The sequence below is a fragment of the Mytilus galloprovincialis genome, chromosome 5 (genome assembly GCF_965363235.1).
Source record: "Mytilus galloprovincialis chromosome 5, xbMytGall1.hap1.1, whole genome shotgun sequence".
Classification (NCBI taxonomy): Eukaryota; Metazoa; Mollusca; class Bivalvia; order Mytilida; family Mytilidae; genus Mytilus; species Mytilus galloprovincialis.
The window spans coordinates 4,830,168-4,974,346 of NC_134842.1; the positions used below are offsets into that span (position 1 = coordinate 4,830,168).

General features: G+C 32.1%; 5 protein-coding genes and 2 long non-coding RNA genes across 10 annotated transcripts; 5 read left to right on the forward strand and 2 right to left on the reverse strand.

The window, feature by feature from the left end:
• Positions 1-12,415: 12,415 nt before the first annotated feature.
• Positions 12,416-57,912, reverse strand: LOC143074999 (notchless protein homolog 1-like). Its single transcript, XM_076250224.1, has 13 exons — positions 57,816-57,912; positions 56,573-56,727; positions 55,674-55,974; positions 53,890-53,966; positions 53,240-53,337; positions 52,089-52,125; positions 50,933-51,088; positions 45,910-46,045; positions 31,594-31,640; positions 24,250-24,452; positions 23,392-23,551; positions 18,755-18,825; positions 12,416-12,502 (listed from the first exon to the last, which is right to left on the reverse strand). The coding sequence occupies exons 2-13, from the start codon at positions 56,723-56,725 to the stop codon at positions 12,490-12,492; spliced, it is 1,452 nt and encodes a 483-aa protein (XP_076106339.1). The 5' UTR covers positions 56,726-56,727; positions 57,816-57,912; the 3' UTR covers positions 12,416-12,489.
• LOC143075001 (uncharacterized) lies at positions 15,291-17,755 on the forward strand. The gene is made up of 2 exons (XR_012978207.1): positions 15,291-15,411; positions 16,994-17,755. It is a non-coding gene; the product is annotated as an uncharacterized LOC143075001 (long non-coding RNA).
• Positions 32,446-35,694, forward strand: LOC143075002 (uncharacterized). Its single transcript, XR_012978208.1, has 3 exons — positions 32,446-32,616; positions 33,455-33,493; positions 34,236-35,694. It is a non-coding gene; the product is annotated as an uncharacterized LOC143075002 (long non-coding RNA).
• Positions 38,711-42,603, forward strand: LOC143074997 (uncharacterized). 2 transcript variants are annotated; one of them, XM_076250223.1, is made up of 2 exons: positions 38,711-38,883; positions 40,095-42,603. In XM_076250223.1, the coding sequence occupies exon 2, from the start codon at positions 40,111-40,113 to the stop codon at positions 41,551-41,553; it is 1,443 nt and encodes a 480-aa protein (XP_076106338.1). In that variant the 5' UTR covers positions 38,711-38,883; positions 40,095-40,110; the 3' UTR covers positions 41,554-42,603. The 2 variants fall into 2 exon arrangements, with proteins under 2 accessions (XP_076106338.1, XP_076106337.1); XM_076250222.1 differs by lacking the exon at positions 38,711-38,883 and adding an exon at positions 39,681-39,737.
• A 138-nt stretch (positions 57,913-58,050) lies between the features above and the next one.
• Positions 58,051-83,193, forward strand: LOC143075000 (large ribosomal subunit protein uL18m-like). The gene is made up of 6 exons (XM_076250225.1): positions 58,051-58,187; positions 70,554-70,641; positions 72,154-72,231; positions 73,379-73,492; positions 79,419-79,533; positions 82,779-83,193. Exons 1-6 carry the CDS (start codon positions 58,121-58,123, stop codon positions 82,935-82,937), a joined length of 621 nt encoding a protein of 206 aa, XP_076106340.1. The 5' UTR covers positions 58,051-58,120; the 3' UTR covers positions 82,938-83,193.
• An 8,817-nt stretch (positions 83,194-92,010) lies between these two features.
• Positions 92,011-108,045, forward strand: LOC143075003 (transport and Golgi organization 2 homolog). Of its 3 annotated transcripts, none has more exons than XM_076250227.1 (8): positions 92,011-92,061; positions 103,000-103,167; positions 104,411-104,527; positions 105,253-105,370; positions 105,714-105,784; positions 106,116-106,272; positions 107,012-107,128; positions 107,819-108,045. In XM_076250227.1, the coding sequence occupies exons 2-8, from the start codon at positions 103,026-103,028 to the stop codon at positions 107,964-107,966; spliced, it is 870 nt and encodes a 289-aa protein (XP_076106342.1). In that variant the 5' UTR covers positions 92,011-92,061; positions 103,000-103,025; the 3' UTR covers positions 107,967-108,045. The 3 variants fall into 3 exon arrangements, with proteins under 3 accessions (XP_076106342.1, XP_076106343.1, XP_076106344.1); XM_076250228.1 differs by lacking the exon at positions 92,011-92,061 and adding an exon at positions 92,200-92,217; XM_076250229.1 differs by lacking the exon at positions 92,011-92,061 and adding an exon at positions 94,118-94,135.
• A 2,986-nt stretch (positions 108,046-111,031) lies between these two features.
• Positions 111,032-115,515, reverse strand: LOC143076963 (low affinity immunoglobulin epsilon Fc receptor-like). The gene is made up of 4 exons (XM_076252859.1): positions 115,402-115,515; positions 114,397-114,493; positions 112,274-112,484; positions 111,032-111,122 (listed from the first exon to the last, which is right to left on the reverse strand). Exons 1-4 carry the CDS (start codon positions 115,513-115,515, stop codon positions 111,089-111,091), a joined length of 456 nt encoding a protein of 151 aa, XP_076108974.1. The 3' UTR covers positions 111,032-111,088.
• Positions 115,516-144,179: the final 28,664 nt, after the last annotated feature.

Consider the following 144,179-nt stretch of genomic DNA (forward strand, 5'->3'; position numbering starts at 1 on the left):
CGTCATAGGTAAAATAGCAATACAAAAATTTTTCATTGTTCATCTCAACTCGATTGCCTTTCTGGTTTTCGCCGTCCCGGCTCAAGCGAGAAAATCAATCTCGTTGAGATGATCACCGATAATCTATAAATATACAACTCGTCTAAAGATCAACCCAACAATGTTAGATTTTACTGTAAATTTGCTTTTTTTTTTGTTCTTCCCGCGCCGGGAATCGAACCCATGCTACTGTGATATCGTGACACCAAATCGCCTACACTGTAGTCGTCCCGCTAGACCACACGCCCACCTGGCCTCACGGTCATAAAACTTTCGAGCATGATTTTTGTAATCAGACTCTTCGAGCATGATTTTTGTGCTCCGAGCACTGAGCAAAGTTTTATGCCTTCAAGGCCTGGGCTTCATAAAAATGAAGCTTTCGGTGGCCGGATATTACCTTTTCACGTCAGTTTTAATCTAGCGTCGTGCTACAGTACATGATATATAAGGCATGAAGATGTTATTCTTATAGATCAGCTAAATTATCTATAGTAAAGAATCCTACAAATTAATGTAAGATACAGTCACAGAAAATAATTATATTTATAAGTACGTCTGAGCCAGTGACAACTCTACAACAGATTTATCCATCGGATCACCAGCAGTGACGGTGATACATGACTGTGTACATTATGTTTATACAACTCGTCTAAACATCAACCCAACAATGTTAGATCTGTGTTCTTCCCTCGCCAGGATTCGAACCAATGCTACTGTGATATCGTGACACCAAATCGCCTGCACTGTAGCCGTCCTGCTAGATCACACGACCACCTAAGTGTCATAAAAATGAAGCTTTCGGTGGCCGGATGTTACCCTTTCACGTCAGTTTTAATCTAGCGTCGTACTACAGTACATGATATATACAAGATATCTGTAAGAATAACATCTTCATGCCTTATATATCATGTACTGTAGTACGACATCAGTATACCATTATAGGTCAAAGTACGGCCTTCAACACGGAGCCTTGGCTCACACCAAACAGCAAACTATAATGCCCCCTCCCCCTAAAAAAAAATAAATACTAGGATAAAACAATTCAAACGGAAAAACGAACAAACGAGAAACGCTTATGAACCACATCAACAAACGACAACTAATGAACATTAGATTCTTGACTTAGAACAGTTTAAACAATTGCAGCGGGTTCATGTTTTAATGGTACCAAACCTTCACCCTTATTTGAAACAATAGTGTTACATCACAACATCGAAAGACACACTATAAAATATCAATTGATATTGTCTTTACTTCAATCCTGTTCCCTTTTCACGAATGCGATCTACCGAATAAGACTATTTATCAATTATGTAATAACATAAGCAAGACGACGGGTGCCACATGTAGAGCAGGATCTGCGTACCCTTCCGGAGCATCTGAGATCACCTCCAGTTTTGGAGGGGTTCGTGTTGCTCAGTCTTTAGCTTTCTATGTTGTGTTTTATGTACTATTATTTGTTGGTTTGTCTTTCTTTTTTAGCAATGGCATTGTCAGTTTATTTACGATTTATGAGTTTTAATGTCCCTCTTGTATTTTTTGTCCCTCTTTTATATGACTTGCTGCAAATCCAAGAACAAGACCAACTTTAAAAACGTTTCATAAGTAAAACAATCGACTCGTGTGTCAGATTAGTAACAGCTTAGCTATATGAATAAGATCATGTAATACCAATGTGTTTTGCAAATAACTTGTGTTGTTTGACGCCTTCCAATTAATTGATTTCATGAAATTAAAGGTTTAACATATTATAGATCAAAGACATGCAGTTAAAATGAATGTGTGTTCACTTTGATCGTAATCCGTTCTTGATTCATAAACTATGAATGACAACACTTAAGAGACTAGTATCAAACGAATGGCAAGATCGATAGAAAGTTATTGGTTACTACCCACTGCTGTGTTGAGTATCTCAGTACAAAAAATACAGAAAATATAGAACAAAATCAATTCGAAAAGTATTCAAGATTAGAGTTCCAATTAAAACTGCAGTTAGGAAGGTGCACGACAACTTTTATTTTATCAATGTTTTCCCACAGGTTAGATGTAAGATAAGTTAAGGCGAAAGTACAGGGCGAATGCCACGACAAAAAAGACTCTCATTCACGTTTCGACAAGTAACAGTAAAATGGGCTATGTCAAAAATTTTGGTAAAATTTTGCATACAGTTTTTGCTCGTTAAACTAAAATTATCAATTAAAAATAAAATATGCACATATCTGTTTTATTCTCTGCAATACAACTGTTTGAATTCTGTCAAAATATGTGAACATTTGTATAGAAAGCATATACAATTATCGACGAAAACGTAACTTGTCTGAAAAGTACAGTTCGAATCTATCGACTTTTCTTCAAAATAGTTTTGATGTTGATCAATTTCCGTTTGAGTTGTGTAAAATAATACAAGTCATCACATAGGCCAAAGTGTGGTTGAAATCAGAGAACTGAATATCTTATTTTAGATACATAATACCTGTTTAAAATCCAGGCTAAGATTTATAGCTAATAACATTACCAACATCCTAATTTTTTGTTTACCCTTTACGCAGAGTGTTAATGATAACACAGTAAATGCTGGATACATGTTGTTCTTTTCCATCTCCTTCCACACGTTTATGTATCAAAATATATAAAGGCTGGGATAAGATCGTTATACCACCAACTACTTTGCACCAGGAGTCTTTTATTATGTTGTCATCTCAACATCTATCACTGCAAAGGAAACCATTTATTCTCACAATGCTTTGAATGGGTTCGTGGCAAAGGGAACAATGCATTCCTGACCCGGTAGCTTAAAACACTTGTTAACATTGTCTGTGGAAGCCTTGACAAACTTGTAATCATTGTTTGTGGAAGCTGAAAAGGCTTCCCGGTTACATTATGATTATAAATCAATACATTTCTATTGGACTTACAATGTGCCCAATTGTGTAATTGTATTATTGCAGTACTACAATGTCTTTTGTATAACCTAACGGAGATTTTAAAGGTGAGTTCGGTACAAGATGTTAGATTACTGCTACATATTGATCTGTATGTAGATTTATCACTGTTTCAATCATACACCAAGGATCCAATATCGTAACTCATATCACACCCGGCCCCAGCGCCATAAAACTTTTTTTTGCTGAGTAAACAAATATTCTCAGAATGAATTATTTTACTCAGCTAAGAATGAGAACTTTTTTATCCGCCATAAAACAAATATTCTCAACGTTGAGAATATTCTCAGCTTAGATTTTTTTTCTCAGCTGAGTATTTTTTTCTCAGTGATGTAAGTGGTAAAATAGTTGTTTGAAAACTAAAACGTATACCAAACTTCTCTAAAACGCAGTTTTATCTCATAAGAAATAATATAAAACATAAAAAGAATCTATGATAGATAAGATGACAAGTAGCATTTAGTAAGCATCTGTAACCACAGTCCTGACAAAAAGTCACAGAATATAAAGTCGGCAAATAATTTGTGTTATTATAGGAAATATAGAACCTAATAGATATTATAAAAGAATGATCTTGAAATACTTGAGTTATTTACCCGTAGCTTCTTATAAATATGTATATATATTTTCTTATATTTCTTTATTTATATCTATATTTTGTATTTTTTTTAAAGATAAAATGCAATCTTCGCAATCGGAACAACTCGGCCTTTCTGGTTGCACGAAGAAATATTGTACTGCGTAGCGAGAATGGCCGAGTAGTTACGATTGGCAATCTTCGTTGACGTTTACGTGAAGAGTGCTTTCTTTCACGTCCGCACTTCTATCGAGTATGGCGTGCCAAATAAACATTTTGAAAAGAAAATTATTACGGATCAATAACATACATTATGTATTCAGACGACATAAGACACCATGTGACAATTTTAAGAGAAACAGAGCTGCTTTTTTCTCACATCTATAATGGGGAAAAAAACCCCAAAAAAGACAAACCAAATATTTTTAAATCAATATGAAAGCCCAGTAAATAATTTGAATCCGTTTTCATTATTCAAGATATACGTAACTTTAATATTAATATAAATCTGATACAGAATTTAACATGTTTAATACGATTTAACAATTATGCAAGTAGTCATAAAAATTGCTCTGCGTAATGAGTTTAATATCATATTGCACAGGAAGAGAAAATAAAAGTACGACGTCGTGTGAGAAGGCATGGCATATATTTAATGTCCATTACAGTTATTAACAACACCTTGTACAAATATTATTTTCGAAAATAAAAACAGTTTAATAAAACAAACAAAACTATCCGATTTATGAGGGTCATGCAAAGGGGAGTAGGGGAAGATGTTCTATTTTTCTCTATTCAGTAAGAAATATTTTCTGTAAAATTCTGATCGTGCATATGGAAATATTCTTCTGTATCATGATTTTGACATGATAATGATTTGTCTAGATCAACGACATATGTATGACAACAATACCCCCACCCCACCCCACCCCGAATCTGTCACTGTACTACTGTACTGCACAAATGATACATTCCTGAATATCAATATTTTAACTAATATCTGTTTAAAACCAAAGGTATATTTGATTTATACATGTCTTTGGTTTAGTAGATATGAGGTACCGGTACTGCAATCTAATTGATGTACTAGTAGTAAATTGTAAAAATAGATTTAAGAGAGAAAAGACATTGATAAGCCCAACTGTCCAACAAAATATAAAAAAATGCCTATCTATCATCTATTTAGGAGCATATATTTAAAATTTATTGGAAGTGAACAAAAAAAAAAACCCCAAAAAAAATCGAAAACAATGTAATTATCCGTCCTCGAGTATCAGTCAAACAAATGTTGTATTAAATTGCAATTAAGTATTGAATGCTGCTTTTTGTAAATTTATTGGGGTGTAAAAGCGTTGACCGAAGTACATTTTGTATGAAGCGCGGAAGCGATTCATACGAAAAATGTGCGCACGGTCAACGCTTTTACAACCCTATAAAGTAACAAAAAGAAGCATTCAATACTTATAATTACATTTTTTTAGCTAGAATCATGAAAACACGATTTTTATCAAGTTTTCATTTAATTCACCTGTGCACTTTATTGTGGGACCTCGTGTCATCATGAATAATAAATTGTATTGTCTAATGCAATTGTTTCAGGAATAGCACGTGATGTGCAGGTAGCCAATCAGAATAACGTATTATAATGAAACATACATCTAATGTAATTATTGAATTATGGATCTTGCAAAACTGGAACATAAGACGTAGTAAGCATGCTGGCGAACGTGAGCTCAGACTTTTTTGATTCTGTAATTCTATTTAAAGTCATAATAAACAAGTGACCGGTGAAAAATAATGTTATTCCAATTTTTGAACCAATGCATACAAACATCATAAACTAAGTCTTCTGTGCACGATTTTATCATTTTTTTCGCATAAATTTCGTATAATCGTCAAATTTTTTTTCAATCGGTCAGTGTTAGGAAAATATAGCAGGTAATTAAAGTTCGTGTTTTGAAGCCGAAGTTTAACGATTGTCACCTGTTTGTCAACAATCCACCAAAAAGCATGGATATTGACCACGTGTTTAACATGTACAATCAGATAATAGTTTATTTTAAGGACATCCATGCGTATTGCGATCACCTGATTCTTACGTACATTTTAGCACCCCATTTTTCAGTCTTTTTTCTTCATTTTTTTTTGCACATTTTTTCTTCTTTTTTTGGGGGGGGGGTATTTTCTTTTCTGTTAATCGCCTCGTTTATTTGGGTTATTTCTAAGAAAGATCAGATATTCAAGCGTCAAGCGGGATATGTTAAAAGTGAAGAAGTATCTACAATGAGAAGCTGTTTAATTGGTCGCTTTTTTTGTAGTATCTTTTAAAATTTGGTAAGATTAATATGGTACAACCAACTAACAAATATGGGGTTATCAACTTACATTTTTAATTTTCATATGCTTTTACAGAATTATGAGACATATTTCAGTCGTTTTACCTTACTCTTATCTTTTATGTAAAAAAATGCACATTTAAGCACCACATTAATCAGCTTTTTTAGACAACATTGATTTTGAGTATTGAATTTTTCATCCTAAAAAATGTATGAAAAAAAATATGTTAAGGAATAAAGATGTGTATGTTCCTTTGGATAGAATTGGATTTGAGGTGATAAGTGAAGTTCTTCATTGCAAATTTTAACAAAAACACTATCAACATTTGTAATTTTTTTATCAAATTACCTTTTAAGATTTTTTTTATATACTTAAGTATGGTTTTGGCTATACTCAAATATTTAAGAATATTCTTAACTTTGAGTAAGAAAATATCTGAGAATTTTTTTATGGCGGTGCATTTTGCTGAGAATAAAAAAAATGAGAAAATTCTCAGGCTGAGTAAAAAAACTTTACTCAAATAGTTTTATGGCGCCGGGGCCTGGTCTCATTTGAGCATGTTTTGCTATATTATACCTGATATATTTTGTGGTACATGATGTAACTCATATCATACTCGGTTTGATTTGAGCATGTATTGTTGTACCTCAGATTATAGTTGGTCTTATTTGAGCATGTATTATTGTACCTCAGTTTCTACTCGGTTTGATTTGAGCATACATTGTTGTATCTCAGGTTATACTCGGTCTGATATGTTTATACTGTGTCTGATTTGAGCATACATTGTTGTATCTCAGGTTATACTCGGTCTAATATGTTTATACTGTGTCTGATTTGAGCATACATTGTTGTATCTCAGGTTATACTCGGTCTAATATGTTTATACTGTGTCTGATTTGAGCATACATTGTTGTATCTCAGGTTATACTCGGTCTAATATGTTTATACTGTGTCTGATTTGAGCATACATTGTTGTACCTCAGGTTATACTCGGTCTAATATGTTTATACTGTGTTTGATTTGAGCATACATTGTTGTACCTCAGTTTATAGTTTGATTTGAGCATGCATTGTTGTTATACAGATTAAACCGTGTCTGATTTGAGCATGCATTGTTGTACCTCAGGTAATACTCGGTCTGATATGTTTATACCGTGTCTGATTTGAGGATGCATTGTTATACCTCAGGTCATACTCGGTCTGATATGTTTATACTGTGTCTGATTTGAGCATGTATTGTTGTACCTCAGTTTTGGTCAATCTGATTTGAGCATACATTGTTTTAACTCAGTTTATACTCAGTCTTATTTGAGCATGTATTGTTGTTATTCAGTTTATACTCGGTCTTTTTTTAGCATGCATTGTTATTCAGTTTATACTCGGTCTTATTTGAGCATGTATTCTTGTATCTCAGTTTTGGTCAGTCTGATTTGAGCATACATTGTTGTAACTCAGTTTATACTCGGTCTTATTTGAGCATGTATTGTTGTTATTCAGTTTATACTCGGTCTGATTTGAGCATATATTGTTGTAACTCAGTTTATACTCATCTTATTTGAGCATGTATTGTTGTACCTCAGTTTTGGTCAGTCTGATTTGAGCATATATTGTTTTAACTCAGTTTATACTCAGTCTTATTTGAGCATGTATTGTTGTTATTCAGTTTATACTCGGTCTTTTTTTAGCATGCATTGTTATTCAGTTTATACTCGGTCTTATTTGAGCATATATTGTTGCAACTCAGTTTATAATCGGTCTTATTTGAGCATGTATTGTTGTACCTGTTTATACTCGGTCTGATTTGAGCATGTATTGTTGTACCTCAGTTTTGGTCAGTCTGATTTGAGCATACATTGTTAAGGTCTTTCCTCTCCGCGAGGAAAGACCTTATTGTTTTTCGCATGTTTTTTTTTTTTTTTTCATCCAGCATTTGTTTGACATGGCCTCCCCTCGTTTCTATTGGAGTTATCAAGACCAAATATGGACCATCGGTAGACCTTATCATGAAGTATTACCAGATGAGGCTGTGTAGGATTTCATCATCCCCTTTAGAAGTTATCTCCCTTTTATTGGTTTTTTTCGACATGGCCCCCCCTCGATGTTTTTGAAGATATCATGACCTTATTTGGACAAAAGTTAGATTTCATCATGATGTGTTACCATATGAGGCTGCTAAGGATTTCATCATTCCCTATGAGAGTTATGTCCCCTTGAAGCAATTTCTTTCTTTTACATTTTTCTCAAAAAGTATTCAAGATAGAATCGATTTGAAAACGGCAACATGTACAAGACCAGATGGCAATGTTAATTAACATATACAATCATTTTGTTGTTAACCCTTATAAGGAGTTATTTCCCTTGAAAAAATATACACAATTTTAAAAAAAATGTATCTCGAGAACCGGAAGTCGTAAAGACTTGGGACCTACACCAATAATCTTAAGTTCAAGTGACCTTTAATATGCACCGAAAGTCAAAGGTCACAGAGTGCCAAAAAAAATTACGCTGCAATTTCAAGATTTCATATTAAGAAAACGATAAGAGTTTGCTGCATACTTACAGCGTATAAAATGTTCCTCTCGACGAGCTCTACATTTTATACACTGAGCTCAAAAGAGTCCGACTGTCTGTTCAAAAGTTACAACTGGATGATTCTTAAAAGTATAGTATTGTGTGTATGTCTTTTTAATGGTAACAGATATCAACCTACTATAAACTGCAAAGATGATCAGTAGTTCAAGACCTTCAATTTGAGGTCAATGTCAGGTCATGATGAAATTTCACCTTGACCTTCACAGTATACTATGACCTTGAACTTGTGATATTTAAGAGGTCAAGTGGTCTTGAGTTGAATGGTGGTAGTCCCATGTCTCCACGACTTCCGGTTCTCAAGTTTGGTATTGCATCATATATTTGATGATGAATTGTGACCTTGGTGAACTTTGAAATTGTCCCAATTCTTTTTCTATAATGTTGTATTTTAACTGTAGATCATTTACCATTTAACAGATTTGAGATATCTATTGTCGTTTTAGAGATAATGCAGTTTGAAATTTTGCGAGCGGCGGCATGTATTTCTGAATCAACAACAGCTTACCACTTAAAATGTTTAAGAAATTAAAGAAGTTAACATAGTTATATGTTTTAACAAATACCAAAAACATTCCATTGAAAAAAAACACCAAAAAAATCAATTTGAAATTTTCATGTTTTGCATTGACTTTGTAAGTTTCATAACTTCTATTTATATCGTTGATATTGCATCATTTTTGGCACTTTGTCAAATGGGGTCATCTGATATATCAAATTGAAGGTCTTAATAAACTGTACTTAAAAATGAAAATTTTAAACCTCTTTTTCATCCCAGGTGGAAGGGTAGGGTCATTTAGTGCAAAAATTCAAATTTCTCAGATGGTAAGGTTGTCGCATATCAAATGAAAGAACATAAAGCGTACATTTCAAATTTCAAATTGACGTCCCCCAAAAATTGGTTGGATGGGGTCATTGAGTGCAAAAAACAAATTTCTTTTACTATAGGGTTGTTGTATATCAAATGAAAGGTCATGATGTGTACATTTGAAATATCAAATTCCCAACCTCCAAAAATTGGTTGGATGGGGTTATGAAGTGCAAAAATCAAACTTTTTAGAACATGGCGTTGTCGCATATCAAATGAAAGCTCATCTACCCTGCGTTACATATATCATACTTCCGATCTCAAAAATGTAGGTGGATGAGGTCATTAAGTGTAAAAAGCGAAAAGTTTCAAAAGGTATGCTTGTCGTATATCAAACAAAAGGTCGTACAAAGAACATTACGAAAACATCACTTTTACAGGAAAGACCTTTCAATTGTTTTACAAACAATTGAGATACTAGTTGTAACTCAGTTTATACTCGGTCTTATCTGAGCATATATTGTTGTTATTCAGTTTATACTCGGTCTGATTTGAGCATGTATTGTTGTACCTCAGTTTATACTCTGTCTTATTTGAGCATGTATTGTTGTACCTCAGTTTTGGTCAGTCTGATTTGAGCATATATTGTTGTAACTCAGTTTATACTCGGTCTTATTTGAGCATGTATTGTTATTCAGTTTATACTCAGTCTGATTTGAGCATGTATTGGATCTCAGTTTTGGTCAGTCTGATTTGAGCATACATTGTTGTAACTCAGTTTATACTCGGTCTTATTTGAGCATGTATTGTTGTTATTCAGTTTATACTCGGTCTTATTTGAGCATGTATTGTATCTCAGTTTTGGTCAGTCTGATTTGAGCATACATTGTTGTAACTCAGTTTATACTCGGTAATATTTGAGCATGTATTGTTGTTATTCAGTTTATACTCGGTCTGATTTGAGCATGTATTGTTGTACCTCAGTTTATACTCGGTCTGATTTGAGCATGTATTGTCTTTATACTTTGTTAAGCTGTTTCCTACACTATAAGGTATCACAAAGATGGCTCTCAAATAATACCAGTTACCAACTCTGGTCTATTGTGTACAACTTGTGAACATGAGCAAGCGTATAAGAAACATAATGTCTCCAGTAAAGAATGTCACCTAAGCATTAATGATATATTCTCTTATAAGATTGTAAGGGTTTCTTCATGAATTCTTAATCTGGTTAAATTGCATTTATAATTTAAGAAAGTTCCAAAATAGTTCAGATTTGTTTAGCTACTGTAATTTTAATCTTTGACGAAGAAACTTCGAAATAAATGAGTGTATGCTTCACATGGGAGACACTGAAATTCTTTGTTGTAATTGTCATGCTTCTCAAATACCCAGAAAAGAAACGATTATGTATAGACATACTGAAGCCTAAGTACCTACAGTTATACAATCTGTCGTTTTATTTGAGAAATTAGAGAGTTCACCATTATAATATTTCTGACTGAGTGTTACCTAATTAGAGAAATTGAAATATATTTTTTCATTGAAAATCAATAAGCTGGCATATGACTCTTTGTTAAAAAAAATAATAAAATAAATAGGTTTGACTTTTAAGTCCTAGTTATCTTGTCCATTGAAAACAGGGAATTAATAAAAAGGTTAAAGAGTGCACAGATTATTCAATTTCTGATGAATGTTATCTGAAAATTATATTGTTAGTCATTCACCTTTTCATTAAAAAAAATGCCATGTAAAAGTCAATGGAGTCTGGATATAAAGTCAATGATGTCCTGCTGGTCTAAACAATCTGTATTGTATAGATGTGAACTTAGAAATATCGACATTATCATCTAATTCAAAAACATATTCTGAGAGATGAAGATAAAGAATAAAAATTCAGCTGAATGTATTTATTATACATGAATATTGAACTTTAGGCACTGTGGTTAGTAATAAAACACAGTTCTGTTCTATACTATTCTAAACAATTTTGTATTTCTGATAATTTTTAATGTTTAGTTTTTTTTCAGATTTTTAGGTCTATTTGTATCTTTAACAATGACTCTCTCCAGCATTGATGACTACAATTCATAACATACAATCTGTTTTTGGTTGATAATGTTCTGTTTACAATCTCTTTTTGTCTTCTTTAGTTTTTTTTTACCTTAACACAAAAAGGGTAAACAAAACATCATTAATACTTTTCAAAATAATAGGCAAAATCTCAATAGATTGGTAAAAATTGTCATTAAACAGCAATAATGCCAATTAGGAGTCACCTGCTGATAAAAAGTTTACAACTTCAGAAGAGTAGATCTAGATACTTATACACATGACCTATAGGGATAAATTAGGCTTAAGGGAGTTCGCTTCTCAGTTTCAAAGTGATTGACTTTTCAAAACACAAGTTTATATTGATAGGGGATCAATAAAGGAATCCAAAGAGCAAAAAAAATATATAGGTCACCGTGCTTGTTTTCGAGATATTAGCCATTGAAATTTTGGCGGGAAAATATTCTCTTGACTTTTCATAGCTTTATCATTGACAAGTTGAAGTTCTCAAAAACTGTTAAAAAGTAATTAAAATTTTATAAGACTTTTACAGATGGCTTATCATTATACATGTAAAAGATTTACAAAAAGAAAAATGGGGGTTACCGGGCAAATTTTTTCAAGGCATTCAAATGGATAAAACCAAAGAATTCCGAAAATCTGACAAAAAAAATCAAAAACAGGACAAGCCAGCTTCCTTAAACTTGTGATGAAAATATTTGTTGAACAGACAAGCTGGCAAACACACTTACAAGGTTATTGCAATATAGACCCCTTTTAGAAAGGCTCAAATATGTAAAATTCACAATAATGTAGAAAAAATTATCTTCATCAGCAATATATATATGAAGTGCTGAATATCATTTTGATAAAGATATAAGGACAATTTATTGAGCAAATAATATATAAGAAATAAATTATTTTTATCCTGGAAAGAATAAATCAGCCTGTTCAGATTATACAAAGTCCACCATTCACAATGTGATAATGAATGACAGTTTCTAACTGTACCATTAGGTAGTTACCTTTCTTGTTTATCCCCCCTCTACACAGGAGGTCATATAACAAATGCTTTTAAACTTTTTAATAAAATATTTTATTTGTAAAGATTGCACCATGAGTCTCTGTTTTTCTTTATCTTTATCTTTATCTTCTCCATCTGGAAAAAAAATAAAGAATATTTAAGATCAAGATACAGTAAATGGGCTGAAAAAATCATATGGTAATCAAATTTATATCTGCTCTAGAGCCAGAAACTATTCAGGTTTGAATGGCTTCAGCTAGGTTAGACAATGACCACTGTGACACATATTCATTCAGCTATTGATAATTTAGTCAGATTCATAAGCTACACTATTTCTTGTCTTTTGTATCAAACTAACAATACCTTCATACCTTTATAATCAAAACTAACATATACCAAGTAGGCTGTTTCTGGACCTAATACAAATGAAAGTCTTCAAGTTAGTATCTAAGGACCAAATCAAAATCTCAATTAATGTCCAACTTGGAAAAAGATATATCTGAACCTATGTTCATAAGCATATATATGTAAAAGAATCTTCACTAGAAATGTTAAAACCTTAATCAAAACATTAAGATGACATTATCAACATTACAGAAGACATCTGTATCTCTTATATATAATATAAACAAACTATTAAAAATGAATAATGACCACTTTATTACATAGAGGTATAACAAGGGGGACACACATTGTCATGGATTCTAGGACTTCTTTATAAGGAGACGCACATTGTAGTGGATTAAATGACTTCCTTAAAAGGTGGTCTTGTTTCTTGACAGACTTCATGGCTTATAAGACTTTGTTGAAAATAGGTTTGACATGGGGACTGACATTGTCATGGATAAAAGAACTTCATTAAATTGTTTTTGATTACTAGTATAGGAATTCATTACAGAGGTTTTTCATGGGGACACAAATCGTCTTGGATTATAAGAATTCATTACAGAGATCTAGAATTGAGACAGAAGTTGTCATGGGTCACAGAACTTTGTTACAAATAGTTATGACATGGAGACAGAAATTGTCATGGATTATAGGAATTCATTATAAAGAGGTCTAATATCTGGACACAAACTGTCATGGATTATCAGACTCCATTACAGAAAGATCTGCCATGGGGAAAGGGATTATAAAATTCCATTACAATGAGATCTACCATGGGGAAACAAATTGTAATAATTTATGACAAGAAGGTTTCATATTGGGATAAAAATAAATACACAAATTGTTACAAGTGAAAATATACATGTAAAACTCATCACTGGCATTTAGCTGCTGACAAATATAAATCATTTTGTTAAAAAGTTCTTTGGGAAAGTGTGATGAAAATATTTTGGTTGCAGTTGACTTTTTTTTCCTGGTATATGAAGAAATAAAACAAATTCAGAAATCAGTATTTTCTCCCTAATTGTTGAAGACCACTTGGTGTCCCTCAGTTCTGTTTTTTGCTCTTTTGTTGGGTTGTTGTCCCTATGACACATTCACCATTTCTATTCTTAATTTCGTATAATTCCCCTCCCCATTTTTTACTGTCAAACCAAATATTTTTATCAAACAGGGACTATTTTCTTTAATGTTATCATGATGATTCAAATTTCTGACCTTATTTGCAATTCCTCTGAACTGACGTAACCAAAATTTATATTAGGAAAATTAATCTTGTTCCCGAAAAATTATGTATTGAATATTTGATCATTTGGTTTGATCAATATAACCAGCCATGCATGGTTAGACAGAGAAGATATCTTGTACATCATAAGGCAGTATAGAGCCATCAAGAATTTAATGGAACCTTTGTATTTCTACATGAAACATTTGTTTATCTCTGATCAATGTACCGTGCCTGGACAATTATCGTCACATAAACAGATTTACGGAACAAAGTTGTCACTTTGTCTGATGACCAAAAGAGAACTCTCAAATAAAGAGACCAAAAAGGCATAAAAATGATCAAAACAGTCATCACTTCTCATAATTTAACATCAATTTACGTCTTAAGTATAAACATTTGTAAAGAAAATCGTAAAAGTCATATGTCTTAATCAACTTTCATCAACTAAATTTAGTTACAAAAAGTAAATATATCCTACAGATCAAAGAGATACAATACAACTAACAGAACTAATCAAGACACCATTAAATACAGATCTTTATAGTTAAGTGGTATGATTAATTCTCCAGGCTTTCATCTATTACTTAAACTAAAGTCATAAAACTAATTTGAAATAAGCAAATAAAGGGAAATAATTCAAAACAAATTTGAGAAATCTGCTATACAGATTGTTTTACTGGACAAGTATCAAATGGTTCATTTATTTTCATTGAAATATCTAGAGTTTTACTGTTAAATTTACATTCTTTACTTTAAATTTGTTAGGTTTTTAACATTACTTTTTATCAGGTTCAAAGTATCTAACTAAAACTTATTATGATAATAGTTCTGATCCCTAAACACTATTTTGTTTCACATTATTACACAAGTTATATATAAAACTGTAACAGGAACCAAATAAAAAGTCACTGCTACTGGCATTACCTTTTGGGACTTCTTTAACACCTTTAGTTGCAACAACACAATACTACTTGTAGTAATAGTACAAGTTTACATCAATATATTAGGCCAATTATTTTTCCTTGTTTTCAAAATTCCAATAGGGAACATACCTTTTATAATTGTATAAATAAACCAATTGTTCAAGACGTTTCGGCCATTGGCCTTCTTCAGTTGTTTATTATTCCTCTAAACTACATGGCTGACATTTCTTTTTTCAATCATTGAAAAGATGTTATAGATAATTATCATTTTAATTATTTTTATCAACAACATATAACCAAAATCAATATCAAAACTTCCAGAAATTAAAAATATGATATTATTATCAATAACATGTTTTTGTATGTTTTTTTTTTCTTCTTTTCAGCAACCAGGAAATGTGAACATCTGCATCAAGTTTACATTACATTTTAATGATGTTATTTTCATTATACAACAAGGTTGTTTTTGGTACTGAACAATTGTTTACATTTAAAGACATAATAAGGTAAGACAAATAGAAATAATTATAATAATTATATATATGTTTGTTTCAGTTAAGGTGGTACCTGAATTAAAATTAATTTGGCTTGTATAATTTTCATAAAATTTTGACAAAATATTACTTTGACCATTTGACACACATGTTTGACAAAAATGTAAAAATTTCAAAAAACTTGAAACACAAAATAATGTGAAATTTTCTTTGGATATATAGCAGTTTGACAAACACTAATTTCGATCATTGAGAGGCGCAACATTTGATTTTTCCCGATAAGTCTTTTTTAAATTTGCATTTTTCAAAAAATTGTACAGAATTTATCTTTGTTTCAACTAAAAGAAATACTTGGCATTAGTACAGTTTTATCCTGTCCAGAACTATAGAAAATTTTACATATTATCTCATTGCATATAAGAAAATAACTATCACTGGAAGTTAACCAGTCAAATTTTCTTCCTTTATTTAACCTGTGTACAATCTTTAGTAACCATGTAATTTTATGGTGGTACCCAACACTACAGGGAGATAACTGTGTAATATCAGCTAAACCTTTTAATTATGTTGTGTTGTTAAGGGAATATCAAACTTCTCAATGTTCAAAATTAGTGTTTGTCAAACTACTATATAACCAGTGTAATTTTTCTAATAAAATGGTTGGTTCAAATTTTTGGAAATTTTTATATTTAACAAAAATGGTCAAAGTAAATACTTTGTCAAAAGTTCTTAAAAATTAAATGAGCCAAATTAATTTTAGTGAAGGTGTTGGGTACCACCTTAAGTTTCCAAAATATTCTATAGAAACCCCAAATAAAAAAATAATGGTGCTTTGAAATACCCAAGATAGATGTTTTTGACCCAGAAATGTTTTACTGCAACATAATGTAGGATTAATTACCTACAACTGTCAAATTCAATATATATTTTTTTCAACCTATTTTCATATGCAACTGACGTACTATGATTTGGTAGTATTACATCTAGTGTACCTGCTTAATCGAATAGTAATAAGAAATTGTTCAAATAAGAGAACATTCTTCTTCATTTAAGTGTGAAATTAGCCTAAAAACTATTGTTTTTTTTTTACAATTTGCAGAATACAATGAAGAACCTATGTAGTACTAAGTTAATATTTTTAAATATTTCATAATGATTATAATTCATTGAAAGACAGCATATTTCATAATATGGCAAAATCCACAGGGTCTCTTCCTATATAAAGGTATACACAGAATTGTTGCTGGATTGGGTCCCCTTTTCTAAATGTCAAATATATATCAATGGGTTGAAATTTCACTACGGTCAAATGAATCTGTAATTTTCATCTTTTGGCTAAATAACTGTATATACAATGTTTTATCATTTTAAATTGAGCTGTCAAATGTTTGAAAAATACATGTAAACCATGATAACTATGAGACCTTACACCTAAACATTGGCAAACCAGACAAACGCATCGATGCACAGACCACAAAACATAAAGCCCAAATACTTTTGTAGACAATAAATAAAAATCCCATTCAATTTTTTGGCATTAATTTTTAAATTTCCTCCGGTTGAATTACTTTATTTATTATTTACCATTTTCCAGATAACTATGATGTCTAGTGTAAGAATCATGCTGATAATTTCAGCCGTAGCCATCACTAGTGTCCTGGCCAAAAACATGTTGAAAGAAGAATCTGATATCCATGGTAAAGAATTAAATATTGATGCAAGTCGGGTTCGACGAAGTTACTATGGAAACTGCCACGACGTGGACACATGGTTCACTTATGACGGAAAGGGTCATACTGTTTATCTGGATCGTCAAAGTCCAAACTGTGGTTTATCTGCTATTAGATCATTTCAATTAGTAAGAAACAGTGGTCACAATCGTGTTAGATATGACCTGAGCTGTTGCAATCTTCCAAAATCATACAGATGTCGAACCTCTACTTTTAACACACCATATAATAAAGACGGCAAAGGGCTTAATATTTACTTAGATCGCCACCATGTGTCCTGTCCATCGAACGGATTCCTAAAACATTTCCATCTGAACCGGAATCACCATGGTGACCTCTACAGATATACTTTCTCATGCTGCAGTCCTCATTATTACCAAATATCTCAAATGACATGCTACGAAACTACAACCCCTGCAAACGCTGATGGTAAAGGAAACATGGTATATCTTGATAGACACAGACCTAGCTGCCATATCGGATACTTCATCAACGGCTTTCAACTTGTTCGTCCAACATCAACAACCATACAGTATAAGTACAGATGCTGTGCATTTTATCAGTAATTAAAAAGGACAAATATTGCTTTTAAGCATATTTCAAAAATAAAAGAAAATATATAATTTTATTGTTCATTGCATTAAAGGACTCTGCCAATTCCCCTTTTGAGCTTGTCTGATAATCTCTTTCATACAGACAAAAAGAATCATTGTGGTACTTTCAATTGATGTTTGGTAGACCGTAGTTTGTCAAATCAATGGACATTGGTTTTATTGTTTTACTTAGGCCAAATAAAAATATATGTGTGGTTCCAGTAACCCGACCGTCCCTAGTTTAAACCCCCCGATCCTAGAACTTTTTTTTCATTTCTGAAAAATAAATTTCATACGATCTAATTTTGAGAATAATATAAAATTCGTAGATTTCTGTCATTTGAATCTCCATAAGAAGTATCTGTTTTTGGTCAAATGCAAGAATTCATAACAATTTGTTGTCAAAATGCAACAAAATTAATGAAAAACGTAAATGACTGTCTTTATTTTGCAACCAAACACTTTAAAATTGCCGACTTCCGGTATTGACGTGTGTAATACTAGAAACAATTTCGGTAAACACACAATTTTTTTCCGGATTTTGACAATCCTAAATAAAATTTAGAAAAAAATAAATAAAATTTGCCGACCTACCGACCCTATTTTTCAAAAGTATGTAACTGGAACCACACATATATTTTTATTTGGCCTTATTGTGATCTTCAACAACAGACAAGTTTTAAATTACTCTGAATCAGATATATCTTGATAAGAGTGGTCTTTGTTGGAAACCTTGATAAAAATAACACTTTACAGCCAATTCCATTGAGTGTGTAGGCAAAGGTAATATCTTTGGTTAGCTTGCTTGCGCACTGAACCCTGAAGTCATTATTAGGTCAGGTAAACTACCCTTCTTTAAGAGTAGATTAGTCCAACAGATAACCATTCTATCTGTCTGTAGGACTAGGCTACTTCTAAAGGAGGGTAGTATACCTTACCTAATAATGACTTCAGGGTTCAGCTAGCAAGCAAGCTAACCAAAGATGTTACCTTTGCCTACATACTCAATAGAATCGGCTGTCATAAACTTACATTTTAAGAACTTTATCTTTACCCCCACTTGCCACTCTTTGTCCATCTGGACTCCAGTCAACTGCATAGACCTTTCAAAATAGATAAATAGAGTAGAAATATCAAATCATTGATATGGAGTTAGTTCTTACTCTGTGGAGTACACATAGACCTCTTTCAAATTAACATAGTTATTAAATGGTTCTGACATTTTTTCTTGCTGTTTTGTTAATTATAGAAAACAATATTTTTTCAATATTTTTAAACTAGAGGCTCTCAAGAGCCTGTGTCGCTCACCTTGGTCTATGTGCATATTAAACAATGGACACAGATAAATTCATAACAAAATTGTGTTTTGATGATGGTGATGTGTTTATAGATCTTACTTTACCGAAAATTCTTGTTGCTACAATTATCTCTATCTATAATGAACTTGGCCCAGTAATTACAGTGGAAAATATTTTTTAAAAATCTACAAAAATTTATGAAAAATGTAAAAAATTTACTATAAAGGGCAATAACTCCTAAAGGGGTCAACTGACCATATCGGTCGTGTTGACTTATTTGTAAATCTTACTTTGCTGAACATTATTGCTGTTCACTGTTTATCTCTATCTATAATATTATTCAAGATAATAACCAAAAACAGCAAAATTTCCTTAAAATTACCAATTCAGGGGTAGCAACCCTACAACGGGTTGTTCGATTCATCTGAAATTTTCAAGGCAGATAGATCTTGACCTGATAAACAATTTAACTCCATGTCAGATTTGCTCTTAATGCTTTGGTTTTTGAGTTATAAGCCAAAAACTGCATTTTACCCCTATTATCTATTTTTAGCCATGGCGGCCATCTTGGTTGGTTGACCGGGTCACTGGACACAATTTTTAAACTAGATACCCCAATGATGATTGTGGCCAAGTTTGGTTTAATTTGGCCCAGTAGTTTCAGAGGAGAAGATTTTTGTAAAGGATTACTCAGATTTACAACTAGAGGCTCTCAAGAGCCTGTGTCGCTCACCTTGGTCTATGTGCATATTAAACAATGGACACAGATAGTTTCATAACATAATTGTGTTTTGGTGATGGTGATGTGTTTGTAGATCTTACTTTACTGAACATTCTTGTTGCTACAATTATCTCTATCTATAATGAACTTGGCCCAGTAATTACAGTGGAAAATATTTTCTAAAAATTTACAAAAATTTAGGAAAAATGCTAAAAATTAACTATAAAGGGCAATAACTCCTTAAGGGGTCAATTGACTATTTTGGTCATGAAAAGTTATTTGTAGATCTTGTTTTGCTGAACATTATTGCTGTTTACAGTTTATCTCTATCTATAATAATATTCAAGATAATAACAAACTAGAGGCTCTAAAGAGCCTGTGTCGCTCACCTTGGTCTATGTGAATATTAAACAAAGGAAGCAGATGGATTCATGACAAAATTGTGTTTTGGTGATGGTGATGTGTTTGTACATCTTACTTTACTGAACATTCTTGCTACTTACAATTATCTCTATATATAATAAACTTGGCCCAGTAGTTTCAGTGGAAAATGTTAGTTAAAATTTACAAATTTTATGAAAATTGTTAAAAATTGACTATAAAGGACAATAACTCCTTAGGGGTCAATTGACCATTTCCGTCATGTTGACTTATTTGTAAATCTTATTATTGATGTTTACAGTTTATCTCTATCTATAATAATATTCAAGATAATAACCAAAAACAGCAAAATTTCCTTAAAATTACCAATTCAGGGGCAGCAACCCAACAACAGGTTGTCAGATTCATCTGAAAATTTCAGGGCAGATAGATCTTCACCTGATTAACAATTTTACCCTCGTGTCAGATGTGCTCTAAAGGCTGCGGTTTCAGAGTTATAAGCCAAAATCTACATTTCACCCCTTTGTTCTATTTTTAGCCATGGCGGCCATCTTGGTTAGTTGGCCAGGTCACGGGACACAATTTTTAAACTACATACCCCAATGATGATTGTGGCCAAGTTTGGTTTAATTTGGCCCAGTAGTTTCAGAGGAGAAGATTTTTGTAAAAGATAACTAAGATTTACGAAAAATGGCTAAAAATTGACTATAAAGGGCAATAACTCCTAAAGAAATCAACAGACCATTTTGGTCTTGTTGACTTATTTGTAGATCTTACTTTGCTGAACATTTTTGCTGTTTACAGTTTATATCTATCTATAATAATATTCAAGATAATAACCAAAAACAGCAAAATGTCCTTAAAATTACCAATTCAGGGGCAGCAACCTATCAACGGGTTGTCCAATTCATCTCAAAATTTCAGGGCAGATAGATCTTGACCTGATTAACAATTTTACCCGATGTCAGATTTGCTCTAAATGCTTTGGTTTTTGAGTGATAAGCCAAAAACTGCATTTTACCCCTATGTTCTATTTTTAGCCATGGCGGCCATCTTGGTTGGTTGGCCAGGTCACCGGACACAATTTTTAACTATATACCCCAATGATGATTGTGGTCAAGTTTGGTTTAATTTGGCCCTGTAGTTTCAGAGGAGAAGATTTTTGTAAAAGATGACAAAGATTTACGAAAAATGGTTAAAAATTGACTATAAAGGGCAATAACTCCTAAAGGGGTCAACAGACCATTTTGGTCATGTTGACTTATTTGTAGATCTTACTTTACTGAACATTTTTGCTGTTTACAGTTTATCTCTATCTATGATAATATTCAAGATAATAACCAAAAACAGCAAAATTTCCTTAAAATTACCAATTCAGGGGCAGCAACCTATCAACGGGTTGTCCGATTCATCTGAAAATTTCAGGGCAAATAGATCTTGACCTGATTAACAATTTTACCCCGTGTCAGATTTGCTCTAAATGCTTTGGTTTTTTGAGTTATAAGCCAAAAACTGCATTTTACCCCTATGTTCTATTTTTAGCCATGGCGGCCATCTTGGTTGGTTGGCCGGGTCACCGGACACAATTTTTAAACTAGATACCCTAATAATGATTGTGGCCAAGTTTGGTAAAAATTGGCCGAGTAGTTTCAGAGGAGAAGATTTTTGTAAAAGCTAACGACGGACGACGACGACGACGGACGACGGACGCCAAGTGATGAGAAAAGCTCACTTGGCCCTTCGGACCAGGTGAGCTAAAAACGGCAAAACTTCCTTAAAATTACCAACTCAGGGCAGTAACCTAACAACGGGTTGTCTAATCCATGTGAAAATATCACGGCAAATAGATCTTGACCTGATAGACAATTTAACCCTGTCAGATTTTCTCTAAATGCTTCGGCTTTTGAGTTATAAGCCAAAAACTGCATTTTACCCCTATGTTCTATTTTTAGCCGTGGCAGCCATTTTGGTTGGATGGCCGGGTCACCGGACACATTTTTTTCAATTAGATACCCCAAAGATGATTGTGGCCAAGTTTGGATTAATTTGGCCCAGTAGTTTCAGAGGAGAAGATTTTTGTAAAAGATTTCTAAGATTTACGAAAAACGGTTAAACATTGACTATAAAGGTCAATAACTCCTAAAGGGGTCAACTGACCATTTTGGTCATGTTGACTTATTTGTAAATCTAACTTTGCTGAACATTATTGCTGTTTACAGTTTATCTCTATCTATAATAATATTCAAGATAATAACCAAAAACAGCAAAAAATCCCTAAAATTACCAACGGGTTGTCGGATTCATCTGAAAATTTGAGGGCAGAAAGATCTTGACCTGATAAACAATTTTACCCCATGTCAGATTTGCTCTAAATGCTTTGGTTTTTGAGTTATAAGCCAAAACCTGCATTTTACCCCCATGTTCTATTTTTAGCCATGGCGGCCATCTTGGTTGGTTGGCCGGGTCACGCCACACATTTTTTAAACTAAAAACCCAATGATGATTGTGGCCAAGTTTGGTTTAATTTGGCCCAGTAGTTTCAGAGGAGAAGATTTTTGTAAAAGTTCACGACTACGGACGACGGACGCCGGACGCCAAGTGATGGGAAAAGCTCACTTGGCCCTTCGGGCGAGCTAAAAAAAGATTGGTGTCATTTTTCCTCTCTGTCAAATTCAATTCAGAAGTAACAAGTATCACTTGTTTACAGCATTGGCAATCATACCACATCTTCTTTTATATAAGAAAACAAGAAATTTAGTACTTGCTTTTGTAAAAAATTAACTCCTGTTTAAAGACTTAAAATTGCAAATTTCATACAAATAGGTTGCTGTTTGTAATATCAGCTTTTGTCATTAATCAAGCTGTTAGTTTTCTTGTTTGAATTAATATTTATCATTTTGTCATCTGGGGTCTTTAATAGCTGACATATGGACTTTGTCAATGTTGAAGGTAGGATATAAGAAGACTTATATTTGATAACATTCACATCATTTGGACTACAATGGATAGTTGTTTCATTGGAAACCCTTTTCGTTACTGTCGATTCAGCATTATTTGTTGGATACCAATTTTCGTAGATTTCATTGATTCAGGGGAACCACAAAATTAAATGTTCAACAAATAACAAATTTTCCAGAGGCTTGTATGCAGAATTTCAACAAAACCCTGCAATTAAATTTCCACAAACCTGTAAGTTTTCCTTTATCCACAAAAATTGGTACCCACAAAAATAAATGAATCCACATTATTTTAATTAGTACAACACGTACCTCATCAGCATGGCCTGGTAAATCTAATAATATTTTCTTCTTCGTTACATCAAAGACTTTTAATGTGGAATCAGAACTACCGCTACAAATTAGTCGACTGTCCGCTGACCATGCCACCTGATACACTCGGTTCACATGACCTCTCAGTGTAGTTATAAACCTAAAATATAACATGTGTATAATGCATTAAGTGATCTAATACTACTTCTACATAAAGATTGATTGTCTACAACAATTTTGGACAATCTCTTTTGAGATATTAGGAAAGTTGGATGTCAATGGCAGATTATCATAAAATACAGAGTTTTGGTATGAATGCCAATGAGACAACTGTCAACCAGAGTTCAAATGACAAAGATAAAAGCTATTTAAAGTCACTATACTTTCTTTAACATCAGTGAAACCTAACAGATATAAACATATCAAGGAAACCTTTACCAGCTTAAATGAAATGTCTTCAAAGAACTACAATTTACAAACATTAAATATTTGATGAATGCTTTGAGATATTACATTCAATTAAGGAATGACTGTAATATTTTTTCTGTCTATGAAGAAATAACATCAAAAATGTGGTGCACACTGAATAACCGCGTAGTGAGTTATTTCAAAGTGTGCACAGCATTTTTATGTTATTTCGAATATATAGAAAAAATATTACAGTCATTTCTTATAATTCAATTCTAAATTCCATTGGAGACTGGAGTAAACCATGAAAATGTTGGTGACGTCGCTGTCACATAACAAAATTATGTCTATGAATTGATAAACAAAACAACGTCAGCCAATCAGAAAACACTTTACATCCAAAATTTCATTAAATCCAAATAAAATCTATTCTGGTCTTGATCCACTTACTGTCCAGTTTTGCCATCCCATAATTTAACAGATTTATCAAAGGAAGCACTAGCTATTAATCTGGTATCTGGTGAAAACTTAACATCATTAATTAACTGCTGGTGTCCTGTCATACGACAGATTGGTTTCTTTTCTTCTTCTGGGTTCCATAAATACAAAGTAAAATCATCTGAACCGGAAACCAGTCTTTCTGGTTGTGATCCCTGAATAAAGAAATGAAATATATGAATAAGAAGAAAGATAACTCAAAATCAACTAAGAGAATTCAATTCTTTTTGTAGAACTATTTGTAATAATTATTGTGAATCCTATCATAGTTTTCCACAGATTCACCTGCAAGTTACCTGTCCATTTAAACTTTTGTAAGTCCTATTGTCCCATCTAACAAATACAACAGCTATTGTTCTCTGTTTAGTTTATTCAATGGGACCTTTAAATATCTTGCAAGAGAAATCTATCACTCACTGATTAATTTACCTGAACAAAAAATTGAACTGTCAATGATGGAAATACATGTACAAATAAGTAATTATGAAACTGCATGTGATGTTGTATTTATTCAATCAATAACACATTTTCAATTTGTTTAATATAAACACTGATTTAACAAGAATGTGTCCACAGTACACGGATGCCCCACTCGCACTATCATTTTCTATGTTTAGTGGACCGTGAAATTGGAATAAATTCTCTAATTTGGCATTAAAATTAGAATGATCTTATCAAAGGGAACATGTATACTAATTTTCAAGTTGATTGGACTTCTACTTTATCAAAAACTACCTTGACCAAAAACTTTAACCTGAAATTTGCACTATCATTTTCTATGTTCAGTGAACCGTAAAATTGGGGTCAAAACTATAATTTGGCATTTAAATTAGAAATATCATATCATAGGGCACATGTATACTAAGTTTCAAGTTGATTGGACTTCAACTTCATCAAAAACTACCTTGACCAAAAACTTTAACCTGAAGCGGGACAGACGGACGAACGAACGGACGAACGAACGGACGAACGAACGAACAGAAAGACGGACGGACGAACGGACGCACAGACCAGAAAACATAATGCCCCTCTACTATTGTAGGTGGGGCATAAAAATTAAAAGTTGATTTCTGATCAAATTTCAACATTTTACCTATTAAAATTTGCTTATTTTTAGTCTGTTCATAAGTAAAAACTTGAAATGATAATGTTTAAATAAAGGTTCTCATAAATGTATTCTTTATAACTGAAAAACCAAAAAAAAACATGCAAATTCTTTAAAACATAAATGCATGCAGTAGTTAAAAAAAATCAGAAATAAACTTTTTATAATTAAATCAGTGCTTATATTGAACAGATTGAAAATATATTATTGATATTGAATAAAAACTGTATCACATGCAGTTTATGTGAGTTGATACATGTATTTCAGTGAACAAAGAAGATATTTTTTTGGTCAGGCAAATTAATCAATGAGTGATAGATTTCTCTTGGAAGAAATTTAAAGTTCCAATCAAATAAACTATACAGAGAACAATACCTGTTGTATTTGTTCAATGGGACAATAGAACTTACAAAAGTTTAAATGGACAGGTAACTTGCAGGTGAATCTATGGAAAACTATGATAGGGTTCGCAATAATCATATTTCTTTTACTGGGAGTTAAAGGAGTAGGTCCAGTAAGACCCCTTTTTGGCCCCAAAATATAACAGTTTTACAAAATTGTTTAAATGTAAACTTTTAGTTATTTATTGGAAAGAAGAGTGCTTCTGCTATATAAATATGGGCTGTTTTTGACAATATAATGCACATGTATCGGGTACTAGCATTATTAAGTCATGCTAAATTACTGAAATCTTCACAATTTTAGCATTTTAGTTAAATTTTAGACGGTTTCCGTCTTAAATGAAAGTGGCCGCATTTGTATTAATTCTTAATATTGAAATATAAGTTGTATTTAATGATAATACATAACATATATAAAGGTCGAGGATGAACACGAATGTGGCCACTTTCATTTTTGACAAAAACCTTCTGAAAAGTGACATTTTTTGGCATATTTGATAGGTTTTTCATATTTAGGCTAGAATTGGAGTGTTTTTATTGAGTAAATCATTTAAAATCTTTCACATGAACTAATTGTGTCAACTGAAATAGACACTTAAGTGTTTAAAAAGTGTCCAAAATCTTTCGTCAGATGAACCTGAAATTTGAGGCCAAAATTGGCCATTACTAGACCTACTCCTTTAGTCCTTATAAGCCTTGCTGCTCTCAGGCACAAGAAATATATATATATACACATTTAAGTACAAAACAGATTCATATGCTGATTATTATGAGGTCATTATCATCATACACAGTATCAACTTTTAAAAACATCAGGCTAAAGATGGAAAGAGACTTAAGGTGGAATGGGAGTCTAAAATAAAAATGATAGAATTTGTTCATACTTTGCCAAAACGTAGTATCTATTGATACATGTTGAAAAATATATTAAAAATGATAGGTCACCGCATATTTTCTCAAGCTACAGGACGGGACAAAATGACACATTTTGTATGAACTATACAGGAAAAAAACACCATTTTGTGATTAGAAACTAAACAAAATGATAGAATTGTTAAATACTTCAGGAAAAGATAGCTTTCAAACACTGCTTTGAGAATATCAAAAGAAAAGAAAGGGTCACCGTACGTTTTTTTCGGCTAAAATACAAAATAGGAAAATTCAATGTAGGGCCACAATTAAAAATATTTTGGTTTGCCCAAACCCTACCCAAAGGTTGAGACAGTGGGTAGGTAGGTAGGCATTTTCTTTTTTTTTTGAAAACGAGAAATTGAAGTATCGGGTGTTTATTAGTCTTCATGCCTATCTGATTAAAAAAAAACTTCTCCAAATCAGGACAATAAAAGAATTTGAGTAGGCAGCTTTTTTCTGGGTAGGTAGCGTTTGGGCAAACAAACCTATTATTTTTTATGGCCTAGAATCCTTCAGAAAAAAACCCTGTTTTAGAGTAACCTTCCCTTAAAATGCTTATTTAATTTTTTTTTTAAAACAAACAAAAATAATTAACATTTGCAAAAATATTAATATTTATAAGTTATATTCTTATAAATTGGTTCTTTATAATAAATGAAAATTCACATTAAATATCTGCACTCCTGCATCAAATTTTGCTTACTTGATGGAAAATCTGGACCTTTGGTTCTCTGTTTTTTACAATCCAAGATGGAGGAAGACACCCATACCACCTTAAGGTGGCACGGTAGTATTTGCATTCCAGAATTTAGGTTGCTCTTTTGTGTACCCTACTTAGGTAAATGTATCTAAACAGTGTGACTGGACAAAAAATACAGTATCAACTGAACATACTTTCCCAAACTGAGGGATGAATCAGGTGTAGAAAAATATGAAATAATTTTACATACAGATGAAAATGAATTTTTGAGAATTTTTTTAAATTTTGTATTCACTGCACCATAAAATACCTAAAAGTACTAGTGGCCTTAGGATTTTAAAAATAGCAAAAAAAGTAAACGGTCATGATACATATTCAAATTCATTTCTGAATAGTAAAATGAAAGTACTTCAGTTAACTGTGAATGTAGATTTTTTTTGCAGTGTTAGAAAGTGGTGAAAATTCTAAAAAGGCTATCATTATCCCTTATGGGCCAGGAAATACTACCGTGCCACCTTAAGGGGGATATATATTTTTACACTAAATCAATAAAGGAACTTTTTTTACCTATGCAATTTGTAAGTTTATCAATAAAAAGTTGATTAAGGGCAACTATGATAAAAACAAGCCTTAAATTCCACCCCTGAGAGTAAAAATTGCTGATTCAGCAAATTTTGGCTGATGTGTAGGTAATAATGTAAAAATTTACCTAGAAAGTAGAACTTCATTATTTTTATGTAACTTACAAAACATTTTTAATTATAAATGCTTGCTTTAACTTTTCGCAGTGTCTGACACATGTGCAACCACTGAAATTTGAGACGCGACATTCTTCGGTTGCATGTACATCCTATTGTTTTCACCGAAATAAATAAATTGCATAATTTCTTATTATTTTCAACACAAGTACAGCTATACTAGTTTTCTTGAGGTTTAATTTGTAGTTCTAATGTAAAATGACACCAGAAGTAGCTTTTGGGGAACCAGTAAGTGGTTAAGGGTTCTTACTTAGTCATTTATCTCTCATATTGGTCTGAAAAAGAGATAGAAATAGGGGTTTCTGTACATTAACTAGACATTATTTTTGACAAAGAATGTATTTATGATGCTATATCAGCAAGATTAAATGGTTTATTCATTTTCCATGCAAATACCATTAGTTGTTAATATTTTCTGACAGTGAAAAGCACAATAAAGGCAAATTGATTATGTAAGGGGACATAATTTAACTTAATGCATACATGAGAAATAGACAAACAGTTAACTTAGAGATGTATTCTAGTACATGTATTGTCAAACAGATTTTGGAATAATAGTTAACTGCAATCTAAAGACTCTTGTTGTATTGCCCTCATAATCTGGAAATGTTTAAAGTAATATAAGGCATGCTGTAAAATGTGGAATGGACTTTAATATCAGTTTTCATGATTTAGTGCTTAAACTGTTTCTTTTAGTCAGATTAACTATAAACATAGTTGGCTATCCAATAATTCCTCATCAATCACCATGTTTGACTTCTGTGTTGATTTGAAACATAATATATTTGGGTTTTGTTCACTCCTTAAGTAAAAATGGTAAAATGAAAAAAAAGTGAAAATCTGCCAGATGGGGTAGGGATGTAATGTTTCATTTTTTTTTTGGTAAGAAATGAGTGCAGACTAGTATTCTTTATTGTAATATGTTCCAAAGTAAGAAGTCTAAGAATCATAGGTGTCATGACTGGTTTCAAGTTTGTTATGTCTTGGTTAAGGTGACACGGTAGTATTTGCATTCCAGAATTTAGGTTGCTCTTTTGTGTACCCTACTTAGGTAAATGTATCTAAACAGTGTGACTGGACAAAAAATACAGTATCAACTGAACATACTTTCCCAAACTGAGGGATGAATCAGGTGTAGAAAAATATGAAATAATTTTACATACAGATGAAAATGAATTTTTGAGAATTTTTTTAAATTTTGTATTCACTGCACCATAAAATACCTAAAAGTACTAGTGGCCTTAGGATTTTAAAAATAGCAAAAAAAGTAAACGGTCATGATACATATTCAAATTCATTTCTGAATAGTAAAATGAAAGTACTTCAGTTAACTGTGAATGTAGATTTTTTTTGCAGTGTTAGAAAGTGGTGAAAATTCTAAAAAGGCTATCATTATCCCTTATGGGCCAGGAAATACTACCGTGCCACCTTAAGGGGGATATATATTTTTACACTAAATCAATAAAGGAACTTTTTTTACCTATGCAATTTGTAAGTTTATCAATAAAAAGTTGATTAAGGGCAACTATGATAAAAACAAGCCTTAAATTCCACCCCTGAGAGTAAAAATTGCTGATTCAGCAAATTTTGGCTGATGTGTAGGTAATAATGTAAAAATTTACCTAGAAAGTAGAACTTCATTATTTTTATGTAACTTACAAAACATTTTTAATTATAAATGCTTGCTTTAACTTTTCGCAGTGTCTGACACATGTGCAACCACTGAAATTTGAGACGCGACATTCTTCGGTTGCATGTACATCCTATTGTTTTCACCGAAATAAATAAATTGCATAATTTCTTATTATTTTCAACACAAGTACAGCTATACTAGTTTTCTTGAGGTTTAATTTGTAGTTCTAATGTAAAATGACACCAGAAGTAGCTTTTGGGGAACCAGTAAGTGGTTAAGGGTTCTTACTTAGTCATTTATCTCTCATATTGGTCTGAAAAAGAGATAGAAATAGGGGTTTCTGTACATTAACTAGACATTATTTTTGACAAAGAATGTATTTATGATGCTATATCAGCAAGATTAAATGGTTTATTCATTTTCCATGCAAATACCATTAGTTGTTAATATTTTCTGACAGTGAAAAGCACAATAAAGGCAAATTGATTATGTAAGGGGACATAATTTAACTTAATGCATACATGAGAAATAGACAAACAGTTAACTTAGAGATGTATTCTAGTACATGTATTGTCAAACAGATTTTGGAATAATAGTTAACTGCAATCTAAAGACTCTTGTTGTATTGCCCTCATAATCTGGAAATGTTTAAAGTAATATAAGGCATGCTGTAAAATGTGGAATGGACTTTAATATCAGTTTTCATGATTTAGTGCTTAAACTGTTTCTTTTAGTCAGATTAACTATAAACATAGTTGGCTATCCAATAATTCCTCATCAATCACCATGTTTGACTTCTGTGTTGATTTGAAACATAATATATTTGGGTTTTGTTCACTCCTTAAGTAAAAATGGTAAAATGAAAAAAAAGTGAAAATCTGCCAGATGGGGTAGGGATGTAATGTTTCATTTTTTTTTTGGTAAGAAATGAGTGCAGACTAGTATTCTTTATTGTAATATGTTCCAAAGTAAGAAGTCTAAGAATCATAGGTGTCATGACTGGTTTCAAGTTTGTTATGTCTTGGTTAAGGTGACACGGTAGTATTTGCATTCCAGAATTTAGGTTGCTCTTTTGTGTACCCTACTTAGGTAAATGTATCTAAACAGTGTGACTGGACAAAAAATACAGTATCAACTGAACATACTTTCCCAAACTGAGGGATGAATCAGGTGTAGAAAAATATGAAATAATTTTACATACAGATGAAAATGAATTTTTGAGAATTTTTTTAAATTTTGTATTCACTGCACCGTAAAAGACCTAAAAGTACTAGTGGCCTTAGGATTTTAAAAATAGCAAAAAAATAAACGGTCATGATACATATTCAAATTCATTTCTGAAGAGTAAAATGAAAGTACTTCAGTTAACTGTGAATGTAGATTTTTTTTGCAGTGTTAGAAAGTGGTGAAAATTCTAAAAAGGCTATCATTATCCCTTATGAGCCAGGAAATACTACCGTGCCACTTTAGATTTAATTATTTATTTGGATTATCTCCCTTTGATGCATATTTTTTTTAGATTTCCACCTAACATCATTACTTTCAGATATATATAAAACTGAAATTATCAACAAGCAAAAGTACATGCTTGTTGAATGTCTTGAGTAATATCTTTAGTATGTCTTAACCTCTTTCTTATCTTGAGTATAAAATACCATGTGTCATATCTTTAGTATGGTCTACAATATTAATCAACTTATTTGTGATATATATTTTTTTTGGTGATTTTTTTTAACTGAGATGTATTTTGATTGTATAAATCATGTTTTATCTTAAGTGCGTATTACCTTAACTGTGTTGTATCTTTCCAGAGCTTTTTTCTGTAATTCTTCTCCTGAAATTATAAAAAAAACACAGTCAAACTAGTGTTTTTTATTAGATCATTGCATGTAGTCATTGATCCATTACAAGATTGTCTGTAAAGGGTTATCCTGTCCCTCATCTCTATATGCAAAACCAACTGTAAAATTTGTCAATAATAACACTTTTAGGTTATAAATAAGTGTTACAGATTTGCAATTAAATCAAATATTTTGTACTTCAGTAAACTAGAATGTGAAGAAAACTTTAAAATTGAAATAAAATTGTACTTTAATGCTCGAAAGTAATAAACCCCTACTTATATATATGATAAATGCTTGAATTGTTTATTTCCTGAACTCAGTTTTTACAGTCACGTTTGTCAGATGTAATGGGATGCTGGAAATTACCATTAAAAACAATACAGGTAAATATTATCTGTTGCATCCTTTTTAACATCATAATATGCATAATGGAATAACAGTTTTACAGTTGGATATATATAAAAAAAATAATTATGATTGTTGATATATAATTTTGTTTCTTTAATTTTTTCCAACAAATTACAAGTATAAATTCAATTCTAACTTGTAATTACATGTACTGATGAATACTTATATAATAAAAAAGGGGGGAGGGTTATAAATTACAGGAAATTTGTCAGCATGATTTTATGACTACAAAAACCTTGTAATGTACATCAGAAATGGACATGTCAATCATCCATTATAAGATATTTACCTGAGGCCCCCAGCAGGGACTAAATATTACACTATGTCATCCTTACTGCCCAAAGATACAAGGTTTAACAATTTGTTTGTAAAAATACATGTAATTAAAATGTTTTTTCAAAGAAATAGTTATAAAAGAACATGCATGACAGGGTTTGATGATGATTGACCTTCAAAGCGCCTCCTCTTCCTAATTTGTCATCATTAGTCGTCATAAGAATGATTATCTAGTTCATATATACACCTGATTATTTCTAATAATGGCTTCATCAAAATAAGGTAGGAAATATAGTAAAATAATATTATATATGAAAGTTTGAAAAAAAGACAGACTATATATATATATGGACATATTGTTCAATAAAAGGTCATGAAGATGTCAACAGGTGTTCAATTAAAAAAAAATTAAAACAAGATACTTCAATTCAAGGTAACATTTTGATAAAATTAGACAGTAGTTTTTTTCCCTAATTGAAATATAAAAACAATGCAATTATAATTCACTCCTAGATTTACTGTTATATGATTCCTACCTGATACAATGTATTTTTTATGTATAAAATTATTCCTGACAGTGACTGGAATCAAGAAATCTGATTTATAGGAGATCATTTATTTATGTGTTCTATTGATTACTGGTATAGAGGTTTCTCACCTTCTATATACTATTACAATTAGGGTGTGGTGGCTCTTATACAGCTTGTAGGATTTAATACTTGTAATAAGAGGTAGGTCTCAAGGACCATGCAGGAAAATATAAATATTTCAATTTTAAAAAAGATTTTATTCAATTTTACTTATATATATCTAAAAGTTAAATGACTATACAGATAATATAAATAATTTTAATGTAGTACTATGAATGGGTTTTGCTTATTTATAGAAGGCATTGGGTTTTGCTTATTTATAGAAGGCATTGGGATTTGCATATTTATAGAAGGCATTGGGGTGACCTATAGTTGCTTACGTTTAGTCTCTGGTTTATGGCTGTCTCATTGGTCAACTTACTTCATCTTTCTATTTGTATAAGGAAGAAACAATAATGACCCATTGTTTGAATCGAAGCATCATATCCTATCTCTCTCCATAACATAAGTATTGTTTTATTTGTTCACAGGAAACAAGCCAGACAAGTACTAGAGGATACAAACAACAGGTATGTACATTTTACTTTTATAATATGTTGGTTTGTATACATAATTCAATAATAAAGACAAATTTCCAAAAAGTTAACAGAAAAGATTGAGTGACACATTAGCTCTCCTTTTTTAAAAAAATAATCTAAACATTTTTTAAAAAGAAAAAATATTCAAATATATCTGAATAGTTTATTTAATGTTCTACATTGACATAAATGTAGATTTTTCTCCTTTGTACATTGGTATTAATACTGTTAGTCTGTATGTTGTAGCTAGATATGATAAATCAACAGCTAATAGAAATAAAAGATGTGGTATGAGTGCCTATGAGACAACTCTCCATCCAAATAACAATGTGAAGAAGTAAATCATTATAGGTCAAGGTACGGCCTTCAACACAGAGACTTGGCTCACACCAAACATCAAGCTATAAAGTGCCCAAAATGTCAAGAGTAAAACAATTCAAACAGGAAAACCAACAGTCGAATCTATATGAAAGACAAAAACAGAAAGCCATATATGAACTAATTCATCATTTCAAGTCAATGCATGGACACCTAGCCTTGCGGTCATAAAACTTAAAGAGTCAGTTTTTTGTATTCATACTCCAAAATCAACCAATCAAAATGCTGGATTTCATTTTTCGAGCATGATTTTTGTGCTCCAATACTGAGCAAAGTTTTATGACTTCAACCCCTAAATATCAATTTAGTATTGTATTAATTGGTATATATATTAATAATTTCACATTTATTTCAGATAACACAATGGGATGTTGGTACAATCTAAAGAGAAACCTCTGCTTCCAAGTATTTTTATTTCTAGTAATATTTACAGTAGACCTTGCAGATGTTTTGAGTGACTGGTTATTCTTCAATGAAATGCGTCTTCAAGAGAAAGGCTTGGTATTCGGACCAATCGATACAAAACTCCTTTATGTTTTACTGGGATTTTCTTGTGTTGGAGTTTTGACATTTCTAGTGGAGATTATTAATTTCGGAAGACATATATTTCGACCAGATGAGAAAGGTTGGCTAGATGTTGATTATCTGTCAACTTTCGTTGTTTGGGTGGAGGAAATACCCCAAATATCAATCAGCGTTATTATAGCTGCTTGTCGTGAAGAAGGTGTCAGTGTATATCAAATTTCGAAAGCATCTGTCGTGATCATTGGGTGTTTTGCAAGGTTATTAATAGGTTTGATAAGATACTGTCTACGTAGAAGACGAGGAGAATATAGAAACAAACAATCGTTTAAATGTTGTTCTGGAATTCTGCTTTTTGGATTAGTTTTATCCGTGTTAGGCTCGTCTCTAGTTTTTATTTTTTCTCATATATTAAAGGATGGTGACAAAATTTCATTTCAAAAACCTAAAGAATTTATTTTAACGAAGCGTGACACAGCTAAGTATTTCCCACACGTTGGAATATTCCTGAACAGTAATGAGCTGAGAAATGGGATCGATCAAACATATAGGCAGGATGAATGGATAAAACTCATGGATCTTACAGACTTAGAAAAAAGTCCACAGCCTGTGCAAAAAATTAAGTTCACTAAGAATGGTAACATGAAAATGAAAATTGTTACATCTTCAACACAAAATTTGGGATCACTCACATCTCAAAAACTTCGAACTGAATGTTATAATGAAACAAATGGCTGGTTTGTATCAAACTCCACAGAGTGTTCTAAGTTATTCACTGCCGCTGATGTTACGTCAGAATTTGTGATTTACTACAACTTTAAACCACAGTCGTCACATAGGATGTTCGGTGATGTCACTTATAATACCAGATACACATCCACAGGAGAGTGCTACAACGAACCTAACGTAAACAATACACGATTATATCTAGAATATTTTAAAGCCACACCTCAAACTGAAGATAGATTTCACTTACTTTTGCCAAATGGTAATGTTTTCAAAACTTTATTTAAATTTTACACATCAGAGAACTTGATTCCAATAAAACAAGCCTGGATGACTGGATTTCTGGGCTGTGAGAGCTCAGGCAGTGAAGCTCCACATTGGGACAAATCTATACAAATCAAATGTTTCAATACTTAGTATTTAAGCTGACTAAAGTGAACTTTTCAATGGAAATCCACAATATTAACTATAAGGACAAACCAGAGTTATCTCTCTTACAAGGAAATATAATTTTTTATGTGAGGCAGTTTTTACAATTTTTATAATAAAATATGATTTTAAATAAATTATTCTATTTTTTCTTGACTGTGTTAAATAAGATACTGATGTATAAAAATTGTTATAAAATTGAGACTGGAAATGAGGAATATGTCAAAGAGACAACATGACCAAAGAGCAGATTAACAGTCATAAGCCACCAATGAGTCTTCAACGCATGCATTCAACATATATTGATTTGAGTGCATTCATATATAAGAAAACTGCTAAACATTTTATAATTCCTGTATATCTGTTTACATCTGTTATGTCAAAAAATTATTGATTTAAATTTTGTAGTTTACAACTAGCTTAAGGCAACTGACATATCATGAACAGTTACTGTCCTACTGATGATAAAAATAATTTTGAAATATCTTTAAGTTTCACATCAGGAAAACATTAGAAATGAGAATTATACAGGCTTAGGGGTTCCCAAACATTGAAATAAAAAGAATATATACATATCATTGAAAGAAATATATATATATATGTGAATATTTTGAAACATGTGTTTGAAACATGCTGCAGGAGATACATTTTTGATGATTTTATTTCTTTAACTCTAGAGCAACTATTCTAAAAACCTTCAATAAAAATATGCACATTGTTTTAAACTTAATTTTATGCATCTCTGTATAAAATTTTCAGTGAAGATAGGAATTCATTATCATTCATGGAATACACATTTTTGAAGGCTGTAAAGTGACCTATAGTTGTCAATTTCTTTGTTATTTGGTCTCTTGTGGAGAGTATAATCGTCTCATTAGAAGTCATACCGCATCTTCTTTTTCATATTATAGTGGATTTTGTAGGTTTTTTAAAAGGTGAGCAAAAATTTTCAGTTTTCATTGACAACTTTCCAAAGGTTTGTATGTAGAATTAGTCAAAATAATGAAATTAAAAGTATTCAAGGAATACTGAACAATTTTCCAAGTACAGTAGCCTATTTATACATATCAATTTCATTATTGACCGTGAGATCTATTTGCACTAGTTCTTTTCCTAAGGAGAGAAATAAATGTTCCTCGTCACTGAAGAGCAAGTTGAAGGAACAAATTCATATATTTAATCTGCATGCTTTTAAATCTTTAACCATGACTTGATAATTAGTGTTTCTTTCCCCCTATTGCAATTCATTCAAATCCTCACCCAATTGCAATGTGTTTCAACAAATAAAACTGGTCAACTGGTCAAATATTTAAACCATGTTTGTAAGGTTCAACCATTAACTAACTTGGACAGTGGTGTGATTATATTGTGTTGATTTATTGTTGGGATTGCTGAACATTAGGTAAAAATGGGTGAAATTCTCAAAAGCAAAAGTTGAAATATTTGTGACTGATCAAAGTTGAATGTTTGTACTGTAGATGCAATAATATGAAGGGGAAGAAGATTTTTTCTTGAATGTCTAACAATATAAGGAACAATTTCCACAATACCAGGTTCACAATCATGTACAATCTTAAAATGTGTAGGGATCTGGGTTGAAACTGTAGGAGTTGATAACACAAAACTTTTAAACTATTTCATCAATTTTGCTGAAAAGACTTTATTCCTGAAATCTGGAAAAATTTGTAAGGGTTCCACGGAACCCAGTGTCTCGCCTACGTTTGCTGTTAATCGCAGACTCAACAAAAATGAGGAAAAACATCAATAAAAATTTCCCTCTCGATACTGTCTTTTGATTGAAAGAAGCTTCCAAGTTTGGTAAAAAATCCAGGATAGTTTATGAATCTAATAAATGATTTATAAACTTTAACTGCAGACTGTATGTAATGTTAACTGGAAGAAAAACTAAGTCCATTTATAAGTAAAATACGGAAAAAGTGATTTTTTTTTTTACAAAATCACTTCTGAATAATATCTTATGATCAGAAACAAGCTTTTGTCTAAGTTTGGTAGAAATCCAGGATAGTTTAAAAACATTATAAAAATTTTAAAAACTTAAACCACAGAGTGAATGTTTTGTTTCTGGCAAAAAAACTAAGTCCATTTATAAGTAAAATACGGAAAAGTGGAAATTTGTTTTACAAAATTTTCTTCTTGATACTATCTTATGATCATAAACAAGCTTCTGTCCAAGTTTGGTACAAATCAAGGATAGTTTATGAAAGATATCAAAATTTTAAAAACTTTAACCACAGAGTGAATGAAATGTTTCCTCGCAGAAAAACTAAATCCATTTATAAGTAAAATACGAAAATGTGGGAATATATTTTACAAAATTTTCTTCTTGATACTATCTTATGATCATAAACAAGCTTCTGTCCAAGTTTGGTACAAATCAAGGATAGTTTATGAAAGATATCAAAATTTTAAAAACTTTAACCACAGAGTGAATGTAATGTTTCCTCGCAGAAAAACTAAGTCCATTTATAAGTAAAATACGGAAAAAATGGAATTTTATTTTTACAAAATTTACTTCTGGATACTTTCTTATGATCATAAACAAGCTTCTCTCCAAGTTTGGTAGAAATTCAGTATAGTTTAAGAAAGTTATTAAAATTTCAAAAACTTTAACCACAGAGTGAATATTTGTGGACGCCACCGACGACGACGACGGAATGTAGGATCGCTTAGTCTCGCTATTTCAACTAAAGTCGAAGGCTCGACAAAAATGAGAAACGAATCCTTCAAAATAAAAATACCAGTGTTTTGAAACTGCAAAACATTTTGTTTAAAATTTAATATTTAGGTAAGCTTCTCTCATTTTATAAACATGTGGAACTTTTTGATCATTTATTTAATAAACTGTTACATAGATAATACAGATAATACCACTGCATTGTGTGAGGTGTCAAGGTAAAATTGAAATTTTCAATATATGAATTGTAACATTTAACTATTGGGATAAATGCCATACCTCATAAGATATAGAGGCAGGTTCTTTATATGGGGAATTAATGTTTGTGTGCTACAACAAAATAAATGAAAAACACATTTGGTGAAAAGGTACATGAAGTATTGCACTTGCATATCAATGCAAAACCCATACATCAGATTCTTAATCCAAATAAAAATATGTCAAATGTTTAACAACCATCTTGGCGACAGAAGAATTTAAAGGAAATAAATCTATGTCGGCTAAGACATGGTTTATATTGGAAGTTTATCAGTTCAATATTTTGATCACAACAGTAGAAGTCACCAGTGACAATATAACCTTAAGATGATCTATATATCTGGAACTTATCTTAGTATACACCAAAAGTCAGGTAAGAAAAGTAGTTTGAATTTTTTTGTATTTTGTTCCTGATAATAAAAAAACTTTATTTGTCTTGATTATCATAATAACTATTTGCATTGAAAAAACTATGAACAAAAACTATGTAGGATGATAAAATTTAGAGAAAAACCCATTTTAAACAATTACATGAATTAAACAACATGCAACATGAAACAACAATTTTTTTAAGACGGAGTGTTCCTTTAACTGTTTGCAGAAACACTCTCTGCTAGAATGGTTTCTATATTTGATTCATTTATTTTTGTTTGCCTATTGTCCAGTGCCAAATATTTCATGCACATATTTGACATTATTTTTGTGCAAGCAACCTTTAAAATAATCAGTGGCCGATCCAGAACTTTTCCTAAGGGGGGGGGGCTCCAGTCATGCTTCAATGATTCCCTATATAATCAACCAAATTTTTCCCACAAAAGGGGGGGGCCCGGCCCCCAGGATCTGCTTATAATAATGCATGATCAATGAATAAATATGAGGGGCTGTTTTCGATATTGAAATTCAAAAAGTAAACAAACACTGCTACAATGCATTGTTCATCATATCACAAAGCTCTGAAAAATTTCTTTGCATCCTGCATTCTTGGTCATCTAAATGGAAATGATTGACCCTTGAACTGCTCTGTACTTGAAGTACTTATAATTCAAACTAATTTCCTACAATTCTAGTTTCAAATTAGTTTATAGGTGTATTGATTTATAAAAAATAATGATAACAACAAACAAAAATGTTTGTTATACAAATAAAGCTTATCATACAAAATAATATCACTGATAAAGTCCAAAAATAGATCTGTTGCCCACTAGGAATAATGGAGCTTTACCCACGGTAAAACAGTTTTTTATTTATTATTTTTTTAAAGTTTTTTTAAGTTAATAATAAGTCAAAAATATATATGTTTTTACTTTGACATCAATTCTTTTTCATGAAGGGCTTTATTTCAATGATATAATATTTATGTGATAATAAGAATACTATTCCTCCCTAATTCTACGATATTTAATTTTACATAAAACATTTTAAATTTTCACTGGAAATCTATCATTATTTCTTATATATTTTCTTCTCGTTTCCACAGTAATGTTTTAAGGTGCCATAATAAGTAATTAACATGTTTTAATTATTTTCTTATTTCTTTAAAAAAAAAAACCACAGCAATTTAAACCATAATTGTTTACCTTCCAGTCTACCGGATGACACAATGCCTACAAAAATAGCCGTAGAGGAGGCTCCAGCAGAGATGACAGAGCCAGAAAGGAAGTCTTCAAATGGGAAACCTGAGAAGTTTGAACAAGCTAACCCAGAGACAGAAGCAATAGAGAAATGTTGCCCATGTGTACATACAGTCCGACATAAAATGTGGTTTAAGTGTTTTGTTTTCCTGATAGTTTTTGGATTAGACGCTACAGATTTAATCTGTGACTGGTTGTTATTTAAAGATGTCTTTCTGACAGAAGAAGGATTAGTTTATGGACCTCCAGAACCAGCAATAACATGGTCCCTCCTTGCTTTTTCTATTCTCGGAACATTTACTTTCATTTTTGAAATTTCTAATTTGTGGTGGGAAGTTTTCCGTGAAAATCCATGGATAGATTCGGACATGGCATCGGCCATTACAATTTGGGTTGAGGATGTTCCACAGATAGCTCTGAACGTTGCCATTGTCGTCTGCCGAGAGGAAGCTATAAGTTACCTACAGCTCGTCAAGGCAAGCGTTATGATTTTTGGAATATGTATCCGTATTATTGTATCTTTAGTTCGTTACTGCAGCAAGACCAACTTAGCAAAAACCAAAGAAAAAACACAATGGGCCCGAACACATGTTGCATACAGAGTATTCATTATGTTTGGTCTTATTCTAATTTTTGCAGGATCTGTGACTGTTTTCTTTTGTACACAGTTTGAAAGAAGTTTGGATGGTGACATTAAATTCAATATTCCACGTACACTTTTTGAGGGGAAGTACGACGATGAAAGATACTTTGATAATGTAAGCATGTATTTTAATCACCCAGTCATTGATTTTGAAAGTAGCATAGAAAAAGCTAACTGGGTCCGTCTCATTACTTTATATGATGTACGAGAAAAAGAATCTGAAATTTTTAAAATTGAATATGATGAAACTACAAAAACAAAGTTAATAATCTGGCAGACTGGAAGTTCTCAAAGCTTAGTTGCAAAAGAGTGCTACACAATGGACAAAACAGCAAAAACTGTTACACGAGCGACTGGGGCATGTAATTCAAATTTTATCACTGGAAACAGAGTGAAATTCATCTTCAAATTCACTTTCATTAAACCAAATGTTCCAAATCTAATTTTTGGGGACATCAAATTTAACACAAAGGTTAACGAGACAAACAAAGCTTGCCATGACCCTGATATCAGGATATTTGATGATATAAGGAACAGAAAAGTTGGTGCCGTGACCCATCCAGTGATTCATTATTACAGAACACAATCAACTGCTTCTCAAGACCATCATACAATCTGGAGTAACGGACAATCAGCACGATTTTTCAGAGTAAATACAGACTTAATCGATATAACAACAGTTTGGAAGACAGGATTTGGATATTGTGAAAGTTCTGGTAGTTTAGCACCCCATCACAAGACAGATATAGGAGTAGACTGTGATTCATAAACATACTGTGTATTATCTTTACATTAATGTTAAAATAAATCACTTTTCATACGGAAAAATTTCCTGAGAATAGAAGGAAATAAAAGTAGGGTAAGGGTCAGTGCACAGCAAACCAACAACATATAAATGATAAATCACCTGATAACTTAAAGTAAACAAACAAGAAGTGAAATTTAAAAAATATATAGATAAATACACAGTACCAGAAAAGAAATCTAAAAGTAAACTTATTGGATGTCTAGATATCTATTTATATGAAAATAGTGTTGTTTTGTTGCTGATTCTTTGACTACCAGTAACCCACATCTCCTTTTATCCATACATGTTGGAAAAGTTTGTGTGCAATAAAATTGAGAATCAAAAGAGAATGCGTCAGAGACTACAACCTGACCAAAGTGCAGAAAACACACAAATCCCACACCCGGAGGTATTCTTTAGCTGGCCCCTAAACAAAATTGTGTACTAGTTCAGTGAAAAAGAACATAATACTAAACTCAAAATCATGTAAATGAAAATAAAGATCATACATAACTAACAATGGTCATAGGCTTCTAACCTGGGACAGGCACAAAAATGTGGTGGGGTTAAACATGATAAGTTAGATCTCAACCCTCAATATATATATGCAAAACTCTAAACCACAACAGTTTGTGTGGTGCATAAAATTCTGTAGCAAGAATGTAAAATATAACTTGATAAATTTTAATTTTGGTTTGCTAGGATTGCGAAAGTATAGAACCAAATCGGTTTATTTACTTCAATTATTATCATCCATTTGGCTTTTTAATGAGGGCCTGAGTCCCCCATTTAAATAATAGGCATCATCAGCTTGTTAATTAATGAATAATTAATTTGTAATCTAGATCTCAGCCATTAAGTAATATCAGGATTGAATTCCAGCCAAATTAGTATATAAAAGCTTGTGCACATAGTGTGTTTTAGTGTGTACAGAGTAAACATGTATCTTACATTTTAAACACGTTTCAATTTATTTATGTTTTTTGTTAATATTGAGTATAATGTGTGGAAAATAAATATATTGAAGAAGTACATTTCTGGTTATGAATGATGTGCATGGACATAGTGGATGATAATTCACTATTTTTATTCTGACCTAAAAAAACATTATTGCATATATGTTAAGTTTAATGTTATCATATAAGTATTTACATGTATTTAAAGAATTTCAATATACCTGATAAAAAGACAACATATATTCAAATTAAACATCAGAACATTAAATCAATTCTTTACAGAAAACCCGTCATGATCAATGGTTTTCAAATATTGGATCATAAAACAATTTAAATGTTACCAAGGTTCATATATCAGTGAAACCATTTCTAAAATAGTCTCAACACAAAAATTATGGGCGTTATTATTTATGATATTGGAGTTCTACAAAACTTCAAAAGATAGATTTTACCTTTTACACATGTTATATATAATCCAAATTTATCCAAGCCTAATTTATTATTAGAGATAATGAAGAAAAATTTATCACAGACAAAGTGTAACCTATTCAAACCATTATACTTGTATAGAAATTCTGAAAGGGAGCATACTTTACATGAATACAGTGAATAATTCATTTATAAGGCTGATTGAACGGATGTTTGTTACCTTTGGTGAGATTTAGGAATTCAGATGTTCGCACTACTTGGGTTTTATCCTACAATACATGTTAAATGTTTTGCCCCATAACACCAATTTTTCTTTTCATATAAGACTTCAATAGCTCATAAAAGGTCATTTACAAAAATTTGACCAGATTCTACATTTCTTTTCTTTTGATTTTTAAGGTCCAAATAATACAAATGCAAATATGAGGTAAAAGACAGAGGTTATCCTTTTCCTCCCATTTTTCAATAAAAATGCTTGTAAGCACTGAGGGTAAAGATTGCTTCAATTTATCAGTGGGAAGTAAAACTTAATATTGCAATTTGTTGGTAGTTGATTTGACAATAGCCTGGGATCCGGCCCAATCTAGCTGCGCGTCGTAAGGGCCAGGTGGGGAACAAATACCATGTGATCGATTCAGTGCCAGTTGACTCTGAATCTAAAGTGAGGCTGAATAAATATTTGCATAAATTTTGATGTTTGATGTAAACCAGCACAATTGGAATCCAATTGACACCTTGGACATGTGAAATCTTAAACTTTTAACTTTCTCACCAGGCGATTGCTGATAAGAATTAACCCTTTTCTGCCTACTAATTATCATCATACTACTAATTAGATATGATAACACTATACATCAATTCATAAAGAAAAATAATTACAGTCTAATTTTTACTAATTGATGTTAAACAAGAATTGATTGGATACAGATGTAAAACAAACATTGAGGACAAAATAAGTATTAACCAATCATTGATAGGCAGTACATTGATACACGCCTGGCTATACTGACAAGATTAGCCAGGACCCCAGGCTAATTTGACAACAGTTCTAGATAAAGGAAGATAACTCCAATTTTAAAGATGACTCTAACAATGACATCATTTATATTTTTAGAACAGATATTAGATTCCTGCACCTTGCAAAAGTTATGTAATTTTCTTGACAAGTGTAACATCATTTTGTGCCTTGAATATTTGAGCATATAGAACAACGATAATTGTTTGGAAATGTTCATTGATAGGATACATGTATAGACAGTATATGATCAATGCACTATATTTTGTGTATCGAAAAGGTAATGATAAGCCTTGGATGATTTAGATATCAAGTCAGTTCCTTAAGGTTTTGATTGCATTTCATGCAATCTTTACCTAAAAAATCAAATATTTTAAAAAGGAGCTCCATGAAATATAAATATTTTTGTTTATTTTGGTCCTTATTTAAAGCTCTTTCAACTATTAGTATCTTTATTTTTATTTTAATTATTTCAAATACTAGATTTTACATCCTTTAATTCTTAAAAATTAGAAATAAATTGACCTGAAAGATCTGCTGATATGAATAAAAAATATGTAGGACATAAATCAATGAGACAGCAACCAAACAAAACAAATCACCCAAATTTTTTTTTAGAGCATGTCATCAACAATACACACGAAGAATCACCAAGACCTTATTATCAATGTACAAAATCAAATGAGAGGCATGGATGAAGACATGTTGTTTGTGAACAAAGACAATTAATGGTTGGTGTTGTTTCTTAACAAATATAAAATGTTGACACAAAGATACTTCCTGCTTTTGTAATTTTGATAGAAAATGTAAATCAGGCAAAGTAGATGAAAATTGGTGACATTAGAACAGTAAAACTTCAAGGTCATTTAACCATTGACAGAAGATGGAAGGTCAAAATAACCTCTTTGGAAATGAGAAATGTAAATGCTTATAAAACTGCATACCAGATTTATCATTATATCATAGAGTTATCATCAGTGGTTCCCTTTCAACAAACCTCAACACAAATACATTTAAACTTATAAATAACGCATAAGTTTTAAAGTCAATGAACAATGATGATAGGGAGGGAACATATAATCTCCGTGGAAATGGGAATTTCAAATGTTTTTACAAATGCATACTAAATCATCATGCATACTTTTAAAGAAGTTGATGTGACATAAATTTCATGTAAACTTCATTTACCAAAATATTTAAACTCATAATATACTATTACCATGACAACTTCACACTATCACATTTCTATGTTCAGCTAAATATAAAATGAAGGTCAATTTTTTTTTTTACAGATGGTCTATGTACTTTGTGCTCAAACATTTACCAGTGTTCAATGTAGCACAAAAATAAAGGGACTACATCTGCCATTATAGTCCCAAAAGTTTAGCCTCTAAACTCTTAAAATTTTCAACCTATAATGTGATATGTTATGTCCCTTTTCAGACAAGAAACTGATAATGAGTTGAATTACAAACTGTGCCCCTCTACCCTCAAATCCTAATGAGGGGCATAGTTTACTTGAATATGACCTTTAACCTTGACACTAACCTGTATCTGTGACCTCTTGATGTATGACTGTAGCTTTGGCTGGGTCAAATGCTCCTGTTCTAATTACATAGTCTGTACTAAATGCAAAAATATTCACCCAGTGGCCATGACCTATAACCTTGACAGTTACCTGTATCTGTGACCTCTTGATGTACAACTGTAGCTTTAGCTGGGTCAAATGCTTCTGTTCTAATTACATAGTCTGTACTAAATGCTAAAATATTCACCCAGTGGCCATGACCTATAACCTTGACACTTACCTGTATCTGTGACCTCTTGATGTACAACTGTAGCTTTGGCTGGATCAAAGGCTCCTGTTCTCATTACATAGTCTGTACTAAATGCTAAAATATTCACCCAGTGGCCATGACCTATAACCTTGACACTAACCTGTATCTGTGACCTCCTGGTGTACAACTGTAGCTTTGGCAGGGTCAAATGCTCCTGTTCTCATTACATAGTCTGTACTTAATGCTAAAATATTCACCCAGTGACCATGACCTTGTAAAGTCCGACAAAGTACACCCTGTAAATATATTCAATATTCAGTTTACATGTCTACATGTTTTAAGGAATGAAATTTTGAAAATTAAATAACAGTATTAAATTTAATTTTAACTTTCTTTTATATAAATTATGTATGTTTACATCTGAATTTTTTCAAGGTCAAGTAAATAGTCAAATACATCATGTAATATGAATCACACTCTATTGACTCTAACTTTGCATACTTACTGCAAAACTGTAAACATGGCAAACAACACACATGTTCAGCTCAACAGTGAAGCTCCAGATCGATCTTGGTCAGTAACCTTGTCATCTCAAGAACCAAGTAAGTCAAACATTTCTTCACTTATGCTTAACATACAGGCAAAGAAATCATTGATAAAATATGACAAACTAGTACTTATGTACTTATGTAGTCTGCTACTTACCAACTCATATGCCCCCGAACCAAACCCAGGGCCACGTACACCAAAATATCCTTGCGGAACATGCACTCGTGCAGTCACATGGAAAACTGAAGCTGTCTGCTGTGACAGCTGCGAACAGTGGTATCACATCAACTGCCAACAAATTAATTGCTCCATGTATGAAATATTAGGAAACAGTAACATCTCATGGGAATGCGTCAACTGTGGCATGCCAAATTTTTCCACAACCTTTTTCAACACCACAATTGAGACATCAAACAGTTATTCAGAATTAGACATAAGTAACGAGCCAAATGGTGTGGATAACATCGGGCCACCAAATTTTACATCTTCACCCTTACCAAAAAACCAGGGGAAATACAGAAATAACAAAAACAAACCTAATCCATGTAAAACACCACTGAGAACACTTACCATCAATTTTCAGTCTATAAAAAATAAAAAGCCTGAAATAGAACAAATAATTGAATCTTGTGAACCAGACATAATTTATGGCACAGAAACCTGGCTCTCAAATACTATATCACCATACGAGTATATATCACCATCAAAGTACACCGTATACAACAAAAATAGAAAAGATGGATATGGAGGAGTACTACTAGCAGTATCAAATAAATACGTATCATCACTAGTAAATGAATTTGATACAGATTGTGAAATAATTTGGGCAAAAATAACATCACCAAATAGTAAAACGCTCTACTTAGGTGCCTACTATAGACCACCTTCAGATAAAGGGGAATCATTAGAAAACATGGGTATCTCTCTTAATACTGCATGCAAGAAAACAAATGCAAACATCTGGCTGAGTGGTGACTTCAATCTAGGCCACATAAACTGGGAAAAACACTTGGTATTACCAAACAAACCTGATCCAGCACTACACCAACAACTGCTTAATATTCTGGATGATAATAACCTAGCACAAGTAATTGACAAAAACACCAGAAATGACAGAACTTTAGATCTAATGTGCATGACAAACCCATCATTTATCAACAGAGTTGAGACCCTCCCACCAATAGGAGGAAGCGACCATGATATTGTCTTTTGTGAAATCAACTTTGCTATACCAACACCAAAACAACAACCACATAAAGCACTAATATACAAAAAAGCAAACTGGGAGAACATAAAGAAAGACCTTATTCTTATATATGATCATTTAAAAGCAAACAAGACAAATATGACTATCGATGATATATGGACCACCTTTAAAACCAAAACAACAGAGACCATCAACAAAAATATACCAACTAAAGTAATTGGAAAAAAATCAAAATTACCATGGGTAAATAGAGACCTGAAAAGACTCATAAGAAAGAAAAACAAACTCTATAAAAAGAAAAGTCATGACTCTAAATACAAAAATAAATACAAAGAGATAAAGACCAAACTCCAAAAAGAGATGAGAATAGCATACTGGGCATACATCGAAAATATGATCTTTGACATCGATATAAAAGAACCAGATCAGCATTGCTTCAACAAACAACCAAAAAAGCTGTACTCTTATATAAAAAGCCAAAGAAAAGAAAACACCGGCATTGCATCCTTAAGAAGCGAAGGCACCCTCCATACAAACCCCTCTGAAAAAGCCAACATACTAAACCAACAATTTCAATCTGCTTTCACATCAGAAACTAACACAGAAATACCAACGAAAGAAGCTAGTACACACCCTAAAATGGAACTAATTAACATCAGTCGGGAAGGTGTATACAAACTCATAAAAAACATAAACACCAATAAAGCTACAGGACCAGATACTATCGCTGGCAAAATACTGAAGGAAAACATCGAAATAACCTCAGACATACTCGTAATCATTTTTGACAAATCTCTTGAGACAGGCAAAGTACCATCAGACTGGAACCATGCAAACGTTACACCAGTATTTAAAAAAGGAGACAAACATCATCCTGGTAATTATAGACCAATCTCACTTACCTGTATCTCATGTAAATTACTTGAACATATACTAGCTAGCAATATGATGAAACATCTTGAAGCAAATAACATCCTATATGAACTACAACACGGATTTAGAGCAAAAAGATCTTGCGAATCTCAAGTAATATCTCTTATACACCAACTAGCTCAAAACAACGATAAAAATATACAAACTGACTTAGTTATCATGGATTTTGCCAAAGCATTCGACAAAGTGCCACACAAACGCTTACTTTTCAAATTAAAACACTACGGCATCTCTGATCAGGCAATAAACTGGATCCAATCATTTTTATCTAACAGAACTCAAACAGTCCTTCTCGAAAACACGACATCTGAAAAAATTCCAGTAACATCAGGCGTTCCTCAGGGCACTGTACTAGGACCAATACTCTTTCTTATCTACATCAATGATTTACCTGACTACCTTAAACACAGCCAAATAAGACTCTTTGCAGACGACAGCATTATCTACCGGCCTATTACCTGCCAAAACGATTGTATTAAGCTTCAAGAATACATAGAAGCAGCTATTAAATGGGAACACGACTGGCTCATGTCATTCCACCCTGACAAATGTAACATCTTAAGAGTCTCAACAAAGAAAAAACAAATACACTTCTATTACAACATGCACGGTCATATCCTAGAACAAGTACAATCAGCTAAATATCTAGGCATTACAATCTCTTCAGATCTCAAATGGAACAAACATATACAACAATCAGCAGCAAAAGCAAATCAATCTTTATCTTTCGTCAGACGCAATCTAAAAATTAGTTCAAAATTAGTGAAAGAAAGAGCATATCAAACTATAGTAAGTAAGACCAAAACTCGAATACTGTTGTACCGTTTTGGACCCATACACATCAGAAAATATATACAGACTGGAACAAGTGCAAAGAAGAGCTGCACGATATACATGCAACAGATTTCACAACACCAGCAGTGTATCTGATATGCTTCAAAATCTGAAATGGCAAACTCTACAAGAACGAAGGCTTAAAACTAGATTACAAATGTTCCACAAAGTAATAAATAACGAAATTGCTATACCATCACAAGATATTCTGATAAAAAGCCAGTCCAAAACAAGATCTACTCATCAATTAACATTCAGACAGCTCCAATGCAATAAAGACAGTTTTAAATTCTCATTCTTCAGCCAAACAATCAAAGACTGGAATAAACTACCACCTGAAATTTCAAACAAAACTTCTACAGACAACTTTAATGATGCACTTACCCATGAAGTACTCCTTAAAACCTTTTCTCACTTAAACTAAATGTACCTATTGTTTTTATCTTAATTTAAAAAAAAAATAGAATAAAAAATGTAAAAATTAAAAGTTCAATAAAAATTGTAAAGCTTAAAAATAAAGAAAAATTGAAATAAATTTTAAAAAGCAACCTCAATCAGGCATGCGCCAGAAAGTAATCTTCAAAATGTTGATGGTTTTCTGTAACTAAAGAAGAAGAAGATGAACACCAACACATACACAACCAATAAACTATCGGTTACTGTGGAACAGGTATATCATGTGCCATCATGTGGCTTTTAAAGTCCTATCTTAAACTCCAATAATAATGTTGGTAATTGCAGAGGAAAGTTGGAACTGTAAGTTTTTGTTTACTTAGGATACCTGTTATTAGTATTCTGTAGGGAATTAATGATTGCTGAATATAAAAATACATCACAAGTTATGACATGCATACATGAAGCTAGATACCAAATTTCAGGAAACTTTAATTCCTGTAAATATGAAAATGATTAGCCATGAATGTGAAAAGGCATACTATGATATATTCTCACATGAACCTCCTTGACCAGGGACAGATCGAAGGACAAAAACAGATGGACAAAGGTAAACCAGTGTGCCATCCCTCCTTTTGATCCAAAGGTTGTACATGACATAACCTGTCTCTTGATGCTTCCATCAAAGTAAATATATTTGAAGCAAACTGACGGGGTTCTAGTATGTTACATATATTTATTGTTTAAATTCATATATACTCACATCCTCAGCTCTCCAAACTTTAACTGTTCTGTCTTGTGATGCTGTGTATAATAAATTAGTCCCTCCCCATCCCCCCTCCCTATTGTTGTATATATACTCACATCCTCAGCTCTCCAAACTTTAACTGTTCTGTCTTGTGATGCTGTGTATAATAAATTAGTCCCTCCCCATCCCCCTCCCTATTGTTGTATATATACTCACATCTTCAGCTCTCCAAACTTTAACTGTTCTGTCTTGTGATGCTGTGTATAATAAATTAGTCCCTCCCCATCCCCCCTCCCTATTGTTGTATATATACTCACATCTTCAGCTCTCCAAACTTTAACTGTTCTGTCTTGTGATGCTGTGTATAATAAATTAGTCCCTCCCCATCCCCCCTCCCTATTGTTGTATATATACTCACATCCTCAGCTCTCCAAACTTTAACTGTTCTGTCTTGTGATGCTGTGTATAATAAATTAGTCCCTCCCCATCCCCCCTCCCTATTGTTGTATATATACTCACATCCTCAGCTCTCCAAACTTTAACTGTTCTGTCTTGTGATGCTGTGTATAATAAATTAGTCCCTCCCCACTTTACACATGTGACAGACTGTAAATGACTGGATAAGATAAGTGTACATGTACTCAGCAATGTGTCCCATAGTCTGACCGTTCCATCCTAAAATCATTAGATAAAATAGTCAGTAATGTGTACCATACCCTAACTAATAAGACAATGATCTTAAAAATATTAAGATCATAGGGAAAATGTACAAATTGTCTATAATAAACGTTATCTTAAAAATTTGTCAAAGTCTAAACAATGCCATTTATTTAAAAACTTCACATAAAGATTTAATGTAATCCATTTGTGTAACTGCTGACAACTAATCGGTTCAATAAAGAATTTGTTAATGTTAAAAAAAAATCAAATAGAAAATGTGTCCAATAGTCACAGATTATTCCCCGCTTTCATATAACTTCATATAACTACTCATAACTAGAGAACTGTAAAAGTGATGCCACCCAAATTTGAGCTGATCTCTATTTTATTGTTATGATCATTGTGTAAAGGTTTCATAAAATTTGGTTGAGACAAAGTTATGTTGGAGAATGGAAACTAAAAACTCAACATCTTTTACATTTGTAAAGGGACATAACTCTATAATGGTAAAAGGGAGGCCACTCAAATTCATAGCTGATCTGTATTTTGTGGTAGTAAGCATTGTGTATAAGTTTCATAACATTTGGTTGTGGCAAACAATTAAAAGAAAGAGAACAAAAACTAGTTTTGGGATTAACAGACAGACAGACATGAGCAACACTTATTGCAACCTATGCCGCCGGGGCATGAAAATAAAACTTTTGCTTATGAATGAGTAATTCAGTCAATCTTACTTATCATATGTTATCTAAAGTTCATAATCGTAATAGTATTAACAAACATTTTAATTTAAAAGATAAAGATTCTATGTTTAACTTTTCAGTAAAAAAGAAGTAAAATTTGAAAGGTTTTATAAAGGGACTATATTTGGCCATCCAACGGTGTATGATGTAATAAGCCTGACATACTATACATGCTATAAGCTTCACAATTGAATTCTTAAACTATTTCATATGTTACATGTACTAATTATTTATAACAACAGATTTGATAAATGAAATAGAGCGATACATACTTTTGACGAACTTGCTAGAAATCTACATTCTGGGTCTCTGAAATAAAATAAAAATATCACAAATAAATTGCCAAAAAAACTGTAAGAAATAACATCAAAATAGTTTTAAGCTGACAAATTAAACAAATCTTCTAAAAACATAGTCAACTTAACCATACTTATAGAATATTGTTGATCATCTCAACGAGATTGATTTTCTGGCTTGAGCCGGTACGGAAAAACAATTAACTTGAAATGACCAATGATAATCTGTTTATTACATATGATGAAGTTGTCAATTTCATGTCAATTTCTTTAGCAACACCACATGTCTCCTTAGCTTCTAGCAATAATTTTCCATCTCAAGCAAGTAGTATTTTATGGAAAATTATCACAAAAAAAGATCAAAAATGCACAAAATAGCAATAAAGTATTTTTTCCTAAACTTAATTATTTCAGGTTGAAATCCTCTGACTCTATCCCAAGACAGGCAAAGTCATAGACAAACTGGTGTGTATTTCTATTTTTTTGTCTCTGACTTTGCAGCATTTAGGAGTAAGAGAAAACTGGTTGACATGCCTGATATATTTGCCACTGAACATTAAGCTCCATACTATTTGTAATGGGCAATTGATTTAATAACATTCAAAAAGGAAATAATGTACAAATGATCAGGTCAGACTAGTATCGTGTTTTTTACACAAGAAATAAAGACCTGTGAAAAGGGGAGATAATTGCAGGAAAAAGGCAAGAATGGCAAAGTTTTAACAATACATTATGTATTGTTCTGTGTTTGATTGTTGACATTGGCCTGAGGTATAGGGGAGGGTTGAGATCTCACTAAACATGTTTAACCCAAGGCATTTTTGTGCCTGTCCCAAGTCAGGACCCTCTGGTCTTTGTTAGTCTTGTATGATTTTTAATTTTAGTTCCTTGCGTATATTTCGAAGTTTAGTATGGCGTCCATTATCACTGAACTAGTATACATTTTTGTTTAGGGGCCAGCTGAAGCATGCCTCCAGGTGCAGGAGTTTCTTGCTGCATTGAAGACCCACTGGTGAACTTCAGCTGTTGTCTGCTCTTTGGTCCAGTTGTTGTCTCTTTGAAATATTTAATTAATTTCCATTCTCAATTTTACATAGATATATATATGTACATCAAAATAAACTTACAAATGTAATGGTTTCCATGTTAACCATGTAATCCACTGTCTGTGTCCCGTTAAGGTTTTTCCTGTCTGTAACCCTGTTGATGGGTCCCATATACAAATCTACAAAGTGTTTATAGTATGAAAGATGGAAAACTTTTGTATATGGTGCTTGAATGCAACTTGTTTTTTCACAGTTGATTATTTGTATTTTTTATTTCAAAATGTTTGCATATTTTAATTTAAAAGAAGGAAAATCCCCAAAAAGTCCTTCAACTGGGGCAAATCAATAAAGTACCCCAAAAAGTCCTTCAACTGGGGCAAAACAATAAAGTATTAGCGCCATTTTATATATCTGTTTACAGTAGAGATTAAATCTATGGATGTTATCAAACACTTTGCTGCAGGCGGGTAAAGCATAGACAAACTGGTGCGTCTGTATTTAATTAGTTTTGTAATACTCTTACTTTTTCAGCGAGAAATTTGTTTTGCATGCACACATAAAAATTTTATCCAACGCAATAAAAGGTTTGAAAATTGTTTTTAATTTAGACATGTATAAATATATATGTGGTATTCACATTATAAATCAAAAGTCAATGGACAGAAATATTGGTATGTTCCATAATAAAATTTAACAATTATACCTGGCTAAAATATTGATGACCAACTTACCTGACTATTTTTACAGCCTGAGGCTAGCTTTTTACCATCAGGTGACCAGCTTATACACAATACCCAATGTTTATGTGCTGAAATAAATCCGGGTAAATTAAATCTAACATTAATTTTAAACCAATCTTCATCAAGTTCATGTATACACAATACAAAATTTCTGTGAGCTAAAAATACAATTAAACAAGATAATTTTCTCTTTCATTAAACCTTTCGACCCCAAAATGAACCACATTTTTTCAGAAAAGTTTAATTAGATATAAAACAGATTGACAAACACCAATTTTTATTAAGAGAAGCCTAATATTCCATTAACAGCATTGAACAATAGAACTTGATTACAACGTTCAGATGATTTTTACAGAGTTGTCTCCCTATAGTGTTATGTACCACCTTAATTGTTCATCATGACGAAATTAGAATCAATGAATGGTTAAATACACACTGGTGTTATGTTCCATCCCTATCTGATCAGGGATAATAATAATAATAATAAATTCTTTATTTAAAGAGGGTAAACACAGTTACATATCATGCATATATACAGATCTAGACCATTACAAATACTATTTAAATTATCTCCCATGAAAACAATTAATACCCTGTGATCAATAACATCCAATTCTTGAACCAATGCATACAAACATCATAAACTTAGTCTTCTGTGCAAGATTTTATCATTTTTTTCGCATAAATTTCGTATAATTGTCAATTTTTTTTTCAATCAGTCAGTGTTGTTGTGAAAATATGGCAGGTAATTAAAGTTCGTGTTTTGAAGCCGAAGTTTAATTATTGTCACCTGTTTGTCAACAATCAACAAAAAAACATGGATATTAAGCACATGTTTAACATGTACAATCAAATAATAGTTTATTTTTTGGACATCCATGCGTATTGCAATCACTGTATTTTTACGAGATGGGTCACACTGAGGTCACTTTGCATAAGGAAAATAAAGTTAGCTTCTTCTAAATATGAACAAATTAAAGAATTTTCTTCAGAAATTTCAGAGAGATTCATAATCTTAAACATAAGTTATTGTTTGAAAACTACATTTTTTGTACAAAAATGATTATTTTGGGCACCCTTTTTCCTAAACTATTGGGGCAATAACCCCCAAAATCAATCCCAACCTTCCTTTAGTGGTATTGAACCTTATTGTAAAAATTTATAGAGATCCATACACTGAAACACAAGTTATTGTCTGTAAACTAGAAAAATGCTTCTTTTTGGCCCCTTATTCCTACATATTCGGGAAAATTAACCCCAAACTGAATCCCAGCCTTCCCTGTGTTATATGGAAACTTATGGTACTATGTCGGAGAGATCCATGCAGTAACACAGAAGTTATTGTCTTGAAACTAGAAAAATGCCTGTTTTGGCCCCTTTTTGGCCCTTAATTCCTAGACTATTTGCCCAATAACCCCTTAAAATAAATCCCAACCTTCTACTTATGCAAACATTGTGGTACAATTTCAGAACTATTGAAATACTAATACACAACTTTTTGTCCTGAAACTAGATAAATGCTGTTTTTGGCCCCTTTGGGCCCCTTATTCCTAAACCTTTGACGACGACACCATGATACCAATATACAACCAAAACATTTTTAATTTTTGTGGTCGTATAAAAATGTTTTGCACATGTTCTGTTCTTCCATTGTTTATAACAGATACGAGTCTGAACATGCAAGTTCTGGTGGTTTATTTTTGTTGGTAAAACTTTTTAAAAGTCATATCCTCCCCACATACATGTACTATTGGTACCCCTAGCCTTGACCTTACCTTTACAAGTAAACTGTGGTGTTTCTGTATAAATATCCCAAAACCTGACAGTTGTATCACCTGACCCACTAGCCAGATATCTCCCATCAGGACTAAACCCTACAGAAATAACCGCCTCAGCATGTCCCTCTATAGAACTAGTACACCTGGTGACAGGTCTGACACGGAATATAGCCTGTGGCTGGTATATAATGTCCAATACTTCCTCTGATTGTTCTAATGTGTCTTTATCTAAAGCCTTAGATAATGTATCTGTGATCTCCGTCTCTTTCACAAAAAATGTGTACGGAACTTTTTCTTCCTGTAATCATGGTAATAAAGATATCAAAAAGAGGTTAAATCTAGCACTAGTTTGGTTGAATTTAAAAAAAAAAAAATGTGCACATACAATGGCATTATATGTCTTTTATATTTGTAATTTACAACATGTTTAAGGGATTACTTTGACTTCAGAACATGAGTTTATATTCAAACGAATACATGAATGTATTGCCTGAATGCACCAGTATCTTAACTCAACAGTTGTGTGCATACTGTGGATTCATTTATTTTCATAGGTATCAATTTCGTGGATTGCTGAAAACTTGCATAATCGTGGATATTTGATTTCGTGATTTTGCCAATCTCTGTCTATTGAAAAGATGTTATTCGTTGAACATTGGATTCTGTGGTTCACCTGTACCCACAAATCCTATGAAAATTGGTATCCAACTAGTAATAATCAATCCACAGTAGAAGAAACATACATTGAACATGTGACAAATTACTGACGTACCAGTTCTTACATTTGTTTAGTGCATGACAGACAAGTTGTAGTTTCTCAGTATTTATATCTATCATGTCTATAGGTATATCAAACTGACTCCCATTAACATTGTGTTACACATACATATACTTACATTTGTTAACAATGCATTACAGACTAGTTGTAGTTTCTCTGTGTTTATATCTATGGGTATATCGAACGGACTTCCGTTAATTTCTCCAGTCTCACTTTTAAACTGAACTAAAATTCTCCTATCACTAGGTTCCAGATTACTGTCAGATGTCATAGCTGAAACATATAACAAAATATTAGACATAAGCATTCTAAACATTTGAATTATCATATGTGATTTTTCATGGACAGTGCATGTACCCCAATGAACATTTTTTTATAACATAAGATTACACAGTTATAGTTGAGCCACTTACCACACAAATCATGCATATGGTGATACGTAACAAGCATGAAACTTTGTAAGGACATCCCTGAAGGCGCTGCGACTGCGAGCAATTTCTACTTGTACAAACAAGTGTATATAGGTACCTGGCGATTATAGATTGACCATGACATATCTAGTGGAACTGGCCAGAGGATTCTGAGTAAATGTCTAGGGGTTGTACAGTAGTGTTCCTGCCAGTTGCTTAGATGGGTGGTATGCAGCACGAAAAAAGAAAAGGGGGAAAAGTGTTGAAGACCTGGAGATATAAACATAATAAAGGTAATGGAACTACTGTTAAAAGGCTTGTATAGGTAGAAGTTTTAATCCGCAAAATTGGAGCTTCCAGACAGGTTTAAATTAAAAAAAAAATCATACAGATTACGTCCCCTTTCACAGGTAATGCCTGCCTCACAATATAAATATTGTCTATTGTCTATGCCGTGAAGACGAGATCAATATACTTTGCAGCAGCACAGCTTAATGTTGTACCATTGACCTGTTGGAATAACAGGTGTCGGGTTATTGGACTGTTAGATTATCGGACTGTTGGACTACCCAACTGTCAGACTATTCGTCAGTCGAGAAGCTAAGCTCCTGTCTGCTTGTGGTAAATTTTATATGGATCTGCGTCTCTATCATGTTTATAAATTCTCTAACATGTAAAATTTTAACATCAACCATTTGAAAGAAACGAAATAAATTTCCCAATTCTCCATCCTTAAAACCAATTATTTTACACTATTTAATTATCCACAACTGGTCAAAAAGTTATGCAGTAAAGTGTAAACAGGTAAAGTGCGTAGAAAAATCAGAAAAAAAAATTCCCCAAATCTTATTTCTTACACGGAATTTCATACATAATTTGTTGGAAAACAAAAAATTAGGAATCAAGCTTTTGTTCAAATATTCAAATTGTTCTTTCTAAGTTGTTGTTTACCTGTGACTGTTTATTAATCTTGTACACTAAAATGTGTTGATTTGTTTTGACGCAACACGTGCTTCCGTTTACAGGATTCTAAATAAAAATCTATAACGATTTCCGGAATAATTTATTTTTTTTATTTCATAAAGCAATATTTGATTTCTAATTCTTATGATAATAAGTTTATATTTTATTTATCGATGTAAGTTCCCACTTCGATAAACACCCAAAGGTGTATTAGACATTTTTTTAAACACATATCCGGAATAAAAACCATGCACTACCGTACTTGTTTTGCAATTTTACAACTGTGAAGAAAAATGAATTTCTTGACTTTGAGAATTCGCTTGCCACTGTTCTCAGAGGCATTAACATGTAAATGTATAGGTGAGGAACTACGGATAATTTAAGTACCAGACAAATACCTTATAATCTTAATTGCAGATACTTCCAAGTGTTCACTCACTCATGAAGTGACCAACTATAAATTATGTTTAGTTTATGATAGTTTATCATGAATTATAGTTATCCCGTACCATTGTAAACTCGTACCAACGTCAACTCGTCTTGATCTTGATCTTGATCTTGATCTTGATCTTGATAGGTTTACGGTGATACATCCAAGGATATTAATACACCGCGCGTGTAATTTACTTAAGTTGGGCCCCCCTTACAATTTCACTAAAGGTTTTAGCTGGTTCTTCTGCTGTCTGAATTTTGGTGAAGATATCCGGTGGTAGTAGGTTCCAGTCTTTAATGGTATTTGGGATAAAACTGTATTTTAACGTGTCTGTTTTTGTTTGAAGTCGGAGGAAATGTTGACTGTGCATGTTCTTGGTTGTACGGGATGGTTTTTTCAGTTGATCAGATGGTAAGTTTGCTTGACCATGTATATTCTTGCAGAAAAGAATTAATCTGTTTTGTGTACGACGGTCTTTCAGTGAGGGTAATTGTAGCTGAACTAAAATCGCTGTCATACTTCCTGGTTCGTAATCAGTGTAGTTTGATGTTATAAACCTAGCCGCTCTTTTTTGTACATTTTCCAGTTGGTCTTGGAGATATAGTTGATGTGGGTCCCAGGCAGTGCTTGCATATTCTAGGACAGGTCGTATCAGTCCTTTATAGGCCTGGAGTTTAACTTCAAGTGGACATGCGGATAGATTTCTTTTTAGTAAACCTAATGTCCTGTAAGATTTATTGCATATCTCCTCTATGTGCTTACCCCAGTGTAGATCATTCGTGATGTTAACTCCTAGATATTTTATTGATGTTAGAAATTGGAGTTCCGTATTTTTCAAGGTGTATTTAAATGATGTTGTTTTCTTCTTGCGACTCAATGTCATCATGTTGCATTTAACTGGTTGAAATCTCATTCCCCAATCTGTCGCCCAGTTACCTAGGGTATCAATATCCTTCTGTAGTTCAGCACAGTCATCTTCAGTATTAATTTCTCTGTAGCATACACAGTCGTCTGCAAACAGCCTAATTTCTGATGTTACGTTATCTGCTATGTCGTTGATATGGACCAGAAATAGGATTGGACCAAGAACCGTTCCTTGAGGAACTCCTGATAGGACTGATGATGTTTCCGATTTAACTCCGTTTACTATCACACACTGAGATCTATTAGATAGAAAAGCGTCAATCCAATTCAAGATGTTTTTGGGCACGCCATATTTGTGAAGTTTACTTTTTAAGAGCTCGTGCGGTACGGTGTCAAAAGCTTTTTCAAAATCCAAAATAAATATATCTGTTTGTTTCCTTTTATCAATAGCTGTTGCCCAGTCATGTATAACGTTGATAAGTTGGGTTTCACAGCTGTGTCTTCTTCTAAATGCATGTTGTCGGCTATTTAGGATGTTGTGTTTTTCAAAGTGCTGCATTAGGTTTGAGCAAATGATGTGTTCTAGTAATTTACAAGTGATACATGTTAGGGAAACTGGTCTGTAATTGCTTGGGATGGTTCTGTCGTTCTTTTTGAATAGTGGGCATATATTAGCATTTTTCCATTCGTCTGGGATGGTTCCTCTGTTGATGGATTGTTGGAAAAAGTGAGCCATTACCTCTGATATGTTAGGTGCCAGTTCTTTAAGTACTCTTGGATGTATACCATCAGGGCCCTTCGCTTTTGATGCATTAATATTTTTTAGTATTTTTTCTACACCCTTTGTTGTTACTATGATGTTTATCATTTTGTCTACAGGAGGAGTTTGGTATGGAACAGATTCATATTTTGTCTCTGTATATACACTTGTAAACTGAGTGTTCAATGCCTCAGCTTTTTGTTGGTCTGTATCGGCGGTCTTATTATCATGAGTCTTAAGTGGTGGTATTCCCTGTTTGTCTGCTTTCTGGTTGTTGATATATTTCCAAAAGGGTTTAGAGTCTTGTTTTATATCGCCTATTAAGTTGTTGACATCTAGTTGTTGTGGGCTAATTCAATTTCTTTGTTAATATTGCGTCTTAATTCTTGCCATTTTCGTTTTATTCTCATGCTGTTGTTTCTTTTATAGTTGGCATGTGTTCTGTTCTTTCGTTTTATCATGGTCTTGATGTTTTTATTTATCCATGGTATTGACTGTTTTCCTTTTAATATTTTAGTTGGTACATTTATTTTGGTGGTTTCTAGTATGAATTCTTTTATCATGATCCAGTTTTCTTCCACATTTCTGTTAGGCCAATTAAAATTAATTGATAGATTTTCATCCCCGCCCGCCCCTCTAAAATCGCCCCGCCCCGAATTTTTTTATTTTATAAAATTTACGATTTCGGGATTTTGTTCAATCCCGTTACCAGTAACCGTTAAAATTTCGTTTCATTCAATGCGTCCTGTTTCAAATTTCGGTTTTGTATCTCGAGTAAATCTAACCAAAATGATTAAGTCGACCTTTCCGCTGCTCTATGATGACAACATCATCTTCCGAGAGTAAAGATTGATAACGAGAATGACATGAAATATTGGTGTTACGAGAAAAATGCTGTTTCCAAGACTGCAAATCGCGGTATGTCACAAATTTGTGTGATTAGAAAACTGCGGACTTTTTTATTTATGCAATGACTTTGTCTCAGGAAATTTAAACTCTAAATGATACCCAAAGCACAAGATTCGTCACGGTGGAAACCATTGATACAGAAAACATGACTGAATTATATTGAAACACAAGCACGAACTTGTCAGATTTATGACCGTTTATTGAATTTAAAAAGTCGACTAACATACGCATTTTATTTATGCAAGTCCTTTGATTTTACCCATGGCTGTCTTTTTATGTTGACAAACAGCAAATGTCCCAATACACCCAGAAAGACTCATTGAAGAACAACTTTTTTTTTATTATTAAGTTCATGTTTTACATGATGATTATATTTTCATCTTGCATATAAAGTACCAACCCTATTATTTTCAACACTCTCTGAGTTTTCATTTTATGGTAATACAAACCATTGTTTAGAAACCCAAATACATTTTGTGTAGGTAGTCTAACTGAAGAGAGAGTATTTCTCACACGGTTTTTTTGTTAAGTTTTTAAAGCTGCAATTAGATATATTCATTTAAGGATTTGAAATATTTTGTAAGATTCCTCATACTTGTGTATACATAATATAAGCTTATTATTACACTTGCATATATAAAGAACTCGTAACAAAAGGGTTTCATATGAAATAAAATTTAAAAAATAAAATCCTCCCACCCGCCCCATTATTTTCAAAAATTTGGATGAAAATCTACTTATTAATTTTAGTTGGCCTTATTTTGATGGCCATTGGAGTATTTGTCTCTGGTAAAGTCCCTTGAGTCATCTCTCATCTGATTGTAATTTCCTTTCGAGTATTGGTAGGAGGTCCTTTCTGGTCTTATTTTTCTTGGTATTGTGCATCGCAGAGTACCCATGACTATGTCGTGGTCGCTCAACCGATCAGGTGAGTGGATGTCTGTGAACTGCCCTGGTAATGTTGTTATTAAAAGGTCTAGTGTATTACTTTCCCTGGTTGGAAATAGGATGAGTTGTTCAGCACTAGCTTCATTTAGTATGTCTATCAATGCTTGGCCGTCACTACCATTAAGGCATGTGTTGGTATCTTTATTTAGCTTTGTCCGCCAATTTATTTTACGGTAGTTAAAATCACCCAAGATGTGAATGCATGGTTGTTTGTTTGCTTTTCCTAGTTTCTTGATTTTATCCATTTGGTCCTTAAGAAGTTGTATTTGATCCAAAGGGGCATCAGGTGGTCTATACCAGCTTCCTATGTAATGCTGTTTTCCTTGCAATACTATTTTGCTCCAAATAGATTCTGATCCATTTTCGAGGATCTTCACAGGTGCTGAGTCAAGGTGTGTTTTGACGAGTAACATTGTGCCTCCCCCATTGCCTGTTCTGTCGTTGCGGTATATATCATAGCCCAATGTGTCTGGAATTAATTCATTGGTTGCAATGCTGTTATTGATTTTGGTCTCTTGCAGTGCTACTATGTCTGGGTTTTCAGTTTGTAAGTTTGCTTGCAGTTCAAGTTTTTTTCCTCTTAAACCATTGATGTTGATGGAAACCATTGTGATCTTACTGGTATACATGTGTCTACTACATGTGTGTGTCTCTTTGTTGTTTCTGAGTGTATCATATATATTGTTGATTTCTATGCCTGATGAAGTACTTGAGTATGATGTTGATAAGTTTGTTTCATCGCATAATGGACAAATCCATGTACAATTTGTTGCTTGTATGTTTTTAAAGGCAGTGCTTTAAGGCCTGACTTTCAAGTCATGAGGTTCATCTTTCCTTACGCAAATCTTTGCTGGGGGTCATTTTGCAAGAAATAGATCCGGAAATGTTTAAATTTCTCCTCTACTTTTTGTGGTATGTATTGGTTTTTGTTCCTTTCATTTACATTGGGAAATAAAGAAACGATCAGTGTGTATTGTTCGTTTTAAAAATCTGTTTATTAATGTGTCTTTTGCATTATAAGCAGTCAATCTGATTACAAACTATCATTATTCGAATTCCGTGTGGAAAGAGGTCCGTTCAATTTCGAGTACTATTTGCGATCTAAAGATATTTTAAAATCATTTCACTCGTTGATATAACATGATATTATAATTAAAAGTCGACTGACCGTGAATTATATTGCATAATATACAATTTAAAGTATTTCTGTACGTGAAGCCGTATGACGTTATAGTTATTTCGGTCTCAGTTATGTAAAATATGAAATTATCGTTCCTGAATAGGGTTCCACTAATTAAAGACAAGAAGCGTCAAAAAGTGATAAGAAGCGACAATAAAATTAAAATAACGATAAGAAGCGACAATATAATTAATTTAGGGAGAAGAAGCGTCAAGAAGACTATATAGCGACTATACATAAATAAAAAAAAATGTCATTGCAATAACTTATTCCCCATAGATATTAAAAAAAAACATGCATTATTTTTTATTATAGGGCCGGTTATAAAACATTTTTTATATTACTGTACATTGATAGATAAAAATATGTTTTTATTAAGAAGAAAGGGATTAGTTTTTATTAGATATAAAAACAAAATATATTTTATGCACACGCTAAAAATTGGCCATCAAAACAAAAAAATTTCAATTTCCTTTTAAAGAATTTATTGAATCAAAACCATGCAATATCATTTCCTTTCTAACAGTGAAATTCTTCTTTTTCATAGGGACATATTTGATAGGTGTAGCTTCACCCTATCACATCAAATGAGAATAGCCTCGTGAGAGAATTACGATTCGCTTGTCCCTTGTTAGTTATTGTCGCTATGTCACTAAATTAAACTTCTTGTCGCTGTTTGTCTCTAAAATTCTTCTTGTCTCTTATTGGTGAGACCAGTCAGTTCCGTCCTTAACTTCCGTTTTTGCACTGCAAAACAATCACACAATTAACGATGCCTAGTCCTTGTTGGTGTGTACCTGAGTGTCATTTAAGAGGAGGACTTGCATTTCTAAATGACTTAATAAGAAGGAAAAGTTGGATCAACGCCATGGCTCAAACGTAGATTGTCATGTGCGATGCAATCGTAGAACCCATATCAACCAGCTGTTGTTTGCAAGGCACATTTTACTGAAAACGACTACGTTCAGGAAACTATTCATGGTAAAACTTTATTTTCTTTAAGAAATATATACTGTTATTTATATAATCGCCATGCAAGTAAACCAAAGTCTGTTTGCAACCGCAATTATCGTTTTAGAATAAAAAGGGGGGTGAATTCAAGACGTCATAACTTTTGGGATTACGATTCAATATCATCTGTTAGACATTTTTTGGTTAATACTACAATTGTATGGTTTTTCTACAAGAGATATATTATACTGATAATTATTTTTAGCAGTAATTATGTAAATTTCAGTTGTAATGACAAGAATTCATGAGCTATGCCTCGGGCTTTCTTGAAAAATATCAATGACAATGTAAACAGGAACAAAACATTGACATGAATGATGCTCTCCACCTATGTTATAGTTATTTAGGTATGTGTGTTGCACAAGTCTTTCACAAGTTTCAAAAAAGCTAATGTTATAAAACTTTTTTCAGGGCACATACCCACTTTATAGAGACTTGTCTACTGCCATGCATTCCCATCCTATTTTCAAGAACCATTTGTAAGCAAGAGACTGAATGGTTTACAAAATTAAAAATCAGGACGGTGTCCCGTTAAACCAAAAGAACTAAACTGGATGAATATTGTAGGAGAAATCTAGAGGAAAGTTTTGATTTGTGAAATTGGTTTTCCTGAACAGATGTACATTCATCCTGCAGGAAAGATTTATAACAGTTACTGTCCACCACCAACTGACGAGCTAATGTTGAGCTTCACAGATGGAATTACTTAAACACCATAAATGCCTATGTTTTCAGCACAGATTTCACAAATCATGACACAGCTGTGCATTTTTATGCCCCACCTACGATAGTAGGGGGACATTATGTTTTCTGGTCTGTGCGTCCGTTCGTCCGTCCGTCTGTCCCTCTTCAGGTTAAAGTTTTTGGTCAAGGTAGTTTTTGATGAAGTTGAAGTCCAATCGACTTCAAACTTGGTACACATGTTCCCTATGATATGATCTTTTTAATTTTAATGCCAAATTAGAGTTTTTACCCCAATGTCACGGTCCACTGAACATGGAAAATGATAGTGCGAGTGGGGCATTCGTGTACTGGGGACACATTCTTGTTTATACCTGTTAAGAGTCGAAAACTAAATATTATTTTTTATATAAATAAGCATATATTGTGTCATTTTAGAACTTATATTTTTCCAAAGGATGCATGATGAAAGTAGTGAAATTCATTTTGCTTTGATATATAGATTTGAATTACAATTGTTCATGTTATTGTAATGCATATAAAAATAAGGAGATGTGGCACAATGTAAATATGATATTCTGTGAGTTTATCAAACTAAAGGGGATAAGAAATGGGTATAAGCAGTAACAGGACTGTACTACTGTACAATCTCCAACAATGAGAAAAACTCATACTGTAAAGAGAATTTCATATTTACAAGTAAGTTTTGTTTTTGCATTGAATAATTTTCTTCTATTGTCTTAAAATCAAATATGGGAAGTGGTTAAAATGCTAATGAGACAGCTTTTATGGCCACCAGATGTCATTGTTACCTTGATTAAAAACTCCTTTTTAGCTCACCTGACCTGACTCATAACTTGGTTTTATCGTCCATAAACTTTTACAAAAAATCTTATCTGAAACTACTGTGCCAAATTTAACCAAACCTAGCCAAAATCATCATTGCGGTATCTAATATAAAAAATGTGTGGTTAGACCCGGTCAACCAACCGAGATGGCCACTATGGCCAAAAATAGAACATACAGGTAAAATGTAGATTTTGGCTTATAACTCTGAAACCAAAGCATTTAGAGCAAATCTGACATAGGGTGAAATTGTCTCCTCAGTGAAGATCTATCTGCCCAGGAATTTTCAGACAAATCTGACAACCTGTTGATGGATTGCTGCCCCCAAATTAGTAATTTGAAGGAAATTTTGCAGAGTTTGGTTATTATCTTAAATATTATTATAGATAGAGATAAACTGTAAACAGCAATAATGTTCTGCAAAGTAAGATCTACAAATAAGTCAATATGACCAAAATTTTAAGTTGACCCCTTAAAGAGTTATTGCCCTTTATAGTCAATTTTTAACAATTTTCATAAATTTTTGTATTTTTTGTTAATTTTTTAAAAATATTTTCAACTGTAAATACTGGGCCATGTTTATTATAGATAGAGATAATTGTAGCACCAAGAATGTTCAGTAAAGAAAGATCTACAAACACATCCCCATCATCAAAAACACAATTTTGTCATTTTATATGTGTCCGTTGTTTAATATGCACATAGACCGTCCAAGGTGAGCGACACAGGCTCTTGAGAGTCTCTAGGTCATTAATACAGGTAGATAACTTTATCATGTTTATACTGAAAAATAATTTTGCTTGGAGGGAGAATTTTAAAAAAGTTCTGTCTTCAAAAGAGTTGACATGTTACTATGTACATTAACCATTATGTTACTTGATGTTCTAGCAATACACACAGAACGGAGACTAGTCAATCTTTGTGAATTATTTTTCATAGGATAGGAGTAATTGAATATGTGTATATAATCAATACCGGTAATTAAAAATAGTTTTATTGACATTAAAAAGGAAAAGTTCTTATGTCTTAAAAATGCATTTCATGGCGAGGTACAGAAAATATACTGTAAACAGTAGACTATAGATATAGGTGAACTAGGTACAAGAGAACTCTAAATCTTAAATACTACAAACCACCTCTGTTCTATGGAAGATAATGATATAACTGGACTAGAAATACACACAACCTGTAATTAACTGCCTTTACAGCGCTTTCGCGCTTTGATTATATTCATCATTTGACACTATTGCACAGGAGTTATGAATCCATGTTTTACATCGGTCACATTCGATTGCTGGGTCACAGTTATGTATGTTGCCAGAGCAAATTCCGCATGGTGCAACGCAGTTTTGGCAGAACCATTGATCATTTGTGTTCTGTAATTTAGTGTACGTTGTGTTGTCAACCGATGTACAACTCGTACCACTAAAAAAAACCTCGTACCAATGCAAACTCGTACCACTGCTAACTCGAACCAACTTATTTAAATGCATTTAAATGGTGTTAAATGATGAATATATACTTTACTTTCACTCAATACCTCTCGAGTCTGTAAAATATATATAATTTGAAAGTACAATGACCAATTTGTAGCTAATTTTCCTTGTCTATTGGTCCTGGATAGAAAATACTTGAGACTGTTTTAATTACTTATATTTGTAATATTATTAAAGTTTCACCCCAAGAAAATATTTATTTTTCATGAATAAATCTTAGCAGTTAAAACGGTTAATCAAAATGATTTCCAAAATGAAATTCTTACTGTCTATAAATAACAATAAAATGTAACTGTTTCCTGTTAAGGGGTTTCCCGAATTTTCCCGTCAAAAAGCACATGGCTTTCAACAAAATTGTAAACATAGCATTCGATTTGTGATCATGGATTACAGCTTTAATTGATTTAATTTGGATATAGATATTCAACTTAATTAAGGTACAGTTAAAGCAATGTTTTTTTTACTTTCTTCTGGATTAAAACTAGTTTGAAAGATCAGTTTAAAAAATAAAGCTTATAAAAACATTCATATTTTTATCTAAGCTTTCCTTAAAATCACGGATTTGTATGGTAAAATCCTTGTTAAAATCCAGTATAAAATTCAAGTAATTCAACTTTATTTTTATTAAACTTTCATGTTTTTTAATATATTTTTAATGGTACAACTTCCCAGTGGTACAAGTTTACGTTGGTACGAGTTAACTTTTTTGGTATGAGTTAACGTGGTACGATTTTTCCATGGTACGAGTTAACTTGCTTCCGTTTATCATGACTGACACCGCTGACCAGGGACTAATAGAAAGTCCCTGCTGACATTAAATAATAATTTGTATAATACAAATCCTTGCTGACATAATTGAATCATGTATCATTTGTATGACATATCATTAAATTTTATATCATCCTACAGTTGTCCATGTTGTCTTTGTCTGTTGGTTGGTGGCTTCAGAACCCAGGTATGTTTGCCCAAAATCATGTTTGCTCCTTTCACTTTTGCACCTGAAACATCTTGCACTCTTTTATAAAGGTTTTGCGCTGAACATGTTGAAGAAAATTTTACTCATGCTTTAGACCACTGTAAGTTCAGAAATGTTTTATAATTGTGAGAAATGCGACAGGGTTATCATGGTATAATGGCAATAAGGCCTAAAAAAATATGTGTCTGTTTACGTTACCATGGTTAATTGACCGACCCAAAGTCATTTTATTTCTGTTGTTAAGTGAAAAATATACTGAAATAGTGTCAAAAGTGAAGTTAGTGTGGCCAATAATATAAATCAATTGCCTGATACATCCCAATGTTCAAAATCGTGAATATGATAGCTGTTTTAAATTAATTCGCAACTCATGTGATGAAATAACCACTTTGCCGCTCTTTTTTTCCAACCAATAACAAAGGGAAATAATTCAATCATTCAAAATACAGATATACTCAGCCCATGATCAACTCGGGCCAATATATATATTTTTTTTGGCCTAATTTAAACTTGCATTCTTTTAATTTTTATTAAATGAATGAAACTGGATTTTTCTCAATATCAGAAAAATGTTCTAAATCTTTACTTAGGCACTGGCCTCCCTAACAACGACAGGTTAGCTACTGTTATTGAATGTATTGACACACTGAAATTTAGTTCCCTATGGTTCTCATGTATGTGCACAATACACATCAAAACTGAAAAAAGGGTATATTATTGGAGCAGTTCATTCAAGAATGTATGTCATTAAGGTGTGCTTTTTTTTTTAAAACAGTTTGAATAGGTAATTGGGTATTGATTCAATACTAGTATGATTGACAACTGTCATTATCACTTAACAATTAGAGACAATGTAGACCTTTAATTACAATGCCCCACACCTAAACTGTCAATCAAATTGACCACATTACATATCAACTTCAGTCTTACATTATTATACAGAACCCTGCAATATACATCAACAATATGTAGATCTTAATATACAAATATTTGACCTCATAATTGAATACACAAATGTATATATCATGTATATTAGATGTGTGATATATATAAGGATGATAGATTTATTTATTGCCTATTACTTTTGATCTACATTACATAAAGTGATTCTGAAAATTATATCTGAAAGATAAATAAATGATTAATGGATTAACAATATCTTTTAAAAAATATGAAAGATGAATATAAATATGAATATATAAAAGGTATTCAAGTAAGTAGATAGATCTAGGAAGATGTGGTGTGAGTGCCAATGAGACAACCCTCCATCCAAATAACAATTTAAAAAAAGTAAACCATGATATAGGTCAATGTACAGCCTTCAACACCTTGGCTTATATTTTACTTGATAAATTTCCAATAATCATCTGTAATTAATGAACAACTTAGATTAGTTTACTTTTTTTTTTTTATCAGGAATTGGCTTGAAACAGTTTTAAAATTAAAAAAACTTTAAATCATTATGTCTATTTTAGTCTGAATTTGAATGTTTATTAGAAGTATATATATTTTTGCAATCAAGAAAAATCAATATTTCAATAAAATAAGTTTTTTTAATTTGTTTATGTTGAAAAAGTACATTTTCAATGCCTTGTGTTGAAAAATACTTTAAAAATTGATCAAAAGGCACTCTACAACTTTTAATCTTCAATGTCATATAACCTCTTTTACAACTTACAAAATGCCCCAAAAGAACATTTTTAGATTTTTGTTGTTGACACTTTAAAGTTCTTCGCTGTTGGTCTAGACTTTATGTCTTACAAGGATAGTTGATAACATTTACAAGAAGAATTTTTGATTTGCAATTTTTTGTTTTTTTGAAACATGTTCAGAACAGGCAACATTATTTGGATAAGATATAAACTACAGTTTAAATAAATTTGTGCAAATTAAGAGACCGATATTATTTAATTTGAGCTCATTTTATCCTCATACTGGAAAAGCAAGTTTCCTTCTAAAGACCTGCTGTAAATGCATTTTTTTTCAATAGGGCTTTATTAATGTTCATTCCCCCCCACCATACCTTAATATGAAATATTCCAACTACTCTCCTAATCTTTCCATGAGTGACATCCATCACTTTAATTTATAAACCCGACCTAGTGGGATTATTGTTTTGGTCAGTTCCTCTGTTCATTCGTCCATCTGTCATTGACTGTCCGTTTGTTCTGCTTCAGGTTAAAGTCTTTGGTAGTTTTTGATGAATTTGAAGTCCAATCAACCTGTTAATTTGTACAAATGTTCCCTATGATCCAGTCTTTCTAATTTAAATGCCAAATTAGAGCTCTGAAACCAATTTAAAGGTCCACTTTGTTGTTGTTGTAATGCCTTCCTACTATAGTCTTTCATTGAAGATATTATGAAAATTATATGGTCTATCAATAACCATGATAACCTGATATATTACACACTTTTAAACAGGTAATTTCACTTTTAATCAATTGTAGAATATTATAAGACCATACCATGTACATGTACATGATCATGATGATGTTAAAAGATGATTTATAACTATGTGTATATTTGAATACATGTACATGTAGGTACCATCTTTCTCATGTCATTTGCATGTTAAGAATATTCATATAAATTTAACATTTTATTTTGTGATTTTTTTTCCAGGGAAGCAGTTTTCAACATGTGGTGTTCTTGGTACTGGTGAAAATAAAGACTATGCAATAAATCCAGATTTTGTTAATAGAAACCCAAGGTATGTACACAGTCATGACAGTCTGGACCTAAGGTTTTTATCAGAAATCAGACTTTTCATGCTGGTAAAAAAAAATGGGTAAACCTTTTGTTCAGTGGTTGTTGTTTGTTAAAGTGGTTCATAAGTGTCTCTTGTTTCACATTTTTGATAGGTAGACCATTGCCTTTTCTGTTTGAATTGTATTACACTAATAATTTTGGGGTTCTTTTGAGCTTGCTGTTCCGAGTTGAAAGCTGTACTTTGACTTATGACGGTTTACTTTTTACATCTTGTGACTTGGATGAAGAGTTGTCTCATTGGCACCAAAACCACATCTTCTTATTTTTAAAAAAAGTTATCAATTACAAAGTTTATCTTTTACAAACATATTTGTTTAAATGCAGATAATACAGTAAAACCTGAGTAAACAGGACCTTGAATCCGGTTTTCTTTCCATTCCGGCCAAAAATTAAAGTCCTATTTTTTCCCTTTAAAGTCTTTGTTAAAATACCCTTTGTAAACCGGACACTGTGTATTGTGAATTCTGGTCTTATGATGCAGTGCTCTTAATTTCATTGATTTTTACCTATCAAAATTGGTTGGTCTAATTAATTTCAAATGATCGATATGCAATCAACACATATTTGTAAATACAGTATGGCGGTTCAGGATAATCAATTAGCCAGGTGTTAAACTATGAATTTACAATCTTACAGCAGTGAGCTTTATTATTAATTAAATCACTATAAACGTGTTAATTAAACTCAAAGACACACCAAATATATCTGGGATTGAACTTAGTTTATAACTTGAATAATTGTTTTCAAATCACGGAGAAAGAAATTTACATCGTGTTTGGGAAATAAAGATTTTACCACTGCATTGAGTGTGATACGATATTTATCCTCTTGAGACAGTTAAATTTTCATATTAAAAATTTAACTGTCGAGAGTTGATAAATGTCGTATTACACGAGATTTGGTGGTAGAATTTGTTTCTCTAATGATTTTCAAACAATATGCAGGCAAATGTATTCCTCCTTTCGAATGATCTGCAAAAAGATGTGTTGTTTCTATGTGACGTCACCAGGCATGGTCGCCCTTTTTTCATGCCGTCACAATAGGAAAATTCAGAGGAAAGCAAGAAATTTCGACGTCATAATCAGATTTTAACCAATGAAGAACTGAGATCGAATGAACCACACGTTGATTAAATTTTTTTATACAATGGGTGCAGAAAGGGATAAATTGACGAAGAATTAGAGAAATCCTGGGTTCCCTGTTGTGAACACCTAAACCAACCTCTGGTCAAAACAGAAACTTGAATAAACCGGCTCACTGTCCAAACCATTCTTTTTATAGTCCTGTAGCAGCCGGTTTATACAGGTTTCTGTTTTGACCAGAAGTGAATAACTTGTGACGTTGGTTTAGGTGTTTACAAAAAGGAACCAGAACCTGTATAATATGATATTATATGCACAAATTATAATTTTGATATCACTTTTTTTCATGCATGTCTGATTTTATTTTTAAGGAACCTTGAGCAGATGGCATTGGCAAGGAAAAGACAGGGTTGGAAATTCCAAAGTCCAACAAGAGAATATTACAACAAGTATAGTTATAGAATTCCTCTCAATTAATTTCCTCTACACCATAACATGCATAAGGCACAACATGCACAACAAAGTCATAAAATATGTTGGATTGACACTAATTTGTTAATGACGGTTTCTTTAATTATTCCATAATTTCACCTTTTTCTGACAATTAGAAAAAAGTGCATGTTACCCATTTCTAACTTTTAATTTTTCATTTGTGGAAAATCATATTATAACTTTGTGTCATTCTCTGATAATAGAAAAAGTGCCTGATGTATTCAAATAAATTAAACAAACATTTTTAAAACGCCACAGAAGAAAGTTTGACTGCATATTGTCATTTAAAAATCTGGTGAAAAAGTATTTTATACCTGTATATCACACAATAGGCTATTTGACAATTCCCGTAATTAATCCTGTAATTAGAGATACCTAAAACAGTTGTGTCCCTTATGAGGGACATTAATTTTTATTTACAATGGAGAGCTAGCAGAAATAGCAAATCTACCTTGCGTAATGTGAGTAATTTATAAGGTTTTCAAATCTTTTAATAACATTAATTATTTGTTTAACTAAATACTTTTGACATCAGAAAATATTTTTCGTGAAAAATTAGTTAAACCGCCGATACATCACTTTTAATTCATCAAGCTTTCCATTTGCAAGTATGGAACCAGTCTACGATTGACAAAGGGAAGTACTTTGTTTAAAAAGTGTGTAATAACAGAATCAAATCGGTAATTGGCAAATGGACTATTGGATCGTTTGTTGTGTTTTTTATGACATTAAGATAGAACTGTGATTTCTAAGGAAAATTGAAGTAAGAAACAGAAAAAAGAGAAAATAGTACTAGTACCTCAAGTAAATGTTTGGACTTTAAATCACTGAACATTTTACAGTAGTAGAAGAGATTTTTCGTTTTCAGTTCTTGTGTCCCATTGTCATGATTGTTGTCCATTGATACATGTAGTAAAAAAAAAATATCCTATGATAAATGTCTAAAACAAACGATATGCACCTTTGAAGGCTGATGTTATAGTACTAGTTATATTTGAATATTTAAATGCTTTCATATTTTCTTTCACAGATAAGATATTATGTGAATGAAGTCTATTTTTACAGATGAAATGATCTCTTTATCTCAATCCTCATTGCTTTCAGGTTGGTGTTTGATAAAACTTCTAAGCATACCTCAGGGAAAGTGATCCATTGGACTGGTGACACAGTTGTTTCTGCCTCAACTAAAGAATGGGCCATCCGGAGACATTTATACAGGTACTTTATTCTCTTGTTATATACATAATAAACCTGTAAGCATACCTCAGGAAGAATACTCCACTTAGTTGTAGGACTCAACTTGATACTCTGATTAATATAAGATCAACAAAGTAAACACAAAGATATAAAGTTTGTCTAGTCTTTTCATTATCTCTGTTGAATAATCTACAATTAAATAATGAAGAGTGCTTAAATCATACTTTTTCAGTGGGGAGGGGGCTATGTTTTTTATGCCCCACCTACGATAGTAGAGGGGCATTATGTTTTCTGGTCTGTGGCTCTGTTCGTTCGTTCGTCCGCAGGTTAAAGTTTTTGGTCAAGTTAGTTTTTGATGAAGCTGAAGTCCAATCAACTAGAAACTTATGATATGATCTTTCTAATTTTAAAGCCAAATTAGACTTTTGACCCCAATTTCACGGTCAACTGAACATAGAAAATGAAAACAGAGTTTCAGGTTAAAGTTTTTGGTCAAGGTAGTTTTTGATGAAGCTGAAGTCCAATCAACTTGAAACTTAGTACACTTGCTGCTTATGATATGATCTTTCTAATTTTAAAGCCAAATTAGACTTTTGACCCAATTTTACGGTCCATGGAACATGGAAAATGATAGTGCCAGTGGGGCATCCGTGTACTTTGGACACATTCTTGTTTTTGTCTGTGTTGATGAAGTCTGAAATGTGAGACTTGTGTGTGCTTTTTTTCAGTGCCCCCCTCAATGATGGTCTATTGATTTTGAAATTTTTGCTTAGTTTTCATATATATTAGTTTTGGGATAAGGTCAGATTTAGTGGAACTATTAGTCATGTTAGTGGTAGGTCTTGTAGAAGTATATAAGCATTGAAACATCTCAATGCCATGGAGATTATTTTACCATGACCCTCAGTCATGGTCTATTGACTTTGAAAATTTAACTTAGTTTACATATATGATTTTTGATTGGGGCATTTTAATGAGTAGTATTAGTGGTAGGTCAGTGATATTTGTAGATATATTAGCATTAGCACGTAGTATTAGTGGTAGGTCAGTGATATTTGTAGATATATTAGCATTAGCAGGTAGTATTAGTGGTAGGTCAGTGATATTTGTAGATATATTAGCATTAGCACGTAGTATTAGTGGTAGGTCAGTGATATTTGTAGATACATTAGCATTAGCACGTAGTATTAGTGGTAGGTCAGTGATATTTGTAGATATATTAGCATTAGCACGTAGTATTAGTGGTAGGTCAGTGATATTTGTAGATACATTAGCATTAGCACGTAGTATTAGTGGTAGGTCAGTGATATTTGTAGATACATTAGCATTAGCACGTAGTATTAGTGGTAGTTCAGTGATATTTGTAGATACATTAGCATTAGCACGTAGTATTAGTGGTAGGTCAGTGATATTTGTAGATACATTAGCATTAGCACGTAGTATTAGTGGTAGGTCAGTGATATTTGTAGATACATTAGCATTAGCACGTAGTATTAGTGGTAGGTCAGTGATATTTGTAGATACATTAGCATTAGCACGTAGTATTAGTGGTAGGTCAGTGATATTTGTAGATACATTAGCATTAGCACGTAGTATTAGTGGTAGGTCAGTGATATTTGTAGATACATTAGCATTAGCATGTAGTATTAGTGGTAGGTCAGTGATATTTGTAGATACATTAGCATTAGCACGTAGTATTAGTGGTAGGTCAGTGATATTTGTAGATATATTAGCATTAGCACGTAGTATTAGTGGTAGTTCAGTGATATTTGTAGATACATTAGCATTAGCACGTAGTATTAGTGGTAGTTCAGTGATATTTGTAGATACATTAGCATTAGCACGTAGTATTAGTGGTAGTTCAGTGATATTTGTAGATACATTAGCATTAGCACGTAGTATTAGTGGTAGGTCAGTGATATTTGTAGATACATTAGCATTAGCACGTAGTATTAGTGGTAGGTCAGTGATATTTGTAGATACATTAGCATTAGCACGTAGTATTAGTGGTAGGTCAGTGATATTTGTAGATACATTAGCATTAGCACGTAGTATTAGTGGTAGGTCAGTGATATTTGTAGATACATTAGCATTAGCACGTAGTATTAGTGGTAGGTCAGTGATATTTGTAGATACATTAGCATTAGCACGTAGTATTAGTGGTAGGTCAGTGATATTTGTAGATACATTAGCATTAGCACGTAGTATTAGTGGTAGGTCAGTGATATTTGTAGATATATTAGCATTAGCACGTAGTATTAGTGGTAGGTCAGTGATATTTGTAGATATATTAGCATTAGCACGTAGTATTAGTGGTAGTTCAGTGATATTTGTAGATACATTAGCATTAGCACGTAGTATTAGTGGTAGGTCAGTGATATTTGTAGATACATTAGCATTAGCACGTAGTATTAGTGGTAGGTCAGTGATATTTGTAGATACATTAGCATTAGCACGTAGTATTAGTGGTAGGTCAGTGATATTTGTAGATACATTAGCATTAGCACGTAGTATTAGTGGTAGGTCAGTGATATTTGTAGATACATTAGCATTAGCACGTAGTATTAGTGGTAGGTCAGTGATATTTGTAGATATATTAGCATTAGCACGTAGTATTAGTGGTAGGTCAGTGATATTTGTAGATACATTAGCATTAGCACGTAGTATTAGTGGTAGGGGTCAGTGATATTTGTAGATACATTAGCATTAGCACGTAGTATTAGTGGTAGGTCAGTGATATTTGTAGATATATTAGCATTAGCACGTAGTATTAGTGGTAGGTCAGTGATATTTGTAGATACATTAGCATTAGCACGTAGTATTAGTGGTAGTTCAGTGATATTTGTAGATATAATATTAGCATTAGCACGTAGTATTAGTGGTAGTTCAGTGATATTTGTAGATATATTAGCATTAGCACGTAGTATTAGTGGTAGGTCAGTGATATTTGTAGATATATTAGCATTAGCACGTAGTATTAGTGGTAGGTCAGTGATATTTGTAGATATATTAGCATTAGCACGTAGTATTAGTGGTAGGTCAGTGATATTTGTAGATATATTAGCATTAGCAGGTAGTATTAGTGGTAGGTCAGTGATATTTGTAGATATATTAGCATTAGCACGTAGTATTAGTGGTAGGTCAGTGATATTTGTAGATACATTAGCATTAGCACGTAGTATTAGTGGTAGGTCAGTGATATTTGTAGATATATTAGCATTAGCACGTAGTATTAGTGGTAGGTCAGTGATATTTGTAGATACATTAGCATTAGCACGTAGTATTAGTGGTAGGTCAGTGATATTTGTAGATACATTAGCATTAGCACGTAGTATTAGTGGTAGGGGTCAGTGATATTTGTAGATACATTAGCATTAGCACGTAGTATTAGTGGTAGGTCAGTGATATTTGTAGATACATTAGCATTAGCACGTAGTATTAGATACATTAGCATTAGCACGTAGTATTAGTGGTAGGTCAGTGATATTTGTAGATACATTAGCATTAGCACGTAGTATTAGTGGTAGGTCAGTGATATTTGTAGATACATTAGCATTAGCACGTAGTATTAGTGGTAGGTCAGTGATATTTGTAGATACATTAGCATTAGCACGTAGTATTAGTGGTAGGTCAGTGATATTTGTAGATACATTAGCATTAGCATGTAGTATTAGTGGTAGTTCAGTGATATTTGTAGATATATTAGCATTAGCACGTAGTATTAGTGGTAGGTCAGTGATATTTGTAGATACATTAGCATTAGCACGTAGTATTAGTGGTAGGTCAGTGATATTTGTAGATACATTAGCATTAGCACGTAGTATTAGATACATTAGCATTAGCACGTAGTATTAGTGGTAGTTCAGTGATATTTGTAGATATAATATTAGCATTAGCACGTAGTATTAGTGGTAGTTCAGTGATATTTGTAGATATATTAGCATTAGCATGTAGTATTAGTGGTAGGTCAGTGATATTTGTAGATATATTAGCATTAGCACGTAGTATTAGTGGTAGGTCAGTGATATTTGTAGATATATTAGCATTAGCACGTAGTATTAGTGGTAGGTCAGTGATATTTGTAGATCTATCAGCATTAGCACGTAGTATTAGTGGTAGGTCAGTGATATTTGTAGATCTATCAGCATTAGCACGTAGTATTAGTGGTAGGTCAGTGATATTTGTAGATCTATTAGCATTAGCACGTAGTATTAGTGGTAGGTCAGTGATATTTGTAGATATATTAGCATTAGCACGTAGTATTAGTGGTAGGTCAGTGATATTTGTAGATATATTAGCATTAGCACGTAGTATTAGTGGTAGGTCAGTGATATTTGTAGATATATTAGCATTAGCACGTAGTATTAGTGGTAGGTCAGTGATATTTGTAGATCTATCAGCATTAGCACGTAGTATTAGTGGTAGGTCAGTGATATTTGTAGATCTATCAGCATTAGCACGTAGTATTAGTGGTAGGTCAGTGATATTTGTAGATCTATTAGCATTAGCACGTAGTATTAGTGGTAGGTCAGTGATATTTGTAGATATATTAGCATTAGCACGTAGTATTAGTGGTAGGTCAGTGATATTTGTAGATATATTAGCATTAGCACGTAGTATTAGTGGTAGGTCAGTGATATTTGTAGATATATTAGCATTAGCACGTAGTATTAGTGGTAGTTCAGTGATATTTGTAGATACATTAGCATTAGCACGTAGTATTAGTGGTAGTTCAGTGATATTTGTAGATATAATATTAGCATTAGCACGTAGTATTAGTGGTAGGTCAGTGATATTTGTAGATACATTAGCATTAGCACGTAGTATTAGTGGTAGGTCAGTGATATTTGTAGATACATTAGCATTAGCACGTAGTATTAGTGGTAGGTCAGTGATATTTGTAGATACATTAGCATTAGCACGTAGTATTAGTGGTAGGTCAGTGATATTTGTAGATACATTAGCATTAGCACGTAGTATTAGTGGTAGTTCAGTGATATTTGTAGATACATTAGCATTAGCACGTAGTATTAGTGGTAGTTCAGTGATATTTGTAGATACATTAGCATTAGCACGTAGTATTAGTGGTAGGTCAGTGATATTTGTAGATACATTAGCATTAGCACGTAGTATTAGTGGTAGGTCAGTGATATTTGTAGATACATTAGCATTAGCACGTAGTATTAGTGGTAGGTCAGTGATATTTGTAGATACATTAGCATTAGCACGTAGTATTAGTGGTAGGTCAGTGATATTTGTAGATACATTAGCATTAGCACGTAGTATTAGTGGTAGGTCAGTGATATTTGTAGATACATTAGCATTAGCACGTAGTATTAGTGGTAGTTCAGTGATATTTGTAGATATAATATTAGCATTAGCACGTAGTATTAGTGGTAGTTCAGTGATATTTGTAGATATATTAGCATTAGCACGTAGTATTAGTGGTAGGTCAGTGATATTTGTAGATATATTAGCATTAGCACGTAGTATTAGTGGTAGGTCAGTGATATTTGTAGATACATTAGCATTAGCACGTAGTATTAGTGGTAGGTCAGTGATATTTGTAGATACATTAGCATTAGCACGTAGTATTAGTGGTAGGTCAGTGATATTTGTAGATATATTAGCATTAGCATGTAGTATTAGTGGTAGGTCAGTGATATTTGTAGATACATTAGCATTAGCACGTAGTATTAGTGGTAGGTCAGTGATATTTGTAGATACATTAGCATTAGCACGTAGTATTAGTGGTAGGTCAGTGATATTTGTAGATATATTAGCATTAGCACATCTCATTTCCATACGTATTGTTTTGCTCTAGTTAATTAGTAATCACATGTGATAAGTCAATGGTATTTGATATGCATTTTTATAAGCATTGGCACTTCTCATTTCCATGGAGGATATTTTATATATCTAGCATGTCTAGTGTTTTATTTTTCAGTGTAAAAGATGTATCTGCGGCACAGAATATAGGTTCTATTTTAGCACAGAGATGTTTAGAAGCTGGCGTCTCCTGTGTTTTCTTGGGGGAAGAAGAAAATTTTACATCAGAAGCAGTAAGTGATAATCTATTTTACATTATAATGATTAAAAAGGAAAACTAGAACTACCAGAAATATTGGACAAATGAAAGACAGACATCTAACCAACTGCTAGCAACTACAACTATAAAAGAAAGAATAAAATAATCATCAATACATGGTCAAGTTAACCTGCCTTGATACAGGTGCAAAATGTGATGGTGCATGTGCATGGTATGTTTTAATGACAGCACTTCAACTATGCAAAAACATTAACTACAAACATACACAGACATCCTTTTATGTCCATCTAGACTCTGTCGTAAAAGTAAAAGTTACGAAAAACATCTACACATTCTAGTAACCATTAGCGTGAGAAGTTACCTGGACAAAAAATATAGAAGGAGCTGGCTTCTACTATGACTACAAGAAGCTAATTAAAGGAGCAACAGCTACAAAAAAAAAAGAAGACGGGGGCCAAAAACGGGCCTTATCGTACCTTGTCCTTTAATATTGCTATAATTTCAGGGCCTGTCCTTTCTGAAGGTAGTAGAAGAAGGTTGTATTAGTCTTCAGGGTATATCTATATCTGTCATGCTATAAATTTAACAATGTTATTAAGCAGTTAAGCTGCTTTATGCGAGCACCCTTGATTTATGTTCTACCCAATAAATGCTGAAATATGTGCCACTTTTATTATCTGGCTGGCTATCATGTTATTTATAACTAATTGGACACTTTTTTCATACTTTTTATTCTGGAATATAAAATATATTACCATAAAAACGTTAAATGGTCGTCGATTTTCCCAAAAGTTTTGAAGTTGCACATAGGAAGTAGTGCTCGATATAAATCCTTCTATAGTTTATTATTCCCTGTGCTGTTCGTTAAGATGTAAAAGAACAATTGTATGAAATAATTGATCGCCGAAAATCTATAAAGATGAGTCGTTTACATCTCCAGAATGACAAAAGTCGTAGGAATATTGTTTGTCATCGATACGTATTACATAAGTCAGTAGTCTATTAATCAGCTGATATAAGTTGGCACCAATTTCGAATTACATAGAAGACAAAAATTACGTACCTTTTAAATTGGGAGGATTCTGATGATACATAGGTACATTTTTTACTTTATTATTAATCATTTTATTCGTTTTTTGTCTGAAATGATTTAGATTATTTAAATCATCTTAATTCAGTAATCTTAAATGTATGCTCTTTTGTATTCTTGTTAATATTATTCCATTATCTCGCAAATGACCTCCTTCATGCTTGTCAAATAAAGTTGTTGTTATTGTAGTTTTCTGATTGGTCGATGTCAAGGTCATTTTAAGATTGTTTCGCTTTGGTGTTACAATGTAACATAATGCTACACGTGCTTTGATTTAGCTCAATGTGCTTCAATAAATATTGAGATTAAAACTTTAACAACTGTTTTCTAAAGGACGGCATTATTTAACTTCCAAAGTCGCATATTCTGTAAAATATTAAGTCCGAATCTGTGACGCGTATCAACTGTAATTGTTTTTGATTTACAAGGAGTTTTTGATTTCCGGTACAGAAAAATACGACTTTTTTGTTATAATGTTTCTTTTTATAATTTTTCACATTTAAACACTCGCTAAGTGTTCTTGAATCAATTCTTTGCGGTTCCTTCGACAACTTTATATTGGTAAACGGTTTCCCCATGAAAATAATGTGAAAAGAAATCGCATGATACGATAAAAAGGTAACCAGACTAACGAGGCTGGAGAAACATTTATGTTTTCAACAAGTTGAAGTTACAAACAAGTTTTTCTTTATTCCTACTATTACAGTTATTTAAAGTTTAAATAAATGGGTTTTTTATTATGATATTAGTAATGGAAGACAGTTAAACCGTAATCAAGATATTTTAATTCAGTTATAATTTGAGACATTAATAAAATGGCACTGGCTACGGTTACATGGAAATGTAACAATAATAAAAATATTATTGTTACATTGGAGACTAAATGCCAGAATGCATGGTTTGGTAAGGACCTGTTTAATTACGAATGTAACAATAATTATTGAGGCTATACATTGCGCTATTGTTACATGAAAAACAGTAATGTACGATGGGACTAGAAATATGTACTAATAATAAAAGTTGAAGACATTTATTTTATATTTACAATACTTAGATTTATTACATACAACTTATTTACTGTAATTTTTTCTTTACAATGACAATTTCGACAAATCCTATAAGTGTTTTTTAAAGTCCGACACATTTTTGATGAATGAAATTACATCCTCCACTGATACGTGTACATACAGAAGTTCTTAGTATTTAAGTGACAATTAGCAAACGTTGCTTTTGATTTATCAATTTGCCTCAAATTGTATAGCTGTATGAAATCTATGTCTTGATATTGTTTTAGTTTCGTTTATTAAAGCGCATCCCAAGTTTTAATGTTTTTCACCCTAAACAAATTGGTTCAAAGTATAATGACAATAATAAGAGAAGGTGTGCAGTTAAATACTTTAAAAAAGTGAAACCATTGAACTATATTTTTCGCCTTTGGCACTCCTAATCTTGAGTAGTATCTTTAAGAATACAAAACCATTATTTTTTATCAGTATCAGGGGCAGATCAAGGCATTTGATAAAGGGGGGGGGGGTTTCCAACTATATGCTCCCATTCAAATGCATTGATCGGCAAACCCCGGAACACCCGGAACACCCCTCCCCCTCCCCCCAGGATCCGCCAATGAGTATTATACAAGTATTTTTCGGCTAGTGAGTTCTTTCCGCCCCGAACTTTCCAACGTCGGAACAAAAGAGCATTTACAATAACTTGGACATACACTAAAATCAGAAGTATACACAAGAAATTAAAATTTAAAAAAAATGTACAAAACAATTATGAAAAATGAATATGATATACAGCAACAATCACCACATTAGTGGGTCCTCACTATGTACAGATGCATACAGAATGTGGCAACTTAAACATCTTAACTGGCACAAAACTCTCCCCTAACATAGGACAGTGTATGTGTATTATCTCAGACATTGAATCTTTATAAATATAAATTGGAAATAACTTTTGAAAGTGGTAGGATTGCATAACATAAATATTACTGTACAAGCATTATTCATGTTATTTAATACTTTAGAAATAGCTGAGAACAATGTCTGAGATAAATATTTTGACCAATTCTTAACACTTTTCATCTGAACTTGGCCAAGTTTGCCTTTGGGTTTTTGATTAACTGCCTATAGCACCCTTTGGTGCTTTGATTTTTATTTCAGGGCCTGTCCTTTCTGAAGGCAGTAGAAGAAGGGTGTATAAGTCTTCAGGAACCAGACGTCATAGAATCAGAGTATAAGCCTGGAATTGATTATGATGGACCAAAAAGACTTGGAGGAGAAGATAAAGATACACCAATGAAAGATGACTATCAGTTTTGAATTGACCAATGAACATGAAGAAATGTTATAATTTAACTAATGAAAGATGACTATCAGTTCTGAATTGACCAATGAACAAGAAGAAAAGTTCGAAATAAACTAATGAAAGTGAAGGATTTTCTAGCATTAACAAATGAAAAAGGGCCAGCTATTAGTTTGAATTAAACAATGAAAGATATCAATCAGTTGTCATGTTTTTGTCTGAACAAGCAGTTAGAATATTTTGTCATCTAAAATAAAAGTATTTAATAGTTAATTTTTTTTACTTCAAAAATAATCATCATAATGGAGATAAAAGATACAACATGAATTTTATACAAGAATAATATCATTAGAGATACCAGTTTATTTTTGACAGAGTGTCTTCATTGATGCTAGAGTCCAATATAGTTGATAATCCCAAACCTTATACAAGCATTAAGAAGCTGATTAAACAAAAAAAATCAAAAGTAAAGCTGCACACAAGGACAAAGAATCACAGATGGAAGATATATTCCTTGATTTAAAATGATTTTAGCAAATTTCAGTAAAAGAGTATCTTATTATTTTGTCATTACCAAACAAATGGCTATATACCACAGAGGTATCCACCAAGTGATAATAATGTTTTTAGTGGAACCAAATTTTCTGCACCAGAAAGACATTTGTGAAGTCTCGTCAGTGGTTTTTAAGGCCAATTTATTTGGCAATCCAAAACCTTATACAAATGATAAAAAGTCAACTGAGTTACAAAAAAGGACCAAAAGTAGAATGTTACCAAACCTAGAAATCAAAACTTTGTATGAGGGAGATATTTTGATTAAGATTACATATGTCAGTGATACCTCCCAAAACATTTTCATAACTTTTAGACAAGGAAAATGGGATGCATAGTATGTATAAATGAACTAGACAGCACTCCAACAATACAAAAACATTAAATATAAACAACAGGATGCTATATGTATATATAGATATAACTTATAAGAAAATGTGGTGTCAGTGCCAATGAGACAACTCTCCATCCAAATAACAATTTATAAAAGTAAACCATTATAGGTCTTCAACACGGAGCCTTGGCTCACACCGAACAACAAGCTATAACGGGCCCCAAAATTACTAGTGTAAAACAATTCCAACGTGAAAACCAACGCTCTAATATATATATATATATATATATATATACAACTCGTCTAAACATCAACCCAACAATGTTAGATCTGTAAATTTGCTTTCGCAAATTTTTGGTTCTTCCCTCGCCGGGATTCGAACCCATGCTACTGTGATATCGTGACACCAAATCGCCTGCACTGCAGCCGTCCCGCTAGACCACACGACCACCTGGGCTCTCAAAAAAAGAGCTTTCGGTGGGCATGTGTTACCTTTCCACGTCAGTTTTAATCTAGCGGCGTACTACAGTACATGATATATAAGGCATGAAGATGTTATTGTTACAGATCAGCTAAATTATCTATAGTAAAGGATCCTACAAATTAATGTAAGATACAGTCACAGACAATAATTATATTCATAAGTACGTCTGAGTCAGTGACAACCCTACAACAGATGTATCCATCGGATCGCCATCAATGATGGTGATGCATGGCTGTGTACATAATGTATATACAACTCGTCTAAACATCAACCCAACAATGTTAGATCTGTAAATTTGCTTATACAACTCGTCTAAACATCAACCCAACAATGTTAAATCTGTAAATTTGCTTTCGCAAATTTTTGGTTCTTCCCTCGCCAGGATTCGAACCCATGCTACTGTGATATCGTGACACCAAATCGCCTGAACTGCAGCCGTCCCGCTGGATCACACGACCACCTGGGCTCTCATATATATATGCCAGGATGGACAAAAGCCCACATTATTCAACAAACTTGTGGTCAAGTCCTAAGTTATGAAAGAATTTAATATAGTACTATGTCTTTTACTAAATCCAGAATTTAGCTTTAGGTTTCCACTCAATGAGACCTTGAGAGTTCAGATATATGATAAATTAATACATCAATGGTTTAATTTGGAAGTTATCTGTTTTTATACTACCGCAAAAAATTTAAAACCTTTTGGTCGTATATTGGTATCACGTCGTTGTCGCCAGCTTCGTCTGAAGACAGATTGTTACTGGATAATAACATTTGAATAAGTAAAAAGAAATCAATAAAATTTTAACACAATGATTATAACCACAAAAGGAAGCTTGGGATTGATTTGGGGGTTATGGTCCCAAAGGTTTAAGAGTTACAGGCCCAAAGGGACCAAAAACAGCATTTATCTAGTTGCAGGACAAAAAGTTGTGTATTAGTATTTCAATTGTTCTGAAATTGTTCCACAATGTTTAATACCATAAGCAGAAGGTTGGGATTTATTTTAAGGGGTTATTTGGCAAACAGTCTAGGAATTAAGGACCAAAAAGGGGCCAAAAACAAGCATTTTTCTAGTTTCAAAACAATAACTTGTATGTAACTGTATGGATCTCTCTGACATTGTACCACAAGTTTCCAAATAACACAGGGAAGGCTGGGATTCAGTTTGGGGTTAATTTTCCCGAATATGTAGGAAAAAGGAGAAAAAAAGGGCCAAAAAGAAGCATTTTGCTAGTTTACAGCCAATAACTTGTGTTTAAGTGTATGGATCTATAAATTTTTACAAGAAGGTTCAATACCACTTAAGGAAGGTTGGGATTGAATTTGATGGTTATGGTCTCAATAGTTTAGGAATTCGGGCCAAAAAGGGGTTCTTAAATAATCATTTTTAGCTCACCTGGCCCGAAGGGCCAAGTGAGCTTTTCTCATCAATTGGTGTCCGGCGTCCGGCGTCCGTCGTCGTCCGTCGTCCTGCGTCCGTCGTCGTTAACTTTTACAAAAATCTTCTCCTCTGAAACTGCTGGGCCAAATTTAACCAAACATGGCCAAAATCATTATTAGGGTATCTAGTTTAAAAATTGTGTCCGGTGACCCGGCCAACCAACCAGGATGGCCGCCATGGCTAAAAATAGAACATAGGGGTAAAATGCAGTTTTTGGCTTATAACTCAAAAACCAAAGCATTTAGAGCAAATCTGACACGGGGAAAAATTGTTTATCAGGTCAAGATCTATCTGCCTTGAAATTTTCAGATGAATCGGACAACCCGTTGATAGGTTGCTGCCTCTGAATTGGTAATTTTGAGAACATTTTGCTGTTTTTGGTTATTATCTTGAATATTATTATAGATAGAGATAAACTGTAAACAGCAAAAATGTTCAGCAAAGTAAGATCTACAAATAAGTCAACATGACCAAAATGGTCTGTTGACCCCTTTAGAAGTTATTGCCCTTTATAGTCATTTTTAACCATTTTTCGTAAATCTTAATTATCTTTTACAAAAATCTTCTCCTCTGAAACTACTGGACCAAATTAAACCAAACTTGACAACAATCATCATTTGGGTATCTAGTTTAAAAATTGTGTCCGGTGATCCGGCCAACCAACCAAAATGGCCGCCATGGCTAAAAATAGAACATAGCGATAAAATGCAGTTTTTGGCTTATCACTCAAAAACCGAAGCATTTAGAGCAAATCTGACATGTAGTAAAATTGTTTATCAGGTCAAGATCTATCTGCCCTGAAATTTTGAGATGAATCGGACAACTCGTTAATAGGTTGCTGCCCCTGAATTGGTAATTTTAAGGAGATTTTGCTGTTTTTGGTTATTATATTGAATATTATTATAGATAGAGATAAACTGTAAACAGCAAAAATGTTCAGCTAAGTAAGATCTACAAATATGTTGACCCCTTTAGGAGTTATTGCCCTTTATAGTCAATTTTTAACCATTTTTCGTAAATTTTAGTTATCTTTTACAAAAATCTTCTCCTCTGAAACTACTGGACCAAATTAAACCAAACTTAGCCACAATCATCATTTGGGTATTTAGTTTAAAAATTGTGTCCGGTGACCCGGCCAACCAACCAAGATGGCCGCCATGGCTAAAAATAGAACATAGGGGTAAAATGCAGTTATTGGCTTATAATTCAGAAACCAAAGCATTTAAAGCAAATCTGACATAGGTTAAATTGTTTGTCAGGTCAAGATCTATCTGCCCTGAAAATTTCAGATGAATCGGTCAACCCATTGTTGGGTTGCTGCCCCTGAATTGGTAATTTTAAGGAAATTTTGCTGTTTTTTGTTTTTATCTTGAATAATATTATAGATAGAGATAAACTGTAAACAGCAATAATGTTCAGCAAAATAAGATTTACAAATAAGTCTATACTATCGAAATGGTCAGTTGACCCCTTTAGGAGCTATTGCCCTTTATAGTCAATTTTTAACCATTTTTAGCTCACCTGGCCCACAGGGCAAAGTGAGCTTTTCCCATCACTTTGCGTCCGGCATCCGGCGTTGTCGTCCGTCGTCGTCGTCCGTCGTCCGTCGTCCGTCGTCGTTAACTTTTACAAAAATCTTCTCCTCTGAAACTACTGAGCCAAATTAAACCAAACTTGGCCACAATCATCATTGGGGTATCTAGATTTAAAAATGTGTGGCGTGACCCCGCCAACCAACCAAGATGGCCGCCATGGCTAAAAATAGAACATAGGGGTAAAATGCAGTTTTTGGCTTATTACTCAAAAACCAAAGCATTTAGAGCAAATCTGACATGTGGGTTAAATTGTTTATCAGGTCAAGATCTATCTGCCCTGAAATTTTTAGATCAATCGGACAACCTGAATTGGTAATTTTAAGGAAATTTTGCTGTTTTTGGTTATTATCTTGAATAGTATTATAGATAGAGATAAACTGTAAACAGCAATAATGTTCAGCAAAGTAAGATTTACAAATAAGTCAACATGACCAAAATGATCAGTTGACCCCTTTAGGAGTTATTGCCCTTTATAGTCAATTTTTAACCATTTTTCGTAAACCTTAGTAATCTATTACAAAAATCTTCTCCTCTGAAACTACGTGGCCATATTAATCCAAATTTGGCCACAATCATCATTGGGGTATCTAGTTTATAAATTGTGTCCGGTGACCTGGTCAACCAACCAAGATGGTCGCCATGGCTAAAAATAGATAATAGGGGTAAATTGCAGTTTTTGGATTATAACTAAAAAATTAAAGCATTTAGAGAAAATCTGAAATGGGGTTTAATTGTTTATCAGGTCAAGATCTATCTGCACTGAAAATTTGAGATGAATCGAACAACCAGTTGTTGGGTTGCTGTCTCTGAATTGGTAATGTTAAGGAAATTTTGCTGTTTTTGGTTATAATCTTGAATAATATTATAGATAGAGATAAACAGTGAACAGCCATTATGTTCAGCAAAGTAAGATTTACAAATAAGTCAACACGACTGAAATTGTCAGTTGACCCCTTTAGGAGTTATTTCCCTTTATAGTAATTTTTTTACATTTTTCATAAATTTTTTTAGATTTTTAGAAAATATTTTCCACTGTAATTACTGGGCCAAGTTCATTATAGATAGAGATAATTGTAGCAACAAGAATGTTCGGTAAAGTAAGATCTATAAACACATCACCATCATCAAAACACAATTTTGTTATGAATTTATCTGTGTCCATTGTTTAATATGCACATAGACCAAGGTGAGCGACACAGGCTCTTGAGAGCCTCTAGTTGTAGTTTTCAATCAATAACTTATGTTTAATTGTATGAATATCTCTGAAATTAAACCACAAGTTTCTATACCATGAAGGGATGGTTAGTATTGACTTTGGGGGGTCATGGCTCAAAATGTTTTGGAATTAGGTGCAAAAAAGGCGAAAAACTAGGTATTTCGGGTCAATGGACAATGAAGACAATTTAAAAGCAGTTTAAGGGAGGTAACTCTAAAACATTTAAAATAGAATGTCGGGTATGTTTGGATTAACGTCCCTTACACTATTTGTATATTACGTATAAAGAAATGTCAGGTTTTGGACAAATTGCAAAAAAAGCGAGGTGGCAGTTTCAAATTTTTTTTCTCAAATTTCTCAAATTCCAAATTTTTGAATAGTTAAAAAAAGAAAAGATTGCACAATATTGCGCATTAGATTTGTAAGATCTTGACATTTATTTTTGTGTCAGAAACTCATATTATGTTAAAAAAAATTGATTGAATCCAAATTCGGAGCTGTATCAAGCTTTAAATGTAATGTCCATACTTTCCCCAACTGTTCAGGGTACGACTTCTTCTATATTATAATAAATATTCAAAAAAAATAATTTCAAAACAAAGCAAAAGAGTGGAAATGTCTTACCTGCTTTACTTATCATGATTTAATTTCATACCATACACTGAATGTTAAGAGTATTGTATCTTAGAAATAGGTTTCATTACTAAAATTAAACATTGACCAAAAAAAAATGAGGTCATGATCAGATAAACCCTTCCAGACAACACGAGCATCGTGCAATCATTCCATACACCAAAAATAATTGAACTATTGCATATAATATTCGTAGAAACGAAAATAACAATGAAAACTTAACATTGACTGCTAAATAATGAAAATGAGTTCAGGTCAGATGAACCCTGCCAGACAGTCACGTCCACACAATCATTTCATAAAACAATTAAAGTTGACCTATTCCTTATGTTCCGTTTATAAAAAAATCATGAAAACTTAACAATGACCAATGAACCATGAAAATGAGGTCAAGGTCAGATGAAATCTTCTAGACACACATGAGCACATTACAATCTCTCCAGTCACCAAATATAGTTATCCTTTTGCTGGTAGTATCTGAGAAAAAGACAAAACTGGACAAACTTAATATTGTCCAATGAACCATTAAAAAATATCAAGGTCAGATGAAACATGCCAGACATACATGTACATCTTACTATCATTCATTACACGAACTACAGCTGATCTGTCGCTTAGAGTATCCTAAGACATACCAAACAACAAAGACCTAACATGGATTGACCAATGAACCATTTAAAAAAGGTCAAAGTCATGATTTGTCAGTCTAATATGTACACCTTACAATCATTCCACACGCCAAATATAGTTGAACTATAGCTTATAGTATCTGTGATACATACCTGTCAGATGTCACTATTTGTGGGGGATTCCCCCATGAAAGCTCCAAAATTGAAATTTTATAAGAGCAATTTAATTTGTCTACCATTTTAAACAAAAGTTAATTTAACAATTGCTTGAGGCTTATAAAGGTATGATGAAACCAAAAACCACATTAAAATACATTTAACGCACCCCTTGAGGGCGTTTTTAGAACTAGAAGAGCCATGTTGCATGCAAAACCCCTATGGGCAAATTGGAAAGTTAGCAGTTATGGTGATAGGACTTTGACAATATACTTATATATACCGGTAAGTATAAATTAGAAACATGGCACATCCAGGTAAATGGAATGAATTGAATGATTGAATGGAATTTATTGGTTGATGAGTGAGTATTTCGTCAGTATCCCTATGTATAGTCCGAGCTAGATTACTCTGACGTCCATCGGCTGTTTCACCAGAAAAGCTGCAACCTTTATACATGTACAGTACTCACCAATGACTTGATCTGGTAGATACAAATTGCTCAATTTCTGAAAAGGGGGCTCAGCTAAGGGACAACGTTTATTAAAATAATTATTACACATAATACAAATATAGTTCCATTCGACTCAGTATCGACATTCAGAGATTATGTAAAAGTTTACAAATGGAAGCAAAGTACACAACACTGAGGTCAAATTGCCAGTCTCATTCTGGTGCATTGGAACATGCACATTACAGTTAACAATTCTGATAGGTCAGCCCCTTTCTCATGGGAGCCAATCTACTTATTGTTAAGCTAAAATCTGACCGCTTGCTTTTTTTTTTTTTATCTAAATGGTAGCTTTTCATTATGTATTTTTCTATATATAATATTTTTGAAAAAATGTACTCATCCCTCTAAGGGAGCTACCATTTAATTTTTATGGGGGGGGGGGGGGGGGGGGGGGGGCTAGGATGAAAAATTTTGTCCTGCATTTTTTTTTAGCTGTAATCTCTGTCCTGCCTTTTTATTTTTCACTCTGTTCGGTCCTGCCTTTTTTTTTTTTAGTTTATCCTGACTTTTTTTACCAAAATTGTCGTCCTGACTTTTTTTTTTTGCAAGTGTCTCATCCTGCCTTTTTTTTTTACTCAAAACTCCTGTCCTGCCTATTTTTTTCAAATTTCATCCTAGCCCCCCCCCCCCCCCCCCTATAAAAATCAAATGGTAGCTCCCTAACCTGTCAGAAAAAAATGAAATGGAATGGCACAATAATGGGTTATTGGTCCATCAATACTGGATCTATTCGAGATCATTACGGATTTTAAGATGGTGCATCATTCTGAACTCGGGGTACTTATCATACAAAAAGTGTTAACACCATATTAATCATCTATCTTCTCCAGGGGCAATTTAATAAATCAATTGTAGTAAAAGTATGGAAATGAAAATAAAGACACCGTTTATAATCAATGTTACATGATTATTATAAAAAAAATATATTATAAATCAGCAGTAGGATCGTAAGATGAGTTGGCAAGTAGTATAATTATGTTACAAAAGTGAGACAAGAGATACAAAATGAATACCCAAAAACTTAGAAAATCGGACTGAGACAAACTGACAATACCAAGGCAAAACAAGGAAAACGAAATTAAAAGACTGATCACAACCAATCGGTAGATTAATACTCTTAACATCAATCATTTATATATCTATAATAATTTTTCTCGTCTTAATATGCACGTCATACTTGCCACTGGACAGTTCAAACACATGCATTTTCATCATCATGTTTTTTAAAATATATACATGTGACATGTATTGTTGCATGTAATTTGCCAGGATAAACTTGCCTTTATTAAATTGATCGAAAACTAGTTTATTAGATTGAAACTCTAAATTTCCAAACTTTTAACATATTTACTATATAATACAGTTTTATCATCAGCATAATTATAAATGTTGCTTTTTGTACTAAGTTTTTGTACAACTATTTGATAATGTATCACTCTGTATTTATTATTAATTAAAAGTCCATACTATTTTCATCTATACGCATAAATACGGAAATGCTTACCTCTATCCGGAATTGCATTTCTAATTTACTTTTTACTTTCATTTTACAGGAAAAAAAGAAAACGAAAGTACAGTTTTTTTGTAAGCAGAGTACATTTGTTTCTTACACACACACACACACACACACATATATAAATATATACAGAGAGGGAATTTGATCTGTTTTTATTACACGATAGAACATAAAGTTGCAGTCATAACCAATAAGTTAAACGAGAATTTAAGACAAATTTAAATGTACTGTTATGGACATTGAGTCAAAATGAACTATCGTCAGGAACAGTGCAATGTTTATATCTCATTATCTGACACAATTAATTAACTAAATATTGTCATAAACATTAACTCCATAAAATGACCTCAGTAATGAAATTTTACACTACTAGCTATGCCATAAAAAGAAATTATGGTCATGCAGGTGACTTATTTAAATGGACATATTGTAACCTTACATGGCTTCATATATGTTGAAGGCCGTACATTGACCTATAATTGTTTACTTTTATAAATTGTAATTTGGATGGAAAGTTGTCTTATTGGCACTGACACCACATTTTCCTATATTTATATAAGTTCATTTTTTAGCAATCTAAAGCAAAGCGCTATAGAGGTCAATGTCTAAAACCAGATATATATTTTAATATATCTGGATATACGCTGGATAGATGTGTTCATCTGCACTTTGATGTGGAATATGTTCAATATTAAAGTCGATACATATGTAAAACAAAAATGTAAAAGCACTTTGAAAAAAAAAATTCGTAAGGGTTCCATGGAACCCAGTGTCTCGCCTACTTTTGCTGTTAATCGCAGACTCAACAAAAATGAGGAAAAACATCAATAAAAATTTCCCTCTCGATACTGTTACTTTGATTGAAAGAAGCTTTCAAGTTTGGTAAAAAAATCCAGGATAGTTTATGAATCTAATAAATGTTTTATAAACTTTAACTGCAGACTGTATGTAATGTTAACTGGAAGAAAAATTAAGTCCATTTATAAGTAAAATACGGAAAAAGTGAATTTTTTTTTACAAAATTTACTTCTGAATAATATCTTATGATCAGAAACAAGCTTTTGTCTAAGTTTGGTAGAAATCCAGGATAGTTTAAGAACATTATAAAAATTTTAAAAACTTAAACCACAGAGTGAATGTTTTGTTTCTGGCAAAAAAACTAAGTCCATTTATAAGTAAAATACGGAAAAGTGGAAATTTATTTTTACAAAACTTTCCTCTTGATACTATTTTATGATCATAAAAAAGATTCTGTCCAAGTTTGGTACAAATCAAGGATAGTTTATGAAAGTTATTTAAATTTTAAAAACTTTAACCACAGAGTGAATATAATGTTTCCTCGCAGAAAAACTAAGTCCATTTATAAGTAAAATACGGAAAAAATGGAATTTTATTTTTACAAAATTTACTTCTGGATACTTTCTTATGATCATAAACAAACTTCTGTCCAAGTTTGGTAGAAATTCAGTATAGTTTAAGAAAGTTATTAAAATTTCAAAAAACGTTAACCACAGAGTGAATGTAAAGTTTCCTCGCAGAAAAACTACATGAACTAAGTCTATAAGTAAAATACGGAAAAAATGGAATTTTATTTTTACAAAATTTACTTCTGGATACTTTCTTATGATCATAAACAAACTTCTGTCCAAGTTTGGTATAAATCAAGGATAGTTTTGTTTATGAAAGTTATTAAAATTTTAAAAACGTTAACCACAGAGTGAATGTAATGTTTCCTCGCAGAAAAACTACATGAACTAAGTCTATTTATAAGTAAAATACGGAAAAAATGGAATTTTATTTTTACAAAATTTACTTCTGGATACTTTCTTATGATCATGAACAAACTTCTGTCCAAGTTTGGTACAAATCAAGGATAGTTTTGTTTATGAAAGTTATTAAAATTTTAAAAACTTTAATCACAGAGTGAATTTAATGTTTCCTCGCAGAAAAACTACATGAACTAAGTCTATTTATAAGTAAAATACGGAAAAAATGGAATTTTATTTTTACAAAATTTACTTCTGGATACTTTCTTATGATCATAAACAAGCTTCTGTCCGACGACAGAATGTAGGATCGCTTAGTCTCGCTTTTTCGACTAAAGTCGAAGGCTCAACAAAAAATGAGTCAAACTAGGTAAAGGTATGTTCCAATAATTATTAAGATATTTTCATCTTTATTTTCACATGATATATTGAAACTACATGTATATGAAATGATTGAAGCCTCAGATATAAAAAGGATTACAGTAAGTTTTAATATTTTAAAATTTTATTATATAATATTTCATTCATGAATAGAATTGCATCATAAGCCTCTATTGGCTGGTTGGTAGAAACATACATAGTTGTGAATGATATTATACTATTGTTTCATGTTGGGTGAAGTTTGGGGCCCGGTGCATTTGTTTGCACCTGTCCTGAGTCAGGAACCTGATGTTCAGTTGTTGCCTTTTGTTGATGTGTTTCATAAGTGTTTCTCGTTTCTTGCTTTATATATTAAACCATTGGTTTTCCTGTATGAATGGTTTTACACTAGACATTTTTGGGGCCCTTTGTAGCTTGCTGTTCGGGTTGAGCCCAGGCTCCATGTTGAAGGTCGTACTTTGACCTGTAATGGTTTACTTTAATTTTACAAATTGTGACTATGGATGGAGAGTTGTCTCAATTGCACTCATCTATGGATGGAGAGTTGTCTCAATTGCACTCATACCACATCTTCCTATATCTATGTTTATGGACTTCATATGTTTATTATTTGGGGAAAAAAGATGCTTCTATGTATGCACTGTACAGTATACCATCAACCATACATTTCATTTTATGGTATGTTGTAGCAGAACAGCAGAAAGTATGGTTTTCTAGTTCTATTCAGTGTTTTTTATCTCTCATATGGAATTCCATAGTTAATGCTTATAGGTAAACATTCCATCACAATTAGCATGTCACAGTCAACCAAGTTCTAATAGTGTACATCCTTTATGTTTTCAAGGTTTAATTTCATTATATAGAGGTGTCTTTTCACGTGTCTACTTATGTCTAATACATAAAAGTATGAAGTGTTTTAGATCTTCATCTGCTGTATAACACAAATTGTCACAATGTTCATATTGGGAATTTATTCTTAATATGTCTTGGCCTAACTGTTTGTAGCATATATACAGCTTGCTGTTCGGTGTGAGTCAAGGCTCTGTGTTGAAGGCCGTACCTTGACCTATAATGGTTTACTTTTATAAATTTTTACTTGGATGGAGAGTTCTCTTTACATACAATGGAGGTGAATCCACACATCAATGCTATAGTGATATATCTTTTTGAATTATATTTCATGTTCGATTTTATCAAATGCTTTTATAGCAGCATATAGTAGTCATATTTATTAGATTGTATTACTACTTCCGATGTAAAAAAATGCAGCAAATGTCACAGTAAATCCTCTTTGTAGTTGGTTTGTGTTTGATGGATCTTTATATCTACTGATATTCTAGAATTTAATACACTCTTCAGGATTTTTATGGAATATTTTGGTCACTGTTGTCATGTGTAAAGTATGCTTGGTTTTAACTGTTCTTATTTATTCAGTGCTGTTGTCACTATGCCAACTTTATGGTTCAGCATCAGCGGGATCAGGGGCCGATTTAAACAAGAGGCTCTCAAGAGCCTGAATCGCTCACCTGAATTTTTTTGGTTTAATCTCTCATCAATGATTATTTTGGCTTTTCAATTTATTTAAATGTTCTTTGAATCGTCCTATTTTCTTCAAAAGCAAAAAAAAATCATTTTCTCCTATGTTCTATTTTAGCCATAGGAGCTATGTTTCTTGACATACAAGGAAATGAAATATAAAATTTATACTAGATACTCTGAAACTCTGAAACTCATTTAGCCTAAGTTTGGCTGAAATTGATACAGCAGTTTCATAAGAGAAGATTTTTTAAAGTAAGTCAACATGATGAACAAATTGTGAAAAAAGTTTTTAAAGGGCAATAACTCCTAAAGAGGTCAATTGACAATTTTGGTCAAATTGACTTATTTGTAGATCTTACTTTGCTGATCATATTAGCTGTTTACAGTTTATCTTTATCTATAATAATATTCAAGATAATGACCAAAAACTGCAAAATTTCCTTAAAATTACCAATTAAGTGGCAGCAACCCAACAATTGGATGTTTGATTCATCTGAAAATTTCAGGGCTGATAGATATTGACCTAATGAACATTTTTACTCCATGTCAGATTTGCTCTTAATGCTTTCGTTTTTGAGATATAAGCCAAAAACTGCATTTGACCCCTATGTTCTATTTTAAGTAACGGCGGCCATGTTTTTTGACGGATCAAAAATCAAAGCACACACTTTGTGCAGGATAATCTAAGGAACAACCATGCTAAGTTTTAACCAAATCCATTCAGTAGTTTCAGAGGAGAAGATTTTTTAAAGTTAGCAAATATGATGAACAAATTGTGAAAAATTGTCATTAAAGGACAATAACCCCTTAAGGGGTCAATTGACAATTTTGGTCATATTAACTTATTTGTAGATCTTACTTTGCTGATCTTTTTTGCTGTTTACAGTTTATCTTTATCTATAATAATATTCAAGATAATGACCAAAAACTGCAAAATTTCCTTAAAATTACCAATTAAGTGGCAGCAACCCAACAATGGTTTGTTTGATTCATCTGAAAATTTCAGGGCTGATAGATCTTGACCTAATGAACATTTTTACCCCATGTCAGATTTGCTCTAAATGCTTTCGTTTTTGAGATATAAGCCAAAAACTGCATTTGACCCCTATGTTCTATTTTAAGTAACGGCGGCCATGTTTTTTGACGGATCAAAAATCGAAGCGCACATTTTGTGCAGGATATACTAAGGAACAATCATGTTAAGTTTCATTCAAATCCATTCAGTAGTTTCAGAGGAGAAGATGTTTGAAAAATTGTTAACGACGACAGACGACGACGACGACGACGACGGACGCCAAGTGATGAGAAAAGCTCACATGGCCTTTTAGGCCAGGTGAGCTAAAAAAGGAGATATAAAATTTAGTCCTTGTATCTATGATGAGTTTATTTACACCACTGGGACAATGCCACTGCTGGTGCAGATTTATTTCACCGAGGGTATCACCAGCCCAGTAGTCCGCACTTTTTGTGCTGACATGAATTATCATTGTTATGGTTATATTTATAAATTAACTGTTTACAAAATTTAGAGTTTTTGAAATACTAAGGCTTTTCTACCTCAGGCATTGTACCTTAGCTGGATTTGACAAAACTTTTATGAATTTTGGTCCTCAATGCTCTTCAACTTCGTACTTTATTTGGCCTTTTTAACTTTTTTGGATTCGAGCGTCACTGATGAGTCTTTTGTAGACGAAATGCGCGTCTGGCGTATACAAAATTTAGTCCTGGTATCTATGATGAGTTTATTCCCAACACAGGACAAAAGGAGGGGTCCAACTGTATGTTCCCATTCAAATACATTAATCGTCCAAAAAAAGGGGGGGGGGTCCAACTCCCGGAATCCTCCTTCTGGATCCACCATTGGGGATGTCAAATTAGTTTTATTATTGTATGGCTGATGAAACTCCATCAATATCTGAGTATTTTCCAAGTTTCTTTTTTTTTCACAGCGTAATGTATTGCTTTCTCTTTACTTTTATTTCTTTTTATATTCCCTCATTTTGCTTTCGGAAATTTATAGGGATAAGAGCTCCTATTTTTGGAAATAGAAGTCCTGACTATAGGCTTACTTTGATATCTCATGGACACAACGTGTACTCATTTGAAGAAAGTCCTTGATTATTTCTCAAATTTGGTTACCTCTGTGTTGTGAGTAGCTAGTGGATTTTGTGTGCTTTTAGGTATGCTTTTAGTGGATTGATTTCGTCTTTTGGTGTTCCTCCATTTTTCCTTAAGGCATATTGTTCTTAAGTAATTTTTCATGCTTTCGATATATACTTAATATACCAAAGTGATTTCTCATGAGTGCTTCACGTACTTTTTGATTTGCTTGAGTTTAGTTTATCCCCATTGCAAGCATTGTCCACTGTTAAAGACAAATCCCTCTATTGTTTATGCGCATATACAAGCGCAACAGTACTATGCCGTCAGTGGTTTATGACGTCGCGGTTTCCGCGAACTGGAAACGTTTATTAGAGTTATTCCTCTTTGAGCCGATGGAGAGAGTGACAATCGTTTTGATAGGTTAATTTGCCGAGAAAAAAATGATTTTTTTTTTTAAATAATTATAGACATGTTCAGAATTGGATAAAATATGAGAATGGAAAGAGAGTCAACTATACAGCAATCTAACAACAAAAAATACACAAAAATGACCGTAAAGAAACGAAATAGAATCTGGATACTCGACAACAAGATGAGCCAATCAAATTATAATATATATAATACTTTTTTCCTTAATTTTCTACATGTATAGACTTTTGTAGGTTCTTAATTACATCGATAATTTACAAATCATTAAGAAAGTACGAAAATCATCAATCTTTCTGGTCATGTTCTCAAAATTCACTGTATGAGGGTATGGATGGGGGGGTCTGTTATTCTGTAAACATTTAATTTTCACCTCATTTTTCTCTAATCTTTAAAAAATTAACCCCTTTTTTCTCTAATCTTCCAAAAATTAACCCTTTTATTCTCTAATCTTCTATTTTTTGGCTCATTATTCTCTAATCTTCATTTTTAAGGGCATTATTCTTTAATCATTTAACCCCATCCAAACCCTCCTGTATCTTTAGCAATAGGTATGGATATGGCAAATTGCACTGACGTATTTTGAATGTGTACTGCACTTACATTTTTACATGAATATGATAATTAGATTTCAAATAAACACCAACAAAACAGTAACCTAATGACGCATACATGTAAAACAAAGTACATCTAGAGAAGTTAACATATAATCTTCTAACATTGTAGGTTTTTTTTATATGACCATTCCGAGTTTGTCCCGATTGTTTGATATTTATGTATAAGGTGCGCATTCTTTGTTTAAAAAAACATAATCGTGTCTGTGTTAAAAAGATGTCGGAATGAAGAATTACAGAGGAATGCATATGGGAAAAAAAATAATTAAAAGGAAATTTGAGAAAAGAGGTCGGACTAGGTTTTATTCATACTCACGGTATGACAGCTGTATGAGTATACTTAGACTGAGTTTCTAGCAACATTACGGATATTCATAGATGCCTAAGGATGAGTGATCAAAACAGAAATGGTGTTAATTAGACCCCGTTAACACTTGCACGGAATTGAAATAAAATCGATCTCTGAAGAGCATTTCGCGTTTTCGATCTTTTTAAAAGAACTTGTGCGTTTACATTTAGTATACATTGCATATCTAAAATAATCAGCATAACCATTTCGTTGACAAAAAATCGTAAAAAATTGAATAAGGAAATATTTGGTTCATTAGATAATTATATGCTTCTGCTTTTATTAATATTATATTTGATTAACATGTCATAAGAAATTAAAAAAAAAATTGTCACAAAAAAATTACTTATAACGCTCATTTCGTTTGAAGATGAGTAATCTACAGAAAAAAAAAATACTGAATGAATACAATTGAAAAGATATTGTTTTAAAAAGGTGCACCGAATATCACATGTATAGTAAGAGAATATGGAACGAATAAGTAACAGGGCATCAGTCAAGCACTGAAACGAGTATTTACGCCTTAGAATAGGGTTATTTTATCTCTTAGAACAAATATATAGCATCAGAGACAAGAACAAAAAAGGTGCGACCTATAACAAGCATATTGTAAGCGAATAAGTAGCAGGTCATCGGTCTAACGCTAAAACTGGAACATACGCGCTAATAGGTATATTTTACTTTTAAGAACCTATAGCTAACACCAGAGATAAGAAAACAATTGAAAAGATTTGTTTCGTAATAGGTGCAATGCGTTTCAACGTATAAGGAACGAATAAGTAACGGTATCAGTCGAGCGCTGTGTATAACGGGTCCCGTGTCAACTCAGGAGTATGTAATTTAAAGTGGTTGTTGTTTGCAAAAGAGTTACACATTTGTTTTTCATTAATTTTTTTTTTTTATTATTTTCTAGTTTGAATTGTGTTACATTTGTCCTTTCGGGACCTTTTATAGTTGTGTATGCGGTATGGGATTTGCTCATTGTTGTAGGCAGTACGATGACCCATAGTTAATAATTTCCAGTGTCAATTGGTCATTTGTGGAGCATTGTGTTATTTGCAATCATACCACATTTTCTTTTTTTATTAATATATTTTCAGAAGAATGACGCAAAAAACGTCGAATATATTAATTTGGTTTTTATTATCTCCATGGCACGTTTTGTCAAATCATTTGAGAATAAACACTGAAAACATTTTTAAACTGACCATGCGCAGATTTATTTTCATATCTACATAAAACACTTGGAATTTTATATCGATTGATTGATTGAAAAGTCGATCGCGATGTATCTAAAGCGTTTTCACTTGAAGAAAAATCGGTTCATAAAAAAATCGTTCTTTTAAAACTACGTCTGGGGATGGAATGTTTACGTCCGATTGAAGATCGATCTTTCTCATTTTTGCAATACTAAAGATCGGCGATCTCAGAAATGATCGATCTTTATTGTTATTGGAAACGGAGTCTTAGATTTCTAATGATTTTAAGTAATTATCATCAAAATAAAAAGGAACAACATTCTTAAACGAAATTAAAATTCATCATACCGGAAGCAAAATTCTGTCTTGTCTTTTAGATGTACTTTGATTGAACAATGATATTATATAAAATGTCTTCACTATTTTAAAAAGAATTTCTGTTCAACACGTAAGCACTATGAATAACCTGAAATGAAATGTTCACAGAAGCATTCGTGTGTACTTTTGTACACCGCATTGTTTTCCAACCACCGCATTTATATTACGTGTCTGTGATACTGACTGAAAACTCTAGTACTATCATGTGTAGATTACTGTGAATTTATCGTAGTTTAAAATAAACAAACAACAAAACAGCAAATAACGAGAACTGGGTTATCTCTAATTTGTGAGAATATAGCCTAAAACGGCCGAACGTCTTTCGACGTTGTTTTTAGAATTGGCGCAATGTGTTCCCGCCAATTCAAATTGTTAACCCCTTTTTTGAAATATCTCGTTTTCCATTACGGTGACCCCATCTTTTTATTTCCTTATTTTGTTTACATATAAACAACGCATATTCTATTGAAGACTCATGGAGAAATTATTGGTCAATTTTTTTTAAACTTATTTTTTTATAGGTATTTCACAATAAAAAAAAGGCGGGAAAACTATTATAGCGACTTATCATTATTATTTTCCATTCAGTAAAGGGTGATATTATTAAAATAGTTTGTATTAACAACTAGGTTAACAAAACAGACAAGTTTTTATTGGATACGGACTTTAAAAAAAATATTACACTGCTATTGACTAGAAGTCCCAATTTCCAAATTCCGTGAAAAGGATGGCGTTTTAAATCGAAAACGAGGTCGGTGACCCCATTTTTTTATTTGCTTATTTTAAAGCTTTTACCTAGCCTAAAGTAAAAATAAAATATAAAGAAGATATTATTGGTAGATCTGAATAGAAGGATTTGTCTTTAAGTGGGTGGTCCCTTCTACCTTTTTGGTACAAGTTTGAAGTGTTTTTTTACTCCATCAGATATGGTAATTGGTATTTTTTGTAAATTGCATTTCCCCATTTTGTTCTCACAATGACTGATTTAGGTTTGATGGCTTTCTGTACTAGTTTTCTTTTGATTGTAGCTATGAAAGGTAAATGGTAAGATGTGCAGTATATCATGAGTGTTCTGTCCTGTCATGTGATGTTGTCATTTAGTGTTATATTAACATTGCCATATTGCCATGAAAGCGGGGGATTTGGCTAACCACACAATCAGGTTCAATCCACCATTTTTCTACATACGAAAATGCCTGTACCAAGTTAGAAATGTGACAGTTATTACATTCGTATGATGTGTTTTAGTTTTTGATTTGCCATTTCATTAGGAACTTTCCGTTTTGAATTTTCCGCGGAGTTCATTTTTTTACTTCTTATTATTTCTGTCATTAATATTTTTATAGAAAGATCGAATTATATCTGTCATATTATATGTTCTCATAGTAAATCGAAGAAGGTTAGCGAAAAAAAAACATTTATACAAATAGATGTAGTAATTTATCATTCCTCTTTTCAAAGCTATTTCAAAGCTTATAAAAACTGTTAATAAACAAATATGAATGATTACAAGAGTAGAAACACCTTCAATTGTTCAATTGTTGAATGACAGTTTCTATTCATATTACATGAAGCGATACTATAAGATCTATATTTCCTTGTGGAATTCAACATTATTTAACTTTTATCTTTAATATTTTAAAGAAGATTCCTACTAATACAGGACCTAACGTATTCTATGTATTTCTAAAATTTCGGATATGCGCGTACGTGATGCAATTAGGATTCGGAAACGCGAAATGTGCTCTTGACGGTCAGCTTTGTTAGAAGGATTTGTAGCACTTCATTGTTGACGTAAATATCAATTATATTGTCATTTTTATAAATTTCCTGTTTACAAAAGTATAATTTTTCGAAATACCATGGATTTTCTTATCCCAGGCATTGATTACTTTACACGTATTTGGCACCGCTTTTTGGGACTTTGAGTCCTCAGTACTCTTCAACTTTGTACTTGTTTCAATTTGGCTTTATAAATATTTTTATCTGAGCGTCACTGGTGAGTCTTATGTAGACGAAACGCGCGTCTGGCGTATTATAAGCCTGGTACCTTTATTATAGATATTAGTGCTAAAAGTGTTTGTAACTTTTAGTTCATGACAGAACTGTGCAAGATTTGTAATACTGGTCTTCATATTTTTATAGATTACGGAAATAATATTATTTGAAACATGTGCGTGCTATTCATGTATTTAAAGACTAGTTAAACAGTACAATTGGAAACATGTGTTTGGTGCTTATGTTTTTACAGATTAGGTAAACAGAATAATTGGAAACATGTGCTTGCTGTTTATATATTTGAATGACGATGAATGTGGGAATGGATACCGTTTGATCATTGCCAACAATCGAGATGAGCAGTGGGATAGACCAACAAAACCGCTGTCATTCTGGACAGACAATGAAGACTGTATAAGTGGTATGTATTGTGTAGTTAAGATACACCTACTAATTTAATGTCATTATGAATAATTAATGGCAAATACATTAATGATTTATTTTATTGCAGTTTTTATCTAATAGTCTGTCTCTATGTATGTTGCATTGCTAGTTTTTTGTTGAACATCACTGTTTCTGTTGTTTTGTTGTTTACCTCTTAAATATGATGTGTTTCCCTCGGTTTTAGTTTGTTACTCAGATTGGTTTTCTCCTCATCGATTTATGACTCTTCAACAGTAGTATACTATTGTCGCCTTTACTGATGCATGCATTAGGATAGACCTGAACACAGCAGTTGGCATTCTGGACATATAATTTAGAGTGCATTTGTAGATTGTATATTAGTTTCCATGGTACAAATGTTTAGACGTTGTGTATTGAATTAACTCCTTTATATTGCATACTTTTAGTGATTATTATTGTTCCCTATATCTATCATTTTAACCTACCTTAGCCTTTGATATACACACAGTGTAAGGGCATATTTTATATTTCAAAAGTCAAACAATAGTTGACTATATTAATTTTTTTTGGAAGTTTAAAAATACCATATTTGAAAAAAAAAATGACCTAACTAAAGTACCAAAAACGGTATTTTGAAATCCTTGTTGTCATTTACAAAATATTTTCTCTAATAATTATGTGCTCATTTTCCCTCCTATCATAAGACCAACCTCTATGGCAATAACATAGGATGAATCTGTCATATGATCTAATGATCGGATTGACCAATTACACTTTTGTCTTATAATTTACTTCAACCGAAATTTATACAAAAACTTCATCATATTTTAGCATGGTAATTTTTGTAATAAGTACATTCTCGTTCTAAATATTCATTTTATAAAAGTATTGTTTTGTTTTTTAAAAACTGACAACACATTTGGTGTTAATACTCTCAAACATAATTTCTAGGAAGCGCGACACAACGATCATACATTCTGTTAGTTGTGTCAAGATTTGAGTTCATTCTACTGTAAAATCAAAACTTAATCAAAAACAAAATTATACAATAACTCGCAGATCTGTTTTTGGACAAGTTATATACGTAATTTTCGCCTTAAAAGAATTTGATTTGAATATTTATAATAATTGAATTGTAAATAAATAGAGTAATTTGAAACTGTTAATTCTTCTGAACAAGAATCTCCAAAATATGAATTCTATTGCCAGTAGACTTTGTAATAAAACAGAATTGATCTATTACATTATAAATATTATAGGCCAGGATATGACTCTAGGAAAAGAAAACGGCACATGGTTAGGAGTATCAAAGAAAGGAAGGATTGGAATACTACTCAATATCTTAGGTGTAAATGATCCTAAAAAGAAAGGAAGAGGTAAATATAAAGAAACGAAGGTTAACAATAGTACTTTGAATACAGGAAGGGTCAAATTTGGAATAGTTTAAACACAAGCTTCCAAATATCTGATATCAACATAGAAATTGAGTTTAATAAGATAAAAATCGCAAAACTCTTAAAACAAAACCATGATGATAACAAAAATATGCTAACTTATGAAGGCTGCATAAATTCCACAGTTGTATTCTATTTAGTAGTATTTTGCTTTCAAGAGTAAGGGCAAGTAAAAAATCATCAAAAGTTCATTGAACCATACTTATGACGTGATATTGCATATCTACAAATACTTAAACGTGAAAGTTCCATTAGACCTGTTTACCTTTGTTTAACTTCGATAGTCCATGTTGCCGACACTACTTTGAATGTCATAACACAACATGAGTTTCATTTACATATATAACCATCTGCAATTCAAATTAATTAAATTTTGAGGTTTCGCGAAAGTTGAAATTGAAAGTTATAAGGATTAAGTACATTTTCCAGGTTAACTTGGACCACTGACTCAGAAACTAACACAACAGCCTGCTTGGCTCTTATTCAGTTTTTGAGTCAATTGCACAAGTTTGATGTTAGTAAACTTTTGGAAGAATGTGTTTATTTCGATAAAAAAAAATAAAAACAAAAAAATAAGAAATATTAAATTGAAATTTTGATATTTTGTTGACTGAAAATATTTATTGATATATTTCGTTTAAAAACAGGATATTTAGTTAATGAATACATTTCAAGTCAGAAGGATGGACAAGAATACATCAATGAAACAATAAAGCCATGTTCAAGCAATTACAACTCATTCAATCTTATTCTGATGAACCTCAGGTAAGACAACTGCTACATTACAAATCATGCAGTTAAAATATTTAATCTCATTTACATATTTCAACTCATTTACATTTTTCATCTCATTTACATATTTCTTCTCATTTACATATAACATTTCATCAAACTACTTATTACATCTTATGATAGCTAAATGAGATAAAAGAAAACATTATTTGTTTACAATGAATGAGTCAGCAACTGCGGAAAACAAAACTTTAAATGGGAATATGTTAAAGATTGTTTAAAGTTACAATGAAACTAACATATAAAAAAATAGTAATGCAGCAAACGAAAACCTCTATCAACTAAGTTGACTTTAATTCAGAAACTTGTTTTTCAGTTTTCCAAAGACCAATGGTATATGTTGTTCCAATTTGGATGGTGTTTTAACTGAATCAGATATTTTAAACGGTAATAGTAATGTCATTTATTGAAACCCCAATTTATACATATTCTTGTTTGAATGGTTTGACACTAGTTATTTACAAGGCCCTTTAAAACTTGATGTTTGTTGTGAGCCATGGCTCTGTGTTGAAGACCATACTTTTACCTATAATTGTTTACTTTTACAAATTATGACTTGGATGGAGAGTTGTGTCATTGACACTCATACTACATCTTCTTATATATATATATGATAACTTGATGAAGGGGTGATAAAATCAACAATATAAAGCTAAGCATAGAAAAAAAAAACATAACGTTGAATCTCTTATCTATATTGACACGGCATCTTTTGTAGGTGTTTTTACGTGTGATAATTCGTCACCAGGCAGACCATGGCAGAAATCTGTTCAGAACAGAGAAAGATTTGGTAATATTGTAAAAGATTTTAATCACAAAGAAAAGAAAGACCAGCTTGTTCAAGAACTACTTAATCTACTTACAGACAGAAAGACGTATGTATATTGTTGTTTTATCATAACTTTTGAGAAGCTTTATTTGAAGATTTTACCATAATGTCCCACATTTCAGTTATTGCTTGTAAAATACATGCTGGCAATCAATCATTTCTTCTTTGAACGAACAGCCGAAATGACGACGCTACTCATTGGAAGATGTATTTCACTACGATTATATCTAATAATTATTGCCAAAGGTTGGTGTTTTTTTCCCCCAGTAATTCTGGCATTCTATACAATCTGCCTTATTTATTGCAGTTTGCTACACTTGAACCAATAAACAAACTCATTTTAGGGGCCTTTAATAGCTTGCTGTTTGGTGTGAGGCTCTGTGTTGAATATAAAAAAAGAAGATGTGGTATCATTGCCAATGAGACAACTCTCCACAAGAGACCAAAATGACACAGAAATTAACAACTATAGGTTATAGTACGGCCTTCAAAAGCCCATACCGCATAGTCTGCTATAAAAGGCCCCGAAATGACAATGTGAAACAATTCAAACGAGAAAACTATAATGGTTTACTTTTTTAAATTTGACTTGGATGGAGTGTTGTCTCATTGACACTCATACCAATCATTTTTTTATATATATATATATATATATATATATATATATATATATATATATATATATATATATATGAGTCTAAAAGATTGTCAATTTTGATGATCCAATACCTATTAAGTTTACTGGTTGGTAGATTCTCATAGACTCTATATACATCTTATTTCAGATATAACAATGACCAACAGTTAGTCTCACAAGCTGCAATGTCTAATATGGAAGAAGATATTATTTTAGAGAGAAGTGCTGCATTTGTATGGACACCTAAATTGAGATATGGCACAAGGCAAGTTAAGGATAAGTGTTTATGGGTTTGATATTTATTGAGTTTAATTATTCAAAATATATAGTTTGTCTTAAAACGACAAAAACAATCATTTTTGGGGTTTTCAGTGTTGATTTTCTTTTCAGTTATATACAATACATACAAAAATCAGACAGCCAGAATCTCATCAGTCTGGAAATAAGCAGACACAGTCGTGACAAATAGAGACACAAAACAACTATCTTTAAAATACTATGCATAAAACATGTTAATTATGAATTAGAGAATAGAGGGTTACATGTTATTGGAACAGCCATGCAAACCCATTCTTCAAAACCAATAAGCAAAAACAATAAATGAAAAACGTCTATGTCAACATATTGTCTTTTAAAGAACAGTTTTGATGTTATAATATGTAGAGGTTTTTATTACAACATGTTTAAAAATATAAGAAGATATGGTATGAGTGCCAATGAGACAACTCTCCATATTTATAGAAATTCTCTAAAATAGGTACACTGGGGATGTTTGTTTGGAGAGCCACGAATATGAAACGTAATCATGATAAAAGAGAAAATAAGGTCAATCTTACTGGAGTGAGTTGCAACCTCCCCATAAACATTATTACACAGGTTCGTTAACAGTAAATGACAGCAACACAAGACATCTATACGTAATATTTTTATCATGTGTTATTTTCATTTATTGTAGAACCCATTCCATCGTTTTAGTAGACCGTGAAGGCAATTGTGATTTTATAGAGAAAACTATGGCAACACCAGTAAATCCAGATAATGTGAAGTGGGAAACCAGTTCGTTTAAATTTAAATTTTCTAATTGTACAACTCCTCATTTATAGCATGTTTTAAACAAGATTGTAGAAAACATATTTATTTATATATATATAAATTGATTAAATGTTGATAGACACACTTAAATTGATGTATATTTTTATCTTTAAAAGCTTATTTGATGAGGGAAACATATTGTTTAAGACATTAAAGACACAATTTGTGCCCCCCAAATAGTTGCATTTTGTTAAATTATTATACGACCGCAAAATTTGAAAAACTTTTCGTCGTATATTGCTATCACGTTGGCGTCGTCGTCGTCGTCGTCGTCCGAATACTTTTAGTTTTCGCACTCTAACTTTAGTAAAAGTGAATGGAAATCTATGAAATTTTAACACAAGGTTTATGACCACAAAAGGAAGGTTGGTATAGATTTTGGGAGTTTTGGTCCCAACATTTTAGGAATTAGGGGCCAAAAAGGGCCCAAATAAGCATTTTCTTGGTTTTCGCACTATAACTTTAGTTTAAGTTAATAGAAATCTATGAAATTTTGACACAAGGTTTATGACTACAAAAGAACGGTTGGGATTGATTTTGGGAGTTTTGGTTTCAACAGTTTAGGAATTAGGGGCCAAAAAAGGGCCCAAATAAGCATTATTCTTGGTTTTCGCACAATAACTTTAGTTTAAGTAAATAGAAATCAATGAAATTTAAACACAATGTTAATGACTACAAAAGGAAGGTTGGTATTGATTTTGGGAGTTTAGGTCCCAACAGTTTAGGAATTAGGGGCCAAAAAGGGACCCAAATAAGCATTTTTCTTGGTTTTCGCACCATAACGTTAGTATAAGTAAATAGAAATCTATGAAATTTAAACACAAGGTTTATGACCATATAAGGAAGGTTGGTATTGATTTTGGGAGTTTTGGTCCCAACAGAATAAGGGGCCCAAAGGGTCCAAAATTGAACTTTGTGTGATTTCATCAAAAATTGATGAATAATTGGGGTTCTTTGATATGCCGAATCTAACTATGTATGTAGATTCTTAATTTTTGGTGACGTTTTCAAATTGGTCTACATTAAGGTCCAAAGGGTCCAAAATTAAACTTAGTTTGATTTTAACAAAAATTAAATCCTTGGGGTTCTTTGATATGCTGAATCTAAAAATGTACTTAGATTTTTAATTATTGGCCTAGTTTTCAAGTTAGTCCAAATTGGGGTCCAAAATTAAACTTTGTTTGTTTTCATCAAAAATTGAATAATTGGGGTTCTTTGATATGCCAAATCTAACTGTGTATGTAGATTCTTAATTTTTGGTCCAGTTTTCAAATTGGTCTACATTAAGTTCCAAAGGGTCCAAAATTAAACTAAGTTTGATTTTAACAAAAATTAAATTCTTGGGCTTATTTCATATGCTTTATCTAAATATGTACTTTGATTTTTGATTATGGGCCCAGTTTTCAAGTTGGTCCAAATCAGGATTCCATATCAAGTATTGTGCAATAGCAAGAAATTTTCAATTGCACAGTATTGCACAATAGCAAGAAATATCTAATTGCACAATATTGTGCAATAGCAATTAATTTTCAATTGGAGTTATCTTTCTTTGTATAGAATAGTAGTTGATCATATATGTTGGAAATTTGCCAGACATGACTATGATGTCATTTTCTATTTTTATTTGCCAATAACTTTATGTAAATAACTTCATTGGAAATTTGCCAATATAAAATGTTGCTGATGAAGCTTTTTTTCCTTATCTTATCTAAAATGTTTTTAGATAATGTATGTTGGACATTTGCCAGACAGGACTATGATGTCATTTTCTATTTTTATTTGCCAATAACTTTATGTAAATAACTTCATTGGAAATTTGCCAATATAAAATGTTGCTGATGAAGTTTTTTTTATTGTTTTATACAATAAACAATGTATATTCACTTTTACTACCAACCAATCTTTACCATTCAGTGATAACAAACACTTTATTTTACATTTTGATATTTTATGATGTATTTAAAAGAGTAGTTATTGTTGCAAACTCCATTAGAAATTTGAATTAATATCAGTTTTGGAAAAAGGGAAGCGGGGATGTGAAAAAAAAGGGGGGGGGGGTTAAATTTTTCTCATTTCAGATTTCATAAATAAAAAGAAAATTTCTTCAAACATTTTTTTGAGAGGATTAATATTCAACAGCATAGTGAATTGCTCAAAGGCAAAAAAAAAAACTTTTAAGTTCATTAGACCACATTCATTCTGTGTCAGAAACCTATGCTGTGTCAACTATTTAATTTTAGATTTAAAAAGTTTGAAGAAGAAATCTTTAATTGATTTGTAAAATCTTGACATTTGTTTTGTGTAAAAAAAAAACCATGTAATGTCAAAAATTTGATCACAATCCAAATTCAGAGCTGTATCACGCTTGAATGTTTTGTCCATACTTGCCCCAACTGTTCAGGGTTCGACCTCTGCGGTCGTATAAAGCTGCCCCCTGCGGAGCACTTGGTTAAAGTTGTTATGATTCTTAAAGAAGTGATGTGTTATACCTTAAAGAGTTAAAACTTATTTACTCGTTATGGCGATTTTGCGGTGATTATAAAAAGACTAAATACTATAACCAAGGTTGTTTTCATGAAAAGAGCCATTTGTTTTACTGTTTGAACTCTTTATGGATTAAAATATATGGATTACATTTGACCAGAAACTCGTTTTAATTGATTTTATTTACTCCCTCGTTTCACTCCTCCGAAAATATAAATGTTGTCTTAACTATATATCGTAGAAAAAATATTAAACACAGTATAGGGTTGTGCGTTCGCAACAAGATCACCTTTTGATTCAACATGTTCAACATAAATGTATACTATAGTCATACATAAATGAATCAATATTTACCATACACAAGTCGAATAGAAACGATAAGGTTACATATGAAAAAGGCGGGAGGGTTGGGAATAGTATACCAAACTAACCTGGTCTTACTACCTTGTAACGAGCGTCACATTGGTCAAACACACCTCAAATCTTCCTTATATACTTACTGCCAAAATAGTCCGTGCAGAAAGAAATTCAATGGGTAATACCCCATCTCATACAACTATAGAAAGACCGTTATATATATAAAACAGAGCCGTAAAGAAATGTATTTATTGATAACAAAATGTCTTTCTCAATCGGTCTTATTTGACATTTATCCAATAATACCTGGTTTCAATCCAAGAGCACTGAAAAAGAAGAAAAAAAAAAGATGAGACAACTACGTATAACACATCATATTTTGAACTTGTATTATGCTTTCAATTTGCAGTAGCAGAATTAATTGTTGAAATAGCATTTTGAGTTATGGAATATCGCAATGTATATATGGATTCACATCGTTTCTAGAATTCTAACAGATATGAATATATTTTCTGTTTGGATATTTTTGCCGAAATCATAAAACATTGAAAAGAAAGATTATATATCCTTCATGTAAATAAAGACAACAGTAGTATACCGCTGTTCGAAATTCAGAAGTCGATTGAGAAAAAAACCCACATTAAAATGTAAAAGTTTGATTCAAAATTAACGTTTAAAGCACAGTTTTTTTTATTCATGTTGGGTTTTCTGCTTTCCTGCGTTTGTATTAAGATTTGGATTTGCAATATATGTATATTTTTTAAAATCAACTTGCAGAAATTTAATTGAACATGATATTTCATTTTTATCTAAATCTTTGATTTGCCCATCTATGTTCCAACATTTACTGTGTGAAATACACGAGTAAAAACTTACACACAAAAATTGGGCTATCAAGGGCAAATCGTCGTAATGGATTGCACTTACCATGACGACAGAGAAAATAAATGAAATGATGCTTTTTTTCATATGCGTTATATTCATTCTTGTGCGAATGGCGCTTTGTTAAATGAGCAACTGTGTCAAATCAAACAAGATGTCTGCACATCATAATTAATTTGTTGATGAGGGCTTTTGGCAGTTGATTTGTCTATGCTGGTCGACGCGACAAGGGAGTACTCTTTGATAAGAAGGATACATCTAGTTCCCAACTATTCGTATCCCCTTTAAAATGACTTGCTCTAAAACCTGTCCTACCGAAAAGAAGGAGTTGATTCCAGCCAAATGTAGACTCGAACAAACAAAATACTTTGACATCGCATATTCATTATGACACATCTGCCATGACATACCGGAATATTGTGTATATTTTTTCTAATTCATAAAGTGTTTCTTTTTCGCATATGAATTGAATTAAATAAGACTTACAAGGTGCATCATTCCACTGCAATTCGTCTCACCTCGGCCGATTCCGTAGGAGAGTAGCGGATTCTACCGAGGATTGCCGAAGTATTTCTAAAAGAAGGGAAACACTTGCCTTTTTTCGCATATGAATTGAATTAAAAATGTTTTACAAGGTGCATCATTCCACTGCCAGTTATGGACACCAGACAATTCTAAACAATCTTCCTCAACAAGATAATTATTTGGTTCAGCAGGGTACCAATCGGTATAATCCAAATCACTGTCGTCTGCTGACCATACCCAGCTTCCTTCAGTTACGTCATCTCGTGCTCCTAACCAAAAATCTAAAACAATAAGATTTTGCATAACTTGTAACACACTTGTATACATCAAATTCAGTATTCTTTTTTTGCTACTATTTGGAAGAGTCTCAAATTTTTGAAAATCATCCCGAGTCAATTATTTTTAATACATATCTCTGATTTATCACTTTGTGCATGAATGACACGTTTCGTAAATATGAAAACTCATGCACTACAAAACAAAATGTCTTGATGTCAAGGCAAAAATAAAATTTTCTGTCAAGTAGTATTGTCATTTTGGCGATATTTGTTAACATAGCCATATAAGCGGGAGGTTTGGCTAGCCATGAAACCAGGTTCAACCCACATTTTTTTTCTTAAAATGTCCTGAACCAAGTCAGGAATATGGCATTTCTTATCAAATACTCGTTTATATGTATGACGGCGTTTGTTTTTATTGCACTGTGTTCCTGTTGTTTCGTTGTTTTCCTCTTATATTTGATGTATTTCCTCAGTTTTAGTTTGTAACCCGGATTTGTATTCTCTCAATCGATTTATGACTTTCGAACAGCGGTATACTACTGTTGCCTTATTTAGTTTGTTATTCGGATTTGTTTTCTCTCAATCGATTTATGACTTATTAACAGCGGTATACTAATGTTGCCTTTATTTGAGCGTGGTTTATTTACTGTCATATGATTTCATATACCTTTAAGTACTTAAAAGTTCTCTGTAGGTCATAACACAATTGAAATAATATACCCTGTTTTGAATAAAAAACATCTACTTATTTCTCATGAATTTCCCTTGGAATAATAAACACTGTCTCCTATTCAATATCAGATGCGTCGAAGAAAAACTAACAACGCCATTATGATATCAAAGACATTATGCGATAAAAAGACGAACAAGTGCATCATACACTACATAGAAAACTAAAGATAGAGCAACATGACAGGACAAAAACAATAAGGCCCATCCTTAGGTAAGAAAAATATAGGTCACAATAACACATTAATTAAAGTAAACATTCAAATCTAAAAGAACTGACGTAAGACTTTATCAACTAAACGAATAAAGGGAAAGAATTAACATGACTTGGTACAGTCTTTTTCGAAGAAAATGGTCGGTTAAAGCCTGGTTTTATAGATAGCGAAACTCCCCATTTGTATTGTAATTGATTATATTAGCAAAATTGAGTGATCAACCCAAATATACATTATAGGTTAATGTGGTAATGTTTGGGATCCAGCAAACTTACATTTATTATAAAAACCAAGTCATATTAGATCTTTTATTATTATTATTATAAATTCCGGATACGTTTTGGAGTATAACAGCCAGCGACCGTATTCGATAATACGACTTTGATCTGAAAATGTGTATTTCTCATCAAGAGGTATACTTTAAATTAATTGGACATCAAACACATCTTGCAGAATAGATGCATATATAATTTTTCAAACATTTAACTGTCACCGTCATAAAAATAGTATACAGTTCTTTGCTGCTATAACATAATAATTATAGGTTATCATCTGAAAATGGTCCATTCATAAGATGTCGAATTATTCGGGTTTTCAGCACCAAGCAAAGATAAAAATGTCCTTAATCTCATTTGAGTCTTAATTGTTGGTATTTGGGTTTTGAATAATCTTCAACATCGCATTGCAATTTGACTTCAATCTGATTCGGTACCACCGGTGAGTTTAATGGAGTCAAAACGTTTGTACCGAATCATAAGCATTTTTACTTTGATGAATTTTTCAAAACTTCAGTTTTCACGTTTTTTTTTATACACAAACTGGAATAACCAATTATACCGCTTATTTTAAGCTGATAATAATAAACACACTGCAAACCAATCAATAATGTCAAATTGCGCCTTTCAGTTGTTATATATAAGCAAATTAATCATTCCCCGTTTGGCCCCTTCAGAGAGAAACATACATACGTGTACCCAAAGCACGTGCAGTAGTCTTAAGAAACGTTTCTTCATCATCTACAGTTTCAACTTTAACAAGATCAGCATGATGAGATAGACAAGAACTCTGAAAAAATATTTCGATTGAATCATTTTACATATTTTTATAAGAGGAGTGTTGTAATTAGTTATCAAGGGCACCAGAATTATAATTTAATTTCGTCTAAAATGCATTACATTTTGTATAGATAATCTTTTAACTTCTACATTGCGTTAGGTGAGTTTTAGTTTGAAACCCGGATTTGTTTTTATCTCAATTGATTTATGAATTTCGAATAGCGGTATATCACTGTTGCCTTTATTTGAGACAGTGGTGTAAAATCAAACCATACGAACAAACTGTTAAAATAAGTAGCAATATGCTTAACTCTAAAGATTGCTACGAGGCACACAAACAACTATGATAAAGCAATAGGTTCTTGTTGTTCAATACTTTTCTGATTAGTTTTTTTTGTTGTTGTTTCATCTGTTCACCATGGTGTTGGATAGTTTTTTTTTTTTTAAATTAAATGAATATATGATGGCTACGATATTTTTTTTTTTAAATCAAGAATCACGCGTCATACATACTGAAATAATTTTGATCATCAAATTGTAATAATTATTATTTTTATCAAAATGAAAAGTACAAATTTTGTAACATTATGAATTGGTTTATCTAGAAATTTTTCGAAAAAACTAAGGATTTTCTTATTCCAGGAAAAGATTACATTAGCTGTATTTGGCACAACATTTTTGGAATTTTTGGTCATCAATGCTCTTCAACCTTGTACTTGTTTGGCTCTATAACTATATTGACCTCAGCGTCAATGATATGTCTTATGGAGACGAAACGAGCGTCTAGCGTATTAAGTTATAATCCTGGTACCTTTGTTTAACTATCATCCATAAACGGTTTTTAAACGTTTTCGCTTTGTATAAATGACATTTAAACAATTACCAGCATGTTGTGGTGACATAACAATAAATGCTTACCGATGCCTGATACCAATTTAATGTATCGTTGCCAAATAAATAACACGAGTTCTGAAAATGTATCCATCCTGTATGACAATCACGGTTTATACAAGCTGAAAATAAACATAACATTCAGTTTTTCTCAAGGCATTAAATCAGCAGTGTTTGCGGAGCTATATTCCAACAAGCTTATTTTGTCAAGTGTTCACACAATGATAACTGTATTAACATCTTATTTTGAATATTTGCTTTTCTCACCATAAAACGCCTTCCATTGCCATTATATGTATAACAAACACTAAATCAAGACATCAAATGCAATTGTAAATAAATCACAAAAATAATGAACTCAGAGGAAAATCAAATCGGAAAGTTCCTAATCACATGACAAAATCAAATGACAAAACTCATAAAAAACGACTGGACAACAACTGTTATATTCCTGACTTGGTACAGGCATTTTCAAATGTAGAAAATGATGGATTAATATTCTTTTACTAGATTTTAGTGACCATTGATTGGAAATTGTGCAAAATTCAAATACACAAATAAATTCTAATGAATAATGTAAGACAATTCCTGCCCAAACTTAGTAAAGTTTAAATATAATGCTAGCTTCTTTTCATTATTCCTTAAAAGATTGTATATGCAGCCAGCCTCATATGAATTAAAGGACAAGTCGTCAAGAATACAATTAGTTTCATTTTTTCTGAATTACGATATCCCATTAATTGACGTACATGGACCCATTCACTAACTTACATATGTAATAACACGATAATAAGGAAAATGGTGTTTATTTACTTGCATGAGCATAAACGAATGAAGAATTATATTTCTTTACAAAATTGATACATTTTTATCATTATGACAAAGAACATTACTTGTAAATTTATTCAGTGGAAAATATTGTGTTGTGATAATAAAAGTGGCGGTAGAAACCAATTCAAGGGGATAGTTTAACTCATAAATTGAAAATGAACACAAAATATGGAATGGCAAATAAGGGATAAAAAAAGACAGCACAAAAAAGTAACGAAAAAAAGTAAAATAACAAAAATACTGAACTCCGAGGAAAATTCAACACGGAAAGTCCCTATTCAATGTAAAACAAACAACTGCTTAAACTGTCATATTCCTGACTTGGTACAGACATTTCCCAATGTAGAAAATATGGATTAAACCTAGTTTTATAGCTAGACGAAACCTTACACGTGTGTGACAGTCGTACACAATTCCATTATTTTGACAATAATGTTTAAACAACACAAACAGACATAATAGTAAATAAATGTCAAAAATACGGGTACAGCAGTCAACATGGTCGATGGTGTTATATTCTTAATCGCTATAACAAAAATAAATATGTCAACAAAGAATCACAAAAAGGCATATACTAGTAGACAAAGCACATTAGCAAAAATGAAAGACAAGAATACAAAAAATGACCACAACACAATGACACGATTACGGGATGCAAAAGTACCGAACCACGTCAAATGGATATTGACGACAAACTAAACTGTTAAACAAATATTCACAAAGACAAATAAAGGAATATTACTACACGTTATTCAGATGATAAACAATGTTGGTACCTATAATCTCTACTTCAAGACCATCGTGTTTTATTTGAACAGTTGATACGGAATATTCATCAACAAGGTTTTTGTATTCCCTGGTTCACCAACTTTATGCTCAGACACTGGTGACGGTTTACAAAGTTTTAGTAGCAGCTGTTTGCTCTTGAATACCGAATAATTAAGTTGGTAAATGCATATCCCATATGTAGGTGCAGTTGGTATATTACCAGTGAAGTGGGGGAAAATTGAAATCAAAATTAAAATCGTCTCGAGTCTCGTTTGTCATAAATTCTAGTAATGACATAATAGCGTATGTCATATTCGATGTATACTTTTAAACATGATGCAGAGGAAGCAGTGTCTGTTGTTTCTTAAATTGTTAGCAGTACGAACAACATAAAAACATGGGATCACGTGTAGGATCCAACTTCTTGTTAATATAAGTTAAAACCCGGTGATAAGTCTAATTAGGTTGGACATTTTCGAGGATACGGAGTGTGGTTACGACAATTGGAAAATATGATATACGTCGTTATCTGTTAAACAGATATTCCATAACTTAGTTTATTTTAAGTATTCAGTGCAAAGATGTTAACTAAAATGAATAATGATGTTTTGTTCAACAATTACTTTATCCATCTCTGTATGATAATTGAGTGAGAGTTTGTAAATTTAAAGAACTTACCACTTTGAATTATTGTGAAACAAAAACAATGTTAGAAAGTGATATGGTGTCATTTTGAGATTGTGTCTCAGATGTCCAACACTCAATATGTGATTAGATAGTTCAAGTAAATATGTCAGTTTCTTATCTAAAATGTATTTACATTCTTTAACCTTTCGTAAAATTGGTGCAAAATTGCACTAACTGCCAAATCAACCTAGTTGGTGAGATTCTGACAGTAATATTTGATTATTATGATAAACTATTAACTTACTAAATAATATATGTGCCTCAAAATGTTTTTTTTTTTGAATGTGTGTAAAATATTTGTTCTAGTAAAGGCAATCATATAATTCGACAAAAAAATCTGAAACATAACATTTCAGAGGCAATCACAGGCTTATTTCCAGTTCTTTTGAAACGTTTTTTTACCTATTTTCCATTTTTTATTACAGGATCAATTTCTTATATTCCCCTTAACTCACCATACAACTTTATTCACCCACTGCATGTATACTCGAATCACCCCATTTTATCCCTATATCCCACACCCATACATGCCATACAAGTATTTCGTTTTCCTTATTTCAGCTCAAATATGTCAATTACAATTTTTTTGCAAGGTTAAACATTAAGAAAGGTCCCTTGCTATAACATGTATAATACGACACAGAAAGATTGAAAACAAACTAAAGAATTATCAAGAACTTTTACTATTTGAAAATCGATATGATTGATACATAGATTTCCATCTCATCTTAAATGTTACATGTTCCACAGCCTTAGATCTTAAGGTACCAGTTAAGTCGTCGGATCTGTTATAGAACTGATTGTTTCCAGTTCCAGACTCATAAATCGAAAATAAAATGACAACGCCATGGCTAAAAATGAAAAAGACAAAGAGACAAATAATAGTACACATGACACAACATAGAAAACTAAAGACTGAGCAACACGAACCTAACCAAGAATTGGGGGTGATCTCAGTTGATCCGGACGGGTAAGCAGGTCCTGCTCCACTTTTGACACCCATCGTGTTGCTCATGTAAGAAAATTAAGGAATGTTCATCGCAGACATTCAACTTATTTATCATTTTACATAAACTTCATTGAAACAGGAGGTGCAGACAAAAAGATTTCAAATGGTATATGATATAGTTTTATTTTATGTGGATGAATCAAAGTCCTTATCTAAAAGTATTTTTATAAATTTTCCTCGAATACTGAAAAAAATTAAATGAAACATACATATATAACTAACGTAAATTTTTAGAAATTATCAACTGAAACTCATAGTTTATTTATTTAGAAACAAATTATAATGTTTGTCATCTTATTTAGTTTGGTCTCAAAGAATGAGAATAAGTGAATAAACTTATGTCAAACACTCCTTCTGTTTTATCTTACGTCACTGCATACTTCACACTTTGATGTTATTAATACTATAAAGATCAAGACTTACGTAGAATAAGTAATATATTTCTTAACTAAGTGGTGTTTTCTTGAGAAACACTAAGGAAGTACAGAAATAGTATAACTGAAAACAATATTATTTTCTTTATTAAACAACTACGCAATCTTAGTACAAAGAAGTGTTCTTAAGTAATACAATGGTCTTTTGTTAAATCTTGTTCAACCTATATTTGGTTCTTTTTTCATCATTTATAAATTTACAAATTCACACATATATATAGTATTAAAGGATAAGTGCAATTCTAAATTGATTGCTACATTACATCTAGTTTGCATTTTAGATGAAGGTTACCTGATTATAAGGCTTGATCACCCTATCGTTGAAAATGTCTAAATGCAGTGACTGTTCGGATTATTCTACAGCTGCTTTCCATCATTCAATTAAAAACCTAGAAATTTTTCTGACATTTGGGTCTTTCAACCGTTCCATGCATCTGTTCTTATAAGAAGGTTGCCAACCTTATCAAAAGAATTCTTTTGTTTTTCTTTTAAATTAACTCCCACCACTGTTCTGATAATAAGTAATTTAAACCTTTCCGTAGATATACCTTGAGAAGTAGTTTTGATTTTACATTAAGGAACTTACCATTACTTTGCGTCTATAGTCGACGTCTTCATGCACTTACATATATATCTATCTGTTATCACTGGACTAATTACTAACCAACTTGCTGTAATGATCATTATGGTATCTCATATAAAGATTTTGTTAGTTCATCCTCCTCATCAATCAACATGGTCGTCATGGTTAAATAAAATTGAGAATGGAAATGGGGAATGTGTCAAAGAGACAACAACCCGAATAAATTGGTAGAATGTGTATTTTGTCTAATATTTTAAAACTGAATAAATATGAAGGAGGCAAAAACAAACAACATATGCGCTATGTCAACGTTTTTGTATTTAAATAGTATAAAAAATATCATGCTGCTGCAATATTTATGTATTAAATGAAATGTCATAGTATGTCTTCATTCATATACAGAATAACAATGCATTGAATCGGAAAATGTGATTGTTTGTATTTGGATAGAAAACAAAATAGAAATGATAACTGAATACAAATACATTACACCATCACGAGTTGGTTGACCGTTATGGAATATCCGTTTCACAGATGATATCGGATATGTTCCTTATGTCATAACTACAACCCCGTTCCCTTTCATTTCATATCTTCAAAAGAGCACAAAACGAGCAAATGAGAGTGTATGTTTTTTTTAGAGAAAAAAAAATTGATGAGCAAAATTTAGGCTTATCTTAATGATGGAACATTATTGTATGTCTAATCTTATACACGGACCATACATTTTTTCGGTTAGTTATACATTGATCAATCCTGTTATTTTTGATGAGTTAATTTAGTGAGACAGTTTGTCATACTGTGTTGTATGGTCGTTAGCTACATGTAGGTGACGATTGCACTGACTACACGCCTATTTATATCTATATTATATGAAGTCTCCCTGCACATATTTAAATTATATAAAAGGGTTATTTACTCGGTTGACTCACTATCATAATGAAGTTAATGGACGGACTACAAGTTTAATATTTGAGTGCAAGGTCGGGTTTACAAATCACTGACTGCATTTTCTGTAAGTTATTAAATATCGTAAAACGGATCATTTTTGAGAGTGTACCTTTTCTCGATTAAAAGGCAACAATGTATGTATAAAATGTTTGCCGCTTTTTATTTCGCGAATCTTCAATCCTAATCAAATATACCTGACGAGTACCTTACACTCTTATTATATTAGTTAACTTATATTGTAATCAAATAAGTAATTAACACTTGAAAGTAACCAATACCTTTGTGCATATTAATTTCGCGATTTAGTTTAAACATATTTTATTTGCGTAAATGTGCAAAAGGGATGAGACACAAGTTAATCTCCCATAACAATTTACAACAGTAGAATATTTACAAAGCATGCATACAAACAATACATTCTGTATATATATATATATAACATATTTGAACTCTGAAAAGATGGTGTGTGATGATGTGAGTGGTAATACACAATATGCATGTATTTGCACTTTATTATGTTCTACATTACACAATTAGAAACCTCTTAGACTCTTTAATAAATTCATATACATTCTTTACAATTCTTTCATTTTCAACATTACTTAAAGACTTATCGCCGGAGGTTATGGTGTTCAAATTTAGTAGAGAGTTATCTTTTAACCAATGTAGATTATTAAATAATTTGGTTCTTATATTGGAATAATTAGGACAATAAAAAAAGAAGTGACGTGAATCTTCGAACTTGGCACCACAACTACAAGACGGATCTGAAATAATGTTGACTCTGTTAAGATCATAGTTCAAAAAAGAAGCTGAGCACCTAAGTTGTGTCAATATAATATTGAGTTTACGATTGCCAAATTCATAATGTTTTGGTACTTGGGCTTTTGAATTCAATTTAAGATTTTTTAGTTCGGTTTTAAATTTACCTAAAGAGTCAATGTTGCGTGTCACCACATTAAGGTTATTCCACAGTCGTATTGTTGAAGGTATGAAGGACTCTTGGGTTAATGAAAGTCTACAAAAAGGGTATATTATATCATTCCCATTACGTAATGGATAAACAGCTGTACTTTGGATTGTTGGTGGAATAGAATTGCAAAGATAGGCTGGTGCATTATTATGTTGAATATTATAGAATAATTGTAACTTCCTTCTTTCTCTTCGTTCAGCTAGAGTTTCCCAACCAATCTCATCATAAATAATTCTATTACTTGTAAAAATAGGAAGACCTGTTACAATTCTGGCTGCCTCAAGCTGCAGCTGTTCTAATTTTTTACAATAACCCACACCCATATTATCCCAAACTTCACATGCATATTCGAAAAGCGGTCTAATAAAAGTCAAGTAAAGCTTTTCTAAGTTGCTCCTACTTATCCTGTACTTTAATTTTCTAAGTACATTTAAATGTTTAGATACATTTTTTATGATATTTTCCACATGGGTGTTCCATTTAGCATCTTTACTAAATGTAACACCCAAGTGTTTGTGGAAGTCTGTAACTTCAATCCTCTTACCATTGAAAGTGAAATTCATTTCTGGAGTTTCAATGTATGAAAACAACATTATTTCGGTTTTTGCTGGGTTAAAGGACATCAGCCATTTCTTAGACCAATCGCTGAGCTCACTCAGGTCGTGACTGATCACTGATTGTATTTGAGTCGTGTCACGACTAGAGTAGCCCAGAGATGTATCATCTGCAAATAATCTACATAAAGAAATCAAGTGTTCAGCAATATCATTAATATAGATAATAAATAACAGCGGTCCCAAAACAGAACCCTGTGGGACACCAGCTGAAATACTGCAAAGTTCAGAGGAAGATTGTTTAATAACAACTCGCTGTTGTCTGTTGTTTAGGTAACTTTGAAACCAATTTAATAAATTTCCGTCAACACCGTATGACTTCATTTTATGTAGCAATCCTTTATGCCAAACTTTATCGAATGCTCTAGAAAAGTCACAAAAAACAAAACAGCTAATTTCTTTATTTTCTAATGAATTTAATATAGAATTATAAATTTCTAAAAGCTGATGAACTGTCGAATATTTTGGCAGAAAACCAGACTGGTATTCATATATTAACTTATTTCTATGTAGGTGATTGAAGACATGTTTATAAACAACTCGCTCCATTATTTTCCCTACACAACTTATAAGCGATATTGGCCTATAGTTAGATGGTAACGAACTATCTCCCTTTTTAAAAAATGCTATTACATTAGCAATCTTCCAGCTGGTGGAAAATTTACATTGTTGTAGGGATTTATTAAATATTATTTTTAAGGGAATTGCTATTTTTTCAGGACACATTTTCAGCATTTTATGGCTTATGACATCTGGACCAGATGCCTTATTAGGATCTAAAGTTTTAATTATATCGACTATTTCATCTATTTCAATTACTAAATCTTTTAAAAAAATATTTGTTCTTGGCTTAATTTCGGGTATGGGAACACCTTCCTCCTCAAGGGAAGAAATCAGACTAAAATATTTATTTAGCAGATTACATTTCTCGTCGTCTCCGTACACTACATCTTCCATGCTTTCATCGTGAATAATATTATTAAGTGGGGGTAAATCACCAGAACCTTTATTTGATTTTATAAGCATTTTCATTATTTTCCAATAAGTTTTAGGGTTAGCCACGTTATTTAAGATAAGATTATCCAAACTTCTTTCAAATTTTTCTTTTGCAGCTTTTTTCATATTATTTACTCTGTTCCTCTGCTTTTTGTATTTATTGATATCACAATCTTTTTTAGTTTTTAAGGCTTTTTTACGAAATCGGTCTCTTCTACGAATTTCTCTCCTTAATTCATTGTCAAACCACGGTCGGTCATTGTTTCGTATATAAACATGTCGAGTTGGGATGTTTTGCCTGGCTATGTCTAGTAGTTTTTGAGTAAATGTATTGCACATCTCGTCAACATCCTCAACATCAGAAAAAAGTTCATCCCAACTGACAGAATCAAGGTCTAAAGAAAATTTATTTAGATCTGCTTTATCGTACAACCAAATTTCTCTTTTGTATGATTTGGTTGCAAATATCGGACATTCTAAAAATATTACAGAAGCATCGTGATCACTTATTTCAGACGGTAATTTAAGAACGTCGGCAATAGAATATTTAATTGTATCGCTGATTATAATCGGGTCTAGTAATGTGCTACTATGACCAGTCACCCTTGTTGGTTTATTTATTACATTTTCTAGATTAAAAAGATTCATTGTATCATATAATTTATTATTATGAATGGAAAATAAATCAGAGTTCAAATCTCCTGTTATAACAATATTCTCGCTTAGCTGGTAACTTAATCCCAGTGAATAATTAAGTCTTGTCCAATAGTCATTGTCCGTCCACTCAGGTCTATATGTACAACAAAGAAGAAATGATTGACCTTTACCTTTAATCTCGACCCATATTGTCTCATCAATATGGTTTTCGAGTTCACCTTTTCGTGCAATGGATATATCATCTTTTACATAGATTATAATACCTCCGCCTGCACTGTTACGATCCTTTCGGATTATATTCTTCGAAAATGAGCAAAGTTGCAAATCGTCAATGTTAACACTTGGATCTAAATGAGTTTCAGTAATAGTTACTATATCAAATTCATCAGCAAAGTTTTGGAGAAAATTTAGCTTATGTCTTAGACTGCGTATGTTTATGTTACATATGGATAGTGAGGCAGTTTCTTTTATACTTGAGGTAGACTCATTAATATTATCTGAACTAGGACCTGGATTAGTTTCAATATTTCCAATAATTAGGATGAAATTTAAAACATATAGCAGGAAAACAATATTTATATTCGGATTTAAGCTCTGGAGTAGTGACAGAGAGACGACGAGAAACGAACATCTGAAATTGGTAAGTAATATTTCTATTATAGAGCTATCACTTGTTTGTGAGTTTAAACTACCGAGTCCAAATGTGCAACTACATAAGTTAAATAACCCGATAGCTGCCCTATACTGTTCTATACAATTACCCATTGGGTTTTAACATGGAAATCATACTACATACAATCAGGCAGCAAAACGAGATATATACACCACACACATCATCACACTTAACTGATGAAAAGTCCAAAAAAGACGAAAAAAAAAATATATACAACAAAACAAACAAGGTTTGAAATATGAGAGAAATCATTTGTAATTGAAATGGGAAATGATTGAATATTTGAATACTTGAAACTTTAGAATAGCAAAAAAAAATTTGTTATACTCACATGTTGTTGCATGTATATTAATATGATAAAAGAACTTTACAAACTTTAAAAAAAAAAAAAAAAATTAAGTAAATAGCTATTATCTCTAGGCTTTCATATTTTAGAAATGCTAGGAAATCAAGCGGAAATTTTTGAATTTAGCAATGCACAACGGATAACAAATACTACAGGTGACATCAATAATACATCAATACAACAGAACACATCACAGATATTTTATGAAGCATTTAGAATAGCCAATAAAAAAAACCTTTAAAGCGTAAAAATAAGAATAAATATACAATAGCAGCGAGTTATCTAAATTCGAAAATACATTTATATATACATTATATACAATATTTTCTTACTACCTCTTTGACATTCTTTTTTTTTATTCAAATTTCTACAATTCTTCAATAAGTCGCCAATGTTTAGGACTTTCTATTCGAACGCACCCTAATTTACATAACGATAACTTAATTCTTATGTCAATTATAGTCAGATGAGGCCGTTAGGGATTACAAAGTTAATAACTGCTTAATATTTTTATATTAAAGCAGTTTTTACTTTGATGATTATGTTTAAAAAAATTATATATCAATATGTTTCGATTATGTTTAATATTATATAGTTGTTAATAATTAGGTATTTATAATCATAAATAAGAAATAGACCCCAATTATATATTAGTAAACTGTATGTTTTTGTGTGGTATATAAGAGTTTGTTTACATAGATCTTTAAAGCTGGAGGCATCTAAAGGTTTACAAGAAAGGGAAGTCTTAGTACATTTATCAACACGGAAAAACTAGTTTACAAACAATTGATTCATTAACTTTAGATTATTTTGTGGTTCATTAATATTGATTTCATTTAGGTGTGAAAAGGGCATTTAACACATGGATAGCGTTATCATTTTCATTTTAGGGGGTCAACATATTTACTGTTACATTGATTGGCTTAGTTTTAAAAAGGGGAATACGCTTTTCATAATACTTGAACTTTTAAGCCCTTGCTTTTTTTATATATATATTTTGATATACGAAATAAGATACAATCGGAAGTCAATTTAACAAGGGAAAACAAAGAGTGTGTTAGATAAATGGTGTAATATGTAGGTGAATACAATTATTTAGATAAATTAAACAGAAACATATACGAAAAAATTTAAAAAAAACTAAAAAAAAAAACCTAAAAAGTTTTGAAAAAAAGAAAAAAAACATACATACATACATTTTTCGTTGGATTATACAATCTTTTTACTATTATAATATTATGAAAAAAATGATTGTGATATGTAATAGTAAAAAAAAATAATGTCAATATGCATTGTATTTCAATTATTTTAACAGCTGGAACCAGAAAAGAAAACCAGAAACACAATTTCTCCCTAACCGCCTACATGAGCAAAAATACATTGTTGCCTTTTAATCGAAGTTAAAGTCTCCCTATACTTTATCAACTTACAGTTAGCTTGCAACTCAAAACCTTTTTTTAAAACCAATCTTAAACCCCATAAGAATGAAAGTTGTATTCAGTAAATAGCATGTATAAATAATGAAATGAACACTCATAATATGTGTTTCAGTGGTGGACTATTGCAAAGATCTCGAAATTTGAGTTACTTTTAGCAGTTTATTATTGTATCACTAACAATGTAAGACTTTTCAAGCAAGATATACAATTAATTAGTTTAGTTTCCATCCTGAAAATGTTGTGCGTGTTTGAGATTCCTTGCTTAGAAAAGAACCTTGATCGGCATAAATATTTCTCAAATAAACGTTTCCGGTTTTTCTGACATATTTGATTATAAACCCAGTAGAACAGGCGTCATCTTCATGTGATTCCGTGTCTGCATGTAATATTCCACAAATCTGTCCATCAACAACCAGTTCTGTTCCAAATTCTCCATAACCGCCGTCGTTTATTCTAGAATTTACACAAAGTGTCCAGGTAAAGGAATACATTCCGCTAGATGGTGCTGTGAAGACACCCGTTGCTGTTTTAAAGACATTATCTGAGTTAGTTTCCGTTTTGTCGAATATAATCGTATCACCTTCGGTCAAAGATTTACTATGATCTTCCACAAAATCTTCGGACATATATGCAGAAAATCCTATGAATACTTTTTTATTTTGATTCATCCAATCTAAAATAAGCCAAACAAAATAATTATAGTATGACTATTTGTGACGATCGTTTAACAAAGAGATAAGGTTAGTTTGAAATTATATATTTGCATTGAACATGTACCTGTTCCGATATAGTTTTTTAAGACGTTTTTTAGTTCATGCTAAATTCAACAATGCAAGTTCTTTCTATGCCCCGTTTATGGCATTATGTTAAAGTTTTTGGTCAAGGTAGTTTTTAATAAAGTTGAAGTCCAATCAACTTGCAATTTAGTATACATGTTCCCTATGATATGATCTTTCTAATTTTAATTCAAAAGTAACCCAATTTCACGGTCCACTGAACATAGCAAATGAAAGTGCGATTGGGGCATACATGTACTATGGACACATTCTTGTTTTTTATATTTCTTTTCTTAGTCCTTGCTCTTCAATACATGAATTTCATAAATAATATTATAAATGTGCAATATAGTACCATATGGATCAAATGCATTTTGGTCAATTACTAAATACATGTATAAAAAAGAACAAGGTAAGAAACAAAATAGAGAAATAACCAGAGATGGTGGGTGTCCCCGCTAAATTATAGTTCAACAAATGTGTTGTTCAATAACAGTGTTGACAAAGTACACCATTAAGCAGGGTACATTTATCGAGAAACCAATCAACACAATATACAGAAGAAAAAAAAGACCGGACAGAAAACAAAAAACGGCCTACAAAACAACAGTTTAGATGCCACTACACAGACACGGGATTGATTAATTATTTCAAGCTGTACTCAATTTAACAACAAGGTATACTTGTGTAAAGAATGTCAATTTTAAAATGAGTGATGTAAGGGATCGAAACGATATTTGGAAGGCCATATAATTTACCTCAATTAAGGATAGATTTAAAGAGTGAAAATAGAATCAACGGATCATATAAACCGGAGGGAAAATATGATACAAGCCCAAACGAAAAAATATAAACAAGTCTAAATTGAAATCTACGTTCGAACCTATGATTGCGTTGGACAAAAACCGCAATTTTTATACGTGTGCATGTAAAGCAAAGTTCGTTGTAGAAGGGTCTAAATACAACACAAACAACAAGTTCCAAAAGACCAAAAAAGGGAAAAAGTATATTTTAACAAAACGCGTTTAACTAACAGGTCGAACAACTGATGTTCTTAAACCCTGCCGACTGTCATTGGCGATTGCAAAATAAATTGATCACAAGATGTAACAAAATGGATCTTAATATTAATTTAGGGTTACATAGTTACGTTAATCATGTATAGTTTCATCTGAAGATTGTTATTTAAAACACGAAAGTACTAGTGAATTAAAACTATTCATACCGGAAATGTTGAATTTATTAGTAATCTATATATATATACACGTATATTAGTTTACCATACAGGATCATAAATATACGAACCTGATCTTAGTGGTAGTAGTTCTTGATTAAACTGACTTCTTGTTTCATTAAGGTTACATTGATTCTGTATAATGATATCGTTTAATTCTTCAATTTTGCATGAACAAAGTCTTATTGTGTTTTTAAGTTCATTGTTTTGATTTTTCAAGTCAGAAATTTCGTTTTCATTACTAATTACTCTCTTAAGTAGAGTGTGGAAATTTCCTTTCATCACTTCAAATTCCGATCTGAAGTCTGAGATGTCTGTTCGGTTACATCCATCATACTCCGAACTAAGACCAAACACAAATCCTTTATCGCAGAATAAAAGAAAAGAAAATAACACAATTATCCACATATTCATTTCACAACATTCAACTTAGATAATATTTATAAAATGAAAATCAACGATAGATTACTTCAATGTTTGTAAAGAACCAACATTATATGTTGAATTATGGCAGTCGAGATGTTTTAAGAACTTTCTAATTCTATCTTCCACATGATTGGCTATCATGTTGCACTGAACTCACGCTAATGACATCTTAAGATTACGATTTCTTAGTGGAAAGTACTTATGATGTTTATTGCAGAGTATATTCATTATTGAAAGGCGGCCTTAAAAAACTTATGTTGGGTACAACATGTCAATAAATGTACAAAACGCAACATTGAAAACTAAAGACTAAGCAACACGAACCCCACCAGAACTGTGGGTGAACTCAGGTGCTCCGAAATGGAAAGCAGATCTTGCTCAACGATGATAACTCTAATTTGGTTAGTCACATTCGGTGAACAAGGGGGATGTGATTTTAGTTATGACATTTGGAACATATCTTTCGTCACCTGTGAATAGATATTCCATGACGGTCAACCAAATCGTGATAACGTCCGCACAAATAACGAAGGGATCATTTTAACTTCACCACTTGAACTCTTGAATTGATATCTTCCTTGCTAGCAGCGTCCCTCTTTATGGGAAATCATGATAGGAAATACAAGCACTAGAATATCGTTTCAACTGGGATTAACTTATTTTACTTAGAAAGAAAAAAAGACTACAATAATTTCCCGAATGTTCTTCGTCTAGAATATGGTCAAGCATATAACTAGAAAAATATAAATATCTTTCGCAAAACTTTTCTTCAAAGAGGCGAAATAACAACAATTAGTGGAGTAGGAACTCCGATATATTATATGCACTTAAAGTCCTTTAATATATTGGAATGTGTATTGCGCAATATCTAATTTCCTGTGTAGTATTTTGTGGATGTTTTTTGACATATTGATCTTTGATTCGATTGTCCAGCGAATATTTTATACATACGCATTACAAGAGTTATATATTTCGTCTAGCATAATTGGCCTTTTCTTAAAAATGACAAATGAAGTATAATTTTATAACATGAGAAATGACTAATAAAAGTCATTTCTTTGATATAACCTCCCGTTAATTTTTCTTAAAAACATAAAAGAATAATTTCAACTGTTTTCATAATCGAAAATCAAGGTTTGGCATGCCACAAAATCCGGTTCAGAAATAGAAAATGTCCCTTTATAATTCAAAATTAGCATACTTAAAAGATACAAACTATAAGTTCATACAAATGGCTTAATGAGTCAGGTGTTTTCATAAACATTATGACCTTACATTTTTTTTCGGAAAGCATTCCCTTTGTCTAGCCATTATGTCCAAGGGAGTCATTTAGACGTTTCTGCACAGTGGCTTCATTTATATGAATGCACACTTTTCCGTCCTAGTAGCTAAAATATTCCTTCAAATGTTCATCCAAAAAAGGTCTGCTGAATCAAAATAACACTCAGATGAGGAAAACAAAACCACACACACATAAGGAATTATAGACCCTTTATAGACACAGGGAAAAAGGGGAATGGGCTAGGGATAATTTCTTATGGACAATAGTTTTCACGCAAATCACGCACATTTATAGATAAGAATACGAGGTACAATGGTCTTATATTTCAAAAAATGTAAAAGACCTTTGGTAAAAACAAATCATAAGTGCTAAAAAAATAATATGAGAAAAAGCATTTCAAATAGTCTACAATCTCGCACAGACACATACAGATATTAAACAAAAGTGAGTTCAATCTAAAAAAAAATTATATCTACTAAAATCGTTATATAAAGAAATATGCCAAAATTATTATATTACCGATTCTTATGAAATAAATACCATAACTGTTTATGTTTAATTTGTCAAAAATATTTTACTGGTTAATTTCTATCTTCTCATGTGTACATGTACCTCCGGCAGCAAGATATTTTACTTTAAAGTATGCTATTCATTCTACCCAAAATAGATTTGAAAATGTTGCATTTGTTTTCAATTCATCACAGATCAGAAAATAAGAACGATCCTTACGAAATTGCCTAATAAATAATAAATTTTGAAATATCTAATCTATTCATCTTATGATATTTATTTTATAAAATCGTTCGAGTAGGTACTCAGCAATATTTTATTCTTAAAAACAGCGCAAATCTCTTTTGATAAGAAAATGTCGAAGTATTTGGCGTCAACATTATCAATTATACATGTTACGTCTTGCGACGCAATACCGTGCGTAACGTCTAACTGTCAGTTACTGCTCTAAGATCTGTACTAAGTCTCTTTCTGTTGTTGGGATCTATAAGTCATAAACACGTATCTTAATGAGGGGACGTTAAGACGAAAAATATGCTATTCTCTTTATATTCACCATGAGGAATATGATGGATGCCGTATGTGGAGCAGCATTGACTTAACATTACAGTGTAATGGATATCACTAATTTGTTTGGTTGCATTTGATTTTTCTCAGTACCGATTTAGTCATTAGGTGATGTGTAAACTGTTCGTCCTTTCGTCGTTTAATTTTATTTCTGATTTTGGCTGTTTCTCTTTGAAGTATAATTTTTTTATTCTTTCTTTGGAATCGTCTACTTCATTTCATAAAAATCCGAATCAATAAAGTTTCTTTGAAAGTTGAATAATAGTTCATATTTCAGACAATGTCTGCCTGCAGAAATTTTGTTCCAACTTTTGATTATGAGATTTTAACAATGAAAAAATAGATTTCTAATATAAAAAAAAACTTAATAGTTGCACTTAGAATCGTCCCTTCAGATAACAAAAAATGCGTTTACGTTATATTGTCCGCGGTGGAAAACTGTTTCAATGATTTCATATCTTCTTACCTTTAAAATATATACACTTTACATATGTTTTGATAAACACTTCACTCTTAAGAAAATACCGAAATACAAAAATATTTAAAATATTTATTTGAATTTTAGTTATTAAATATGGAGGAGTCTGGTATTCTAAAGAGGAAGAGCTGTCAAATTAAACCAAGGTAAACATATAGCTTGTTGTCAAGATTATCATTAAATTTTGTATTATATTACTTTTTTATTTGGTCTTTCAATGAAAAATACATCTTGTTTTGTCTGTTGCACTGATTTCTTTACAGACATTTGAAGCTCATTATGCTTGTACTTGTCTCTCCCGATTTTGACTGGTTATTAATTCTTCTACATTTATAGGACTGTCGCATAAATTCAATTGTATTGACAAAAATGTGTGAACAAATCAAAAAGACAAAATAGGTAAAAATGTCAAAAATATGGATACAGCAGTCAACAATGTGTTATCATCTCAATCACTTTAAAAACAAACAAATGTGTAACAAAGAAGCACAAAATGGCATGTATACATTTATCTTTAAAGTTTTCCCACGTTCTACCAAAACATGTCTGTTTATTTATTCAAAGAAAATTAAGGAAAGTTCATCGCAGACAAGCAACTGTTGTCATTTTGCCTTAACTACTCGGAGACAGGAGAGGCATATAACATAATCTGAAAAGGTATAACATATAGTATTTATTTCAGGAGGTTAAATTAAACTTTTAATTTTACGGACGCCATAACAAGTTGGATGACCGTTACACAAATGATATCGGATATGTTCCTTTCGTCGTAACTACAATCCCCGTCCCTTTCATGAACGTGACCTACTGAATTAGACTATTTACCGGATTTGTTATAAAATAGGCACCACGACGGGTGCTACATGTGGAGCAGGATCTGTTTACCCTTCCGGAGCACTGAGATCACCCCTAATTGTTGTTGGGGTTCGTGTTGCCTATTCTTTAGTTTTCTATGTTGTGTATTGGTTCTCTTGTTTGTCTGTTTGTCTTTTTCATTTTTAGCCATGGAGTTGTCAGTTTATTTTCGATTTATGAGTTTGACTGTCCCGCTGGTATCTTTCGTCCCTCTTTTAAAGCCCTTGTCTAATTAAAAAAAAATGTTCCTCAAAAACTGTTAAAACAAATTAAAATACAGTCATAATGCAAACATAATATTTCAGAAAAAGGAGAATTAGTGAAAAAAATTTTGTCAAACGTGACTGCATACTTTAAACTTTTTAGTTTTAAATACTACTTGCCTTCTTACTTATTGTGATGTTAAGTGGTAAAAGCATGGGATAAACAGATACTCAAGACTTACGTAGAATAAGTTATAAATATATATATTTTAAAAGTTAACTAATTGATGTTTTCCTTGAGAAACACTAAGGAAGTGTAATGTAACCGAAAACAACATTTCTGTGTAATACTACTATACAATCTTAGTACAATGAAGTTTTCTTGTGTAATTCAATGGTCTTTTGTTCAATCTTGATGTACCTATATAAAAAGTAGGATAACAAAAATATCGAATTCCAAGGGAAATTCAAAACAGAAAGTCCATTATCAAATGGTAAAATATCTGACCTCCACACTGTTCTGAGTATAAGTTATTACAACATTTTCGTAGATATGCTTAAAATTGTACTTTTGATATTACGTTGCATCAATCGTCGACGTCTTCATGTACTTAAACATAGATATGCATGTTATCACTAGACAATTCCTATCAGACTTGGCTGTTATGATCCTTACGGTATCTTTTATAAAGCTTTGTTAGTTTATCCTGCTTATCAATCAACATGGGCATCATGGTTGAAGACGGCATACATTGGTAAAATGTGTAATTTGTCTAATATACTGCTGAAACCTGAAAATCTGAATGATGAACAATACACCAAAGGTCAAGGTCATTATTTTGTGTATCTATCGCCTCTCTTGGATACCTTCAAGTAAACTTACACTAGTATGACAAAAACCTTTAGCCCGTAAAGGGCGGTATTTGACGAACCTTTGTCTGTTTTATTTCTTAACGAACAAAAACTATACTTGAAATGTAAATACCCTAGGTCTACAAAAAAGGCTTATTTGACCGTTACATTATGATATTCTTATTTCATACATATATTGCTGTAAAAAAGTTACTGCGTTTTCGCTATTAAATTTAGAAATTTAATACTTTCACGGTGTTTTTACTGTGCCTCTTTTAGAAGCATCAAATACTCATGTAATATAGTTTATATTCGGTTTTTTTTTATTATCTAAAAAGATATTTTAAGTCAAATTGGAAGTTGCGACACGATGCAATGTGAAAACAGTTTTTCAAGAGTCTTTTTATAAATATCTCTAGTTGTTAAACATACTCTCCTCGATTGCAGGAGGTCCTTGTTCTATCCCTAGCCGACTCAAAATGAAGTTTGCCGCAATTTTGCAATACAAGAGGTGCTTAGGTGTAAGAGTAAATGCTGGTTAGCTCGGAGTCAGAAGAAGTTTCCGGATATGTTAATATGTATTCCTGTTATTTTCCGTTATTAGTGTGGTACATGTATTAATACTTGAATATGATACTCGATAAATAGCTCTACCGTGTTAAGAGAGAGCAATATCTCTTGCACATAAAATACATCCTTGTATATTTTGAAAAAAGAGAAGGGTAATGCCTCTACGAGACAACATACACACAAGCAAAGGGATTTATAGTTGTGATGACTTGCTTCCTTATGTATACAGCAAAAATTACAACATATGTTTTCATATGTTTTTCATATGTTTTTCATATGTTCAAAAACATATGTCATACGTATGTTGAGAACCACTCATGAAAAACATATGTTTTACTACATGAGAAACATATGTTTAACATATGATAAACACATGTTTTTAAAAAATCATATGATAAACATATGTTAAACATATGTTTTTCATGCCATCAAATCATATGATTTCATATGAGGATTTCAACATATGTTTTTCATATGTTTTTCATCTGTTTATTTTTTTTTCTAATTTAATACTCATAATGATATAAATATGAATTTAATGTGACAGTAAATATGAAATACATATCTATTCAATAGAAAGCTTACCTTTAATGTACAAGTTAAGTTTTAGACACTGTATATATCATGTCATATACTTAAAAAACACAAGGATGATATGAGATATAATTTCTAAAGCACTGACACTCATTTTAACTGTCAGACATTATGGCGATCTTGAAATTTCTTGAAAGCTGACTTTCATTTGACTTATTCATAGCCCTGTCCAAGCAACTTTTGATAAAGCAAAATTTCTCGCAAATTCATTATCAACAGAATTATAATCAAGCATGCAAGAAATACATCTAGCTGTCTATGTACCTTGAACTTGTAAGTCGAGTAACAAAATGATTAATAAGGTTGAAAGAAATTATAAATTCTTATTATATTAAATGGTCCATCATAGCTTGCTAATAAGTTGGTTTTTACACCCATTTGAAGGCCATAGAAATTAACAACTGCCGTACGGCCTTCAACAATGAGTAACGCCCATACAGAATAGTATAAAGACCCCGAAATGACAAAGCAGAACAATTCAAACAATTCAAACTAGAGGCCTAATTAATGTACAAATAAATGAATGAAAAACAAATATGTAACACAGCAACAAACGATAACCAAATTACAGGCTTCTGACTTGGGACAGGCACGCCATACATTATGTGGAGGGTTAAACATGTTACGACATCTTTGTGACACACAGTCATATAACAATCTTTAGCAAATTAAAACAAATTCAATGTTACATGTATATGATATTTTGTAGAAATGCTGATGAAATTGAAATTATTAGGCATCCTGCCAATGGAAAAAAATGGATTGAAGATATCAATTTCAACTACAAAACTCAAGATGGACAATCTCTTATCACGATCCCGTTCAATATGTTTCCTGATGATACATCCACTCATAAAAGTAGACGCTGGATGCCACTACATTGCATTCAGATGCAACTATCAGGTAGTTTTTTTTTAGGTTTGGTAATTTTTTAAAGTACATTTAAGGAATGACTGTAATATTTTTTTCTTTCTTTGAAGAAATAACATAAAAATATGGTGCACACTGAATAACCCGTGTATGTTATTTCGAATAAACAAAAAAATATTACAGTCATTTAATTCTAAATTCCATTTAAACCAGAGTAAACCATGAAAAAACGTCATGGTCACATGACAAAATTATGTCTATATGCAGATAAACAAAACAACGTCAGCTAATCAGAAGACGCGTTACATCCATTAGTACATGAGCTGAAAATCACATTATAAATGAAAAGAACAGTTGCAAATATATAATAAAATGTTTTGACATATGTATGTAAGATAGATATGATTTTGTTAATAAATCTGGCAATCAAAAAGTACACAATATAATTTCCACATATTTCTAAACCAAATCCTTCCTGTATTATAATATTGTTAAATAATTTTATATTTCTTTTATTAGGAATTCCTATAGATATGAGACAGAAACAAGAGACAATTCAGTTCTTGGGAGCAACAGAAAAAGCTGACATTATGGATGTTGCAAAGATAATTATAGATGATATCAAAAGCAATAGGTACATGTATTGTACGAAGCGTTCAGGATTTTCCTTCATCAAGAACGCTCAAAGTCAAACATTTGAAATCTGAAGATGTATAAGTACCACTCTACCACCTTATATAAGGCATGGAGATGTTATTGTTACAGATCAGCTCAATTATTTATAGTAAAGGATCCTACAAATTAATTCAAGATACAGTCACAGAAAATAATTGCGAAAGCAAATTTACAGATCTAACATTGTTGGGTTGATGTTTAGACGAGTTGTATATATGTTGTGTACATTTTATTATTTTGTACAGGTTATTACTTGTACAAAAACTTTGTACGAGTAATTACTTCTATGATGCCATCATACAAGTTATTACTTGTACAAATATAATTGTACCAGTAATTACTTGTACATTTTTTGTTGACAAAAAGATAATAACTTGTACAACACATTATCTTTGAGTTATGTTTGTTTCTTCTTTTGCTTTAAATGTTTTATTATAAAACTCCTTTCTGTTGGTTTGTTGGTTCAGGATTTTTTTGTCGATTGTCAGGTATTTCTTTTTCTTTTACTATTTTCTCTTATTCATTTATTTGTTTGTTTATTTTTGCATAGTAGATATTATTCAGTGTATGTATTTTTGAAATGTAAACTTTGTTTGTTTTTCTTGCCTTTTTTTTAAGTGTGTATTAGTATTATTTTTTAAATGTTAGAAGATTACTGATAAACGACCGACACAAAGTAATAACACAAGATAACATGACACCTTGAGCAAATTCAGCTAAACAGCGTGTTGCCACTTAATTACAGACAACTGGTAAAAAGTGACAAAGTCGTTAAAAGCAAAAATAATATAAAACCCTTCTACCATTAATTTTCAAACATAAAATCATAATAAAAAGTTGCATATGTAAAATTTAAATCATATCATATATTGGAAACAAAAGTAAAGCATAATAGATCAAATAACCTATTTATTTGCACATGACAAGTAAGCATGAAATCTGGAATTACACAATAAGCTCAAACTTTTGCTTTTACATGTGCCTGTCTTACAGCTACCCCGATAACTGCAGTGAACATGGCCTTGGTCACCACTTTAAGATAGCAGTTGTACTGATTTTATGAAGTTTTCCTCAGTGTTCTCTGGTATGTCCAACATTGTCAAATCCTCTATCTGAATCTTTTTGAGTTGATTTCAACTCATTATACCAATCATTATTTCAACTTTTGTTCCTATTTTATATCACTTTTTCGGCAATATTCAGCACAACTATACATAAATTATGTACACAGCCATGTATCACCATCATTGCTGGTGATCCGATGGATAAATCTGTTGTAGAGTTGTCGCTGACTCAGACGTACTTATAAATATAATTATTTTCTGTGATTGTATCTTGCATTAATTTGTAGGATCCTTTACTATAGATAATTGAGCTGATCTGTAATAATAACATCTCCATGCCTTATATATCAGGTACTATAGTACGACGCTAGATTAAAACTGACGAGGAAAGGTAATACACGACCACCGAAAGCTTTATGTTGAGGCCCAGGTGGTCGTGTGGTCTAGCGGGACGGCTATAGTGCAGGCTATTTGGTTTCACGATATCTCAGTAGCAAGGGTTCGAATCCCGGCGAAGGAAGAACAAAACATTTGCGAAAGCAAATTTACAGATCTAACATTGTTGGGTTGATGTTTAGACAAGTTGTATATACATAATGAACACAGCCATGTATCACCATCATTGCTGGTGATCCGATGGATAAATCTGTTGTAGAGTTGTTACTATTCATTGAATGATTTTAAATTTTAAGATAATAATGTATATGTTGTGTGCAAGATATAAGTTTGTACAAATTATAATTTGTACAGGTTTTTTGTACAAGTTATAAGTTTTTTTACGCATACCTTCTTATATCAGGTGATACAGATTTATCTTCTTAAATGTACCAGTTTTATCTTTTAAATTCAAATTTATATAAGCCAACATAACACTTGGTTATATACTCCTTGTCCTCAAACTGGAAATAAAAATATCTGAATGGTTTAAATTCTAATAACGTTTTTGTATCATTGCTCAGTATTATGCGTTATCCTGTAATTGTGAAAATATGACGGCAATATGTGAAATAAAATACTGTATGATTGCATCATCCATATGTGTGGATCAATTCATAAAATACTGATAACTTGTACAAATAATAATCTGTACAAATGTATGTACAACATTAAAACTTGTACACAACATATATATCAAATTTTTGACAAACAAATCTATAAAACTAATATTACCTAAAAAAATTTCATAGCATCATTTATCAATTGTGATTGTGGTAAATTCTTAACCAACACCTTTTTTAAAGAACAGAAAAGAACTTCATTAAACCCAAATGTTTATGTTATACTTCTGCTAGAAAAATATATTAAACCTAAATAAACATTTGTTTCGTAATTTGTCACTTAGATATTTGGTATATGATATCCCACAGTTTATGCACCTTTGAAATTCCCCCTGCGTAAAAATACTTTTCTTTGTAGAAGTATTCTCCCAGAACACTGTTTTCATTGTGACTGCATCTCCTCTATAACCATAAAAGAAAGCATCTAATTTTTTTTATAAAATTGCTTGTTATACCCTTCGCATGATTTGTCCTTTTTTGACCAAAGCGATATGAACACTCCATATGAGAGTTATTTCCCCTTATGCATTTGATAAAAGTGATATGCATTTCTATCTTGTAAACTTTCAGTGATAGAAACATAGGATCTTTTGATTTTAGGTTATTGATCCAAAAATAATAAAATTAGGTTAATGTTAGAGGTCAAAGTCATATTTCAAATTTTTGATTTAAGAAATAATTCATGACAGCCGTAGATTTGTTTTCATCTAACCATGGGTTGGACATTTATATTGGATTATTTTACCCTGAGCGTTATATATCTATTTAAGATAGATATATTGCAATTATACTGGTTGACAATAATAGGTCGTCATATTAGAATTTGGCTTATTTACAATTATTTTCAAAAACTGTGTAAGATATCGACAACACATTTTTACTAAAATGTAAATTGTGACATGTAACACATAAATCTTGGTTGAAACATTAAATTGAAGTTTTCTCCCCTCTAATATTAAAAATTAGGCATAAAGTAATTAAGATCTATGGTCTTTTTGTTTAAAGCCCTAGTTTTATGACCTTGAAATTGAACTCAAGGTCATAGGTAAAATTGACTTTGTAGATTTTGACCTTTGTTTTTACCTCATATGTATACATGGTAAAGACATGGGACTTTTTGCATTACATTGCAAGCTACTTGACCATGGAAAAGCCAACATGAAGTGATCACGTTTAAACCAGAAGTAGCAATTTTTTGTACTTATTAAATTAAAAAATATATTGAACCATATATTTTTGAAATCAGTATCAATAAACTATCAAATAAAACCAGAAATTACATATTTCAGACCGGAAGTAATTTTATCGCCTTTATTAAGAAAGAAATGTATAGAAACCATATCTTTTTGAAATCAGTCACTGTGTACAAAAATCCATCATTTGACGCTGGATATAATATTTCAAACTAAATTTTCATAGTTCTTGATCAAAATTGATCTTCATGGGTGGAAAGACTTTCAATTGTTCAGATTTAATTATTTTTTAACATTTCTCTCTTATGGATTTAGCAATTCTTTGTAAAAATATCAAAAAGTCTTTCATTTGTAATTTTGAGGTATGATAATGTAACTATGAAGTTGTATTTGGGTATAAAGTTTTTGACCCTGTTTTCAGTTATTATTGTATCATAATCAGGCTTACTCCAGTACAAGTTTTCCAATTTCTATAAAATTGTAATTTAAATGACGGTACACCTGTATATGTGAGGAATCAATTAAGAACAAGTTTGTTTTATCATTTTATTTCAATTTAAAAAAAAACTCTTCATCCATTTTTTTGGCTGTCATTACATGTTCATATTGATCTCAGGGATTGATTAATGATAAATGATTTGTCATATCAGGAACTTTGCTGTTTATATCTAATTTGTTATTTGTTGATACAATTTCCTATGCATTTTTGATTGATTTGGTTTGGGATTAAGGAATTATTCATTATAAACCTAGAGAGTTCACTATAATTTGGTTTTACTGTATCTGATTTCATTGATATATATATATATAATTGCAATATTTTGTATTAGCCGGCATCACATATAGAAGGAATTTGACATGAAGATCATGATTTCTGACACATCAAACACTTAGGGAAGATCTCTAAAATTTTCAGTTACATGTTTTATATATATATGAATAATAGTCAACGATTTTTCCCACGAGGGCGCTGGATCGTTACAAGTAACGATACATGTACACAATAAAATAAACTATAAAAACGCCTAAAAAGTGTACACAACAACTCCAAATACAAAAAAGGTGACTATAAATGTAATTATTTATAAATATTTTGGATAACAGATATCTTCCATCGGTATATATGATTGTCATGTTGAATGAATCATTTTTCAGTCTACTTAGATTAAGCTGTTACAATCTTGAAATTTATACAATAAAAAAGTCAAACCGAACATCAGGTAAGACGCTTGCACAATTCTAAAAAATTGTTAAACACGACATAGGTTATATGACTAATTACAACAGAGAGTTCAAATATATGCCTTTAAATAAAAATAATAATGTGCGATAAGAACTAGCATTATTCTAAAGCTTTAACGGTGTCGACAATTATGATGTTACAAGAAAGATTGCGCCAATAAGAATTCCAAATAAACAGCTCTGAACGGTCTAAATTTGTAAATATTTAAGATTTGACAACGGTAGAGTAGTTACATCAGAGTCTGCGATGTTTAAAACAAACGGCCGTTAAAATATAATAATATTAAATTGTTATATTCAACAGATTTATTTTAGAGATGAGTAAGGTAAAGAAAAAGAAACAGAGACTGTAATAACCGAGATGTCAAGCACTGCATGGAGTCGAACTACATCTTTTCATTTATCCCATTTGGTGCCAAAGTTGTTAATTTTCTTATCCAAAATCTTTCCCGAGTAAGTCTATCCTCCCTAGACCAAGCAGAGTTGTGGTCAATGATTGTAATGGTCAGTCTATTGAGATCTGCCTTAGTGTGGCCAGGGGATCTCAAATGTCGACTAACAGGGAGGTCTGGCTTGTATTGGTAGTCGCTACGATGACCGTTCATTCGTTTGTGAAACGGCTGTTTTGACTCGCTCACATACTGTTTACCACATTTACACTGTAGGAGATACACAACATTTGAAGTCTTGCAATTAACATTGCAAAATATGGTGTATTCTGTACCAGTGGAGTGACTGTTAAAAGTCTGGGTAACCAGTATTTGTTTGCAGGTCAGACATTACGCTTGTTTCCGCAACCCTTACAAGAGCCCACTGACGAAGAGCCTGCTTGAGAGGATAACTCAGCTCTCACCAGCAAGTCTTTAAGGCTTTTGGGCCTACGGAAAGCCAGTACAGGTGGCTCGGGAAAGATCTTAGATAGTTTGGGATGTTTTTCGATTTCTTTCCAATTTTCGTGGATAAGGTGAGATAAGTTGTCAAACTTTGGATGGTAATTCAACACAAAGGGCACCCTCCTGTTGAGCTTTTTAGCTTTATATTGTTAAAGTTCATCTCTGCTGATGTTGTTAGCACGAGAAAAACCTTTATCAATGTCTTTTCTTTTGTAGCCCCGATGTTTTAGGTGACCGCGAAGTTCTTGTAGTCGTTTTTTTGCAACATATATATATATATATATATACGAGTCTAAATTGAAAACTACGTTCAAACCTATGATTGCGTTGGATAAAATCCGCATTTTTTATACGTGTGCATGTAAAACAAATTATTTGTAGAAGGGTATAAATACAGCACAAACAACATGTTCCAAAAGACCAAAAAAGTGAAAAAAGTATATTTAAACAAAACGCATTTGACTAACAAGTCGAACAACTGATGTTCTATAACCCTGCTGACTGCCATTGGCGATTGCCAAATAAAATTGATCACGAGATGTAACAAAATGGATCTTTATATAAATTTAATACTAAACAGAAAACAATAAACTTGTGGCCAAGATGTTATGCCACAAACACAAGGTGTCAATATTTTTTTGGTACACCAGATTTAGATTTCGACAATATATGTCTCTTCAGTGATGTTAGGGATCGAAACGGTATTTGGAAGGCCATATATTTTACCCTCAATTTCAGATAGACTCTTGAATTTTAAGAGTCAATATAGGACGAACGGATCATGTAAACCGGAGGGAAAATATGATACAAGCCCAAACGAAATATATGTCTCTTGATAATAGTTTATATTAACAATAAACGATTTAAACTGTTCAATTGTATATTTACTTTTATTTTGTCATAGATAGTTTGTGCAGATTCCATTTCGAACTGCCTAATAATATCTATATTACAAGTTACATTTAAAATACATTACTTTCACAATAATAAATGACCAACATATTTCTGTACCAAATACTAACTGGTACTCTAAAGAGTTTACCTATGCTTGTGTTGAGTTTTGTAGATTTCGGGTTGTTATCCCTTGGACACATTCCACATTTCTGTTCTTTATATGGTTTTACGTCTTGCGTTGACGGAGCCTAAGCATTGGCATATATCGTTTCCATAAGGATTATTGCATTATTTTATGCATTTGTTGTAATATCAAAATTACACATATGCAAGACGTATATGGTATATATTATTTATTGGCATGTCAATCAAAACGTTTAAACATTATAACATAAATCAGTTGTCAGAACATGAAAAACATATGTTTTTGAACATAAATATCTTTATTTGGTGTTACTCAAAACATACGTTAACGGCCTGTTTTCAAACATACGTTAACCAGGTGTTACTCAAAACATGCGTTAACCAGGTGTTTTTCAAAACATATGTTAACCACATGTTTTTAAACGCATGTTTACCAGGTGTTTCGTAAAACGTATGGTTAACATATGGACAAATGTATGTTTCTCATGTGTTTTGTAAACATGTGTTAAACATGCGTTCATCAACGCATGTTTACCACATGTTTTTCAAACATATGGGAAATGCATGGTTTCAAACACATGTTTACCACCTGTTACTCAAAACACATGGTAAACATATGGTGAAAACGCATGTTTACCATACGTTTTCAATAACACCTGGTAAACCTTCGTTGAAATTTTGTCTGTGTACCCACCTTTTTATCTGAATATTTGTTTTGCCAATCTATGTTCCAACATTCACTTTTTGAAGTACATCAGTACAAACTTTAACATACAAATTGGGCTATCAAGGGCAAATCGTCGTAATGGATTGCACTAAACATGACGACAGAGAAAAATTGCTTGTTTTCATATCCGTTATATTCATTCTTGTTAGAATGGTTCTTTGTGAAATTAAAAACTGTGCCAAATCATCATTACGTGATTGCTGCATGGGACTGCTAGTAACAAGATGTCAGCACATCATAATTTGTTGATGAGGGCTTTTAACAGTTGATTTGTCTATGCTAGTCAACGCGACAAGGACGTACTCTTTGATAAGAAGGAGACATCTAGTTTCCAACAATTCGTATCCCCTTTAAAATGACTTGCTTTAAAACCTGTCCTACCGAAAAGAAGGAGTTTATTCCAGCCTAAAGTAGACTCGAATAAACAAATACTATGACATTGCATATTCATTATGACCCATCTGCAATGACATACCGGAATATTGTGTATATGTTTTCTAATTCATAAAGTGTTTCTAAAAAGAAGAGAAACACTTGCCTTTTTTCGCATATGAATTGAATTCAATAAGATTTACAAGATACATCATTCCACTGCCATTCGTCTCAATATCCAGTTATGGCCACCAGATAAATCTAAACAATCTTCCTCAACAAGATAATTATTTGGTTCAGCAGGGTACCAATCGGTATAATCCAAATCACTGTCGTCTGCTGACCATACCCAGCTTCCTTCAGTT

Coding starts and splice junctions, on each gene's coding strand:
- LOC143074999 (XM_076250224.1), bottom strand. CDS start 56,725: ATGACATCTGACAGTAATCTGGAACCTAGTGATAGGAGAATTTTAGTT. Junction 55,975..56,572: donor GTAATGCATTGTTAACAAAT/GTAAGTATATGT, acceptor CCATGATTACAG/GAAGAAAAAGTTCCGTACAC. Junction 53,338..53,889: donor CAGGCTGTAAAAATAGTCAG/GTAAGTTGGTCA, acceptor AACACTTTGTAG/ATTTGTATATGGGACCCATC.
- LOC143075000 (XM_076250225.1), top strand. CDS start 58,121: ATGAATTTCTTGACTTTGAGAATTCGCTTGCCACTGTTCTCAGAGGCA. Junction 58,188..70,553: donor ATTAACATGTAAATGTATAG/GTGAGGAACTAC, acceptor TTTTTTTTCCAG/GGAAGCAGTTTTCAACATGT. Junction 73,493..79,418: donor ATCCGGAGACATTTATACAG/GTACTTTATTCT, acceptor TTTATTTTTCAG/TGTAAAAGATGTATCTGCGG.
- LOC143075003 (XM_076250227.1), top strand. CDS start 103,026: ATGTGCTTGCTGTTTATATATTTGAATGACGATGAATGTGGGAATGGA. Junction 105,371..105,713: donor CTTATTCTGATGAACCTCAG/GTAAGACAACTG, acceptor CTTGTTTTTCAG/TTTTCCAAAGACCAATGGTA. Junction 105,785..106,115: donor TGAATCAGATATTTTAAACG/GTAATAGTAATG, acceptor CATCTTTTGTAG/GTGTTTTTACGTGTGATAAT.
- LOC143076963 (XM_076252859.1), bottom strand. CDS start 115,515: ATGTTATGTTTATTTTCAGCTTGTATAAACCGTGATTGTCATACAGGA. Junction 114,494..115,401: donor TAAATTGGTATCAGGCATCG/GTAAGCATTTAT, acceptor ATATTTTTTCAG/AGTTCTTGTCTATCTCATCA. Junction 112,485..114,396: donor TGCACGTGCTTTGGGTACAC/GTATGTATGTTT, acceptor TTATTGTTTTAG/ATTTTTGGTTAGGAGCACGA.